We start from the raw sequence: 144,179 nt of genomic DNA on the forward strand, positions 1-144,179 counted from the left end.
AGGCCTGGTATGCACCACCACCGATTCCCAGGGATCCTTGGACTGAGGAAAAAGATCCAAACGGCAAATCCCAAGGAAGGGGGACTGCAAACTGATTCCAAACAAAATGGAGAACTATAGCCACCACCAACAGCTCCAAGCATGGAAACTGGGGGCTGATTCCAAACAGATGGGCAAGTGCAGACTACACTGTCAGCAGTGCCCAGTGTGGAATCCAGGGAACAAAATTAGGGGCTATGGTTTACCACTCAAAAAATATACTGGCAATAACCAAGAGATGTTACTGTGTCCTGGGAATTTCCATCTGAAAGGCTAGGGGTTTGGCCTCAAGGAGAATCCTCTACCAGCCAAACTGACCTGCCCTGTAAAGGAAAGCCAGTTAGTTTGGGAGCACAAACGCAAAGAGAATGGAGCTCAAACCAAGAGGAGCTTACCAATAACCTTCAGGAATGGCAAGAAAGACAGTGAACTCAAAGGAGTTGTGGGCACCACACCTGTTCCTCCTTGTCCCAAATGTTATCAGAAATTTGCTTCAGATCCCATCACTGCCACCAATATATTTACCTTTTTCTTTTTAAAAAGATAAGCATTTAATCATAAAATCATCTTGTTAGCAGTAGCAATCATAAGAGTGGATTTTAGAAAAGTGCACATACATATTTTTATACAGAACATTTCTGGAGGGATACATATTAAACTGTTAGTGGCCACCTCTGCATGCCCCCAATGTATTAAAAAACAAAATTTAACGGAGTAAATTGGAAGATTTACTTTGAATTTTGAATAAATTGGCCTTATTAAACGATTCATGAATCAGGCAGCATCTCATCTGATAGAAAGGGAGATACTCCAACGGGTTACACAACATGGAAGGCTTTCTTTTTTTTTGGCCATGCCACATGGCATGTGGAAATCTTAGTTCCCCGACCAGGGATCGAACCCATGCCCCGTGCATTGGAAGCGCGGAGTCTTGGCTGCTGGACCACCAGGGAAGTCCCAGAAGACTTGTATAGTAAGGAGGGTGGGACAAGGAAAGAAAGTCATCATCAAGGGAAAAAATGAAAGTTCACTGGAGGAAAGTAAAACTTCAGGTGACAACGGCGTCTCATTGGCTAAACTGCGGAATTTTCTATTAGCTATTTCTATTTTCTATTTCTTGTTGCTGGCCAGGAAGGAAGTCTTCCCTCCTCCAGCTGGGGTAGTAAAGTGGTTGCACTTCCTCTTTGGGGTCAGTAAATGACCTCTCCCTGTTGGGGTAATTGATGATGAGTGGCACGGCATGAGAGCTCCCTCTACGGGCCTTCCAGACTCCAATTCTAGTGCAGCTTTCCTTTTGTTAACATTCACAGCATGTTTTATTGGCAGGAGGAGTCACAATGAGGGAGAAAAGGCCACAAGACTCACCATAAAGGAGGCTCAGAAATGCTTGGGTGGGTCCAAGGCAGGCACAAGGTGGCTGTGGGGTCAGCTGGTGGCTACAACGATCACATGGTTCCCTCTGATGGGTTTGCAGCTCGATGTGGAAGAGTGAATAAAAGGGTCAGTTCATGCTATCAGAGAAACATGAAACTGAGATAAGCTTCCCACTGCTAGAAGCATCTTGAGCCTTCAGAAAAGAACAGAGAACATGTCTAAAGGGTTTGGGAACATCAGAGCCACATCTCCTCAGAGTGGGACTCCCCAGGCTCTCCAGGTCTCAGTCCCCAACTCTCCCTCAGTGACAAAGCCTCCCTACCTCTGTCCTTGTCAGCTCAGTGATCCCTAGAGGTCCTGCCTATCCGTGAGGACTTAGGTTTCCATGAGACAGGTTGGTTGAGACCTAGTGATACAGTTGACCAGCCTGATATGCAACAGTTCCCACCACCCTGGGGCAGTTGGGCTCAGGGACACATGGCTCTGGACCCCATGTGGAGGGTGTCCTTGCACGTCCGCTGTGCCACAGAAGAGCCAGGAACGCCTGTAGCTGTCCAACTGATTCTCAGGGGGTTTTCCTGGGAGAGCCCTTGGTCATCTGACCTCCTATCCAGGGAGCCCCATGACTTTCTGATTGCTGCCTGTCATGCCAACAACACACCTGTGAAGGTTCTGCTCTGCATGGCCATCTGTCCGCCAGGCGCCCCCTTCTAGGGACCCAGATGCTAGGACCACACAAATGCTGAAGGAGTGTCCACCTGCCTAAGGTACAGACACCCCTGTATCCATCTGCATGATTTCTACTGGGAATCAACAACATTTGTGGGGATTCTCTGGCCCTAAAGAACAGACCAACCTGATAGGAGCAATGCAATGATTCACAATTACCAGGGTCAATGCACATATACAAGGGCCCATAGCCCCAGATGCCCCACTCACAATTCACATGAGGGTCCCATACGTACCCACCGATGCCCAAATATTCTTGCTTCATACATACACAATCCAAACACGCACATCAGTGGTACGCTGCTAAGTGCTTGATAAAAAGCTCTCCGAGAAAGGCGGGAAAGACTTCCCTTATGGTATCTACATGGTATAAATATTCCCAGCAGGACCAATTTCAAGCTACCCACCTGACATCACTAAACACACAGCTGGGAAGAGATATGCACCATTGACTCTCCCAAGACAGTATGAACCAGTTCCAGCACATTCCATAACTTTTCCTGTGAATATGTGCACAGAATCCACTTACACCCCAAGGAGAACTCTCAACTCCCACCACAGATATATAACCAAAAGGACACCACATACACATTTGTGTTTGTACATAGATATATATATGTATATATATCTCCTGAACACACACCCTCACCCTGAATAAATACACAAACAGACCACCTCTTACTACCTAAATTTTTACAGATGAAACCTTACTCACCCTGAATATTCACATTCCACTCTCACAACTATATATACACACACAACATGGGCCTGAAAACAAACATGTGCAACCAATATGCCATCCAGATGTACACACTGAGTACCTAAGCACACAGGGTCACCAAGTACACAACTGTCTCATGTGCAACCCAAAAAAAGACCCATGTGCAATCCCACAGCCCTAAAATACATAGACTGCAGGACTCCTGCACACACACAGAACCCGCACAGCCTACTGGTGTCCAAACACACAAACTAAACTCTCACGTCCCACAGAATACATACCCCAGAAGCCCCAGGAACTGAGAAACACACACAGACACAAATAATCTATACTTATCAAATACAGCTGACCCTTGAACAGCTTGGGGGTTAGGGCGCCAACCCTCCATGCAGTGGCTCTGCATCCATGGATCCTGTAGTAGTCCTGTAGTAGTTACTGAAAAAGAAATGCACTGTAAGTGGACCCGTGTGGTTCAAACCCATGTTGTTCAAGGGTCAACTGTCCATATAAGTCCACCTCACTAATACTGAGAACACACATACAAGCAACACCACTAAATTCTTCAGGCATTACATTTTGAAATAGACACATAGAGGACTCGAAGCCTCCTGCTACACTCACAAATCACAAATACACACATCCACAAACTACTCATGAGTATACACCCCAAATGCTCAGACACACTCAAAACAGAAAAACACTGACAACCTCTGCAGTCTTACTAATATACATACACAATTCTCACACACCTATGGACACACACATGCAAATATTCCTAACCCCTGAACATATGGATCCCCTCCCAAACACTATACATTATTCTACCTCTCCAGAATACAAGCTCCCCACCACTACTCCAACATACAAACTGTATATGTGTGTGTGTGTGTGTATATACATTTCTACCCTCACCCTGAATATATAGACAGACCACCTCTTACTCCTACCAAACACATGTATAAACACCCTAGCGTTCTCCGAAGAAATACACTTTGAATACTCCTAACAACTCCATACCTTATGAACAAACTCTGATAATGCATGCACCTGATGATGGACACGCACACGGATTAGAATACACAAGTAAGATACATGGAAATATCTCCAGCAAACCATTTATGAAACAACTTCCATATACCAAATTATCCCTAGCTATCAGGAGCCAGCTCACACATATGCAAGTACTAACAAATACCCGTATCACATATTTCTAATACATACAAATGCAATTGTCCATCTTCCCTTTAGAAACATAGAACCCCACCTCTCTATCAGATACACATATACTCACTTCCCAAAATACATAAGCCTAAGAGGCTCCTACTGAAAATTACAAATGCACAGCCTCAGCAAATATTCCTCCCAGTGGCCATGCCCCTTGAATACACACACAAACTCATTTAACACACAACTCTCCACAAGTCCCAAATAGAACCACGATTACCCAGTACACTACAAATAGACAATAATGTCACCCTATACGCCCTTTGTTCCAAATACACATACAGTACCACGCTACTGGCGTATACATAACCCCATATTCCCAACCTCTCACACAGAATGAACTCTGCCATCTTGCAGAATACAGGATCATACAAACACAACATACCTACACATTCAACATCCACCAGCCCCATAAAATAGTCACAGACTTGCCCTCTACACATCCGAATATACATACACAGCTCCTGAAAATGCACACCCACAAACACCCCATAACCATACAACATGCCCTGAATACACAAATGATCAGCCTACATTCCCCAAATATACAAAATTAACAGACTGGACACCCAAAGTAATATACACCACTACTTTTCCTGACATGGCCCTTACGCATATGCAGATAATCCTTCCAAATCCACCATTACACACACACAAATCCCCAAATTCAGGGGTGAAAAAAACACATGTAAACATATTCCCCAAACACCAAATTACAAACACCTAACCACCAACTCCTTGAGTATGCCTGCGTCACATCTCAACACCCTCCAAATACAACGCTCACTCTTACACACTCTCACAAAAACACAGGCATGACCTCCCTTCAAACACAAATATCCACGGACAAAACCAACCCACACATTTGACTACCTATCAGATTCCCACCAACCAATTAAGTATGTACAGACCCCATCTATGCTTGCAAATCAATCATGATTTGACACCAGACTACAAATACATGTTTATTACCACATTCAGCAAAGTTGCTCGCATCACTGACAAAAGAATGCAGTTTGAACCTAAGTGTTGACTGATGTTTTTATGATAAGAAGGAAGACACTAGTGAAACGATGAGTGTGTTCCTTCCATCTTCACTCATTTTCCAATCACCTGAGCTACACCTTCGGAACCAGATGAGGGTTTTCAACTCGCAAGAACTTCCCTCTAGCTTTTGTACTCTTCACAACGCGCAGACTAGAACGGCACCTGTTTAATAGCTCGCACACACTATTTAGCCCCCACTGTAGGCCCCGCAATCACTGAACCCTTCATGCAGCCGGCTCCCCAGTGGTGCCGATAATCCTGGGGTAAACATCTCAAGGGAATCGAGCTCTATGGGGGCGTGAATCCACATTGTGGGGAGTCTCCTTACATGGACAAGGGCACAAATAACCCACAGGGTGAACAACAGTGCAGAGCGGTGACACCTGAGGGGTGAAAAGTCCCCGTACCCCTTACCTCAGGATTCCTAGAATTGACTCTACAGGCGGCCATGACAGGCCCCTCCCCCGCCCGACAGCCATTGGGGCCCCACCCTCCGCGCTCCCGCATGCGCTCCTGTCTTCCGGAGCAAACTGCCCCAGCAGACGCCGGGAGCTGTTGGAGGACGGCGGTCCGCCGTGCCCGAGAGACCCGCCCCAGTGGGCGTGCACAGGCGTGCGCGGGCGTGCAGGCGCGGGGTGCGCGGGCCTAGGAGGTCTCTGCAGGAGAGGACAGAAATGGAGGGTCGGGCAAGCTGCGGAACTTCTCTGGCGACGCTCCTCGCTGGGAACCTGCGTGATGGTCTCTTCTTAAAACCAGCTCTTGTGAAATGTGCACTCGTGAGTTTTATATTGCACTCGTGAAACCCATGCACTTAGCTACAAAGAGTTCTGGAGAGCTCCGCTGTAAGCACAGTAGCCTCAAATTGGGGCAAGTACTTTCATGCCCTTTGGACTGCCGTTCCTTGGTTCTTGTTAATGCCTTTCAAAAAACAGTAGGTCCTTTTTCCTAGCACACCTGAAGTTTCCGTTAAAGAACAATGCTAGCAAAGAATTTCAGACCTGGGAAACACTCTTAAGATACTGTCTCCTGACTCCGTTCCTAGAGTTTTTCCAACGCATTTACTCTACTAGAATATTTTTTCTCCGTGTTCACAGGTGTTTCCTTTGTACGGTTTTGGGGTTTTTTTTTAAATAATTTTGAGAAAGAGTTGACAATCTGGGCCAATTTCAACAGGTAGTATGGGAACAATTTTATTTTCCCTCCCTCCTTTTTTATAATATCTTGCAGAATTTCAGTTGACAATAAAACAACAACAACAAAAATAGTAGCGGGATCAACTTACTGACCTGACTTTGTAATACTTCCCAAAGAAACTTCAATCATCAGATCCGCTTTCTGGTCAAATGCAAGATTAGAGCATTTCTCACTCAACAGGATGCCTCTGAAGACCCCCCACATGTAACAGCACTAAGCGCCTCCAAGTGCAGACTTGAAAACTCCACAAGACACAAACATGGTATCTCTTCGTTTCTTTAATGTTTCGTGATTGAGTGGAAGATGAACTGTCTTCTGAGGCTTGTGATCCATGTCGAGAGATGTTTTTTCTCAGTAGTCAATGCCCGCCCCCACCTTCTGAGCAGGAATAGTCAGAGATCATGATCCAAAGGACTTTTAGATACTCCCTTCTGTGACTGGTCTTCCCAAGTTACATTTGGGCTAATTTGATTATCTCTGTCTGTGGGGTGTAGGATTTTGAAGTATTACAAAAGTGATTGCAGTATTGGGACTGGCTAATTTTTGCACAGTGCAATTTTTGTATCAGTGGCCTTGAGAAGAGTCCTTCAAATACTGTATCAGAATTATGAGTGAGAATCTTGTAAATAATTGGTTGAATGACTGAACAAAGGGAGGAAGCAACAAGGAAGCCTGCCTTTCTCGAGTGCCTGGGTACAATATTTTGCCTCACCATTCTTCTAGTATGAAGTTATTGGTTGCAAATCATTTACGTTTTCCTTCATTATAAAAGCTCCAGGGCTTCCCTGGGGGCGCAGTGGTTGAGAGTCCGCCTGCCGATGCAGGGGACACGGGTTCGTGCCCCGGTCTGGGAAGATCCCCCGTGCCGCGGAGCAGCTGGGACCGTGAGCCATGGCCGCTGAGCCTGCACGCCCGGAGCCTGTGCTCCGCAACGGGAGAGGCCACAACAGTGAGAGGCCCACGTACCGCAAAACAAAAACAAAAACAAAACACCTAGGTTGATGGATAAAGACGTGAAAGGAAGGGACTGTCATGCTCAACCTCGGTGCCGTGAATCAAAACAGTTTATAAACTGCCTAAAGAGGCACACGCCAATTGTGTTGCCACTGTGGGAGGTGGAAGGAACTTCCGGTTCTTGCCTACCTGCCAGAGCCCTCATGGAATGTCCCCCCAGCGCACGCCACCCCACCCCGACCCACGTGCCCTCTGCCCCTCCCCCACCGCAGAACGGTTCAGCCCGCATTTTCCGGTTTACTTTCAAACGTGTCCCTCGTTGACTTGGATCCCGAGCGTTTGCTGAAGCAGGTCGCTCTCTGGCTCCTGGTCTTGACTTTTCTCATTGAGGCTACCAGGCAGCAGTAGTCCGTGCCCAAGCCTGCAGGATGGCTTCAATAGGAGGTAAGCCTATATAGGCTGGGGGTGTGTTCTCAGAGACCCTGCCATCCTCACATCCTTCAGGTTCACACGTTACACTTAACTGTGGGCACACAGTTGGACTGAAGTAGAGGGAGAAGAGAGCACTGGACGCACAAGGACATTTCACCTGGGGAGACTGGGGAGCCTGAAGAAACCTGAGACTGCCCTGGGGAGGAGGGGTCGTTGGAGGTGGATCCAGAGGAATTGCCCTGGCTATGGAGAAAGGATGGCAGCAGACAGTCTGATTCTTTCTAGAAGGGAGACAAGCCACTTTGAAACGTGTGTGTAAGGATGTGTGTGATGTCCTGGTGGTGACACAGGGAGGGTCATGAGGAAAGCCTAGAGCTGTATTGTGTTCCTCAGGCACCTGAAGCTTGCCTCACCATATCTTTCAAAGGGGTTTGAACAGGAGCATACTGTATCTCAGGGGGCTGTGGGGAGAGATGGTCTTGGTGAGAAAACTATTCAATGGGGCTGTGTGTGGCCACACCTGCAGTGAAGTGTCCTCTCCGAGAGCTAGGCAGGGGGTTACTCTAACTGCCGCAGCCCACACCTCGTCCACTCCTCCCAGCCCAGAGCTCACTTGTCAGTTCAGGCAACTGTTGCCTTGGATTCAACAGGGGATGGGCAACCATTACGAGTAACTTCAGCCAAGAGAGGGCTCAGGTTCCTGAGTTGCTCTGAATTGTTCTTCCTTTTGTGGAATGGCAGTACTTCAGACCTACTTCATCTTGTCCAGTATCTCATGGTGGACCCTCAGGCTGCCTTGAGAGGAAGAGTTTGTTCCTATTTCAGGTCACTCCTTCATGGACAGGGAACAGATGTGGAGTGGGGTTGTTTCGGGTGGAATGTCTATGAAGCCTGCTTCCTCTTTTAAAGGGGGAAGGAGTGTAGCCCAGGATCAGGAAGATGATCTTCTGTGTTACTATTAAACGTCCTATGACATCTGTTCTGGTGAGTTAGGTGCACCGTGGTGTGTACCTTGTTCTCCTGAACAGGGATGTGTTTCAGACAACTTGATCGCCATGGCATCTGGCTTATGCCTGCATCTCAGATTGTCTCTCCGTTATTGGGAGCTGGAAGGGGAAGGACCACAGGCAGTCTATACTCCCACGACCAATGTAACATGACAATTCCCTGGCCCTTGTTTAATCCTCTGCAGCCATCACTGGCTGTGAAATGACCGAATCTAAGGGACACGTGCCTACTTCTCAGACCACCCCAAGCCCCTAGGAACAGAACTCCTGACTGATGACAGTAACTCTGGGCACTGGGGAAGGGGTGGCAGGACCTGGCCCATGTTACGTATCTGCTGTGGGTTGTTCGGAGATGCAGGTGCTTTCTGGGCCAGTGTCATGGGTTTGTATCAGGATTCCATTAGAGATATTTTCCAGCATTTTGTTTTGTTTTGTGAGGCTAGGAAAGAAAGAGGGGATTTATACTGAGCATCAGGAAAAGGAGGACTGAGGAGGAGGTGGGGCCCTAATATTTTACACAGTGCCTGTCCACAAAGGGCCTTTGGGGGCCTAGAACTTACCTTGCAGAAGGCCCCACCTGCTAGTACGCCGGCTGAGGGGCATTTCTCACAGAGCGGATGTCCACACAGCTCCAGGTCTTGGGAGACAGCCTGTGAGGCTTAGGTGCCAGGGTGTGCCTTAGGGAGGCTCTCCAAGTGAGTGCTTGCTGAGGCAATTTCTTCTCGGCAGGCAGGGGTCAGGGAGCTTGGTGGATGGGCGTGGGGTCACCAGTGGAATAATTCTCAACTGGAAGTCAGGGCATGAAAATCACTTGAAGACATTTGCACGCTGCAGTTTCCCTTGTCCAAGAGTCTCTCATCTGTGGAGATCTACACTCTGATGCCGCAGAAAGCCTCAGTCCCACTTGCCCATTCTCCTCCTCCATTCACTCCTTTCCTTTGCCTCAACAGCATCTGCAGTGCTGGGAACGGATGTCACCATGAACCCCGGTGCCTCCTTGTCTACTTTCACGGCAGTGTCCTTTCCTCCACCCATTCCTGGCGCCCAGCACTGGCCACCCTGGGAGCAGCACCTGCCACCTCTCATCACCCCCGCATTCCCTCCTGGCAGCAGCCTGCGGCTGCCAGCTTTCCCCAGGATGCCTTTGGTGGCTAATGGTGGCTGTGGCCCCAGTGCCCCTGGGGCTTGCAACTTCACTGTACAAGTCAGGTCACAAGGGAGGCCAGTGCAGGCCCCCCAGACTCAGACCTTTATCGTTCCTCAGGGCCCCCTCAACTGGAGCGCTCCAGGGGCCCTCAGCGGGAGTGCTGCATGTCCTGCACCCATATTCTTAGCAACCCCTGCAATGGAGACCATTGTGACTGCTCCAGCTGTTGGAGTTACTCAGGCTGGCAAGCGAGGCTGGACCCCAGGCTTTCCTCCTCAAGCTCCACCACCAGCTGCCCAGATGGCCCCTAACATTCGCCCAGTGAACTCTGGGCCATGGCCACATGGCACTTCCAGGGAGGGCAGCCTGGACACCAACCAGCCCTATGCCTCGCAGGAGGACTGCTCTAACCACCAGAGCGTGTACAGTAACTTCCGACGGTGGCAGCGCCTCAAGCCACTGGCCCGGAGACACCTTCCCCAGAGTCCTGATGCAGAAGCTCTTTCCTGCTTTCTCATGTGAGTGAACGCTCAGGGGGTCATGAGCTTATCGGAGCTCTTAGATAAAGAGGAACTGGGGGTGGACTCGCAGGTTAGGTTTCTAGGGATACTGGAAGCGAGGTGTGAGGGCGATGTCCACGCCAGGAGAAGGCACACTGTCAGTCATACGGGCGAGCCTGCCAGTCCATGACATCATGACTGAAATGTGCCTTATCTCAACTGACCCCACCCCTCTGTGAGTCTAGCCAGCTTGCTCTTCCATGATTCTCCTGCTAATACGGCCTGAAGACTTGCAGTCAGAGAGGGTCGTGGTGTAAGTTGAGGAGCCAAGGAGTGGATGCCACACTCTCCTGTGCTGACGTCTCCTTTCATACAGCACTTGAGTGTACGTGGCCGGGGGAGGTCACTTCGGAGAAGGGGGAGGAGCGCGGGGCCCAGGAGAGCGCTTCATGCACGCCTCGACTTTGTTGATGTGGAGAATTCCACTAGGAACAGGGTGATGGGAGAGCTCTCCTAAGGGCATGGGCTCTCTCCCACTAGAGTTGTGAGCCTGGCAGGCATTTCCATCCTAAACCTGCGGTCCCTCGTAAAAAGGGGACAATCACACTTCACCTTCAGAGGACCGTGCAGAAGACTCCTTGGGCTAATCTATGAAGTGTGAGCAGATTGCCTGGCACATGCCACGCCTCATTGATGATGGTGATTTTTATTATGAAAAGGCAGCCTTGAAGAGGAAAAGAGCTCCCCAAGGCACAGTGTCCCAGCTCTAGCCTGGGAGTGGATGGTCATCCTCGAGTGTGAGGCGGTGACAGCCGTAGCCGGGAAGGCTTGTCTCTGCTCTCCCAGACACCTGCCTCTCACTCTCCTGTTGCTCAGTCATGCTGTGTTGAGTGATGTGTGGTCCACATTGGTGGGTGGGGTCAGGCAGGTGGGGGCTGGGCTGGGCACAGAGACTAACCCCGAGTGCTTACAGCCCAGCGCTTCGATCCCTGGCCCGCCTGAAGCCCACCATGACACTGGAGGAGGGACTGTGCAGGGCCGTGCAGGAATGGCAGCACATTAGCAACTCTGACCGGATGATCTACTACGAGATGGCGCAAAAGTGAGTCAGCGTCCTGGGCCCAGGGGCTGCGTGGAGGGTGAGGCGAGTGGGTGAGGGCAGGGTCTGGCCGTGGGGGTGCTCATCAGAGAGGACAAAGGAGAAGGGCTGTCGCTTGGAACAGGGGGCCCGCAGCCCAGAGGCCCTACAGTCCTCCAGAAACCCCTCCCTCACCTTGAGAGTTTGGGTCTTCTGTCCTTCCTCCACCACGAGCTCTGCCCTCCCCTGAGTTTGACCTACCCTTGCCCTCACATGAAGGTCTCAGGACGGGGCAGGGTGAAGCTGTGAGTCCAGTAGGGGTCCAACTCCGGCCATATGGGCTGGGCTGGGGAAAGAGCTCCACCCGCCAGCCTGCTGCTTCCTTAGTGGTGGCTGGCTGGCGGCCACTGACATAGATTTGGGACCCCCTCTCCTCACGAAAAGTGGCCTGAGTGGGTACCCTGGCATCCCTCAAGAGGCTGGGGAAGCCAGCTGTCATCAGCCCAAGGGTCTCTGGCCCTTCCAGTGTTTGCTCCACGGTAATCCCCTTGGCTTAAGAAACAAAACCAAACAAACAAGCACCTCTCAGAGGAAAGGAAGGCCTGTCCTCTAAGCTCAGCATCCACATCGTCCAGCCTCTCCTGAGCCCTGTCTCCAGGTCTACGTTCCAGAACTCTCAGTCCCAACCCAGGGTCCTGGATTTGGGCAAGGACCCCTGTGGGGAACACATGCCTGTTCCAGCCTCTGGCTGTCAGCCCTTCATGTGGCTCTGGATGGGGGGCATGGGGAGGGTGCCCCCTGGGTCAGCCACGTGTCCCGTTGACCTGGTTCAATGCAGCGACCTGGCTCTATGCTGTTGAATGCTCTCCAGTGCTGGTGAGGCAGGAAGGGTCCCAGATCTTGTATCAGTTCCAGGAGCAGCTCTCTGCTGTGGACAGCACCTCACAGGGCCTTGACAGCCCCAAGGCACATCCTCTCCCAATCCCTCATTCTTGGCTGCCTTTGTTGGGCTCCAGAACCCAGGCCATTTTCTCAGGATGGCCTGTGCCTCCGTCACACCCCAGGTTCATGCAATTTGAGGCAGAGGAGGAGATGCAGATCCAGCAGTTGCGGTGGATGCAGTGCGCGCAGGGCCTGCCTCCTCCAGCCCCACCGAAGCTGGATCCTCGGGGGCCCCCAGCCCTGAAAGTGGGCCTTCAGCCGGCCACCCAGGTTCCCACTGGAGTTGAACGCACAGGTAACAGGGGCCCAGGGTTGGCCACTCTTCCCATGTGGATCATTTTCCTTCAAGACAGGGGCATTGGTCTTTCAAGCAAAACAGCCACCGAGGCGGGGGGTGGGGGGTGGGGTCTCAGATGCCCTTTGTTACTACGGGGTATTGACTTGGTCAATCTTGTAACTTCTCTCACGCCTCCCTGTCAAAGGACTGCACACAAAGTCTGCCTAAGAAGTGGGCTTGATGGGGACACCCCTGGAAAATTGGAGGTTCCCCACTTCCTTATATGTGACTCTCTTAGATGCCCCCTTACCTCCCCCCTCCAACTGTGCATGAAGCTCCATGTGGTCCTGACCCCCCCACACCCACATCAATGTCCCCCAACAGTGCCCTCACCAGCGTGCGCTCGGTGGTCAGGAGGTGGACCGGGAGCCCCTCACCTTCCTTCCCTTCCTCCTGCTCTGCCGCAGCCTGTGCTCCCAGGATGTCCGGCCCCAGGGCCCAGCCCTCCCGCCCGAAGCCACACGGGTCCCAGCGACCCCCGGAGCCCAAGGCACCCGAGGACATTCCACCTGAGGCTGTGAGGGAGTATATGGACATCATGGAGGCGCTGGTGGGGCCCGTCCACTCAGCCACAGGCGACTCAGATGCAGAATGGGGAGAGGACGGAAATGACCTGCAGCAGGAAGAGGACGGCACCTACTCGGACCCGGATCTCTTAAGCTATATCGACAAGCTGTGTTCCCAGGAGGACTTTGTCACCAAAGTAGGCTAGGCCTGGAGACTGGGGTCTGCAAGATGCCAGGGCATGGAACTCTCAGCACCCAAGATCTGGGTTCTGCTCAGGCCGTTGGGACTTAAGCTCAGCTCCTTGTTCCTGAGCCTGGTGTTAGGGGAGGTTTACGCAGATGTTTGTGTGTATATGTTTGTGTCTATCTGTGTGTATGCCTTTGTGTCTGTGTTTGTGCCTCTGTATATGTGCTCTTTTGTGTGTGACTGTGTATGTGCATGTTTGCGTGTGTGTATGTGTGTGTGTGTGTGCGCGCTGACCATCCCCGCCTTGTGGAGGAGAGTGGGGTGGGTCTCTGCTTTTCACTTTCCCTCCTGGCCTTCTTGTCTCACAGGCCACTCCTGGCCGAGGATGCTCACAGCCTCTTCTTTCTGTTCTAGGTGGAGGCAGTCATTCACCCTGGATTCCTGGCAGATTTGCTTTCCCCAGACCCACAGCTGGATCTCTTGGCCCTAGAGAAGGAGCTGGAGCAGGAGGAAGGGCTCACCCCCGAAGAAGTGAGACAGGGGAGGGAGAGGGACACTCAGGGAGCCAGGGGACCCCACGGGAGGGGGACCCCAGGTGATCCAGGGGACAGGGGAATCCAGATGACCCAGGGGAGCCAGAGGAGGGAGGGATCCCCGGTAGAACAGGGGACACAAGGGACACTCAGGAAGACCAGAGCACAGAGGGACCCCAGTGAACAGGGGAGAGGTAGGGCCCCAGAACAGGAGGGCCACATAGCGCTGTCCATCCCTCCCCTGCCTGGGACACCTGGCATGGGGAAGGGCCCGTTCTGGGGTGGGTGCAGTGCAGGGTGAAAGGAAGGAGAGGATAGGGAGCCGGGAGGGGAGGGAAGGTCACAAAGCTGGGAATCAGTTGCAGGAGAATGGCCGGACTGCCACAGTGTCTGTATTTGGATTCGAGTCCTGGGGTCGCCCATCCCCTCCTCCCCCACAGGGCCATTGTCCCACTGCCCAGTGCTCCTCCTCTCACACGTGTGTGTGGAGCCGTCACTGTCCTCCTCCCTCCTACCAGCTGGTGCAGAAACGACTCCTGGCCTTGAAAGAGGACGACGGTGTGCGGGCAGCCCTGAGTCACAGTGCACCCGGAATGGCCTCAAGTCCTTCTGAGTCCGACGCCGGCCAAGGTGCCCAGAGGCACGACCAAGACCCCCATCTAGGGGTCAGTGATGAAGCCTGCCCACCAGAGATTGATTCTCAGGCTCTTCATAGGCTCATGCAAACAGACACTGCCCTGTGCAGGCCCGAAGTCTTTGTTCCCTCTGGAGGACGTCAGGAGTTCTCTATATTCCGGCCCGTACGGCTCTCCCCTCCCCAGGGTCAAAGGCGCACCGGCCCTCTACTGAGATCCAGGGATGCGTCTGTTCTCAGAAAGGCCTCTCCTCTTCGGGAGGCCCGAGTGCCCAGGGACGGGTCCAGTGAGAACGAGGAGGTGCTCCAAAGCGTCTTCATCATAGACTCTCAGCATATACTGGTGCCTTTCGGGATGTCCCTCAGTCCTGCGCATGTCTCAGCCCTGGCTTCCTCTGGAGGTTGGGGGGCCCAGAGTGCTCCCCAGTCCCCCTCCTCTCAGAGAAGAGGCCTCAGCCCAGCTCCACCAGCCGCTCCCAAGTCGAGGAAGCGGGCTCTGTGTGGACGCCCAGCCGCTGCTGAGAAGCTGCCCATCCCCGGGGCTGGCCTCGGCGTCTCTGGGAGGCCAGCCTTGGCTCTGGGGCTGGCTCGCCCCTCACAGCTGAGAAAGAGAAAGCGTGACCCGTTTGACACAAAGAAGCGTGGGAAGAGGAGGAAGAAGCACTGCAGCCAGTAGGGTTCAGCTGGGCCGGCCCTCCAGGGCGAGGCCCCAGGGCAGCCCCCTGGGGAGCCTAGGGGCTCCTTCTCCTCCTCCCAGTGCTGATCCTGGATGATGTGGGGGGAAGGGAGCGGGGCAGGACCACCAGGGTGGGGAGGGGGAGCGGGATTGTGGGGGGGTTAGGGAGGTGGGGGAGGTGGGTGTGGCCAGGTGTGGGTGGGAGCAGGACCTTTGGAGTGATGTATGTAAATTGTGAACCAAGATCGTTTTCGTGGGAAATGCTCTCAGGCCACTGTCATCTTGTTGGTGTTGAGCTGCTCCACAGAGAGCGATCCTGAGAGGAAGGAAGGATGAGGGAGGTCACAGGAGCTCTGGGTCTACAGGTGGCCACACCTTTCCTCCACATAGACAAGGACTCCTCAGGCTGCCCCTGGGAACGCACAGCTCTCACTTTCCCCAGGGACCCCCTCATCAGCCCCTTCTCTAACGCCTGCTTGGCTAGGGCCCTTCTGGGGCATCTGTACCGTCTTCTGCATCCCTGAACCTTCTGGGGAGGCAGAGCTGCTCTTGTGCCTTTCAGCCCTCTGGACACTCACCAGTTTCTAGGATGGAGCCTGGAGACGGCCCTTGTCATTATGGAGCTTCTCTCTGCTTTCCTCATGTGGCCAGACGACGGCGCTGGGATGACCCTCCGCTCATCCAGGGTTTCCTGTGTGGGTGGCCTGACCAGAGACGAAAAGTCTTGGCCATGGGGACAGGACTGTCTGCCTCATCGTAGCGGGAGCATCCTCTAGTTCCACTGGGATTATTGCAATGTGGAGAGTGGTGGAGGCAGCTACCTCTTCATCCCAATGAGGATTCAACAAGGGGAATGGGTGTGGGGAGATTCATGGGGCCCCCGTTAAAGGTGTGTATAAGAGGGCTTCCCTGGTGGCGCAGTGGTTGAGAGTCCGCCTGCCGATGCAGGGGACACGGGTTCGTGCCCCGGTCTGGGAAGATCCCACATGCCGCAGAGCGGCTGGGCCCGTGGGCCATGGCTGCTGAGCCTGCGCATCCGGAGCCTGTGCTCTGCAAGGGGAGAGGCCACAACAGTGAGAGGCCCGCCTACCGCAAAAAAAAAAAAAAAAAAAAAAAAAAAAGGTGTGTATAAGGGAAAGGACAGTCGGGCCCCTTTGTGGAACTTGTGGGATCTCTGTGCAGCAGCATCTCGTTCAACTGAGGGAGGAGGACACATGTGGCTGTGGGGACTGGCGTCCGGGGCCTCCGGGTCTGCAAAGACACCCCAGAGCTACTGTCCCTTCCCTTTGCACCCATGGCTGGACGTGTGTGTGTACTGGTATCAACACTGGTTTGTATCCCCATAGGAAACAGGTCCTCCTAACAAACTATGACCACGTTTCACAAGAACAGCTTGCTCACAGGGGCGGCAGGGGGTGGGAGAGGTGTCTGTGGCCCCAGATCTGAGTGGGAGCTGGGATCCATGCTGAGGAGTGTGGAGGCCTCCGTCACCGTCCTGTGGGTGTCGGCAGAGGCTTCGAATCATCAGAGCAGGGGAAATGACCCCCTCATTAGAGTGAGATGAGAAAACAATGAGGGGCAGGGAGTAGACCCCCGCTGTCTCCCAGAAGTGCCTCCCCTCCCAGTCCGCTTAGCCTCTGTCACAGCCTGTGCTGGCCCACCTCTGAAGCCCCTTCCTCCTAAAGCACTGAGATGCTCTGATCTTTTATGGACCTGCCCTGGGCCTCACCCCCCCTTTCCTGCTGGCCAAAGGCTCTTCTCCTGCTTCTGACTTCTGATTCCTTCCCCAGGACCCAGGCAGGTGTTAGGACAATAGAGATTCCCTGAACATGACCCCTACACCACCAGCATGCAAAACTGGGGCCGCAGGCTTCCACAGGTGGCATGACTCTCTGCTGGACCCTGCAAAGAGCTTGGAGAAGAAAGGGGCTCATGTCTCTCCACCTCCACAGAATCTGTAGGTCAGCCTCACAGGTCCCCCTCTGTCCAGGTGGGCAGCACATATGTGCTCCCAGCCCTCCTTGACCCTTTGTGAAAGAAAGTTTTTGCAGCTTAGTAGTCTGATATTAGTCAAGGTGTCTCAGGGCTTGTTCCTTTTGAAGCCCTACAGGAGAATCTGTTTCCTTTCCCTTTCTGTCTTCTAGAGGCTGCCTGCATTCCTTGGAATTAGTCCCTTCTTCCATCTTCAAAGTGCATCACTTTAATCTCTGCTTCCCTCATCACATGGTCTCTCCAACTCTGACTCTTCCTGTGTCCCTCCTATACAGCTCTTTGTGTTTATATATAGCCCACCCAGAAAATTTAGGATAATCTCTTCATCTCAAGATTTTTTACTTAGTCACAGCTGCAAAGTCCATTTTTCCATACAAGGTAACGTGCACATATTGTCATAGGAGGGGTTAAACACGGACGTGTTGGGGGAACCAGAATTTACCCTACTAGAAGGAATCCACAAGAATACCTACCATCAGCATCCACGTGAATAACAGGCTATGACCCAGTGGCGTTTATTCCAGGGACGCAAGCCTTGTTCAATGGTGACCACTCCCCAGTGTAATCTACCAGATTGAGTCTAAAGAGGAAACACGTGCTGTTACACCAGTGAACACAGACCAGGCACTGAACGAGAGTCAACGCCCCTTCATAGGAAAAGTGCTCAGGACACGAGGAATAGAAGGGCACTACCGCAACCTAATAAAGAGCCTCTACAGAAAACCTACTTCTAACATCACATGAAATGGTGAAAGAATGAATGCTTTTCCCTGAGTTCAAAACAAGGTTAGAAGGTCCACTCTTATCTTAGTTTTCAACTTAGTACTTTAGATGCTAGTTAGTGTAGTACAGCAAGAAAAGGAAAAAAGAGGCATACATATTAGAAAAGAAGAAATATAACTGTCATTCTTTACAGATGACATAACTGTCTACATAGAAAATTCCAAGGAAGGTATAAGTAGACTCATAATAAATTATAATAGCTTGCTTTAGCAGGATCTCAGAATATAAAATCAATACATACACATTAATACACAACATTGATCAGATTTCCATATACTAGTAACAAACTGAACGACTGAAAACCAAAATTTAAAACATATTAAATAGGTTCCAGTTCAAGATGGCAACATAGGAAGATCCCGAACCCACCTCCTCCCACAAACACACCAAAGCTACAGCTACATATGGAAAAATTTCCTCTGAAGAAAACTAAAAGATGGTGGAGCAACCCCTTCACATCAGGAAAACCAGAGGGAAACCACATCAAAACAGGTAGTAAAGGCTGAGACACAATTTTGCCATAAACCCCATCCTTGGTGTGGAGACACACAATTAGGAAGGAACTCAAAACCTGGAGCTTCTTCCTGAGAGGTGAAGAGTATGGACCCCACATTGGGCACTCCAAATTTTAAGGCTGGCACCTGAGAGATAGACCCTCAAAACATCTGACTTTGAAGACCAACAAGGCACATCCCATGAGACCCACAGGGCTGTGGTGAACTGAGGAACAGCTCTTAAAGGGCCTGTGCACAGACTCACCTGTCCCAGGGCCAAGTGTAGAAGCAGCCCTTTGAAAAGCACTCTGACTTTCTGTGAAAGAGACTCACTTCCCAATTTTAAAGCATTAATCTGAGGAACAGGGGCCTGCTGGAATACTCCCCAGGGACAGAGGCTGGCGGGTGCCATCTTCCTGCTCTCTCTCTGCCTTCATAAAACTGAAAGGTGCCATCTTTTTTCCCATTTTTCCTTTCCTGCAGGTGACAGCTTTGTGCTCCAGCCAGCTGGCTCCTTCTTCCCTGCTCTTCTTCTGTCTTGCTATATATATATTTTTTCTTTTCTTCTTTTCTTTTTTTCTTTTCCCTCTTTCCCTTTATTCAAATGGTGTCATCTTTGCACTCTTCCCACCGCCTCACTCAGCCAGTAAGCATCATCTTCACACTTTCCTTCTGATGTGCTCCAGAGAGCCAGAATCTCCAAGACAGGAGATCCCATTTTTGTGGCCTCCACTCAGGGGATGCTCCTTGATCACCTGGCTCTGGAGGCCAGGAGGGATTTCTTTTCTGGGTCCCATGGGACTGTAACAATTGGAGAGACAGTTCTTGGCAGGATACCACCCCCAGGATGTACCACTACACATCAGACTGAGACACAGCCCCAGCCTTTACAAGAAAAAGGCCTATGTGCTAGTAGGGACAAGACTTAAGAGCAGGCTTCAGGTTCAGCACACATCTAGAGGCTACGGATGTGCTCTCGGGGAAGGTAGGCTGGGGGTGCCATCTCTCCACCCTCACTCTGCCTTACTACAGTTCACTGGTATCTCCCAGAATGGAGCTTGTACACTTATCTGAAGCACTGTTTTCTTGTGACTGCTCCCCAGGGAACACCTTCAGATTGCTTGCTTCTGGGGCGCAGCAGGGCTTCCACTTGCAATCTCACAAGACTAAATACATTTGCATTCTTTAAAAGCTGTTACCAAGTTTTCTGGCTTCCTATCAACCTGAATCTAGGTGCTGCCTGAGATCCTCCACTTTGGGTTGCTCATTTGTCTTGGCACACCCTCAACTGCTGGGATGGTGTGCCAGGTCTATTAAAAATAAACTGCTTAGACAATCACAAAGGTTTGAGAGGCAACCAAGAGTAGACGGGGTTAAATGACAAGGTTCATCTGTCACACAGCTCTTCAAGACTGGGAGATGTGGCTATTTCACTTAATGCATAGAAACCAACACAGAGAGTCAAGCAAAATGAAGAAAGGGAGGACTATACTCCAAAAAAAGAACAAAATAAAACCTCAGGAAAAAAATCTTAATGAAATGAACATAAGTAATTTACTTGATAAAGAGTTCAAAGTTATGGTCATAAAAATGCTCACTGAACTCAGAAGGAAAATGGATGAAAACAGTGAGAACTTCAATGAAGAAACAGAAGATATAAGAAAGTTCCAAATAGAAGTCACGGAACTGGAGAATGCAATAACTGAACTTAGAAATACAGTAGATGAAGCACAAGAAAGAATAGGTGAACTCAAAGACAGGTCAGAGGAACTCATCCAATCAGAGAATAAGGAAGAAAAAAGAATGAAAATAATGAATAAAGCTTAAGGGATTTATGGCACATCAAATGGAATAAAATTCACCTTATAGAAACTCCAGAAGGAGAAGAGAAAAGGGGGCAGAAAACATTTGTAGAAATAATATCTGAAAACTATTCCTAACCTGGGGAAAGAAACAGACATCCAGATACAGGAAGCCCAGAGAGCTCCAAAGCAGATCAACCTAAAGAGATCCATACCAAGAAATATTAAAATTAAAATGTCAACGTTAAAGATAACAAGGGAATCTTAAAATCACCAAGAGAAATACAACTTGTTATATAACTTGTTATATACAACTTGTTATACAACTTGTTATATAACATCAACCTAAAAAGCTTCTACACAGAAAAATAAACAACAAAATGAAAGGGCAAGCTACAGAATGGGAGAAAATATTTGCAAATCATGTACGTGATAAGGTGTTAATATCCAAAATATATAAGGAACTCATACAATGGCTATATCTGTATCTATATCTATATATAGATATAGATAGATATAGATTTTCAAACAATTCAATTAAAACTTGGGCAGAAGAACTGAATAAAAAATTTTCCAATGAAGACATCCAGATCACCAACAGGTTCATGAAAAGATGCTCTACATCACTAATCACCAGGGAAATGCAAATCAAAACTACAACGAGATATCACCTCAAAGAGACTAAGAGGTAACAAATGTTGACAAGCATGCAGAAAAGGAAACCCTTGTGCACTGTTGGTGGGAATGTAAATTGGTACAGCCGCTATGGTAAACAATATGGAGTCTCCTCAAAAAATTAAAAAGAAAACTACCATACATTAGCAATCCTGCTTTGGGTATATATATATCCAAAGAAAATGAAATCACTATTTCAAAGAGATATCTGCACTCGCACGTTCATTGCAGCATTACTCACAATTGCCGAGAGATGGAAACAACCAAAGTGCCCATACATGGATAAATGGATATAGAAGATGTGGTATGTACATAGATGGAATATTATTCAGCCATGAAAAAGAAGAAAATCCTGCCACTTGCAACAACATTTATGGATCCTTGGGGCATTATGATGAGTGAAATAAGTCAGAGAGAGAAAAATAAATACTGTATGATGTAACTAAATTGTAGACTCTAAAACAGCCAAACCCAGAGAAACAGACAATAGAATGGTTGTTGCTAGGGGTTGGGGTTGGGGGAAATGGGGAGATGTTGACCAAAGGGTAAAATATCCAGTTAGCACATGAATTTCTGGGAATCTAATCTACAGCATGGTGATTGCAGTTAACAGAACTGTATTATATACTTGAAAGTTGCTAAGAGACATCTTAAATGTTCTCACCAAAAAAAATGGTATTTATGCGAGGTAACGGAGGTGTGTTAACTAGCTCTGCTGTGGTAATCATTTCACAACATGTAACATACCAACAGGTTGTACACCTTAAACTTACACAATGCTATATGTCAATTACATCTCAATAAAGTTAGAAAAAATACAGAAAACAGACTGTTGCACAACATTCAAGCAAAAATACTAGTTTTGGACCGCTTTTTCTTGAATTTAGTCATTGTTCCTTCTTGAATCTGTTTTCTATCACATGATAGCAGACTCATACAGGCAGCTTACTTCTGATCAGGCGCAGCCAAAGAGAAGCAACTGATGGTATATGGGAGTTTAGGGATAAGCTATGAGATTTCTCCCTTTCTTCCTCTACTTTGTGAAGATTCTCCAGCAGCAACTGTGTAACTTCCACGGCTCCAACTCCAATGAGACAGAACTGGTATGGTCTGACATTGATGATCATTTAACCTGGCCCTGGACGCCTTTACAACCCTCTCCTTAACTTTGCCTTTCCAGCACAGGGGTACAAGTAAATTCCTGTTCCTACTAATCACTCCATTATCTAGGTGGCCCTTCTTTACTTCTCAGAAGTTTCATCACTGGTGTTCTTAATACCCTGTATTAAATTTATTTGCAAAGACTTGAAACAATTTCTATTTTATTTGTTATGGGCAAATACAGTCTAATAAAATTTCCAAATATTAAAAAAATTAGAAGACACATGAAATCTCAAAATGGGGAAATGTTAGCCACGTTTAGGAAGAAAATGTACTAATATTATTGGAGGAGAGAATTCAGGAATTGGAAGATAACACTAATGAGTTTGGAAGGTATAAGACTGTGGAGAAGTTTGAATGGTGGGCTTCATGCCACAGGAAATAGGGAGTGATTCAAAGTTCTATAAAGATTGTGCTCACTTCAGCAGCACATACACAAAGTTTTATAAGATTAATCTGAAAGTGGTAGGCAGTTTGGAGTATGCGATGGAGTGATGTCAAAGAAAAATTGCACCGGATGGTTAAACAGGCAAGGAGTACTTTACTCAAGATGATTCTGTAATAGGGGAGAGAGACTGAACTCCGTTCTGCTGAAACAAAAGGCATGGAAGTTTTTAGATGCCAGGATGAGCTATAGGCAAAATAGTAGAGGATGCTGGGGAAGAGGTTGGTCAATATAATTAGACCATCTCTGTTTGCTTTGGCTCTTATCAAAGTTAGGCTCCTATACTCCCCACAGAGACTGGGAACTAGGGGCAATACCTTTCTTGAAGGTTATATTTCAAAGAGCTGACTCCCAGGTCCTTGAGAAAGACATTTCTGCGTTGGAAAATTATCAAGTGACTAGGAGAAAATTTACATCTCAAAGGGGCAGAGAAAGAATTTATAATTTCAAGCTTCTTAAAGTAAATGTTTTCAGAAAAGGGAGGTTAGGGGCCTATGGTAAAGAAAAATCCTGTCTGAAGTTTAGCCAAACTGAGGGACACATTAAGGCCATCTTGATCAGTAGTTAAAATTAGCATTATCTTCAGGAAGATTATTTTATAAAGAAAAGCAATGCTTTAGGAACTTTCTCAGAAGAATCAAAAGTAACTGTCTGCTAGTTAGATACAGGTCAGGAATAATGAGAAAGGGCAGTTACAAAGTAAACTCAACTAATGTTCTCTGTGTTGTAGCTTTAATAAAGATGAAATAAGTAGAAAAAAAATAATCCATTGGTACATGGTGAGAGCCAATTGGATGGATTGCCCAATTAGAAATACTTCTTTATTTTCTTGTCATTATCAGTCAAGGATTAACAAACCTACTTTTATTAGATATACTTCTGTCTAGGGATTGAGAAATATCAATTATTTAAACTAATCACTACTTTATTTCTGTGAGATTTTTAAAAATATACTTTGGGGAAAAGTAATGGAAGAGTGATATAGCACTAAAACATTGAAGTGAATGACATAATAAGATCCTATCTTTCTCAATTTAAGGAGAAAAAAAGGGAGGGCAAAAGAAATGGGCAGAAAGTAAGCTTACCTACCAGTCATTGTGTCAAGTGTTTTCATATATTTCTCTAATTTAATACTCACAAAACAATGAGACATAAGGAAGATATTTATCCCATTCCATAGATGAAACTCTATTTACAAAGTAATATATCAACCATTTGTAGAGCTGACCCTTGAATTTAAGGCCTTACGTCTGTGGAAATGCAAGAGCCAAACCCTGCTAATACAAGGTGCTTAGAAGAGGTAGACTTCAGTGAGCAGGAAAATCAGAGCATGCATGAACTGATGACAAGTTTTGCTGATCTAGTAGCTTTGTGAGACTTGTCTAGATTCAAAGGCCCTTGCTCTACTAAACCATCAAATTAGAGGTGGTCTCCTTCTTAAACAACCAATATTTGCAGAGCTATTCAGACTTTGGGTCATGGTATTTTTTCAAGGATTAACTATTATCACTGGCTTTTCAAATTTTAACTTTAGAAAGTCCTTGCTTTTGTTGGAAGCAATGTTACATTTTGATGCAGTTGTTTGCAGGGATGAAACTTGGTCGCCCTCTGGAGGCTATTCTCAGGTCCGACTAGCATACCTTAATTTTGAGAAAGAAGTCAGGTCTTAACAATTTAACAAGTCATTTTAAATGTGTGGAAATTATGTATATACATTATACTTTTTTAGAAGTTACAAAACATTGAGTTCAAAATGCTCAAAATATTTTAAAATGCTGAATTAAACGATTTATGGCATAGCATGTTTTGAATTCCTGTTCTCCCTTTGGAAATGGAGATGGTCATCATTCTCCTTTTATCACGCAATATCTATACTGGGACTAAAACCGTTATTTTTTCCTCCCCTATTATAGGAACACATGGGCAATTAGTTCTATAAAATGAATAATAAAACATATGACACAATACTATACACTCAATTACTACCAAGATCTTCCATTTTAAGTTTTAAAAAAAAATCTCTAAATTTCCAATTAAAAAAATTTTTTTTCTTTCTCTCAGAGATAAAACATCAGAGCTTACAAGAACCCTTAAAAACAGAATGGCTCAAAGGATAAAAATGTTTTGCTCCCTAGTTCATTCTTGTTCAGTTTTCTTGTAGAAGGTGTATTATACCAGTTAGTGTAAATTATACAAGCAAAGTTCTTGCCATATATTGGTGGCAGCTTTTCTACATAAAGTAAGCAGTTAAGGGGCTTCCCTGGTGGCGCAGTGGTTAAGAATCCACCTGCCAATGCAGGGGACACGGGTTCCAGCCCTGGTTCCCGAAGATCCCACATGCCGCGGAGCAACTAAGCCCATGTGCTGCAACTACTGAGCCTGCGCTCTAGAGTCCGTGTGCCACAACTATTGAGCCTGCGCTCTAGAGCCCATGCGCCACAACTACTGAAGCCCGTGCACCTGGAGCCCATGCTCCGCAACGAGAAGCCACCGTGATGAGAAGCCCGCACACTGCAACAAAGAGTAGCCCCCACTCTCCGCAACTAGAGAAAGCTCGCGTGCAGCAACGAAGACCCAACACAGAGCCAAAAATAATAAATAAATAAAATTTTTTAAAAAAAGTAAGCAGTTATGAGCTGCTATAAACCTACTGTTTCTTTACTTGATTTAAATGAATTTAATTCTTTAAATAACTGAGCAAGTAGAGAATTTAGACTCAGCCATTATTAGAGGTACCTTATACAACCAAAGTGGTATAAAAACCCTGTAACATGAAAGTGTTGTGGAGGTCCTTCTGGTCTTCTGAGACCGGGACACCTGTACCTTTATGTCCCATTTATAAATGCTCCTCTATAATGTTTGGGATGCTGAAATATTTGATGAGATAGATACCTCATGCCTATTACATGCCTTCCCTATATCTCTCTCAACTACATCCCTCTAATGAGTTGGTGCAGCTCCAAGGCTCTATCCAGTAACAAGGTAGTGTCAGGCAGTGCTTGTTGTACTCACTGGCTTTTAATCCTCCAACTGCCTTGTAATCTCCTCCTTCACACCTTGAGGCTTAGAAATGGCATATTTCCTGAGGAAGAGGTTTCTAGGGAGTCCTGTATACTTGCTTGAAATGGGGACAGGAGGATGGAGGAACAGAAAGGAAGATACACGGAAGATGAACGGATTTTTTTTAATATAAATTTTTCTGCCATAAAAACTATAGGTACCAAGCAAAGCAATCAGGGAAATATATATTCATGCATTAATTTACCACTTACAACGATGAGTAGATAGAGGACATTAGATAGACTAAGGAAGTATCTAGGAGGTAAAATGGATAAGATTGATAATGGATAGGATATAGTGGCTGATGCGAGAGGTTGAACTCAAGGATTATTGTTAGGTGCCTGGTTTATACAACTGGGTGAATGGTGACACTACACACTAAGACAAATGAAAATGAAGGAGGAGAGATTCAGCAGTTTAGGGAGACCATGAGTATTTAGCTTTATGTATATTTTAAATGAACAGATTTAGATGTTAATTAGGCAACTGGATTTACAGAATTCAGATTAGAGGTCTCAGGTACACAAATGTCCAAACTTGATGGAGTTGGTAACTGAAGCTGTGTGTTTCTGTGAAATCATATTATGAGTTCCAGAGTGAGAGGACATAATGGCCTAAAACTGAATTTTGAAGAATTTCAACATTTAATGTCTGAGGAGAAGGATACGTACCTGCAAAGAAGATAGAGAATGAACTGCCGCAGAGATGAGAAGAAAACCAGAGGAGTTTTTGGGTCAAGGAAAATCAAGTCTCAAAGACAGAAGCAAATCCTACTTACAGGTCAAGTAACTAGGAGATAAAATTTTCACATCGCATCCATGGATTTGGAAATAGTTTATGAAGTACCTTTTTATTGGAGTAATAAAAGATGGATTCTATTGGGAGTGGGTTGAAGCATGAGAAGGAAGGCATAAAATGAAGATATCAAATATAGATAAACCTTTTTAAACAGCTTTATGGAGGTATAACTGATGCACAAAAAATGGCACATGCTTAATGTATACTATTTGATGAGTTTGGACATATGCATAAACCCATGAGACAATTAACACAATCAAGGTAATAGACATATCTGTCCCCTCCAAAAGCTTCCTTGTGTCCCATTTTTTCTGTGTGTGGTAAGAACACTTAACATGAAATTGACCCTCTTAACTAATTTTAAGTGCTTAACACTATTGTTAACTATAGACACTATTTGTACAGCAGATTTCTCAAATTTATTCATCTTGTATAACTGAAAATTCATACCTGTTGAACGACAGCTCCCCATTTCTCCCTTTCCCCAGCCCCTTGCAACCAACATTCTATTCTCTGCTTCCATGAGTCTGATTATTTTAGATACCTCATATAAATGGAATTATGCAGTATTTGTCCTTCTGTGACTGGCTTATTTACGTAGCGTATTGTCCTCCAGGTTCATCCCTGTTGCCACAATGGTAGAACCCCCTTCTTCTTTTAAAGTTGAAAATATTCCATTGTAAATATATACTACATGCTTTGAACCATTCATCTGTTGATGAACATTTTGGGAAAAGCTTCTTGACACTGATCTTGGCAATGATTTATTGGCTATGACACCAAAAGCACAGACCACAGAAGCAAAAATAGACAAGTAGAACTACATCAAAATAAAAAGCTCCTGCACAGCAAAGGAAACAACCAACAGAATGGAAAGGTAACCAATGGAATGGGAGAAAATATGTGCAAATCATATATCTGGTAAGGGGTAAATATCCAAAATTTATAAGGAATTCCCACAACTAAGTAGCAAATAAACCAAATAACTCCATCAAGAAATGGGCAAAGAACTTGAATATACATTTTCCAAAGAACACATATGAACGGCCAAAATGTATATGAAAAGGTACTCAGCATCGCTAATCATCAGGGCAATGCAAATCAAAATCACAAAGAGATATCACCTCACACCTGTTAGGATGCTTAGTTTCAAAAATATAAAGGTAACAAGTACTGGGGAGAATATGGAGAAATTGGATCTCTTGTACACTGTTGGTGGGAATACAAAATGGTATATAGTCACTATGGAAAACAGTATGGAGGCTTCTTGAAAAATTAAAAATAGAACTATCATATGATTTAGCAATCCCACTTCTGAATGGATATATGTATATATATATGTATATATATGTGTGTGTGTGTGTATATATATGTATAAGAGAACTGAAATCAGGATCTCAAAAAGATTGCACTCTCATGTTCATTGAAGCATTATTCACAATTGCCAAGATATAGAAAAACATTTTCAAGAATTATTTTAAAAACTGTGCCTTTGAAGAAGAGATAGTGTGGTAATTAGTAACAGAAGTTAGGTGGAGAAAGGTGAGTTTGGTTTTGCTTTTCTTTTTTGCTTTACTCTTCTTTATTATTTTTCCCAATTTGGAAGATTTTAGAATGTTTAAAAAAGATAGTGGAAAAGATCCAGATTAGAGAAGGTATTGAACAAAACAAGGATCCTTAGAGAGTGCAAGGTGATGCAATCCAAATCAGGAGTAAGGGAATTGGGTTTAGTAGGAATAGAGCTTCTGTTGGGTTAAATTACCAAAGGAGATAAAGATGGCAGCAGATGTAGTAACTCTATTATGTTAATTAACAGGAAAGTTCTCCTAATGTTTTTTCTTTTCTTTTCTGTGAATTAAAAGAGATTATCTCCTGATATTATAGCAAATGGTGGGGACATGCCATTTAAGAATAGTGCAATAGCTGAATCACTTTGTTATACAGCAGAAACTAACACAACATTGTAACGCAATTATACTCCAATAAAGATTTAAAAACAAAAGAATAGTGCAGAAAGAGAGAACAAAGTGTAAAGAGTGGGAAATGATGGGTCCAGATTAATGTAGCAGAATTAAAGGGCAATATTAAAGGACCTTTTAGGTTAGTGATCATGAATTTATAAAGGAAACAATCTAAACTATTATACACTTTACTTGGGAAGACTTTGAAAGCTGGAGATCAAGAAAAGAGAAAGCAATGGTTTGGGTTGATCCAGCATAATTAGAAGACACTGGAACAGGGCTAGGGACAAACACACTAGTAGATAATGGACATTGGAATGTAAGAGAGTAAGGGGAGATACAAAGGCAGTATCAGGAGAAAGCAAGGGGGTAAACAGACTTGCGTCAAAGTACTATCATAGTGGTGGGGTATTTGAACAAGTGAACTGGAATGTGAGAAGTTATTGTAAAGGGATGGCATATTTGTGTGAATAATTTTTAAAGACTATTTCTCTTTTTCCAGCTCTGATTTTTATTTTAGAGGACTGACTCCTGAAAACTCGGTTTCCCAGGATTCACTGACAACTAGCTTCCAATTAATTTTGAGTAAAGGAAGGACTGGTGAGAGTTTGGAGGAAGGGGATAGGGGAGAACCCAGAATGCCCTCTTTCTTTGAGTTGTACATACAACTGAGGCTTCGTCTCCCTCATGCGTCCAATTCCTGCTCAAGGGCTTCTCCCTCCATGTTCCCAGCACCCACCAGCAGTCTCTACATTCATTCCAGTTCTGCTTAGGGGATTCAGTCTTTCCAAACTCTAGGTTGCCTTCCTATTTCATTTGACTCCAGCTTTTATAACTTTTGAAACAAGCTCCTTTTATTAAAATCTACTTTCTAAACTTCCTGAAGCAGATTTCCTGTCCTGCATGAGTAATCCCAGGAAAAAGATGCTCAAGATGGGACTCTGGAATAAGGTTTTGAGCTTGAATGTAATAGTGACTCCATTGCCAATGCAAAGACAAGTGCTTCTTCCGAGTAGTGGAAGCAATAAATAAATTACCAGCAATATTTGCTTTGAACATATTGCCAGTTGAAGACAATACTTTTACATCTCAAGCGGCAGCGGATTTTGTCTATTACAGCAGTAATACCTACAAGCACCATGGGGACCATTAGCTGCTTCTTATAGCACCAGAGAGCTTACAAAATGAAAATGTTTACACTTAATGTTAAAAGGTGTTAGGTGTTTAAGCTCTCAGATCGAGGCATGGGAAGACACAGAGAGCCACACTGAGGGCCTTAAAATTTTCTCATGTCTTAGAGCCACACAGCAGACATGGCTGAGGATCAAGTTTCAAATCTAAAAGTGTGGGTTGCAGAATTAAAATGCAAGTTCAACGTACATCTGTGCTAAGCCTCACAGATTAATATCAGGACATTGATCAGGAAGAGTTGGGTATTAAGATAAGGATATATTGAGTATTTAGGATAAGTGCAGGTAGGCAGACTCAGATTAATATGAAAATTTTTAACCCAAATCTTCCTGTGGTTTCCTTGACAAAGGAAGCCACCCTTCTTCCTCCCCATTTGAGGAAACTAACCTTCCCTTACTTAACATATCTCTAAAGACCTCATCTAAATAGGTTAGTTTTCAAGGAAATTTCTACTTTTCTCAAGACCCACCCACATCAGCACTTATTGCATCCTAATAACTACAGTCAGATTCTACCAGGCCCCAGTAGGCAAGTATAATGTCCACCCTGGTAGGAGTTAGCATATACATCAAAAGAAATGCTATATCCTGCTAACGTGTATCAGCAGAAACCTGTAGAATGTGTGTGTGGCATATGGTTTTTTTTGGGTTTTTTGTTTGTTTTTTTGCGGTACGCGGGCCTCTCACTGTTGTGGCCTCTCCCGTTGTGGAGCACAGGCTCCGGACGCGCAGGCTCAGTGGCCATGGCTCACGGGCCCAGCCGCTCCGCGGCATGTGGGATCCTCCTGGACCGGGGCACGAACCCGTGTCCCCTGCATTGGCAGGTGGACTCTCAACCACTGTGCCACCAGGGAAGCCCTGGCATATATTTTATAAGTGTTAGACTGAGAAAGATCGAATATAAAGTTGCAAGGGGTTGAATTTATTATAAAGACGTTACCTGAGATTCAAAGTATTAGCTCTAGCTGATGGAATTGGCTCTAATCGTTGGCTTGTTTGGCTGACTGAAACATAGATTCAATAGTCAGCAACATTCAAAGAGGGCAAGATGCCATAATTTATCTGACAGAATGTAGACAAAGGAATCCATGTACTTAAAATGAGAATGTTGGAGTGGATTAATTATGTAAAACCCACTCAACTATCCCATAGTTATGCCCCCTCAGAGGTCACCGATAACATTCTTCTTCAAGACATTAAGACATTCTTTGATGAGAGAAATACAAGCATCCTTTTAAACCTCTGTGGCATCTGTCTTCTGTGGGCTAAAGATGACAATGCGGGATAGCACCAATGAAATGGCCCCCGTGCTTTTTAACAGGAACATTGGGTTACAAAGTAGCAGAGGTTAAGTGGTAGCATTTAACATGAGAAACAAGGTGAGTGCAATTATCATAAAGGTCAGCAGGGCAGAGTGGCAGTATTTTGACCCAAAGTGACTTCCAGCAGTAACAGATTAATCACATTTACACTGGGAATTACATTGATGAGCAGGCTTGAACTGTATAAATGAAAATAAAATTCAAGCACAATGAGCAGAAACCTGCATTGATTTTCCAGGAATGAAAATTACAGCCTCACCCAGACCTAAACCAGAGATCAGGTGGCTACAATAGCTTCAGGAACTTTGCTGCAACACTGTCAAAAGTATAGAGTGTGATTATTTTTTTCCTCCAGGTCTACCTCAAAGGGGTTTACAATTTTCCAGGGGGAATGTTTAGAAAGAAAAGTGGAAAACTCAGAATTTTTCAGAGATTATTAAGATAAATTTACACACCTGAGGTTCCAAAACATCACTGTGGTCTTCAGGTCATAATAGGGCTTATGGAAGCCATGTGATAATTGGAATTTTGACACAAGTTCACCTCACTAGAAATCTTGTGCAGTGACCTACACTATATTTCCCCATATCTGAATGTATTTTTGGAGTACACATACTTGGAAAATGACAGAACTCTCAACCAAGGTCAGTGCTATTAAGAACGGCTACTGCCTGACATCCATTAGGATAGCTATTATTAAAAACAATAATAAAGAACAAGTATTCGCATGGATGTGTAGAAATCTGAACCCTTCTACATTGCAGTTCCTCAAAAAATTAAACAGAACTACCATACGATCTAGCTATTCTACTTCAGAGTATATATCCAAAGGAATTAAAAGCAGGGACTTGAACAGATGTTTGTAATTTCACCTTCTTAGCAGCATTATTCACAATAGCCAAAAGATGGAAACAACCTAAATGTCCATCAACAGAGGGATGGATAAACAAAATGTAGTATATACATACAATGGAATATTAATGACCCTAAAAAGGTAAAAAATTCTGACACACACTACGATACGGATGAACTTTGAAGACATTATGCTAAATGAAATAAGCCAGAACCGAAAACACAAATACTGTGATTCCAGTCATATGAGGTACTACAGTAGTCAAATTTATATAGACAGATAATAGAATGGTGATTGCCAGGGTCTGGGTGCAGTGATGAATGGAGAGGTGTTGTTTCATGGGTACAGAGTTTCAGTTTGGGAAGATGAAAAAAGTCCTGGAGATGAATGGTAATGATGGTTGCACAACAACGTGAATGTACTTAATGCCACTAAATGGTACACCTAAACATGGTTAAGATGGTCACTTTTATGTCATGCATATTTTGCCACAACTGGAAAAAAATACATAGGAAGGGCCAAGTGGAAACTCCTGGAACTGTCCCTACATGAAAACGATACCAAAAAATAGCAATAGCACATATCTGGGGAATTTGCAGAGACTAAAATAACCATGCAGATGGGAATCTCCATCACCTGCCCCATTTAAATAATCTGTTTGGCCTGTAAAAAAGGCAAATAAGTCATGGACAATGATTGTTGATTATCATAAGATAATGAGGTACTAATTCTAATCAAAGCTGCTGGATATTATGGGCCTTTTTTTTCTGGAACAAATCAAAACATCTCTAACTCCTGATACACAGCTATTGATCTGGCGAATAGTTGTCTCCACATCAAACAGCAAAGGTAACGGAGCAGTTCACTTCTATCTGACAGAGACAGAAGTACACTCAAACTTTGTCTTACTTGAGTGCTATGCCAAGTCTCCCGATGTCTATAATATTATAGTCCATAGGGAGATTAGTCATCTGGATATCACAAAAGCATTATGATAGTCCCTTGTATTGATGAGTTTATGGTGATTGGACATGAGAAAAAGTAGGAGGTACTCAAGTTGTGTCAGTAAGATACATAGATGTCAAAGAGTGGGAAATAAACTCCATGAAAATTTAGGATGTCAAATATATCACAGCCTAAGTATGATAATGCACACAAACAGAAACCAACCTCCAGAAAGCACTGAAGATCATGTTGATTTGTTTTAAAGATGGAGGCAGCACACAGCTAGGATTCCGAAAGATTTGTTACACACACTCCCTTTCCTAAATCCCATTCCTGATAGTGACTGCTCTTTCCTTTTACCTCTTCTCTCCTGTCCTCACCCTTCCTTTATTGTTCCCTATCCTTCTTACCCCTCTGCCCTCTTTCATTCTTCCTCATAGAGAATAGCCTGGGCTATTATTTGCATTCTTTACATTCTTTATATCTCTCTCCCGTCCCCCCCCCACCTCAACAAGGGCCTTGTACCAATTAAGAAAGTAAACATTTCAAGTCTTCAGAGTATTGACAGGAGAAAGGTTATGGGGAAATAGCAAATCCTGACAATTTAAATATTCTCTATGTATCACATAAGTATATTTATTGTAAATAAATTCATACATGCAATAATAGTACAAATAGAAAATATTCACAAGCTACCAGACTGCCAAATTCTGCATGAGATACAAAATCACATACCTATACTATCTGCTTTTCAATTTATAATTAAAACCATGTTACCTCAGAATTTTAAAAATAGCATTTTGATAATTATAAAAAAAATTATAACTACATTAAAATTTTAAATTTCTGCACTTTTAAAGACACCATTAGAAAATGAAAGGGCAAGCCACAGATTGGAGAAAATATTCATGAGATATAGATATAGATATAGATATATACATAACATAGACTGGCATCCAGGATATGTAAGATGACCTTACAACTCAATAGTGAAGTAGTATTTGGGGGAAATACTACTTCAGAATTATAAGAAACAAATATTTGTGTTTAAGCCACCCAGCCTATAGTATTTTTTATTGAGATATAGTTGAAATATAACATTATGTAAGTGCAAGGTGTACACTTGTTGGTTTGGTACATTTGTATATTGCAGTATGATTACCACCAGTACCATTAGCTAACACCTCTATCATGTCACACAATTATCATTTCTTTTTTTGTGGTGAGAATAATTATGATCTAGTCTCTTAGCAACTTTGAAGTTTATAGTACAGTATTGTTGACTGTAATCACTATGTTGTGCATTAAATCTCCAGGGCTTATTTATCTATCAATACCAGTTGCAAGTTTATATCATTTGACCAACATTTTTCCAATTTCCCCACCCCCAGCCCCTGGAAACCACCATTCTACTCTTTGCTTTTATGACTTTGGCTTTTTTAGATTCCATATATAAGTGATATAAGACAGAAAAAGACCGTCTATGGTATTTTTGTCATAGCAGACCAAACAAAGGAGTATTTGGGAGATGCCATATCATGTAAGCTTTTTAGTCAATGGTGAGAAATATTGATTTTATTCAATTACAATAGGATAGTGCAATGCAGAGTTGGGTTTGGAGGCTTAAACATGGGAGAAAAATGATCTAATTTAATTTTTAAAGATTATCTATGGGGGGAGGGCTTCCCTGGTGGCACAGTGGTTGAGAGTCCGCCTGCCGATGCAGGGGACACGGGTTCATGTCCCGGTCCGGGAAGATCCCACATGCCGCGGAGCGGCTGGGCCCGCGAGCCATGGCTGCTGAGCCTGCGCATCCGGAGCCTGTGCTCCGCAACGGGAGAGGCCACAGCAGTGAGAGGCCCGTGTACCACAAAAAAAAAAAAAAAAAAAAAAAAAAGATTATCTATGGGGAGTTTCCTATAGACAAGTAAACAAGGATTCAAGAAGAAACTTTAGAAGGCCCTTTTTAAGAGTCCAGGTAACGGACAGCAGATTAAGGTGGTAAAAATAGAAAAACATTAACTAGCAATTAACTGAGAAATAGATTTTCAGGAACTAACCCCCACACATTTAGATAATTCATCTGAAATATGCTATTTGAAAATATAGCTTCTTAGGATGCATCATATCTCTGAAGGAAACGCTAAAATACCAATGGATTGATAGTCCAAGCAATGAAGATTTACTGAGTGTGTGTGTGTGTGTGTGTGTGTGTGTGTTCCTCAACTGTCCTAGGTTCAAGGAAAGGCAAATAGAAATAAAACCTTCATGTTGGAATACTGTCCCACAGTGAGTAAAGGTATCATGTACTTTTAAAATTGTATCTATTTAAACAAAGCCTAATGTAATGGGAAAAATAAACTAGACCTGGAATCAAAAGACCTGAGTTTGAATCGCAGCTTGATTAATTAACAGAATATTAAGTTCGGGCAAGTTGTCCACATTTGATCAATTTCAGGTTCCTTATTTACAAAATGGTAGGCTGGATGGAGTGATCACTAGGCTCCCTTCTTGCATGAGATTTTGTTATTCTACAACACCATATTGGTATTCTCATTAAAGTGAATTTCAAGTGTTTGGTCAAGAAGAGGCTCGGGCTTCCCTGGTGGTGCAGTGGTTGAGAATCTGCCTACTAATGCAGGGGACACGGGTTCGAGCCCTGGTCTGGGAGGATCCCACATGCCGCGGAGCAACTAGGCCCGTGAGCCACATCTACTGAGCCTGCGCATCTGGAGCCTGTGCTCCGCAACGAGAGGCCGCGATAGTGAGAGGCCCGCGCACCGCGATGAAGAGTGGCCCCCGCTTGCCACAACTAGAGAAAGCCCTTGCACAGAAACGAAGACCTAACACAGCAAAAATAAATAAATAAATTACTAAACTCCTACCCCCAACATCTTAAAAAAAAAAAAAAAGAAGAGGCTCATTCACTTCTTTTATGTCAAATTTAATAATAATGTAAGCCCTCATCCCATCAGGCAAAGAAGAAACTACCATTTGTCATCATTCAAGAATCCATTTCTTTCGTTAGGTCACATGAACATTCTAGAGGCTTAAAATAACCCTAGAAAGTGTGGTAGAGGCTCTGTATTTGGGCCTTAAACAAAAGATACATCTTGTTGAACTTTCATGGTGGCTTTAAATCTGCTGACTCTACTGCTTCACTGATAAACTGGAATAACAGGAAAGTTGGTGCCTGAACCCATATTACTTGCATGAAGTGCATAACCACTGTTTCTGAAATCTTTCTGTACCTCTGGAGACATGCCCTATTTTCACATTGCCATAGTGAATGTTTAAGTTTTCTGCTACATGAAGATATGTCCCTCTCTCCAGCCTCGGGGACATCTATCCCTCTTCCTTTGGAGTCTCAATGGCTCTCCTCTCTTTCCTCTCTCTCGCTCTCACCTAACATTATTCTTTCAAAGTATTTGTGCTTTTCAAAGAACAAAGGAAAATCGGTCAATTCCAGGAAACACCAGCTTTTCACCCTAACACAAATCTCCCCTGAAGTAATTAACAGCAAAGGTTGACTACCATCTTGAAGTGGTGGTCATAGAGTTATTGGGGAAAACAAACACAAATTAAAGCTTCAATAAATTATACTGCCATAACTACAAATAATTAGCTCTTCAAGAAAACAGATTTATATATCGACAAAATCCTTGTTTTGGAGCCTCCTCACCAAACAGCCTTAGTCTTTAGGGGAACAATCAATGATCTGAAATCTATCCCTCACCAAGCATACTTTGAAAACTTCATTTTACTATACAGCTCATTAGATCGAACTTGCAATAAATCTTAACAGACTCAGAGAAGAAAATGTTTACTTAAAGTGGTAAATTTTTCAAAACTTCACGTGGAGCCTGACGGGTATTTCCAAAGATCTGATTCCTGCATTTCGCTTCAGATCATCCCCAATCATTAGAGAGATCTCTATCCAAAAGGTATGTGAATCTTCTATGTTCATGTTGCCATATCTGACTACATATATATTCTTATTTAACACACACAAAAACTCATGTACACACTGTCTCTCGCTCTCTCTCTCACATACACACACACACACACACACACCCATCCCTTCAGTTCATATATTTGTAAACCTACATACTCTTTTTGTAACTGCAATTTATTTTTTAAATTCACATTATGTTATTACGATCCACCCATGTTAAAACACACAAAAACATTTCATTCAATTTACCTATTGTATAATATTACTTTTGAGAACAAACCATAATTTATTTATCAATTACCTTTAAGAAGGGAATTTAGGTAACATCCACCTTATTATAAACAGCACTACATTAAGATTCCAATGCACCTAGCTTCTAATGTAGATAAATAAGAATTTCCTTAATGATAGAGAGGCTGACCTTTCTTTTATAAGTTTCGTGGCCACCCAGATTTATTCTTTTGTGTTTTTATTTGTCCATTTGTCTATACTGCTGTGGAAATGTTTCAATATGAATGTCATATAATCTGTTCAGCTTTTCTTCATACTTTGTGATTCTTTAAATGTTGTGTTTAAGAAACCTTTCCTTAACCTGATTTCATAAAGCTATATCCATATTTTGCTCTTAAAGTATTCATGTTTTTTCTTTCATATTTAATTTTTGATTTGAACTGGAATTTATTTTCTCATTTCTTTAAGATAGGGGTCTAATCCTTTGTCCATATGAATTTCCAATAATCTCAACACCATTTATTAAAAGGTTCATCCTTTCTCCACAAATCTGTAATGTTACCACATTAGTCTTTTTTTTAATCTATCTATGTTCCTGGGCCCTATATTCTGTTCAATTTTGTTTGTCTATACCTTTGCTGTGCCAGTACCACACTGTTTTAATTAATATGACTTTAAGTGTTTATATCAGGTAGCACAGGTTGCCCTTTCTTCATGTTTCTTAATGTTTTCATATCTTCTTCAGAATTTTTTGGCTACTTTCAACTCCCTACTTATACGTAATGGTCACCTTGGCTAAGACACGGTAACCAGACATTTGGTCAAACATTATTCATGATATTTGTGTGAAGAATTTTTTTAGATGAGATTAACATTTCACCCAATCAGTTGAAAGTCTTAATAGAAAAAAGACTGACGTCCCCTCAAAAAGAGGGAATTCTGCCAGCAGACTGCCTTTGGACTCACACTGCAATATCAGCTCTTCCCTGGGTCTCCAGCCTGTTGCCCTGCCCTGCAGATTTTTTGCACATACACATCTCCTATTGGCTCTGCTTCTGTTTCTCTGGAGAACTCTGCCTAATACACTTCTCTCCCATATAAACTTTAGATTTAGCTTGTCATGGCTTATGAAAATATCTATTGCAATTTTCATTGTGATAGCAATGCATACACAAGTTAGTGGCATGGTCAATTATAAAATATTGATTCATTTTTACAAAGAATATTATAAAGTGTTCCATTTAATTTTTTACATCCTTTAAGAAAGCATCATTTTCTCCATGAATATTTGACTCACGTTATGATATTTATTCTCAAATACCTGATATTTATTATTTTATTGTGAATGATATTTTTACTTAATAGTAAAAGTATTAATGGAATAGTATTTACTAATAGTAGTACATTTTCTTACTGGTTGTTGCTAATATTTTAAATTCTTATTGGTTTTTGTATGTCAGTCTTGTATCCAGCAAGTTCAGAGATTACAGATTTTCTTGTATTTTGTATGCAGACATTTTCCACCCCTTTTTTTGTTTTCAAATATATTTTCCACTGGCTTTTGCTTCTGTACATATAAATTAATCTTGTGTTAATATTTTATTTGGAATAGTTTTATTGATCTCTATAAATGGATGTGTTGTATATTTTATTTATTTATATATTTTGGTTTGGCTATTGTATATTGAAAAAGTGAGTATACCCTCTTGTTTCACTCTCTGAAAAATTTTATATAAGATAAAAGTTAATTTGATCCCTGAAGGATTTGCAAAGCACTTTTAAAATGTCTGGTCCTGGTGTTTTTGTTTGCTGATTTCTAGACATTTGACCAGACTATCCTATTCATGTAAAAGTTGTTAGTATACTATGTTTCTCTATTTCCTCTTAAGACAATTTTGCTAATTTTATTTTTTAATTCAAGTTTTTATAAATTTTCATATTAATGGCATGATACTCTTTACTTTATTCCTATAATTAGTAAAACTCCAAATATATGTAAGTAAAACCCCTATTCTTTCATAGTTTTGTTTGTGCCTTCCTCTTCTATGAACATAAAAAAATACCATTCTTTATATTTTCAAAGAAACAAAATTGAAGTTTACTGATCCTCTCTATTGTCAATTTAGATCCCATTTTTTACTGACATATAATTCACATACCATAGAATTCACCTATTTATATATTTCAGTGATTTTGAGTATATTCACATATAAGTGCAACCATCATTACAGTCAATTTCGAACATTTTTATCACTTAAAAAAACAAATCTAATATTCTTTAGGCATCACCTCCCTATATTCCCACCCTACTTCCCACAAGCTCTAAGCAACCACTAATCTATCTTCTGTCCCTGTAGATTTCACTATTCTGGACATTTCATAGAAAGAGAATCATACAATATAAGGTCTTTTGTGACTGACTTTTTTACTTAGCATAATATTTTGAAGGTTCATCTAGGTGATAGCATACATCAGTATTTCATTCCTTTTTATAACCAAGTAATATTTCATTGTATGGACATACCAATTCTGTTCATCCATTTATCAGCTGATGGACATTTTGGCTGTTTCCACTTGTTTGCTACTATGAAAATGTTGCTATAAACAATCTTGTTCAATTGGTGTGAACATATGTTTTCATTTCTCTTGGGTATACATCTAGGAGTAGAATTGCTGGGTCATATGGTAATTTCATGTTTAATTGTTGGAGGAACTGCTTAGATGGTTTTCAATTGAGTGACGCCATTTTACTGTCCTACCACTATTGTTTTAAATAGTGTGAAGTGTGAGTCCTCCTACAAGTTGGAGATTATTGATACCCTCTATAGTTTGTTTTCTGTTTGTCCTACTTGTTTTATTAATTATCTCTTCTTCTATGGCACAATCTATTTAATTCTTATGTTGCAAACTTAGCTAATTAATTTCTAATAAGTTTCCTTTCAAATGTGTGTGTGTGTGTGTGTGTGTGTGTGTGTGACACAGATTACAAGTATTGATTTACAGGTTCCCAGCAAGGGTTTTTTTTTTCAGCTCTAAATATTTAGTAAATTCTGACAGAAATTGTCATTAAATAATAAAATAGAGCTTACAGTTTCAAACTTAATACAGTCAAAGTAGACTGCTATAAATATTTCACGATTCCAGAAGAAAAAGAAAAATATGAAAGAATTTAGACAAGTAGGAAAAAAAGGAAGATTTAAACCAAATTAGTAACTACATTTAATGCAAATGGATTGGCTGCTCCAAATGAAAAGAAAATAAGTGTCAGATTGTATAAAATTACATGTAACTATGTGCTATCTTCAAGAGACATACCCAAAGAAAGTGGAAGAAGTAAATAATAAATGCAAGAGCAGAAATTAATGACATAGAAAATAAACAATACAAATTCAAAAGCTAACATTTGGCTCTTTGAAAATACTAATAAAAATGGCTATCTACTTGAGAGTCTTCTCAAGACCAAAAAAGAAAAAAAAAGATAGAAAGGACAAGAAGCCAATATCAGAAAGGTAAAAGGGTCATATATCACATACATGTTACAGACTTTACAAAGGAAAAAATGAACAAAGTGTTTTCAAATAAATTTTAAATTTTATAAAAATCACAGTCCTCTAGAAAAATATAATATCAAAATAGATTCAAACAGAAATAGAAATTTATACATACATCTATACATTACAGACACTGAATCAGCACTCACTATTCTCACCATGAAGAAAGCTGAAATCCAAGATTTTTCACTAGTGTGTTCTAAAGAAAGGAAGAATTCCAGTAGTACACAAACTCTTTGAGAATAGAAAGAGGGAACACTATTCAACTACTTTTTAATATTTTCTTCATTTCAAGACAGGAAAGGACAGTATAAGAAAGGATAATTAGAGGTGACCTTACCCAGGAAAACAGATGGTAAATATAATATAAGCAAACTGAGTCCAACATAAAAAGCTAATTTCATGACAGACAACCAAAATTATTTTACATAACAAAATTAATAAAATTAAAGATACAAAAAATTAAATCCAAAGTTTCTTATAATTTCAGCAGTCATGTATGATTTTACAAAAACCTGCAGCTAATCTTATCAAACTAGAAACAGAAACTTTCTTAAATGAAAATTAGCTATCTACCATAGAGTAACATTATAGATACGGGTGAGATGATTAAAGATTTAAAGATCAGGAAGAAGACAAGGATGCCCCCTGTCACCACTCTATTCAGTATTGTACTTGAGAGTTTAGCCAGTGGAGAAAGTCAAGAAAAAGAACTAAAATGTCTAAGGATTAGAAAAGAAAACACACAACTTGTTCTATTTATATATGATATTGTTGTGTACAGAGAAAATACAAAATAATGTACAGGAAATTGCTAGGATTTGTAAGAGAGCTTCTTAAGATTTCTAGATAAAAATCAATAAAAATAAATTGTGTTTTTATATAATAGCATCAAACAGAAAGTGATAGTAAAAAGAAAGAAATCCTTTTAGATAGCACCAAAAAGCTGAAGTAGCGATAAATCCAATAAGATATACAAAGCCTTTATAGACAACATTATAATAGTTTTTCAAAGACCTTGAAGAAATCAGAAATGAAGAGATATATTTTGTGTTTATAAGTTGGATATCTTAATAGTGAAAAGATGTTAAGTCTCTAAAAATTAAGTTATAGGGTAAGAAAAATCTAAGTGAAAATGCCAAAGATTTTGTTTTGGACCTGAAAAACTTCTTTAAAAATTTATACGGATTACAAAAGCCCACCACACACTTGAAAAATAATATAAATGTGGGAAAACTTGTTCTACTGAATATTTAGTGTTCTTATAAAGCTCTAGTAACAAAGAGGGTGCAGCTTTGATATAGAGACAAACAAATGAACCAAAAGAAGACTTAATAGAGACACAGAAAAACAAACCAAAACATATATTGTTAAAACAAAATCATATGTATATATATGTACACACACACACACACATACATATGGCACCTCTGTATAACAGAGGTATCACAGCACCTCAACAAAGACATAACAAACTTTTCGATTAAAAAATGCTGAGCACTAGGGTATCCATAAAGAAAAAATAATTAAAATTGTATCATATTGTAAACAAAATTATTTCCAGATGGATTAATGACCTACATGTGAAATGGTACCAAATATATTTTAAAAGACAATATAGGAGGCTATCTTTAAGCCACAAAGTAGAAAGATGGAAAAAAGTATAAGCTTTAAAGGAAAAGATTGATGTATTTACCCACATTAAATTAAGAAATATTTTCCAACAAAAGAAAACACAAAGATAGTTAAAAGAGAGGTCATGCCACAGACCTGAAAAGATCATTGCAACATATAAAACCAATAGAGAGACTACTATTCAAAATATGAAAAGAACTTAAAAAGAATAAAGCTGGAGGTATCTCACGCCCTGACTTCAGACTCTAGTACAGACCTACAGTAAACAAAACAGTATGGTACTGACACCAAAACAGACATATGGAACAGAATAGAGAGACCAGAAATAAACCTATATACACTTATGGTCAATTAATCTAAGACAAAGGAGGCAAGAATGTTCAATAGGAAAAAGGTCTCTTCAATAAGTGGTGCTGGAAAAACTGGACAGCTACTTGTGAAACAATTAAATTAGAACACTTTCTCACATCATATACAAAAATAAATTCAAAATGGATTAAACACCTAAATACAAGATCAGAAACCATAAAACTCCTTGAAGAAAACATAGGCAAAACACTCTGACATAAATAATAGCAATATTATTTTGGATCTGTCTCCTAAGACAAAGGAAACCAAAGAAAAAATAAACAAATGGGACCTAAATAAACTTTAAAGCTTTTGCACTGAAAAGGAAACCACTGACAACATGAAAAGACAACCTACTAAAGGGCAGAAAATATTTGCAAATGATATGACCTATAAGAGGTTAATATCTAAAATACATGAACATCGCATAAAACTCAATATTAAAAAAACAATTAAAAATGGGCAGAAGACCTGAATAGACATGTTTCCAAAGAATACATACAGGTGGCCAATAGGCACATGAAAAGATGCACATCACTAATCAACAAAGAAATACAAATCAAAACCACAATGAGGTATCACTTCATACCTGTCAGAATGGCTATCATCAAAAAGACTACAAATAACAAATGTTGGCAAGGATGTGGAGAAAAGGGAACCCTAGTACACTGTTGGTAGGAATATGAATTGGTGCAGCCACTATGGAAAACAGTGTGAAGGTTTCTCAAAAACTAAAATCAGAACTACCACAAGATCCAGCAATTCCACTCCTGGGTATATATCCAAAGAAAACGAAAATACTAATCCAAAAAGATGAATGCACCCAATGTTCACAGCAGCATTATGTACATTATTTACAATAGCCAAGATATGGAAGAAACCTAAGTGCCTGCTAACAGCCAAATGAATAAATAACATGTGGTATGATACACACACACGCACGCACACACACACACACACAGAGAGAAATATTACTCAGCCATGAAAAAGAAAGAAATCCTGCCATTTGCAACAACATGGATGGACATGGAGGGTATTATGATTAGTGAAATAAGTCAGACAGAGAAAGACAAATACTGTATGTTATCATTTATATGTGGAATCTAAAAAATAAAATGAATGACTATAACAAAACTGAAATAGACTCACAGTTATAGAGAACAGACTAGTGGTTACCAGTGGGGAAAGAGAAGGAGGAAGGGGCAAGATAGGGGTAGGGGATAAAGAGGTATAAAATGTGTAAAATAAATCAGCTACAAAGATATATTTACAGTTCAGGAAATATGGCCAATATTTTATAATAACTTTAAATGGAGTATAATCTATAAAAATATTGAATCACTATGTTCTACATCTGAAAGTAATATAATATTGTAAATCAACTATACTTCAACTAAAAAATGAAATAAACTCTTAAAAGCAAGAATAAAAAGGCAAATAACCCAATAGAAAAGTAGGCCAAAAATTCAATAGACCCTTCAAAAAACAGCAAATCCCAAAAGCCAATAACTATATTTAAAACTGTAAAATATTTATATTTTCAATAGTAATCATGAAAACTAAAATTCACACCATAATGAGGTACCACTACACACAGATTAGATAGGAAATATTAAAATAAATGATAACAACTAATGTCAAGGAATTTAAACATGAGTCACCACCACTGTTGGAAGTGTAAGTTGATTGGACCACTTGTCATTATCTTGTGGTTTAAGGACATATTTTCTCTGTGACTCAGCATCTCATTCCTGAAACTTCCCTGTAACCCAGTAGTTCACTCCCTAGAGAAACGTGTTCTCCTGTCTACTAGGATACATATATAAACATGTATCTTGTTCAGCATTGTTCATGACAGCCATAAATAGAAAACAACACAAATATCTATCAACAGTATTACAGGAATGTGCACATAAGTAATAAATCTACAAAGAAAAACAATGAATGGGTTAACATAAAAGTTAGGTAAGTGGTTATTGTTTGTGCTATGGGAGGGTTTTGTGATGATGCAAGGCATGGAGGGGATTCTTGGTTGTTGCCAATGTTCCATTTCTTGACCCGTGTGATTGTAACAATTGTTACTGCTTCATAATTTTCATTAAACGTACATAGAGTCTATAGATTTTCCATCTAAACTCACAAAGAGAAACAGCTATTGTGCTTACTACCTAGGGAGTTAAGTACACAGGAATGATGCTACAGATGAATACTTATGTCTCCACAGCGATGCTTGCTGGCCACAAAAGCTAAAGCACCAGGATAACTGCCTTGCCTTATTTTCAAATTCCAAGTCTCACATAAATGCACTGAGTTTGTGGAATTTCTTTTACATAAAGATCCCAAGCTGAAAGAGGGTTTGGGATTTTTTTTTCTTAACTTCTAACCTCTGCCTTAGGAAGGTATACTAGAAAATGCAGTAGCCCCCTTATCCTCAGGGTATACATTCCAAGACCCCAGTGGTTGCATGAAACAGCAGATAGCACCGAATCCTATATATACTGTGTTTTTTTCCTATACTTACATACCTATGATAAAATTTATAAGATAGGCACAGTAAGAGGTTAACAATAACTAATAATAAAATGTAAAAATTATAGCAATATACTATAATAAAAGTTATCTGAATGTGGTCCCTTCCTCTCTCAAAATATCTTATTGTACAAATTTAATGCCTTTTCCATCTTAACTAAGCACTTATCGTGCACTGTGGCCATAACTTTTGCAATTTGAGGTGTGACCGCAAAACTAGCATGAATTTATTTTTCCTTCTTCACAATTTCACATACAGAAGATTCATTCTTACCATAGATCTTAGCAACCTCAGCAAATGATTTTTTCTTTCCTTATTAAACCAAGAACTTTCACCTTTTCACCTAAAGACACTACTTTACAGCTTCTCTTTGGCATATCCAAATTGCCAGCATCACTCCTCTTTTGCTTTGGGGCCATTATTAAGTAAAATAAGGGTGACTTGGACACAAGCACTGTGATACTGAGAGTCAGTTCTATAACCAAGATGGCTACTAAGTAACTAAGGGGTGAGATATGCCAGACAAAGGGATGGGCCATATCCCGGTGGGTGGATGGATGATACAAGATTTCATCACGCTACTCAGAAATTTATGAATTGTTTATTTCTGGAAGTTTCTACTTAATATTTTTGGACTTCGGTTGACCGTGGGTAACTGAAACAGTAGAAAATGAAACCTCGAATAAAGGGAAATGACTATAGATCAAATAGATGCTGAATGCCAATCCACTTATTTCACTCTAGGAGTAATCTTGGATGAATCAATTATAATACCATCTGAACTCTCCAAATATCTTTAGTTCTTTCAGATTGGTAAGAAGTGGTCTTGTTAATGACATAGTAATTCTTTTTCCCCTTGTCAATGAACAACATGGTGCACATATTCACTGAAGTGTGTCAAAACTCACACCTGTTAAATGACATTTTCAAATTAACTTCCTTAAGGTGATCCTGCCCTTAGAGAAGTAACTTTTCTTGCTTTTTCAGAGTCCTTAACTCCAAGAATCAAGTTTATTATTTAACTAGACCTACACTTCCAAATACTCTCACCAATAGCCACTGTCCCCAAAGAGTTTAGACTCTAGTGTTACCCTGAAGCATTTTTTCAAAGGAAAAAAAATCTCCCTAGAAAAAAGTATTTATATTCTCTTTAGGTTTAGTCTTCCTATGGGTATCAAATAATATTCACTCCTTCCTTAAATCTAACACAGACAAAAAAATTCCTGAATCTATACCATGCCAACTTCTGAATTCTGAATTTGGGATACAGTAAATTAATGATTAATAGTTTCTTCTTCAACTTCCTTTAGTACAAACACACACACATCCTAATTTTCTTAGTCTTTTAAAATACCATCACAATTGAATAAGATTACTAACTTCAATACTACGATATCATAATATAGGATTTCCTACTATGGTACCATAAAACATTGATCTCTGATGGCTCAATCACACTGAAAAGCTCTACAAACTCTAGGGTTCTACAGCTGTAGTTCTCCTTTTGCACTGCTTATTGAGAGGAAAAATTTGTATTCATACCTTATAACTTCTCTTTAAACTTGCCTTCCATTCTTAGGTTACTTAAGATTTTGTATATTCAAATCTGTCCATAAATTGGAGTCAAATATTACTCTGATATTTGATTAGGTGCTAAAATCAGTGGAAAATATTGTTTAAGGGAGTAAAGTCAAAATTACCCTTGAAAATCTCTTAAATCAACCATAACATACACTGTCCACTAAATAATTTTTATCAGTTTCTCTAAAGCTTAATCAATTTCCCTTACCCATCCTCTCAATTAATTATTCAATGAATTATTTGAGAATGGCAGAGAATCATGAATTCCTAAATAATGCATTCTTCTTCTCACGTACCTACTGGCTGTCTTTTCACTAGTTTCAAGCCCTCTTTCAAATGTAGCTGGAGCCAAATACTGTATCAACTGCATTGCCCCCATCAATATTGCCATATCATTCAGGGACTTTTCCTCCGCCTTCATAAACAATCTAATTTCCCTTCTATCAGCCATTTTGGATGATGCAGACACACATATGACCTTCCCCAGACTTCTTCCCTCTCTTCATAGCCTGATAACAGCTTGTGAAATTTTCCTATGGGAAACTAATAAACTCACAAGAAAGCATTAACCTAGGCATTCATGTTAAACCATGCATTCTCTCCGCCAGTGCTTCCAGGCCAAGATTACTACTTTTCTCAAGTTACTCCCCTGCTGAAAGAGTATTCATTACATCAATTTACAAAAGCTGTGAGCACTCCCCTTCCTCAGCAACAATCTGGTAGTTGAGATAAACGGTGGAGTATTTCTTGGCTCATTTCTATGGTAGTCTTAGATGGAGGCACAGCCATATGTTATGTCACAGTACAGTAATCTCAGACAAGACCACAAGTATATAAATCCTTATTTATGTAGACTTGAATATCTGGAAGAGCATGAAAGTGGGTCTGTTACTAGAAGAAAAGCCTACTTTACAATACAAAACACATAGAGAACAGTGGAGAGCACGGATAGTGTTTTCCTCTTTTCCATTTAAAGTCTATACCGGTTTCAGCTTAAAGCTGCATCTCTGTAGGTTCTCCCTAACTTTTCTCCTCTTCACCATGACCTTGGTTTTTTCAGCTTTCTTCTTACTGTGCAAGGCTTGATTAGCAGTCAATAGGCTCCTTTCATCTTCTCAGCAAGATACGCTGTGGGAGAGGTCAGGTACCTTGAAGGTCCTACGGAAATATGTTTTAATCTTTCAGTTAAACATCTACAATCAAAATTTCCCTTGCAAATGTTGATAGCCTTTATTTGGTGTTATGATAATAGAAACTTTCTTTTCTCATCTAAGCTAAGGCTCTCTTCTAGGAGGGGGAAATGACCAAAAAAAGGGAGGGGGGACTTGGAGAAAACAAATCTTGTCTTACTGCATAACACTGAAGACAGAGAACAGAATTATATGGCACTTTTTCTTGAGGAGATGATGACATTGCACTGTGGTGTTCTTTTTTCTTCTTTAATTAATTAATTTTTATTTATTTTTGGCTGCGTTGGGTCTTCATTGCTGCGCGTGGGCTTTCTCTAGTGGCGGCGAGTGGGGGTTACTCTTCATTGCGGTGTCTTCGCTTGTTGTGGAGCACGGGCTCTAGACACGTGGGCTTCAGTAGTTGTGCCATGCAGGCTCAGTAGTTATGGCACACTGGCTTAGTTGCTCTGGGCATGTGGGATCTTCCTGGACCAGGGCTCGCACCCATGTCCCCTGCCTTGGCAGGCGGATTCTTAACCACTGCGCCACCACGCAAGTTCTGCACTGTGGTGTTCTAATGAGAGAAGTGGAATTTTTTTAAATTGTTTTGCATAGAGGGAATTTACCACCATAGTGGTGATATCTGACTTCTCTTGTGTCTTAACTTCTGAGACCTAAAGCCATTCAGCAGTGTTTTCTTGGTAGCTCTTGAAATACCAGACTGTAGTAGAAGAAATTACAGACCTTTGTCCAATGTCTAAAGCCAGTTTATTAACCAGAAGCACAATTTAAGGACTCTGTACTTCAAATAAATCAAATCCTTATAGTCTCTAATTTATACATAATCTTTCAGTTCCATTATTTTTCATTTCCAAAGATAATTTTTTTTAAATCCACTAGGCTATATTTTCTACCTAAACTATATGTTCCATTAAAATAAAAGTATGGGGGTTGCTAAATGGGCCAAGATCCTCTCATGTTCTATCATGTATGTCATTAAAAATAATTTAGAAAGCAATGCCATGTTTATTATCAGATTATGTGTCTGTTATAAAAGATACATTGGAAAACCAGGTTAATCATATGTGGTTTGATTGAGAAATTCAATCTTGATGAAGTAAACAAATTTAAATGTTTAATTTTTTTTCAGTAACTGCTACAAGGGAAATTTAATGCTTTTGCAGTCTAGACCAAAAACTACATCTAATTTTAAAGAATTCATTTAAGTAAATATATGGACATTTCATGTACTACTATTATTATGTTATTATTTTTATTGGGGGGATATTTGTTCAAAGCAACAACTCCAAATAGCCAAAAAGCTTCCCACATGCTCTTCTCTAAATTCCTGTTTTGTTTAATTATAACCCTGAGTTTAGAATTAAAAAGAAAAAGGGGAAAAGAGGGAGACCCTCCTCTGACTACAAGCACAATTAGCTGCCCATTAGCAGTTATGATCCTGGTCTTCTGCCTCTGATATCAGTGGCCTCTAATAACATGGGATGGGTTCACTCTGTGGCTTCAGCATGGGAAGAGTTTATGGTTCATCCTCATTCTTGCCTCTTTTACAACAGAAGACACCCCAAAGTGGAAGCCGTGTCTTACTTTTGTCACTTCCAGCAATAACCCCCTCCAACTTATTCTCTGGGCTACTGTTCAACCACACTGAGTTCTCTTTTAAGCTCTCTGAGAGTGACAGTGAACTAACTGGAGGACTGGTATTTTTATCATCTCTTACCCAGAAACACTGTTTCTTCTACCAGGTCTAACTGGTAGAACAAATGAAACAAATTTTCAAACAACAAAGTTTCAAACACACAAAACCTATCAAATGATTTGTTTGCTTTGTTTTGATCTCAATAACTGTAGCTTTCATCTCTAGAAGTTAAATTGGGTTCTTTTTTATATCTTCTATATTTCGAGATAACTTTTTTTAACATGGGTGGTACAATTATAAAAGCTATTTTGACTTCCTTATCTTCTCATTCTAACATCTGTGCCAGTTTTGGGTCACTCTCAAGTGATTATTCTTATTATAGTTCATCTTTCCCTGACCCTTTGTATGCCTGGTGATCTTTGGTTGGATGCCATAACTTATTAATTTTGCCTTGTAGTAGTGATGAATATTTTTGTATTTCTATAAATATTATTGAGTTTTGCTCTGGAACATAGTCAAGTTACTTGGAAAGGTTTTCACCTTTTTGTGTCTTGCCTTGAAGATTTGTTCTGCTCCCAAAAACTTCATTAGTTAAATGTTTTATATCTATTGTTTAGATGATGAAAATGAAATTCCTAGAGAAAATGTAAAAGCCATGTACCTGGCTGTGGTAGGATCTCAAAAATTATCATTGAATAATTGGAATTCATACCCCTCTGATTCTAAAAACACCATGGTGTCACTCTTCACAACGTTCCTCTGTTTTTAATTAACTCACTTACTAGCTAGATGAAAAGTCCCTCAAAAGTTTCTTAAATATAAAATTTAAATACTGTGCTAAAAATATATATAATAATTTTCTTACCACTGGCTCTAACAATTTACTCATCTAATTCAGGCTTTTCACTTAACAGTAATTACATATGGTTATAATATGTGAGAATGTGCAACGAGAACTTACGTTGGAAAAATATCTGTTCTTACATTTCATATTATAAAAATGTTTTCACTGTACAGGAAAAGCCAGACATATTCTAAAATATTTATTTGCAGTAATGTCTTGGATATATATTTTCCTTTAATAATTAATAAAACTAAGAACTGACGATAACATTGATTGAGAAGGAGTATAATTTTGAGGTTCCTGCCTCAGAGACGATGTTAATCTTCATGTTCACACTTCATGTAGTTTAGTTCAGAAAAAAGTTTTCATTTTCCTCTTTGTAACTAAAAGAATCCCCATTCTGCATTCAGAACAGTCACAGTAAAAAACAAAGGCCTACTTTATATAAAGTCAGAATTTATAAACACACACACCCATATATACATATATGTGTATGTGTGTGTGTGTGTGTCTGTGTATATATATGTGTGTGTGTGTGTGTGTATATATATATATATATATATATATATAACTTCCTTATTCATGTTTCCAAAATATTATTGTAAAGAAAATTATGACTTATGTGGTATTTATTCATGAATAAACTCTAATGGAGAGTTCTACTCTTCGTTTTTGTCCAGTGTATGAACCCATATATAAGTTATGGAAATCCCCATCTTATGAGGAAGAATCTGTCTCTCGTTATTGAGATTGAAAATGCCAGCTACTTAATCTCTGAGTAACCTTTAGGGCCATAGGCTAGCATATGACCTTAGCTCTGACAATCAGTTATATCCATTCTGGAGACTGGACTAGAAGCTACTGACAAGAAGAAAAGACTGCTTAGAATATATTCTGGAAGTGGAAAGCACACACAGTTTTCAGTATCCAGAACAAATGTATCAGTGATTCATATTACTGTATTTAGCATCCCCTATCATTGATATTTGTAGTTCTAGCTGAAGTGTCTCTGCCCAGTGACTCTTGCACTAGGTTGTTCCCTGGACCAATTCTACAGCATGATTCCTAGGCATAAGTTTAAACTTCCAAACACCAATGCTGGTTCTTGAATCTTTTATTTAGAGATTCCATAAACTGTCCAATATCTTTTTAGTAGTTTATTTTCTACTTAATTAACCCAGAGTAAGTCATCTATTGCTCTAACATAAAAATTGATACCAGGAGAGATCAGAGACAACAGATCATTGAGGATATAGGGGAAACTGCCATCAGTTATCTAGCCTGGTTGGCACTGAAGACAGTAAATCCCTAGTTGGCAATAAGAAACAAATTGAGAAAAATTAACCTTAGAGTCTCCTGGAACTTAAAGCCTACTAGTGACCTGACTAGGGAAAATCAAGTAGTAACTCACGTGTAAAAGGATGAAGGTCCTGGGACTTCCCTGGTGGTGCAGTGGTTAGGAATCCACCTGACAGTGCAAGGGACACGGGTTTGAGCCCTGGTCCGGGAAGCAACTAAGCCCACGAGCCACAACTACTGAGCCTGTGTGCCACAACTACTGAAGCCTATGAGCCTAGAGCCTGTGCTCTGCAACAAGAGAAGCCACCGCAATGAGAAGCCCGCACACTGCAATGAAGAGTAGCCCTCACTCGCCACAACTAGAGAAAGCCCGTGCACAGCAATGAAGACACCATGGAGCCAAAAATAAATAAATAAATTTATCTTTTAAAAAAGTATGGAGGCCCTGAATATTCCAAATCTGTAGGGTGTCATGGTTACTTCTAAGGGCACTGGGAGAGCATCCTTTCCCAATTGTATTCTTAGCTCCTTTGTCAAAGATCAGTTGGCTGTATATGCATATGTTTATTTCTAGTCTCTCTATTCTGTTCCATTCGTCTGTCTTTTTGCCAGTACCATGCTGTTTTGAGTACTGTAGGTTTGTAATATATTTTTTGAAATCAGAAACTCTTATGCCTCCAACTTTGTTCTTTCTCAGAACTGACAAATGGTGTTGGTGAAATTGGATATCCACATGCAAAAGAATGAAACTGGACTCTTGTATCATACACAAAAATCAACTCTAAATGGATTAAAGACTTAAACATAAGATCTGAAACTGTAAAACTCCTAGAAGAAAACATAGGGGAAAAGATCCTTGACACTAATTTTGGCAATGAGGTCCTAACTATATGACACCAAAAGCACAGGCAACAAAGCAAAAATGGGCAAGTAGAACTACATCAAACTAAAAACCTTCTGAACAGCAAAGGAAACAATCAACAAAATGAAAAGGCAGCCTATGGAAGAGAAGAAAATACTTGCAAACCCTGTATCAGATAAGGGCTTAATATTCAAAATTTATAAGAAACTCCTGACTTAATAGCAAAAAACCCCCCCAAATAACCCAATTTAAAAATGGGCAATGATGGGCTTGAACAGACATTTTTCCAAAGAAGATATATAAATGGTCAACAGATATATGAAAAGGTGCTCAACATCACTAACCATCAGGAAAATGTAAATCAAAACCACAATGAGGGAATTCCCTGGTGGTCCAGTGGTTAAGACTCTGTGCTTTCACTGCTGAGGGTGCAGGTTCAATCCCTGGTCAGGGAACTAAGATCCCACATGCCGCACAGCACAGACCAAAACAACCCCCAAAAAACAACAAAAGAAAACACACAATGAGGTATCATCCTGAACCTGTTAGGATGGCTATTATAAAAATAAATAAAGTAAAATATTGGTAAGGATGTGGAGAAATTGGAACTACTGGGTACTGTTGGTAAGAATGTAAAATGGTACAGTTGCTATGAAATAGTATGGAGGGTCTTAAAAACCTTAAAAATAGAATTATCACGTGACCCAGCAATGCCACTTCTCTGTAGATAGTCTAAAGATTTGAAATCAAGATCTAAAAGATATTTCTGCACTACCATGCTCACTGTAGCATTATTCATGATAGCCAAGATATGGACAAAACGTAAATATCCATTGATGGATGAATACATTTTTAAAATGTGATATATACATACAATAGAATATTGTCCAGCCTTAAAAAAGAAGGAAAATCTGCCATGTGCAGTAACATAGATATATCTGAAGATGTTATGCTAAGTGAAATATGCCAGTCACAGAAGAACAAATACTGCATGATTCCACTTACATGAGATATCTAAAATAGTCAAACTCGTAGAAACAAAGAATAGAATGATAGTTGCCAGGGGCTGTATTATACACTTAAAAATGTGAGAGTAGATCACATATTGTTTTCTTACCACAATAAAATTTCTTTTCATAAATTAATAAAATAAATTAAAAATAAAGACAACAGGATAAACCAATGTAATAAGAATGTAATATTCCAGTCTTAAATTCCCAGCTCAAGATAATGCCAAATATCATTAACTTTCTGTGAATGTGATAAAAGTCTTACTTCTTGCATCCACAGGTTGAGATAGAATAACACTAAACATTTAATTCTGATGACTGCCTTATTATGAGAGTTTAATTGGCATCTTGGAATGGGGCACTGACTGAAAAAGAACTGGACTTCTTTGTAGTGGGATGAGGATATAATGGTAGATTCCAATAAAGGAAGGACTCTCCAACCCTCACTTGCCATCTTTCTAAAGAGAAGTCAATTTTACGATATATAGTAACATTTTTTTCGCCATGATTGGAGACATGTAATGACTTAGCCAAGAAGAGTTACCTAGAAAATGGAAGTCAATTTTTCCCATCCCAACCTCTTTACCCTTCCCTGTATTGATTCTTGGTACCTTCGATACCACTATTCTCCACTAGTCAGGGTGGAGACATGAAGATGAAATGATAAATGGCAGTTTGACTTAAGTCTGCCTCCCAGTAGGACTACTAGGATGCCCCAAAATTCCGTAAATATTTCACTAGTTTCTTAGTATATCATTAAAGTAGTACACTCAGCCACAAGCAGAATCACCATCTTGGCTGCATGTCTCAGGGAATAATATTTTTATTAGGAAGAGCTCAATAAAAGCCCCAAGAGCTTCCTCTATTTATTATAATAATATGTCAAAAGCATGATTAAATCCCTAAGAGAATCACAGTGATTAGTTTCACTACTGAAGATTTTACAAATTCAGGGTTGGTGATTTCTATCATATTCCCTTTTAAAATTTCAATTTGTCTAGTGTAGAAGTCAGAGTATTCAGGAGTAAAACAGAAGATTGTTATAAATTTGATCAGCTAGAGACAGCAAATTGAGGCCGTTGTTCTATATGTGGTCTCTTCACTAGAACAAATCAGTAAGGTTCTAAGGGACCTGCTTTGCGTTCTAAGTAATCAATAGTTATTGATTAGGCACATGCTTTTATTCCTTTACTCTAAAAAGCTGAGAACATCAGAACAATTTGCTTGCAAATCACAAGGCAGCAGTATTAATTTCACTGTATTGTCTCAACTTTTTCATTCTACATCACAGCTTAGTTCATAGAGACCTTGACCTTCTGACATCACACTTATCCTCTATTTTAATGACATCATGCTCAGAGAACCTACAGATCAGTAAATAGACTATCCAAAGTGTCTTGGCAAGACCCATGTCTGCCTGAAAGTCATAGATAAATTGCATGAACCTTGTCCATTCCCTATGATTTAGGAATCTCCCACTTTATGAGGCAAATCCACCTTTCACCATAGAAGCTAAACATCTCAAGTACTTGTTTTCTCAGCCTCCTTTGAAACTAGGGCATTAGCACAAAAACGGAATTCTATCAGTTGGATGCATATGCCCCAGATTTGCAATTAAAAGCTGCCAGTGAGTGAGTGGAAAACAGTAATTGTAGAGTCTATACTGGTCACACAAAAGAACCCTAGTGGAAGCAATACCCTCTTTCCAGCAGCATCTAAATTCTGTGTTTGTGAGCTCAGCATTACAATCTGCAGAGTAATCAAGTAATCCAGCAGTAGCGGCAATCTCGCCTTCACCACATCAGACCATGAAATAAGTTTAGACATTTCTCCTGGCTGATCGTTTAGACCCACGGTTCTCTGACTCTCCAAACCATTCTGTGAGCTACTCTGTATCACTGTAATAAATTCATTTTCTTAAAGTTATCTAAGTCATATCATGTTGCTTAAAACCAAGAGTTCTGCCGATACACCCAATTAGCATTTAGTAAGCATCTTCAACTGGCCTTATCAGACCCTAAAGGAAACTAGATAGATAGGATACAAACTCTGTTAGTGCATATGCTTGTGGGGGAAACTGTGATGGTGTTAGAGTACACACATATGTAATAAACCATGGGAGTATAGCTAAAATTTTGCTTTTCTTATGCTAATTGTGATTTCTTCTTTGTGGATTATTAAAGTAAAATGCTTAATTCCTGAACATTTGGATCTATTTTAAAATAATTTTTGTTACTGATTTCTAACTCAACATCTCAATGGTCAGAAAGCATATTTTATTGTATTTCAGTCTTTGAAATATGTTGAGACTTGCTTTATGTACAACCATATAAGTAATTTTGTAACATAGTCTATATATACTTGTGAAAAGTGTGATTTCCATCATTGTTGCATAGAGCGTTTTATATATTTCAAATTGATCAAGTTTGATATTTGTGTTAAAAATCTTCCATGGACTTTTGGCTGGTTGTTCTACCTACTACTGAGGGAGTTGTGTTAAAATCTCCCACGATGATTGTGGATTTACATATTTATTCTTCTTTTCCTGTCAAGTTTTGCTGTATGAATTTTTAAAAACATTACTGTTTGTAGGAAATCTTAGATTTATTACATTGTTTTAGAGAATTGATCTTTTAATCCTTATGGTATTTGAAACAAATTCTACAGGTAAGCCATTTGAATAAGATAATTTAACAAGGTTGCTGAATCCAAGGTCAATATTTTTAAAAATCAATTGTATTTGTACAGACCAACAGCAAATAGGATATTCAGAAAACGATGCTCTTGATGGAAATATCTAAAAAGTGAAACACATAAAAATAAATCTAATGAGAGATACGAAGACTTCTATATGCAAAATTATGAAGCAGTACTGAGAAAAATTAAAGAATACCTAGATAAAGGGATATACCATGTTCATGGACTGAGGGACTCAACTTATTAGAGAAATCAATACTCCACATATTAATCTCAGTTTCAACATAGTCAAGTCCCATTAATTTGGGGTTTTTTATTTTTGTTTTTGTGTTTGGCTGTTATATTTGTTGCATATTTGTTTGTCTGTTTGGTTTTTATTTCTTTGGGGAGATTAACAATGGTTTTAAAATCACTGGGAAGTGTGTCCTCCTACAATTTAAAACTGCTATTCTCTTCCTCACTGATGCTTAAAATTTCATATTTAGATATACATTCTATAACTTTACCTTTCTTTGCCCCTCTTCAATCTCACTCCTCACACTTCCCTGGGAGAGGCAGCACCTTAAGGCTTGTAAGCCATTTACATTTCAGTACAAGTTTGATACAAGTTTCCTAGAAGTTTTGGTAGGAGAAGGAGAGAACAGAGATAAGAGGCACCAAAAAGGGCAAGGAAAAAAGAAAATGAGTTCAATAAAGACAACCACAGATTGGAGAAAGACCAGCCTTTTGCTATTTCTCAATCCTTCTTAGAACAGCTCTGTTGATTGACATTCAGAAAAACAGATGACTGCAGTATTTCTGCTTACTGATTTACTTTATATTCCAGTATAAGCCACTACCAATCAAGCAGTCATCATCTGCTTAATCCAAAGTTTTACTTTACAATTGTTTTTTATGTTGCTTTTTAAGTTGATATGACATCTGGATTCTAAAACATGACATTCTGTTCTCTTTTGGATACAGGAAAAAATATTTTGATGTTTGAGACTGTATGATTAATTTTCCAAATGGTGGAAAGAGTACTGGATTGAGAACAGAGATTTTAATACTTCTTAATATTTAATATGCAATCATCTATCTTTGGTAAATTCCTTAGCTAAGCAGGCTCATATTTTTCTCATTTGTAAAATGAAGGGACTCAAATATCTCATGAACCTGTTCTCAACCCCTTTAAGAGTACATGACTCTTAGTCAGATGTTCATTGGATCACTCAGCAAATTCTTTCTAAAAATAAGACAGTATAATTTTAGATGACACCTTTCTTTTAATAACATCAATTAATTTTTTCTCAAAAATTTCCAGTTAAGCAGTAGAGATAAATATCTTTTAGATATGGGGATATCAATAAAGACTGAAGTTTTACTAAGCTTACAGAGTTGAAAGTAAAAGGATAAGTATTGTTAATATCAATACTATCATTTAGAAAATGCTTTTTACATCTTTTAGGTTTAGTTCAGAAACAAATAATGTTTTAAGTCATCTCCAAATGCTCAAAGGGCAAATAATTTATTCTATATATGACAATTATAATAACACAACACTTTGATTCCTTAAGTATGATTTGTAATTCAAACTTACCCCTCATTTATTATAAAAAAAAAGTTTATTCCTTTGATCTAAATTTACTAAAATAGATATAAATTGTCTGTGTTACATAATATTTTCAAATGTAACTTCCTTGTCTTACAATACCCTCACTTGAGACAGGCAATATAATAGATGTATTATTAAAATGCCTGCTCTTTCTACAATCTAATGGTTTTCAACATGACTTAGTCAATCAGTAAATACTTACATCAAAAGTTACTGAGACCAGGGACTTCTCTGGTGGTCCACTGGGTAAGACCCTGTGCTCCCAATGCAGGGGGCCCGGGTTTGATCCCTGGTCAGGGAACTAGATCCCGCATGCATGCTGCAACTAAGAGTCCACATTCTGCAACTAAGATTCCGCATGCCACAACTAAGAAGTCTGCATGCCACAACTAAGACCCAGTGCAGCCAAAAAAAATAAATATTAAAAAAAAAGAGGGCTTCCCTGGTGGCGCTGTGGTTGAGAGTCTGCCTGCCAATGCAGGGGACACGGGTTCGAGCCCTGGTCTGGGAAGATCCCACGTGCCGCGGAGCGACTGGGCCCGTGAGCCACAACTGCTGAGCCTGCGCGTCTGGAGCCTGTGCTCCACAACAAGAAACGCCGAGATGGTGAGAGGCCCGCGCATCGCGATGAGGAGTGGCCCCCGCTCGCCGCAACTAGAGAAAGCCCTCGCACAGAAACGAAGACCCAACACAGCCAAAAATAAATAAATAAATAAATTAAAAAAAAAAAAAAAAAAAAGTTACTGAGACCAGGGGTTTTTAAATTGTAGTTCTTGGAGTTTGGGGATTTTGTCAAGGACATTTATGAGTTTATGAAAGAGCGGAGGGTACAAATAATCAAAGCCACACTTATTTTGTATTTCATAAAGTTATTGGGATTACATGTAAAATTTTGTTTGAAAGATGGGATATGTTCTATTAAACATCTGGATGTCACTGACTGTACAGACGCTTTTCAAATGTAGAGGTTTATAATAATAATAATAATAATAATGCATATTGAGCATTCATTAAATACCAGGCACTGTTTGAGTGCTTAAGACACACTAACTTATTTCATCCTAACATCAATCCACTGATCATTATCTCAATTTTAAAGACGTAGAAACCGAGGCACAGAAAAATTAAATACCTGTCCCAGTTAGTAAATGAAAGAACAATAATCAAACTCAGGCTGTTTAACTCCAGTACGTTCACTCTTACCCACAACATTAATTCACTTTCTTAGGACCTCCTTAGAATAGAAAAATGGACAATCTTAAAAGTCAGAAAAAAAGAGACAAAATAGACTCAATGAAGTTTCTGATCAGAAAAGCAGCAATACAAAAGTGGTATTAAAAATATTCATCTGGTAATTAATGTAAAATAAATAATAGGAGAACCTAACTTTGGGTATTTGGGCTCATTCATTTATTAATGAATATTAATTGAGCTAGTTATCATCCTTTGTGATTAGGCTACATTAATGAACAAAGCATAAAGAAAATTCTGCCCCCTTGGACTTTCTAATGGATCCAGAGACTAGTTACCTTGGCCCAAAGACCTGGCCTAGGAGGATAGCAAGGAGCCTACAGAGTGTTAGTTGAAAAAACAGTCAAATTTTTTTCTATCTAAAGGCTATGGCAGAGATAGAAGAATGAGAAAATCAGAAGGAGGGACTAGGTTTGGAGAGAAAAATGATTTTGAATAGCTATCTTTCAAGGAACAGCAAGACATCCATTTATGAATATTTAGAAGGCAATTAGCAATACAAAGTTGGGGCTTTAGTGAGAGTACATTACATGGATACCATAGCCATTTCCCACTGAGGTAATAGCCAATCCAATGGCAGGTTTTAGCTGGAAACATAAAATTCAATCAATAGTCTGATAGAGGAGAACCAGCACACAAAATACAGAAGTATGGTGAATTCCCAAAATAATGGAATGGGAAAAATCAAAAAGAAGCACTCAAACTAACAAACTGATTTGCTAAATATGTGAAAAGAGTAACAGGTAGTACATAGTCAACACAATTCCAGCAAAAAGATAAGAGTCATCTGTGAGGAGCAAAAAATCAAAGGCAATTGAGATTTTAAGGTAAATGAGACAGAAGAAAAACCTTTGAATTTGGAAATTATAAAGCCATTACTGATGTGGAAAATGAAATCTTGGTGCAATGTGGAATGAAAGCAGGGTGAAAAGAGAACATAAAGAGTTCGTATATGTCATTTGTTTTGCACATATAGTACAAGGAAGGGGAGGAGTAGACCATTAGGAAGAAGGGCATGCTTCATTTTGGTGGTAACTGCATCAAGAACACTACAGGATTTTGAAACCACAAATTAGCTGATGATTAGAGAAAACTTTACTTAGCTTTGGAAAAGCTGTGCTTCAAATAGCTTACGGATAGCCCAACTAATTCCTTAGTCTTTCCACTACTATATGCTCCTTCCAATAGAGTAATACAAACCTGTCACTTGTTTTTAATAATGTTTGCTCATTTCCCCAGCAGTTTTCTCTTAACCTACTATCTTTGACTTCCTTGCCTTAGCTTACAGTAACATTTTAATACAGGGACTATAACAATAATGCTGGACTCATTTATAATTCTATCTCTTCAAACACACTTTCTCACATGAAATGTTGTTAGGATTAATTAAAAAGAAAGTAAAGTGACAAATAAGAAAACCCTCTTTCAAAAAGATTTTTTAAAAGACCTTTGCTCTGAAAGGCAGATATGAATCACTGGCAGCACACATGTGGATATTAGCTAGGTGTAATGAAGTTCTCACACTCTTTCACTCAAGCTTTGTTTCAGTCCAACTGTGCCCTCTACAGTCTTATCAAGTGAATGAAGGTGACTTTAGCTTGAAAGGAATCTGATAAGTCTCTGATACTCAGTCCACACTTTTCAGACAGGAAAGCAATATTTGATTCTTTATAAAAATTTCCGACCTATTTAATTTGGGGGAACTCTCTAAGATAAAAGGTAATTAAATTTAACAAGTGGATACATTTGCTTGGCTGTGTGATGACCACTGGAAAAGAAAATAAAGTTTTATATAGTCTAATTGTGTCCTTCGATACTGAAAACTATTATTAGTGACAATGTGGAATTTTACCTGAGCCCTCGAATCCTGGAAAACAGCAAAAGTTAAGATATCCCTCTGCCCTTTGTGTTGTGGAAAACAGCTTATTCCTAAGAACCACCACAGATGCCTCCTCTTGTTTACCTATGGCAATGCCAGACAAAGATATTCCAAATTGCCATTTTTTTTGTCTCATAAATTATCATCTGAAGTGTTTATTCCTACTAATCAATTGGAACAAACTGCTTATTAATCAAACTGTAAAGTTTCACTCCTTCCTCCAGGCTCCAGAACTCGGACTCACTGTCAGACTGAGTCAACAGATAATCTCTCCTAAGAACAGGCTCACCTCAGGGTAAAATATTCTCGGATCTACCATCCACTCAAGCTACTCTTTTATCCCATTTGCCCACACCCTACCCTTAATACCCTTGTTACTTCCTCTCAAGAGAAGAAAAACCCCTTTTGATTAACCACTGAGAGGCTTGCAGATCTTAGGGTCACAGCATTCTCCCTAATGCGATAGTTCTCCTCCCCCAATTGCAATAGGCCCCTCCTCGCACTTACCCTTTTGAGTAAAGTTTCTCCTTACTGTGCTGCTATTGTTTGGGTTTTTTTAGTTGACATTGGCAACTGATAGAAGAAGTAAATATCGCTGCATCTGGATATATGTGGTAATGGGAGATTGAAAACTCTAAAATTTTTATTTGATTTTTATTGGAGTATAGTTCTTTTACAATGTTGTGTTAGTTTCTTGCTGTACAGCAAAGTGAATCAGTCATACATATACATATATCTGCTCATTTTTAGATTTCCTTCCCATTTAGGTCACCACAGAGCACTGAGTAGAGTTTCCTGTGATATACAGTAGGTTCTCATTAGTTACCTATTTTATTCATAATAGTTATATATGTCAGTCCCAATCTCCCAATTCATCCCACCCACCCCTTCCCCCCTTGGTAACCGTAAGGTTGTTCTCTACATCTGTGACTCTATTTCTGCTTTGCAAATAAGTTCATCTCTACCATTTTTCTAGATTCCACACATAAATGGTACTGTACAATATTTGTCTTTCTCTGTCTGACTTACTTCACTCTGTATGACAATCTCTAGCTCCAACCACATCTCTGCAAATGGCACTATTTCATTCCTTTTTATGGCTGAGGAATATTCCATTGTATATATGTACCACATCTTCTTTATCCATTCTTCTGTTGATGGACATTTAGGTTCCTTCCACGTGCTGGCTACTATAAATAGTGCTGCAGTGAACATTGGGGTGCATTCATCCTTTCAAATTATGGTTTTCTTTGGATATATGCCTAGGAGTGGGATTGCTAGGTCATATGGTAGCTCTATCTTTAGTTTTTTAAGGAATCTCCATACTGTTCTCCATAGTGGCTGTACCAATTTACAGTTCCAACAACAGTGTTGGAGGGTACCCTTTTCTCCACACCCTCTCCAGCATTTATTGTCTAGATTTTTTGATGATGGCCATTCTGACTGGTATGAGGTGATACTTCACTGTCATTTTGATTTGCATTTCTCTAATGATTAGTGATGTTGAGCATCTTTTCATGTGTTTCTTGGCCACCTGTATGTCTTCTTTGGAGAAATGTCCATTTAGGTCTTCCACCCATTTTTTGATTGGGTTGTTTGTCTTTTTGATATTGAGCTGAATGAGCTGTTTGTGTATTTTGGAGATTAATCCCTTGTCAGTTGCTTTGTTTGAAAATATTTTCTCCCATTCTGAGGGTTGTCTTTTCAGTTTGTTTATGGTTTCCTTTGCTGTGCAAAAGCTTCTAAGTTTCATTAGGTCCCATTTATTTATTTTTGTTTTTATTTTCATTACTCTAGGCGGTGGGTCGAAAAAGATCTTGCTGTGGAAAACTGTAAATATTAAATGATTTGGTTCATTCAGTGAATTATGAGTGTTAATGAATACATTAAACAGTCCACAAAGAGAGAGTCCTTTAAGCATCTGCTGTGTGCTAGGGTTTCCTCTACTAGGCCATAATTAGAAAAATCTGTTTGCTCAAAAAGCACATAGGTCAGTACAGAAGACTAACATAAAAAAGCATCATGAGATGCATTGATAGAAAGGTACACAAAGTGCTATGTTTACATTTGATAAAGTCATTTACTATGAGTGCCTAGGGTCTATGGCAGGAAAATGATGTGACCAGAAAAGTTTTAGAGTAAAGGTGATATCTGAGAAGACCATCAAAGAATAAACACGACTCTGTCAGATGAACAAACTGTGAAGAATCTGTATTTGGCATTGGGAACAAAGTGATCACAAAAACCCCAAGTAATACCATGGTTCCTCTGGAGAGCAAAAGTAGTTGGAACTGACTCAACTGTAGCTCACATATGTAAGACAACTGAAGGGGAGCTGGAAAGATGAGCAGATACAAAGCAGCACAGCCTTTTACAACTATGAAAGTTGGAGACTGCACAACTCCCATTCATAATAATGTCAATGTGAATGACACAAGCTGGAGTTGTGTACAGCCCTGAGCAAGACCTCTGAGCAGGTACCAAATTAGTAGAGTATTTTTATGCCAAGTGTATAAGTTAGGATGCTTTTGGTAGCAAAAAATGGAAACCCAATCTGTCTGTCTTCAACTTTAAGAGGATTTTGGAAAGAACATCAGGGCTCATATAACAGAGGAGGACCCTATGGGGCCTTCCTAGGATAGACCCCTCCCCCATATCCTCTACTTTAGCTCCTCTCTGAAGTACATAGATAACAGTATTTGATGCACATTTCCTGCTTTACAGATGCTAAAACTCCCACCAAATGGAAGGTTAACTACTTAATGACCATGAGCACATAGCCCCCAGGCCTACTGGAGCCAAAGAATTGATGACGTTAACCCCTGTGACACTGTCCTGAAACCTCACCATCAACCAAACAGAGAACCGTGCACAAGCTGATCACATACCCTGGGACTCCCCTCCCTCACCTTGCCTTTAAAAACACTTTGCTGAAACCCATCAGGAAAATGAGGCTTTTTGAGTACTAGGTGTCCCGGACTCTGTATGGTGCGTTACAATAAAACACGGCACTTTATTTCACCACAACCCAGTGTCAGTAGATTGGGTTTATTGCACGTGGATAAGTGGACCCAAGTCTGCTTCAGTGACACTCACAATACTGCTATGGGGCTTTTGCACAGCAATGGAAACCATAAACAAGACGAAAAAACAACCCTCAGAATGGGAGAAAATATGCGCAAATGAAGCAACTGACAAAGGATTAATCTCTAAAATTTGCAAGCAGCTCACACAGCTCAATATCAAAAAAAACAAACAAACTAATCCAAAAATGGGCGTAAGGCTTAAATAGACATTTCTCCAAAGAAGACATACAGATTGCCAACAAACACATGAAACGATGCTCAGCATCACTCATCATTAGAGAAATGCAAATCAAAGCTACAATGAGGTATCACCTCACACCGGTCAGAATGGCCATCATCAAAAAATCTACAGACAATAAATGCTGGAGAGGGTGTGGAGAAAAGGGAACCCTCCTACACTGTTGGTGGGACTGTAAATTGGTATAGCCACTATGGAGAACAGTATGGAGGTTCCTTAAAAAACTAAAAAAGAGAACTACCATACGACCCAGCAATCTCACTACTGGGCATATACACTGAGAAAGCCATAATTCAAAAAGAGTCATGGACCACAATGTTCATTGCAGCTGCATTTACAATAGCCAGGACATGGAAGCAACCTAAGTGTCCATCAACAGATGAATGGATAAAGAAGCTGTGGCACATATATACAATGGAATATTACTCAGCCATAGAAAGAAACGAAATTGAGTTATTTGTAGTGAGGTGGATGGACCTAGAGTCTGTCATACAGAGTGAAGAAAGTCAGAAAGAGAAAAACAAATACTGATGCTAACACATATACATGGAATCTAAAAAAAAAGAGAAAGGTTCCGATAAACCAAGGAGCAGGACAGGAATAAACACACAGATGTGGAGAATGGACTTGAGGACACAAGGAAGGGGGAAGGTTAGGCTGGGACGCTGTGAGAGAGTAGCATGGACATAGATACACTACCAAATACAGAATAATAGAGAGCTAGTGGGAAGCGGCCGCATAGCACAGGGAGATCAGCTGGGTGCTTGGTGACCGCCTGGAGGGCTGGGATAGGGAGGGTGGGAGGGAGACGCAAGAGGGAGGGGATATGGGGATATATGTATACATATAGCTGATTCACTCTGTTATACAGCAGAAACTAACACACCATTGTAAAGCAATTATACTCCAAAAAAGATATTTAAAAAAAAGAAAAAGAAAATAATGGAGGGTTTGTAAAGAAAAGGGAAAAGCCAAAAAGTGCTGGATATAATTGAGGATTTCTGCATTAGGAATTCTGCAGCACTGTGAACTACAAGAAAATTGAGTAGGGGGATGAAGATTTAAGAATGTTCAACTTTTTATGAATTTAATTCCTTTTTTCACCTTTTTTTATGAGTAATGGTTAAAATTTGAATTCCTTTATAAATTACTTTTGGGTGATTAACTGTGTTTTTTAAAATGCATCTCTGTACAAAGACTCTCTCAAATTTATTATGGTGGCCTAAATAAGTTAATACATCTTGAAGGCCTTAGTGGTAAATCACCATGTTTAATTCCAAGAGAATTTAAAAGGTAAAGAAAAATTAGTTTCAAAAATATTTTCAACAAGTTGACATTTATGAAAATTTTTGAAAGATGAGCAGCTATGGGCATACCACCTTATTTTAGCTGATGAACTAATGAATATAGACTTCACACATTTTCAAAGTATTGAACTGCCTTTTCTTCTATAGCAATCCGCAACATATACCAGGTTAAAAAAAAAACAATAATCTTAAATCATGATTTCTTCCCTAAAATCCCCTTTCTACTCATTTATAAATCCTCCTTAATATTAATTTTTTCCTATCATATTTCTCAGCCTTGATTATTTCATGTATTTGATGTACAAATGTATTGAACACTTACAATATGTACAAGATACTTTTTTTAAAAAGCTACATGTTAGTTGACTCTTTTGTGCTTGGCACTGGAAGATACACCGTTGGAAGAGTCAGCCCCTGCACTCAATTTTCTCACAGGTTCAAGAAGATTCAGACAAGTAAATCCACAATTCAACACTCTACTATAAAAGGTATGAGAAAGGGTTGCCCAGGGGGTTTTGATTGTAAAGAGCAGGAGAAACTATCTTTTCCTGGGTATGGGAGGATTCCTAGAGATGTTACCTGAGAAAAGGAAGATGAGAAGAAATTGCTAGGTGAATAAGGGATACTTTTTAGCTTTTATTTCTATTCAATTCTCACAAAAGAAGAAAAAGTCAAAAAAATAAATGAAGGTATGTGACTCTCAGAGCTCCTTAGGCTCTTTGGTATCTATATTTGTAGCTGGAGATACATGTGCCACAATTATGTTCTAAGTTAAGGGAGTCTGCGTGTGTCATGCATCAAGCATGTAGCACAAGCTCATGTTAATAAAAATAGCCATTCAGGCATAATCAAGGTAGAAGAGCAACAACTCACTACATATTTACCGATACCTTTCCTCTAGTCTCCTCTCCTGTGTTCCTTTCACCCACCCAAATGTTTTGGTGTGTAAACTTTCCTCTCAAGACAATGGAGTCCACAGCATGGCCATCACAAGTTTGAGTGTTGAACAATAGGTGAGATCCCTAGTGAATAATTACACCCAGTTGGAGAAGACTAAACAGTGCTTGGAGCCAGGTGAGAGAAATAGCGTTTGGCTTATCTGCTCTGAAATAATATCTGAAAGACTCAATCCATAAAGTTTCCATATGGTTGAAAGCAAGTTGAAGAGTGAACACTGGGTCTTAACATTGTGTGTGTGTGTGTGTGTGTGTGTGTGTCTGTGTGTGTGTGTGTGTGTGTGTGTGTTTTGATTCATCAAATGTTAGGGAGAAACATTTTATGACAGAAAGAGCACTGGCCCCAGAGGCATGGGTTTAAATTTCTGTATCTGTCACTCTCTTGACAGGCTTTTTAAAAAGCTCTTTTAATGACTCAGTTAATGCTTTTTTACATATGAAAAAGAATGAGCCTTTTTCAAACTTAAAAGTTTGATGATTTCATGGTCACTTTTAGTCGCAGCTTTTTAAGATTCCCCATCTAAATAAACTCTTAGGCTCCATGACGTGTGCCCAACCTAGACATGCCGAAGGGGCTTTGAAATCCTGGCCTGCTTTCAGCCAACTTTATGCATTTATATCAGCTGATTTGTTACTTGATAAAAATGTTCAGGATAATGCAGTCACTTTTTTCAATGTTGTAGAAAAGACCACTTCAGAAACAGATTACAACAGCCATGATAATGGACCGGAGTCCTGAGGCATGGAGCTGAGAATTCCATCTCCCCCTGCATGAGAGAGGCAGGTTGTTACCCTCTACAGAATCTAAGTTGGGGATTTGCTCCCTAACCCCCAACTCTGGCTAACAGCTTCCCATCAGCCTACCATCTGTGAATGAATCTGGACCTGCAGATTTATAGTCTCAGTTGGTACCGTGTCTTAGGATGTGGAGGACAGCTCGCTTATTATTCCCTAATGCTGCTGCTTCTCAATCTTAAGAGCTAACTCAAGATTTAGTGAATAATCTATACACACGTTACATGAGCTACTCAGATTCCCTCCCACATCGTGTCTTCCAGACTGAGGAGTTCTTCCAACTGCCTATTCTCAAACCCCCAACCTCACCCACACCTTCAGCTGAGGAGCTGCTTCCTCAGCTGCAATGGAAGGGGGAGGCTTCTGGAAGCCTTCCAGTGCCAAACGATGCAGGGGACACGGGTTCGTGCCCCGGACCGGGAGGATCCCACATGCCGCGGATCGGCTGGGCCCTTGAGCCATGGCTGCTGAGCCTGCACGTCCGGAGCCTGAGCTCCGAAGCAGGAGAGGAGACAACAGTGAGAGGCGCGCGCACAGAAAAAAAAAAAAAAAAAAAAAACACAGGAAAGCATTGGGGCAGTAAGACGGGCAGTGGACATGAACAGGCCCTTCATACAAAAACAGAAAGACACCAGTCTGAAAAGACCACAGAATGAAGGACTCCAACTATGTGACATTCTCGAAAGGGCAAAAATACACAGACAGTAACAAGACCAGCAGCTGTCGGGGGCTTGGGGGCACTGGTAGGATGTTCTGGTAGGGCACTGGTAGGGAAGGTGGCCCCCAGGGATGTTTCGGGCAGTGAAATGGTTCTGGGTGGCACTGCAGTGGTGGCTGCAGGTCATCACACCTGTCCAAACCTGAACAGTAGGACACAGAGAGTGAGCCTTGATATAAACTACAGACTCCAGGGGAGAATTAGGTGTCAATGCCGATCCATCACTGAGATGACACGCCACACAGGCCAGAGACGTTACCAAGGGAGGGAACCCAGAGGGACGGGTATAGGAAAGCGCTGTCTGCTCGATTCTGATTCTCCTATAACCCTAAAGCTGCGCTAAAGACTGTCCACCAATTAAAAAGAAGAAACGGCTTCTAAGCACGTGACAATACTCTCAACCTCATTCACGATTCAGAAAAACCCCAAGGGAACGTCCATACTGCTTACCGGGGCCTAGGATGAGCGGGAACACGCCGCGGCCTCGCCCCTTCCTGTCGGGCACCGCGCTGGAGCCCAGAGTCCCCCTGACTTGACCCACCACACCCCACCCCGCGTTTCATGCCGTCCACAGTCTCTACACATGACATCTTTTGATCAGATGACTCACTGTCCCAATTACAAGGTTTCAGTTTCTCTACAGGAAGAAACCAAAACCAGCACAGAGGGGAGGCTCTTCAGTCAAACTCAGGGTCTGCCTGCCTTCACGTCTCACTCTTCCTGACGGGAGGCCCACATCCTAAGGAGGGAGGTCCTTACCAGCACCTCAGGAGCCTCATCCAGTCCACCTCACGCTGCTCTGAGAGCCTCGCCAACCTCTGCAGCTACCCAAGTCCTGGGCACTTGAGGGCCGTCCCCCTTCCCTGAGTCACTGAGCCACGTGCTCTGACAATGCATTTAAAACCAGGCTCTCGGACTTCCCTGGTCGCACACTGGTTAACAATCCGCCTGCCAATGGTGGGCACACGGGTTCGAACACTGGTCCGGGAAGATGCCACATGCTGCGGAGCAACTAAGCCCGTGCACCACAACTACTGAGCCTGCGCTCTAGAGCCTGCGTGCCACAACTACTGAGCCCACGACCCGCAACTACTGAGGCCCGCATGCCTAGAAGCTGTGCTCCACAATAAGAGAAGCCACCGCAATGAGAAGCCCGCGCACTGCCATGAAGAGTAGCCCCGGCTCGCCGCAACTAGAGAACAAAGCCCGCGCGCAACAACAGAGACCCAACGCAGCCGAAACTGAATAAGTTAAATAGTAAACAAATAAAAAATTAAAATGAATGAATAAATAAATAAATAAAAGCAGGCTCTGCTTTGTCAGCACTCTGGAGTTCCCTATGTATCGACGGGCAGGATTCCCGAGCTCTCCTGTAATTATGTCTGTGAAGTGCCTTTCCCGAGGAGCACAGAAGCTCCTGGAAGCAGAGAATTGCTTCTTAAGATCACATGCAGAAACTGAAGACATTTGATGCTTATGTCAAAGATAAAAGACACAACACTAGATGCTGTGAAGGGTCCTCGAGGCCAAGAGCCAGGCAAGCAGGACACTTCCTCTGGGGACCCTTCCAACAGCAGAGAAGAAAATGTCCGTGGCCAGAACTGGCACTCAATTCGCTTTGAGCTGAGCAGCACCCGTGTAATTACACAGGCTCCCTAAAGAGTAATTACTCCCACATTTAAGAAAGGAGATGGCTTTTCAGGCAGGGAAGGCAAGTACAGTCTTCCCAGCTGGATGCACTGTGTGTGCTGATGGTCACGATGGAGCTGGGCCCCAGAGCTCTGCTCTCCCCTCAAACCCCCAACCTCACCCTCACCCTCAGCTGAGGAGCTGCTTCCCTGAGAACAGAGAAGCCATCAGAGGGCTTCCCCACCTGCAACCCTGCTCAGCCATCCCCTCCCCACTCCAGGACCACGGGCAGCAGCTCTCCCCTCCCCCACACGCATCTACTGGATCATTCCCACTGTTATTTCTCCCATCACAACACAACACAACACAACACAACATCCTCCCCGGACCTCAGCTCCTACCCCAGCTACTGTCCAGTTGCTATTTTCCCCGTCACAGCAAAATGTCTTGAAAAAGTTGGGACCAGAACAAACCCAGTTCTCCCACTCCTCTCTCCTAAGCCTCTCCGATCAGGATTTTACCCCACAGATCCATCCAAACGCATCATCGGCGAGTTAGGACCTCCCCCCAGTGCTGGGCTAGATGGTTATTGGCTCCGCGGAACGGCAACCTCGTTTGTCCAGTCACCCAGGGAACCTCTAAAGTGCTTCCCACATGCAGACAAAACGCTGTGATTAATATTTTAGGAGAAATACTCAGCGTGGAGAATACACTTGAGCTGCTGGACGAAAGAGGTAGCGGCACAGAAAAGAAGTTTCTGTAACTACAGAAATGAACAGATAAGCTGTTTTAATGGTAGCAAGTATGGGATGAAGGAGAACGAATAAAAACCATTCAGAAGACGACATTAACAAGCCTCACACTACAACGTGGTAACAGAGGATGGAGAAGGACTTTAGAATGAACTCATTTGTCTGGGCAGGTGACAGGCTGGATGATGCAACGATGAGCCGCCAGAGACAACAGGACAAGGCAAGGGGCAGGGGAGCTGTAAATAATCATTTCTGGATCTACTGGATCTAGTCATCCGAGGTGCCCTTTGGACAAACGCCATAGAGATGCTGGCAAGTGGCTGGACAGAGGCATCTGTCTGGTCCAGGTGGGAGACCTGACAGAGCTGGAGGTGAAAAGCGCCAGAGGGTGAGATCAGACGGGGTGGAGAGTCATGGACCAAGGGAGAAACGACAACACACACAGAGGGCGGAAGACAGAGTCAGTCAGGAAGACAGCAAGGAGAGATCTGTCACAGAAACCAACAGCGCAGACTCTGCAGATGGCAAGGCGACAGTGGTCTGAGGTGACGACTGGCAAATCTCCACTGCTTTGTATGCTGGATGCCAGGTCACCTCAACCGGATCAGGTTCCGTGGAGGGGCAGAACCAAGACCGCAGGCTGCACGATACAATTCAGCTGGGAAACAAGAATCTTTGCCAGAGACCTCACTGCATGGTGTGTAGCGCGACCCTCTGAGATTGTAAGAGACAAAGAGCGCAGTTTACTGGAAGGGTGACAAGGCTGTTCTTCCAGATGATCCTCATTGCATCCCTCGACTGAGCACTGAAAACAATGTACCTATATGACAACGGTGTTCTACTGAACAGACAACTTATATGCACTGAGTGCTCCCTGGACAGCACGCTCTCGGCTTACAGGAAGCACGAGGAAGGCACCAACGTCAACACGTTAGGGGCTGTTGCTCAGGAAGGCTCGCGGCCTACAGCGGGATCCTCAGGGAAACCTTTTAACGCTCGAGAACAAAAGTGATTTGGCAGGACCATATAAGTCAAGCAAGGGATGGTGTTTTGCCACAAATGTCAAGAACACGAGGCTTGTACTGTGGCTCTAAGAGGATCCTGGGATCTACACGCAGAACTTGCCAGAAACACTTGGTGCTGACCTGCTCCTCTACACTTTGTCTAACCACATCTTTTACCGACTCCTACTTTCCCATTTTAACTTTTGAACTATTCGCCTCCCAAGGTGTTATCACAAAAGAACAGCAGCAGGTAAATACGTAAACAGCAAAACTCACCAGAGGCTGACTCATTTTCCGCTGCTCTTGGAACAACGTGCAGGACTGTGACAGTGGAGGCGGACCTGGAGAAGGAAAACGCAGGCAGTGAAGCTACGACTGAAGCGGCTCGGGGTGCACGAGCACCCGCCCCGCGCTCCACAAGAGACACCTGTGGGAGACCCGTCCTTTCACCTTCAGAAGGGCCTGTGAGAATAAGGAGGGAGCAACCACCCTCAGGTCTGTAACTCCCACGTGACTCTGGTACCTGAGGGGATACTTTATTTTTCCGTAGCGAGTGTACATTGAATCCTATTAAAATAAACCTCCGTCATTAAATATGAAATTAAAAAACGCTTATAGTTTATCTCTTCTCAGTCTGTTAACAACTTAGATCACAACATCCACAGGATACCCAGAATAAAGGGACACACTCAGGTGCGTTTCAGTCTTGCAATGATTTGTACAAACTTTACAAACTTAAGTGCGACGCTCGAAAACATCTTTTATTAAAGCTGACTTTAAGTGGACAGAACACCTGCCCTAGGAGTTTGGAGTCCTGTGAGCGACCCCACGTGCACACCCGGTGAGGGTCTAGGACAAGTCATCTCCCTTCTCAGGCCCCATCGCTTCCTTCCTCACCCGAGGCAGCAGGACAGAAGCCCTGCAGACTCATCCTGCACCGATTACACTGTGCGACTCCACAGGGCACAACCCAGGGGGTCGGCGGACGCTTACATTACACAACCAAGGTGCTGACGCGCCTTGAGACATACGTGCGAGATGCCGAGACGGCGACAGGAGGGGGAGGACGAGGAGGCGGGGGAGGACGAGGAGGAGGGGGAGGATCGGGGTTGGACGGAGGGGAAGACGCGGCACGTCCCGGCCGAGCCTGTGGACCCTGCTCCCCCAGGACACCCAGAGCTCACAAGTCCCAGGGGAGCCCCATCTGGAGCAGCCAGCCCTGTCCTCCAGCCCGGACCCTCCACCTCCGGGAAGCGGTCAAACCCTCCAGGTGGCTCTACCGCGGGGCCCGGGGCGGGCTACCCCAAGCCCTGCTCTTCAAGGGCCGCAGGCTCCACAACCAACTACAGGCCTGCAGACGCAACACCTACCCCGTCGGGACTCGCTCACCGGCCCCGGGCTCCCGAGGCTCCGGTCCGGGGGCTGCTCCTCGGGCGCGCTCCTCTCTCGGGGTCCCTCCGCTCCGCCTCCCGAGACCACTGGGCCAGAGGAGCCGGCTCTGGGCCCACGTCCCTCCCGGGACCTCGCTTGGCCCCGCGCTGCACATGGTCGGGCACTGCACCGCTGCCGGCCGCCCGGCCACTCCGGCCCAAACGCGGGCTCCGCAGCTCGAGCTCGGAGGTCGCAGTTCCAGCCTCCGCCCGGCCCACGCGAACCCTCGCCCGCACAGCCCGCTCCCGCGGGCTGCCGGCCGGCCCGGACAGCGTACCGCCCCGCAGGCCCCGAAATGCTCGCCCGCAAGAGGCCAAGACGGGGGAACGACGGCCAGCGACGACCTGGGCACGCACAGGAAGCGGGGGCGGGGCGGCGACGGTGCGCGTGCGCCAACACGCACAAATCATGAGGCGCACCTGCGCAGGCGGACGCCCGAAGTCCGCCTGCCAAAGCCCGCCAGGAGCACGGGACAAGTACCCGGACTCCAGAAGCCTCCCCGAAGTCTCCGTGCCGTCAAGATAGTGAGCGTATGAAATGTCTCCTTCTCATCTGGCGCTCAAGTGCTGCTGTGCTGCGAGGGTGTGCCGCCTGGACCAGGGACTCCATTGCCCATTTGTCTTCACTCCTGTTAGGGATCAAGGAAAGGTGTGGCCTCAAGTGGGGGCTGTGTGATGGTCTCCAGGCTCCCTGGTCCTTTCCCGGCCCTGGGACATTTCGGGTTACATCTGAGATTCCCCCACCACCAGGAGAGGGGAAGGAGGGTATCATGTTCGCTTAACTGAAACGCTACAACTTTCATTCAAACCCTAGAATACAATAAATGCCCAGCCATGACACAAACTAATATTGCCCACGGAAGGAAAAGAAAATAGAAACTGTAGCTGTTTAGATTACACAACCAACGCATTAAAAACTGTACGAAAATCAGAACGTACACACAAACCGAAAACAGAAAACAGATACCTGGGATCTTACCTCTTAAAGAGGATACTGTTTATGTTAGGTAAAAATATCATTTTTCAAAAATGGAATCAGAAGGGTAATGATTTATCACTATTTATCACTGGGGGTGAAATAATATAACTGTGTTCTTGGCCAACTGTTCCTTAAAAGCTGCTAGGGGAAAAGGTAAAAATAAAATCTCCAGGGACTTCCCTGGTGGTCCAGTGGTGAAGACTCCTAGTTTCCACTGCAGGGGGCACGTGTTTGATTCCTGGTTGGGGAACTAAGATCCCGCATGCTGTGCAGCACAGTCTCATTAATTAATTAATTAACGAACACACAAAATAAAAATAAAAAATCTCTCGCCAACCGAGAAAATCCTCTCCACAAATGTAGAGAGAAAGAAAACGGTTTTACTGTTGAATAACCATTAAACCAGACTGTGCTGTGCACCCACAGGTGAACCACTAATGTTTGTGCAAATGAAATCAACCTCACCTTTTTTTTTTTATAGCTCAGCAGATAAAATCTGTTGCATACAGGTTCTCAAGATAAACGGGAACTTGCCTCATGGGAATAGACTTGACACCACCATAAAAATGGCATACATTCTTTCAGAGTACATCCTAAATTCACCTGGTCATCTCGGTGGTTGTCCATGCTAGTTAATACCCTTTATCCAAAGGAGAAAGACAACTTCTCCTATCTCTAGGACAAGCACGTACTTATAGCTCAGAGGAAAGTGCCTAACACCTAGCCTAAACTCCCCTGGTGACAGAGAGATAAAGAAGATAGCTCTCAGGTCCTTAACATAAACATTCCTGGGTTGTAATGCTGGCAAGGGACTGATTTAGCTTTTAAAAAGATTTAGATACTTACGAAAGGGACAGAGGAAGTATTTCTATTACATGCGTCTTGAGGAAATCCTCTAAAAACGGAAATAAGAAGTGATGATTCATGCAAATGAATAAGCACCTAACCCATTCCTGATTTCCCCAGCTGAACTGCCACATTAAATGAATCCTGCACAAAATGTGTGCTTCTCCAAAACTGCTCTTGGAAGTGGCTGCTTAGAGCCACGAATGGTCTTTTCCAGTTCTTGCTGCTGCTGACTGTGGCCTCTGCCTGAATTCTCACCGATGAAATGCTGCTTGTGTGGGAATGACAGCGACCACACCTCCTCTGAGCCTGAGCCTGGCAAACCTCCAGGGCGCATTTCTCGCATTTTCCAAGTTCACCACGTAAGGACATCAGCTACACGGAGTACCTTGCTGGGAAGCGCCTTGGAAGGGCAGTGCGCCCATGAGCACGCCACCAGGCCTCCAGTTCTCACCTCACCCACGTGCACTGACCGTGTCTCAGCAGAAGACTGGGGTGGCCTGTGAACCCCAGCTGCTGTGCCCACCTCAACACCTCACTCTATCCCTCCAGCCCAGAGACATGCTGGGCTCCCCAGCCCCCTGCCCTGGACACTCTCTGGAAGTCTTTCTATTACAAGCTGTCTTCAGGAAATGCTCTAAAAAAGGGAATAATAAGTACGGAGTCATCCCAATGAACAGGATGTTCAGCAGTGAGCTGATGTCTCTCACGACTCACCCCTCTCTCCAAAAGGCGAAAAACTGTCATTTCATACATTTCCCCCTTTTTAAAGTTGTTGAAGCTAGGAGGGTAAACCTGGACCCTGCGATTTCACCTTGACCAGAAGCACCAATGGCCACCTTTTAGTTTGCTTTCATTAAGATCTCTTCATATATATGGATATTTACAATATAAAGCTTTCTCTTTTTGTATCTGCATTTCTATTAAATACAGATATTTTCCCTACTTTGTCACTTATCTATTTTTATTGAAGTATACTTCGTTTGCAATATTTCAGGTGTACAGCAAAGTGACTCAGTTACATGTATTTATGTAAGAATATATGTATTCTTTTTCAGGTTCTTTTTTCCATTATGGGTTCTTACAAGATATTGAACATAGTTCCCTGGGCTATACAGTAGGTCCTTACTGTTTATCTGTTTTACATATAAAAGTGTGTATCTGTCAATCCCTGTTCTTTATCTTTTTAACTTAATTTTTTACTCTCACATTCTGTTATACAGACACTTAAAAAGATATTTTGTGTTCAAATCTTTCACTTTCACTTCATACTTTTCATCAGCTTGGACACTGTACTTGAAGAAGCCTTTCCCATCCTGCATTTCCTAAGTAGTTGCCTGTGTTTTCTCCTGTTTATTTTGGGTCTCTTAACATACCAATTTTATCAAGATAACTGGCACCCATCTTCAGGATTTGTAAAATCATTTTCCTCTTAAAGTCTCTCAACCATTTTTTTCAACACTAACACATCTACCAGAACCAGGAAACGCACTGTTTAAGAAGAAAACTCAAGTTTGTAATCTAACAGAAAAGGACAGGCTCTTCTTTGAAGCTCAGCGACACGTCTTAATTTAAAGGCAGGGGAGGGACTTCCCTGGTGTTCCAGTGGTAAAGAATCCGCCTTCTAATACAGGGTATGTGGGTTCAAAGCCTGGGAACGCTGGTCCGGGAGCTAAGATCCCACACGCCACGGGGCAATTAAGCCCGCGTGCTGCAATTAGACACGATGCAGCCTAAGAGAGATAAATAATTTTTTACAAATAAAAATAAAAAATAAAGGCAGGGGAAGCAGGAAAGTGACCGCCTCATGTGAATTCCTTCTTATTCAAAATACAGGTCGTAGCAGTTTACTTGGGCTGCGTCACAAAATACGACACACTGGCGGGCTTAAGCAACACAAATGCACTGTCCGACATTTACGCAGGCTGCAAGTGTGAGATCAAGGTGTCAGCAGGGTTGGTCCCCTCTGAGGGCTGTACGGGAGGATGTGCTCCAGGCTTCCTGGTGGAGAGGGCGGTTTCCTCACAAGCACATGCACTATGTATGTAGCAGGTAGGTGCCTGGGCTGAACTCCGATCCCAGGGCTGCTCATCCGCAGCAGCACCAGGCCGCTGGAGGGCTTGTCACGGACCCGTTGGCAGGAGGACTGCAGGCTGACACAGACGTCTGCTCAGCTGTGGACCCATGGCCCGGCCACAGCCCTGCCAGAGGCTGCCTGGTTGAAATCCAGGTCACGGTTCACCTCCCTCCTGCTTATTGCATTCAACGATGCCTTGAAGACCCCCTACTGCACCAGCCTGGGTGGCACATCCCACCCAGTCATTTCCACATCAGAAGCATGTCCATTGAGAAGGTTAAAATTAGGCCCTGGCTCAGTGCTGTGGAATTAGAATCTGTGAGGCTGGGTCCAGGCATCTGTGTTGGAATATTTTCTCCACGGGACTCTCATGCCCAAAGGACTGTATTGACAAAGCCCTTCTGCTTCACCCCACTGATATTTCTGCACTAGAGCTACAGCCGTTGTTGTATTAAACTGCATCCGCAGGAGGAAGAGAGAGGAGGAGAGGCGACAGTTCTGCTGATCTCCAAACACGCTGTTACGGAACCACACTTGGGTCCACTCGCCCGCACGCACTAAAGCCCGTCTACGGACACGGGTCACGGTGAAGGAAAGTGCCGCGTTTATGGCAGGGCAACAAGCAAGGGGTCCAGGTATCTAGGGCTCAAAAGGCCCCCACTCCCCCGTGGCTTTCAGGGAAAGGTGTTTACAGATGGGGTGAGGCTGTTGGTGGGAATGTACACTGGGGCTGCCGCTATGCAGAACAGTGTGGAGGTTCCTCAAAACACTAAAGCTAGAGCTACCGTAGGACCCAGCAATCCCACTCCTGGGCATGTACCCAGAGAAAACCATAATTCAAGAAGACACACGCACCCCAATATGTATAGCAGTACGATTTACAATAGCCAAGACATGGAAGCAACTTAAATGTCCATCGACAGAGGAATGGATAGGGAAGATGTGGTACATATGTGTGATGGAATACTACTCAGCCATAAAAAAGAATGAGATTATGCCATGTGCAGCAACATGGATGGACCTAGAGATTATCAGACTAAGTGAAGGACGTCAGACAAAGACAAATACCATATGCTACCACTCCTGTGTGGAATCTAAAACAGTGATACGGATGAACTTCTGAACAAAACGGAAACAGACTCACAGACATAGAAAAAAAACTTATGTTTACCAAAGGGAAAAGGTGGGGGAGAGGGATAGATCAGGAGGTTGGGGCTAACATATGCACACAACTATATATAAAACAGGACATCAACAAGGACCTCCTGTAGAGCACAGGGATCTCTACTCAATATTCTGTAGTAACCTAGGGAGTTCCCTGGTGGCCCAGAGGTTAGGATTCTGGTCTTTCACGGCCGTGGCCTGGGTTCAATCCCTGGTCAGGGAACTGAGATCCTACAAGCCACACAGCACCACGAAAAAAAAGCAAAATTCGGTAATAACCTAAATGGGAAAACAATCTGAAAAAGAATAGATATCTGTGTCCATATAACTGAATCACTTTGCTGTACACCGGAAACTAACACAACACTGTAAATCAACTATACTCCCAATATAAAATTTAAAAAATGTTTAAAGTGAATTACAAACGAGTGGGGTGAGGGAGAGGAGGTTGAGGGGTGTGTGGTCAGCTTGTGGACATTCTTCCGATTGGTTGGTGGTGAGGTAATCTGAGGTCAACATCATCAACCGGCTGGTTCCAGCTGGTCTGGGGTCTACGTGCTTGTGGGCAGCATGCAGTTACCTTCCTCCCCCCTGCTGGGGGCTTCAGTCTCTGCAAAACAGCTCCAAGGACGTGGCTCAGAACAGTATCTACAGCCCTTGAGGAGGAACTAAAGGTCCTTGACTTTGTTTAACGGCTACACTAGTATTATTTGGTCTTCTGGGACTCTTTTCCTTTCTTTTGGCACTTTCTCCCTTCTCTGATTAAATTGTTTGTTTCCAACTCACAGAAGGCTAGGAGGCTAAAATTTTCTAAAGACGAGAAGCAGGCAGAAGACATGGGGAGAATCCGTCCCAGGAAGGCCCCACAAGGTCCTGCTCACTTACAACATCACATTCAATCTGGGCTGTTTACGCCATTTTTGGACAACATACCAACACATCTTAAGATGGGTCCCACCCGACTGTTGCACATTTGGACAAGGTGCGGTGGGGTGGGATTATGCAAATCCAGATCTGAAGACTAGATAAAGCAATCAGGGTATTTCACAGTATACAAGAGAAATTTTCATGGGGACAGAATACCAACCTTCTAATATTTGAAAGCCTGTTAGCCAAGAGGGAGAGTGAACTTCTGTTTTGTTATACAAGGACCCAATCAGCTGTGATGGTTGAAAGCATGATGAACGCAAATCTGAATTCATTTGCCTCCTAAAAATGCAACGTCTACAGCAGAGGGACACAGGTCCTCAAGCAGCAGTGCTTTTCCCAGCAGTGCAGACCCTGAGGAGAGCCAGGCTGTGGCAGCTCTGGAGGACCTCAGACACTCTTTGCACGGCCTCTGAGACCTAGAACATCTCAGAAAGTCCACGAGTGCAAACCAAAGAGACACTCAGTCCCTGCACCTTGGATGAACTGATTTGACTCTACGTATGCATTGCTTGGGCTAATTAGAAATATGGAAGTGATCAGAAGACAGAATAAACCTCTGGGCACATCCTGAACAACAGAGATACTTCTCATCAAAGTCCAAACAATAATTCAAAAGCAAGATTCAGAGCCAAACTGTGGAAACAAACCAAGTGTTCACTGACAGATGAATGGATCAAGAAAATGTAGTGTGTATATTCACACAACAGATATTATTCACCCACAAACAGGAAGGAAAGTTTCTAATTGATACAAAGACCATTTATGTATTTTTCAAAGATTGACATTTCTTTGTATGAACAGTGAAAATTTAACAATTCCACTTTTAAGAGGAAAGGTTAGTGTTTCTTTGTAGAAACAATTAAGTCTCAGCAGTAGAGGCATAAGCACACACGTGCACACAGAGTAAACAGAATAGCGCCCCGCTACCTCCCCGCACTCTGATCCCCCGATGAGCCCTGCTGATTCTCCCTCCAAATATAGAGAACTTGTTTACTTCTCTCCATCTTCTCAGACATCGTCTTCCTGGACTACCACGCCAAATTCCTAACCTTATCTGGGTCTCCCGACTTCCACTCTTACTGAATCCCCACCCCATCCATTTATGCAGCAGCCAAAATCAATTGTTCCTCTTTCAGTGCAAACTGGATCAGGACACCTCTCATTCACTGCTTTCCCACTGCACTTGGCAAACATCTGAACTTCTTCAGACCCACGGTTTTATTTCCTTCTCACTCACTGTGTACTGTCCACACTGGCTTTGGGGTCTAGGAAGGAAATTTTGACACAGGCTACCACACAGATGACACGCGAAGACATTAAGCTAAGTGGATAAGTCAGATACAAATGGACAAATGTTACATGATTCCACTTCTGTGAGGTCCCCAGATGGGTCAAATTCATAGAGACAGAAAGTGGAGTGGTGGGTGTCAGGGGCTGGGAGGGGGGTGGGGAGTCAGTGTTTAATGGGGACAGAGTTTCACTTGGACAGGATGAAAACATTCTGGAGATGGATGGTCGGGATGGTTGCACAACAATAAGAATTCTTGTTTTCCTTCCTTAAGATTTTTGTTTTACTTATTTTCGGCTGTGTTGGGTCTTCGTTGCTGGGCGCAGGCTTTCTCTAGTCGCGGCGAGCGGGGGCTACTCTTCGGTGCAGTGTGCAGGCTTCTCATTGAGGTGGCTTCTCTTTGCGGCAGAGCATGGGCCCTAGGCGCGTGGGCTCAGTAGTTGTGGCTCGCGGGCTGAGGAGTTATGGCTTGCAGGCTCAGTAGTTGTGGCGCACGGGCATTAGGTGCTCCGCGGTATGTGGGATCTTCCCGGACCAGGGCTCGAACCTGTGTCCCCTGCATCGGCAGGCGGATTCTTGACCACTGTGCCACCAGGGAAACCCACGAAAAAAAGCAAGACTCAGACCCCAAGGGGAGGAGTGGAAGTACGAGTTGGGAGGTTCAGAAGAAGCTTCCAGTGACACTGCATGACCCTGAGTTGGCTATTTTCTTCTCTGCATCTCGGCTACCATATACTTCCTACCCTCATAGAAAAATAACCTGTCTTGGGCCTCGCTGGTGGCGCAGTGGTTGAGAGTCCGCCTGCCGATGCAGGGGATACGGGTTCGTGCCCCGGTCTGGGAGGATCCCATATGCCGCGGAGCGGCTGGGCCCGTGAGCCATGGCAGCTGGGCCTGCGCATCCGGAGCCTGTGCTCCGCAACGGGAGAGGCCACAAGAGTGAGAGGCCCGCATACCGCAAAAAGAAAAAAAAAAAAAAAAATAACCTGTCTGGAATTGGAAATTTTTCCATTTAGTCTTTTTGTGCATGTGACATTTTTATTCAGAAGAATAATCTGTGTTGAACTGGAGTTTTTTCCATTTAGTATTTTGTACATGTGACATTTTTATTCAGGTAGTGAAATCTCTGGGTCAACAGTGATACCACATTCTCAAGATTTTGATAAGTAGACTAGAACTTCTTAACTGGAATCAAGGGGCAGGCTTTGGATAATCCATGGACTTTGTGACATCCAAAGGTGCCCTTTGTGTGTGTGTGTGTGTGTGTGTGTGTGTGTGTGTGTGTGTTGTAGACACCCTTTGAAGGGTGTGTGAGCACCTGTAGTTTTCTATGATTTTAGCTTCTCCAAATGGCTCTTGGACTCAAAGGTGCCTGAGGGGAGCGGACGTGTACTCCCCCAGTACAGAATTCTGAACACAGTGTCAGTAAACATTCAGCCAAAGAGCTTTGCCAAATTGCGTGTTTTAACGTAACTTTTTAATCCACTGAGTCGATGTACCTGGGATCTTTTTTTACATACTTATCTCACTCTTTATTTATTTTTTTTTGGGGGGGGGTACGCGGGCCTCTCACGGTTGTGGCCTCTCCCGTTGTGGAGGACAGGCTCCGGACGCGCAGGCTCAGCGGCCATGGCTCATGGGCCCAGCCACTCCGCGGCATGTGGGATCTTCCCAAACCGGGGTACCAACCCGTGTCCCCTGCATCGGCAGGTGGACTCTCAACCACTGCACCACCACGGAAGCCATTATCTCACTCTTATAAGGCTGAAACGTTGCTGCTTCCCCTAAGTTTCCTTGTCCCTCTCCCCACTCTCCCACCAGGCCGTGGAAGAGGAATGGGAGGGAGAGGGAGAGTCCAGCAGGGAGAGGACAGTGCACCTGCTGGGAAGCGGTAAAGAGGGGTCCAGGGTGGGAGGGAGGGAGACACAAGAGGGAGGGGATATGGGAACAGGTGTATATGTATAACTGATTCGCTTTGTTATAAAGCAGAAACTAATACGCCATTGTGAATCAACTGTACTCCAATAAACTTGTAAAAAAAATTAGAACTACCATATGACACAGCATTTTCATTCCTGGATATATATCGAAAAAAATAAAACCGAAAAACATTAATTTGAAAAGATATATGCACCCTAATGTTCATGGCAGCATTATTTACAATTGACAACATATCGAAGCAAGCTAAGTGTTTATTAAGAGATGAATGGGTAAGGAAGATGTGATATATATATATACAATGGAATACTACTTAGCTAAAAAAAAATTTTGTTTGAATTGAAATTGTATCAACTATCTTTTCCGACCTCAATGCTATGAGACTAGACATCAATTACAGGAAAAGAGCTGTAAAAAAATACAAACGCATGGAGGCTAAAGGATACACTACTCAATAACGAAGTGATCACTGAAGAAATCAAAGAGGAAATTAAAAAATACCTAGAAACAAATGACAATGGAGACACGACGACCCAAAACCTATGGGATGCAGCAAAAGCAGTTCTAAGAGGGAAGTTTATAGCAATACAATCCCACCTTAAGAAACAGGAAACGTCTCAAATAAACAACCTAACCTTGCACCTAAAGCAATTACAGAAAGAAGAACAAAAACATCCCAAAGTTAGCAGAAGGAAAGAAATCATAAAAATCAGATCAGAAATAAATGAAAAAGAAATGAAGGAAACGATAGCAAAGATCAATAAAACTAAAAGCTGGTTCTTTGAGAAGATAAACAAAATTGATAAACCATTAGCCAGACTCATCAAGAAAAAAAGGGAGAAGACTCAAATCAATAGAATTAGAAATGAAAAAGGAGAAGTAACAACTGACACTGCAGAAATACAAAAGATCAGGAGAGATTACTATAAGCAACTCTATGCCAATAAAATGGACAACCTGGAAGAAATGGACAAATTCTTAGAAATGCACAACCTGCCAAGACTGAATCAGGAAGAAATAGAAAATATGAACAGACCAATCACAAGCACTGAAATTGAAACTGTGATAAAACATCTTCCAACAAACAAAAGCCCAGGACCAGATGGCTTCACAGGCGAATTCTATCAAGCATTTAGAGAAGAGCTAACACCTATCCTTCTGAAACTCTTCCAAAATATAGCAGAGGGAGGAACACTCCCAAACTCATTCTACGAGGCCACCATCACCTTGATACCAAAACCAGACAAGGATGTCACAAAGAAAGAAAACTACAGGCCAATATCACTGATGAACATAGATGCAAAAATCCTCAACAAAATACTAGCAAACAGAATCCAACAGCACATTAAAAGGATCATACACCATGATCAAGTGGGGTTTATTCCAGGAATGCAAGGATTCTTCAATATACGCAAATCAATCAACGTGATACACCATATTAACAAATTGAAGGAGAAAAACCATATGATCATCTCAATAGATGCAGAGAAAGCTTTCGACAAAATTCAACACCCATTTATGATAAAAACCCTGCAGAAAGTAGGCATAGAGGGAACTTTCCTCAACATAATAAAGGCCATATATGACAAACCCACAGCCAGCATCGTCCTCAATGGTGAAAAACTGAAACCATTTCCACTAAGATCAGGAACAAGACAAGGTTGCCCACTCTCACCACTCTTATTCAACATAGTTTTGGAAGTTATAGCCACAGCAATCAGAGAAGAAAAGGAAATAAAAGGAATCCAAATTGGAAAAGAAGAAGTAAAGCTGTCACTGTTTGCAGATGACATGATACTATGCATAGAGAATCCTAAAGATGCTACCAGAAAACTACTAGAGTTAATCAATGAATTTGGTAAAGTTGCAGGATACAAAATTAATGCACAGAAATCTCTGGCATTCCTATATACTAATGATGAAAAATCTGAAAGTGAAATCAAGGAAACACTCCCATTTACCATTGCAACAAAAAGAATAAAATATCTAGGAATAAACCTACCTAAGGAGACAAAAGACCTGTATGCAGAAAATTATAAGACACTGATGAAAGAAATTAAAGATGATACAAATAGATGGAGAGATGTACCATGTTCTTGGATTGGAAGAATCAACATTGTGAAAATGACTCTACTACCCAAAGCAATCTACAGATTCAATGCAATCCCTATCAAACTACCACTGGCATTTTTCACAGAACTAGAACAAAAAATTTCACAATTTGTATGGAAACACAAAAGACCCCGAATAGCCAAAGCAATCTTGAGGACGAAAAATGGAGCTGGAGGAATCAGGCTCCCTGACTTCAGACTATACTACAAAGCTACAGTAATCAAGACAGCATGGTACTGGCACAAAAACAGAAAGATAGATCAATGGAACAGGATAGAAAGCCCAGAGATAAACCCACGCACATATGGTCACCTTATCTTTGATAAAGGAGGCAGGAATGTACAGTGGAGAAAGGACAGTCTCTTCAATAAGTGGTGCTGGGAAAACTGGATAGGGACATGTAAAAGTATGAGATTCGATCACTCCCTAACACCATACACAAAAATAAGCTCAAAATGGATTAAAGACCTAAATGTAAGGCCAGAAACTATCAAATTCTTAGAGGAAAACATAGGCAGAACACTCTATGACATAAATCACAGCAAGATCCTTTTTGACCCACCTCCTAGAGAAATGGAAATAAAAACAAAAATAAACAAATGGGACCTAATGAAACTTAAAAGCTTTTGCACAGCAAAGGAAACCATAAACAAGACCAAAAGACAACCCTCAGAATGGGAGAAAATATTTGCAAATGAAGCAACTGACAAAGGATTAATCTCCAAAATTTATAAGCAGCTCATGTAGCTCAATAACAAAAAAACAAATAACCCAATCCAAAAATGGGCAGAAGACCTAAATAGACATTTCTCCACAGAAGATATACAGACTGCCAACAAACACATGAAAGGATGCTCAACATCTTTACTCAGTAGAGAAATGCAAATCAAAACTACAATGAGATATCATCTCACACCAGTCAGAATGGCCATCATCAAAAAATCTAGAAACAATAAATGCTGGAGAGGGTGTGGAAAAAAGGGAACACTCTTGCACTGCTGGTGGGAATGTGAATTGGTACAGCCACTATGGAGAACGGTATGGAGGTTCGTTAAAAAACTACAAATAGAACTACCATATGACCCAGCAATCCCACTACTGGGCATATACCCTGAGAAAACCATAATTCAAAAAGAGACATGTACCAAAATGTTCATAGCAGCCCTATTTACAATAGCCCGGAGATGGAAACAACCTAAGTGTCCATCATCGGATGAATGGGTAAAGAAGATGTGGCACATATATACAATGGAATATTACTCAGCCATAAAAAGAAACGAAATTGAGCTATTTGTAATGAGGTGGATGGACCTAGAGCCTGTCATACAGAGTGAAGTAAGTCAGAAAGAGAAAGACAAATACCGTATGCTGACACATATATATGGAATTTAAGAAAAAAAAATGTCATGAAGAACATAGGGGTAAGACAGGAATAAAGACACAGACCTACTAGAGAATGGACTTGAAGATATGGGGAGGCGGAAGGGTAAGCTGTGACAAAGTGAAAGAGCGGCATGGACATATATACACTACCAAACGTAAGGTAGATAGCTAGTGGGAAGCAGCCGCATAGCACAGGGAGATCAGATCGGTACTTTGTGACCGCCTGGAGGGGTGGGATAGGGAGGGTGGGAAGGAGACGCAAGAGGGAAGAGATATGGGAACATATGTATATGTATAACTGATTCACTTTGTTATAAAACAGAAACTAACACACCATTGTGAAGAAATTATACTCCAATAAAGTTGTAAAAAATAATAATAAAGTTAAAAAATTTTTAAAAAGAAGAAAAAAACCCCCAAGCAAACTAGGAATAGAAAAGGAACATACTGAAACTCATCAAGAGCGTCTACAAACAACCTATACCGACATTATATTTAACTGTGAAAGACTGAATGCTTTCTCTGTAAGATCAGAAACAAGGCACCGATATCTGCCCTCACCACTTTTATTAAATATATTAATGGAGGTTCTAGTAAGAAAGTAAAGCAAAAATAAATAAATACATAAATTTAAAAGTTAAAATTTTAAAACATTTATTTAAAAGATAAAAGGACTATTCCTACTACGTTGAATAGGAAGGAATATATCCTACTGAATGTTGAACAGTAATATATACTATTATATTAAATAAGGAAAAGTAAAACGGTATCTGAAGAGGAGATGATAACCTAAATGGAGAAAATACCAAGGAATCCACAAAAAGCTTGAGAAATAATATTAGTTTGTAAATGTTTTAGAGTACAAATCAATAGTTTTATCAAATTATATATTAATAACAAATGTGTAGAAGCTTAAATAAAAATATGTGATGCCATTTACAACTGACCTAAATAAATACTTAAATATAAGCCCAATAAGACATTTATAGGTCCTCTATACTGAAAATTACAAAATGCTGATGAAGAAAAATGTAAAAGTCCCAAACAAATAGTGAGACATACCTTGTTCATGGATTAGAAAACACAACATAATAAAGATGTCAATTCTCCCCAAGTTAAGAGGCTTAACAGAGTTACTCTTAAAATGCCCTCAAGGTTTTTGTGGATATAGACAAGCTTATTCTAAGATTTATATAGTAAGAAGAGGCTGAAGAATAGCTAAAACAATTTGTAAAGGAAGATTAAAATGGGAGGAATTCATCTACCCAATTTCAAGATTTTGCAGTAATGATGGAGGTTAGATACACAGATCAATGGAATGGAATAGAGAACCCAGAAATAGACTGACATAAATACATTTAACTTGTTCTTGACAGCAGTGTGAAAGCTATCAAGGAAGAATAGACTTTTCAAAAAATGGTACTGAAACAGTTGGACATCCCTCGACAAAAACAAACAAAAAATGAACCTTAACCTAAACCTCCACACCTTACACAAAAATTAAATCAAAGTGGATCATAATCTTCAATGTAAAAGCAGGACACTTTTAGAAAAAAAAATAGGAGAAAATCTTTGGCATCTAGAACTACGTGAATAATTCTTAGACTTGACACCGAAAGTATGATCAATAAAAGCAGACATTGATAAATTGGATCTCATCAAAATGAGTTAAAAATGCTTCATAGAAGATCATTTTAAGTGGATGAAAACTCAAATTACACAGTGGGAAAACATATTGGAAAATCCCACATGAGACAAATGACTTGTATCTATAATATACAAAGAACTCTCCAAACAACTTAAAAAAACCCAACTAGAAAATAGGCAGAAGACAGGAACAGACATTTCATGGAAGAGAATATACACATGGCAAAGAAGCATATGAAAAGATGCTCAACATCATTAGCCATTAGGGAAATGCAAATTCAGACCATAATGAGATATCAGAGAATAACGAAAATTAAAGTATAGTGACAACATCAAATGCTGGTGAGTACATAGAAAAAGGATCTCACATCACTGGTGGGAAAATAAAATGGTTTAGCCACTCTGAGAAACAGCGTGACCGTCTCTTTTAATCCTAAAAGTAGATTCACCCTACAACACAGTAATTGTACTCTTGAGCATTTATCCAAAAGAAACAAAAACTTCATTAAGTTCCCACAGAAACTTACACATAAATGTTCATAGCAGTTTTATTTATAACAGCCCAAAACTGGCCACTACCCAAATGTCTTTCAATGGATGAATGTTGAAACAAATTGTGATAAAATCTTATGATAGAATACTACCGAGCAACAAAAAGGAACAAATTATTAATATATGCAAAAATTGAAATGAACTTCAAGGGAATGATGCCGAGGGAAAAATTTTAAAAAGCCAATCTCCGAAGATGAAGTAATTCATTATGATATTTACATATTATTCTTAAAATAACAAAACTGTGGAGATGGAGAACAGATTAGAAGTTGCCAAGGGTTAGACATGGGGGTAGAAAGTACAGCGGGGGATCTTTGTGAGGTTTTTGTGGTCCCAGTACAAATAATACAGCAATCTTGGTTTTAACCCCGAAAGATGTTTAAAAGCAATTCCTAATAAGAGGTGTCCAGATATTTAGCAATGGCAGCAGATTAGAGGTATAGCTACCCAACATGACAGCTTCAAAACAGATGGTAATAATTCAATGCATATGTTCATTTTTAAAAGGCCAATCACAACACTTAAATGGTATATATCTTAACAATATTATTCTAAGGATCCAGCTATACCAGATGGACTAGCAGGATTTTCTGTACATTCAATCTTATTTTAGACAGTAAATCTTATAATAAGACAGTTAAAAAAAGAAAAAGAAAAAAAAACAAACCAACTACAGTTGGATATTCTCATAGGAAGATGAGGTGAAAATATGTAGCAGCGGTTCAAAAGCTTAAGCAGTGGCACCTAAATTTGGCTGCACATTAGAATCATCTGAAGCACTTTTTAAAAACCCTCACACCAACAGTTGGTCATCCTAAACCAATAAAATCATTTTAAATCTCCTCAGACGATGCCATTGTCTAGCCAGAAGTGAGAACCAGCGGACTAAGCAGAAGGGGATGTTTCTACAAAGATTTCTTAACAATAAGTTCTTTTACCCAATCAGATTTACCTTCCTGCAAAGGGGTAAAGAAGGCTAGATGTTGTCCATACTTGCTTAGCTTTAATTAGCACTTGTGACTTGCCCAAAACCTAGATCATGTTTCCCCTAAATTTCATGTGATTTCCTAAGTTCTTCAAATCCAGGGCTAAGGGGTTTGCCAGGATGAGATTTTAAGTGCTCACACAGGGGAAGTCCCTGGCAAACCAGGACAGAGGTCACTCTACATTGAAATGTAAAGCATCCTAAATAACCCTGCCACTGCCCCCAGATACTTGTCTGTGCCAACCAGTGGAGAAAAGGCATTCTCCATTACTACCACGGCAAATGCTGCTCTACTTGCCTTGGCTACTCCCTATCTTTTCCAGGCATCTCTCCCCTTCACCTGCTGGTGGACGCTTTGGCAGCTGACAATGCAGATATTTTCAAACTTTAAGGTGAATAAAAATCATCTGGAGGGCCAGTTATAACAGAGATCACTGAGCCCCACTAGAGTTGCTCATTCCATAGGGCTGGGACAGGGCCCTAAAACTTGAATATCTGACACATTATCAGGGGACGCTGGTAAAGCTGGTCAGGTTGTTACCGAATGCACGTTCGTGTGTCTGAAGCACAGTGAGGCCAAACAAACCGAAAGGTTGGAGTCTGGGGCAGAGAAAGGTTTATTGCAGGATCGAGCAAGGAGAGGGGTGGCCCGTGTTCCAAAAACCCTGAAATCTCCAAAGGATTCCAGCAAAGCATTTTTAAAGGCCACGTGAGGGAGGGACGTCCCAGGGAATGTGATCAGCTCGTGCACAATCATCTGACTGGCTGATGTTGAGGCCACAGGGCAGGTAACATTATCCATCCTTAGGTGCCAGAAGGTCTGGGGGCTGTGTGCTCATGATCATCAAAGAGTTAACTTCTTCCACTGGGTGGTGGTTTTTAGCATCTGAAAACTCAAGAAATATGCCTGAGATACTATTATCTGAGGACTTCAGAGAGGAACTACAGCAGAGGCTATGGAGGATGGGTCTGGCCTAGGAAGGCCCCATAGGGTACTGCTTGGTTACAAGGTGACCATACTTTGAGAACCACTGCTCTAGTGGCTTGGAATGTTAAAGTAATGGAAGAAGCCCTTCCCAGATCTAGATTCTAGTATCACCAGCTATTTTGGTGGGGGGAAGGGTAAGTTTTGTCCTTGCTTGGACTTCTTGTTCATTTATATCAAAGCCTATTTGAGGCAGTGCACTCGGCAGTCCTGCAGATCTGTCTTTGGCTTCAACAGTGTTTGGAATGAACAGACCCAGGGACGCTCCTTGCTCCAGCCCCCGACCACACTCCAACATTTCTTCCTGTCGCAACCTTTGGAATCAGCCACTCAGCTATCCTCAGCCTCCAGGACAGGCCAACACCGTTTTTGGAGCTTAGCTCCTTATCACTGATCAACCACGAGTTCCCAGGTTCGTCAGAATTATTCCATCGAGGTGGAGGCCGCCATCCACCGCCTGTTCAACATGCATCTGTGGACACTTACCTCTCTCTAAGCTTCTATTTCCACAGCAACAGTGGGACTCTGGACAATGGGGGCCACAGTTTTCGCCAACTGGCTGAAGAGAAGTGTGAGGGCGCCCAGCGACTCTTGAAAATGCAAAACAAGTGCTGCGGCCGCGCCCTCTTCCAGGATGCGCGGAAGCCTTCTCAAGATGAGTGGGGTAAAACCCAGGACACTGTGCAAGCCGCCATTCTTAGGGAGAAGAACCTGAACCAGGCACTATCGGATCTGCGCGCCCTGGGTCCTGCCCGCGCAGACTCTCACCTCTGTGACTTCCTGGAGAGCCGCTTCCTGGAGGAGCAGCTGAAACTCATCAAGAAGATGGGCAACCACCTGACCAACCTCCGCAGGCTGGCTGGTCCGCAGGCTGTGCTGGGCGAGTATCTTTTCGAAAGGCTCACGCTCGAGCACAAACAGGAGTCTCTGAAGTCCAGCGGCCTCTGAGGAGCCCCTCTGGCATCAGAGCTTCTGCCCGAAGCCCAGCTCTGCAGCCACTAGGCAGCTTTGTAACCGCCCTGGAGCACTCTCCCAAGCCTTGGACCAAATGGAAACAATAACGCTTTTTGCAGAAGGAAAAAAAAAGCCTATTTGAAACACAAACAGAATAAAGAGAAAAAAAGAAATATATATATATATATATATATATATATATATATATATATATATATATATTCATGTTCTTTTAACATATGAATTGCCCCACTTTATCTGTGTGAAATACGTTTGTTCCCGTTATTGGGCTGGTTCTCAAGCTTTGCTGCTCGTATGAATTACCTAAAGAGCTCTTTTTTTTTTTTAGTATTAAATATTTTTTTAATTAGTTTCTGCTTTATAACAAACTGAATCAGTTATACATATACATCTGTTCCCATATCCCTTTCCCTAAAGAGCTTTTAAGAGAAACTTTGGTGTCTGGGTCCCAGCCCCAGAGATTTTGATTCAGTAGGTCTAGGGAGGAGCCTGGGCACGGGGAGGTCTCAGAGTTCCCCAGGTGATTCTAATATGCAGCAACTTTGTGAACCACCTCTTGGCTTCAATCCAGCTAGTGATCAGATATTAAATCTAAGACACATGGGCTAGTGCGTGAGCTCTGCTGCTAGGCGTGTTCCATTTTCTTCCTCCTGGAAGATTCGTGCCAGGGAAAATGATTGATAGTTGTGTTACTTCTCTGAAATGGATAGAAATTTCCAATTAGCGTGAACAGGGGAGGGTGAATGGGTGAATGCAATAAGGTGTATCATTTATGTATTTCCCTATGTGTATGGCTAGAAGCTTTTGCAACTGACGTCTGCCCTACTTTTCATGCGAATGGTAGTGCTTGTCCTCCTAATGCAGCTGTAAACTTTATAAGCCCATAGGTAGACAGCATCACAAAATATTTACCCCTCCCCACTGGCCCACTCTCAAGCTTCACTCCCCTTCCCCAATACACAAATGTACATCAGTGTGCTTGAGACCAACATCAACATACTGACCGTCAATTCTTCTACTTTGCAGCTTCCCTCTTATCAGGAGGTGTCAGCATTTAGTGCCCAGAGGAGGCATTTCCAGTCATCTCAGCTTAGAGGTCAAATATCCAAATATCCAAAGTAAAAAAGGTTAAAGAAAAGAAGAAGAAGAAGAAAGCAAGGAAGAAAAGAAGGAAACAATTTTCTTATCTCATAGTAATAAGGCAGTTTTCCTTAAAAAAAATAAAGACTTAAGCCTTAAATTCTCTTTCCTAATCAAAATGTGCTTTTCCGTCTTTAGACTATTCCTCTTATATCCTGTATTATTCATGATGTTTAATTCTTGAAATAGCACATGGCTGAAAACAGAAGCTAACCTCTTGTCCACTATGAATTAAATCTTCTTTTCCTAGGACCCGTCTACAATGTACAGTTTGGGGTTTGCCAACATAATTATTTTCTCTGAAATAAGGTACAGCATTTTGCCTTTTCAATATATAGTTATACAATACATTGTTAACACAACATAGTTAATATAGTCAATACAACTATAACACACATGATATGATGCCACTTTGGTGATTTTCTTCATCCATGTAATTCTGAAATTTGACAGTATAGTTTTCATATTCTAATGAGCTGAGTATTACCTTTGCAAGGATAGAAAAATAAAATAAATTCATAATATTCTTGTGTGGTTTGCCCCTGGGGTGGATTACCATAATGGGGGCATATTTGAGCCTTTCTCCAAGTCATTAAAAAACCTCCAGCGAGTAGCCCCTTGTCCTCTCCAGGAAACTGCGGGAAGGTATCTTTAATCACAATAATCCTGGGGGGAGAAATCTCGGAAATAAGACATCTGCTTCTGTGCCTTGTTGTTTTGCAGAATAGCAATGATTGCTTTAGCAGCTTCTATTGCCATATGTGTATAGTAAGTAAATGAACATAAAATTGAATGAACGCATAAAAGAAGGATAAACCCACCCAGTTTAACAAATCCACTCTCTCACCTGCTGTGCCCTGAAACGTGAAAGAAAGAATCACGGGATCATAAGGATTCATAAAGTAACAGTCTCTGTTAACAATATTGACAGGAGGTATAAGGATGATTTGTCTGATGTGGGACCAACAGCTTAACTGCTTAATTCTTTTTTTTAAGGGCAAATCATTCATTTATTGTTTAAAGATTGCAAGACAACATCTGAATTTTTGTAGCACAATTTAAATGTTTTACTTTTTTGATAAAGCAGAGTATAATAGAAAAACAATTAGTTTCCAGTAATATCTATATTTCTATTCAGAATTAAGTCTTCCACAGACATGTAACCTGGAAACAAAAGCCTGTTCCAATAAGCAAAGCTTCAACAGAGCGGCTACTTTTCGGGCCAGGGAAAGGTTCATCCCTATAGGATGATGATGTGCTGTGTAAAATGGCTGCAAGGTCACAGCCTTGAGGGCGTTGGAAGTCTGTTATCCTATTCCACATTAAGTAGTTTGGTGAACTTCAAACGGCCGTTCGTCTGCAACCAAGCTGCCAACCTTTAACTGATATTTCAAACAGGTAAAAAATAAATGAAAAGAAATCCCTACACTGATGTTCCTCGATTTACACTGTTAAATGGTTCATTAACATGTAATTCTGGCTAAGAATTACATTTGAGACTCCTTGCTCAGATTTTGGTTAACAGTACTAATCTTTAGAAATTCAAGTTCTTATTAATCAATAATTTGTCAGCTAGGATACATTCAGGCATCAGCTGCAACTACAGAATAGGTGCACTGCCTCAGCGCTTTGGAAAGACATAATCTACAACACTACTAGCAGACAAAATATCTGTTACTAGACAGCATATGTGCAGTACAGCAAGACAAAAACATATATTCATATGTGCCGCGGACCAGCCGGAGAAAGAGGATTTCACCGCCCAGGGTCAGAAGGGACGGGGTAAGGAACTGAAGTAGCACCGACGAATGGGGTCAGAAGGACCAAGACAACTGATGGTTGCAAGGCAAGTTTTATTATGCTACGGTTGCAGATTATATAGACTAGAAATGGAAGGTTGCCAGATGGTGGTTTACATTATCTATAGACTGTCTTGGCTCAAGGTTAACTTCCCTGGGAGAAAACCCATAAACCCAGAATCATCCAAAATAACCTGCATGTGCAAGGGGGAGACAGCTTTGCTTGTCTCATTTTACATTCTTTTTGATTTCTGGGCCCTGGTGATTTATCTCCCATGGAATGGAACAAGGAAGGGAACAAGTAGGGACAGTCCCTTCGAGCAGCGGCGGCATGCCTGGCATGTCCATAGCCTGATCTCAAGGCTGACTGTTTCCCTCAGTTCCCCCTTTTTTATTTTTTAATTTTTGCTGCAAAATAATTCCATGAAGCGTAGTGCCGAGAGTAGTATATTGTTGCATGAGGATACGAAACAGACATGAGAAGATTATTATCAAAAATAGGCAAATTATGGCCAGGGTAATAAATCCTGACAACCCTCCAGTAATCCACGACTGAGGGTTTAACCACTTTAAATGGTCCAGTAAAGTTTTAATTACATCTTCTTGCCAAATATCATCAAGATGTGCATTTTGCATATCCTGAATTTCAGCATTTAATTTCTTAAGGTCAAGACTCATATTATTATCTGACCAAACACTCAGCAGATGCATTTTTACTTTTTCCCATTCCCAAATACAGTCATTGTACTTGTAAGGAGTAACACAAATCCATGTATACTTTTCATGACAAGCTAAACGCATCCTCAATTTTAATGCTGCCATCTGATCTCCAATCCCCCAAATTGTGTTTTTAAATTCATCTAACTTGTTATTCATCTGTAAATCTATGTGACTTTGTAAAGATAAAGCAAGACTGGTATTTTGAGATAATTGATTAGCAAAGTGAGCATGATTAATACTCTGTGAAAGAGCAAGACAGGCAGTAGCCGCGGTAGCAGACAGAGCAGCCAAGGCAAGTAAACTTACTATTAGCCACCCAATAAAGCGTCTCCTTCTCTGCAAGGCTTTAGAGAGTTCCACCCATGCCTGTACTCCAGTATCTTCCTACCAAGGTTCTCTCAGATGTACAGGCACCATAACATATATGGGTTACTTTAGTATAAGCACAGATTGTGTTCCTGCAGAAGGGAACATACAACTGTAAAAATACAATGAACACAGCTAATATTATATCCTCCTTTGGAAGAATTACCAATGTTAATAGAACCAATCAAAAGTGTATATGGAGGAGCAACACAAGTTATAACAGGTGTATTGGAATAAGTTAGAGCTAGTTTCCATGTACCCCAGTTCTTTTGAAATGCGATAAACCTATCTATGACGGGAATACAAGAGATAAGAATTTACCCCTTGGTATAATCTATAGTACACCATATTTGGTTATTATTCCAAGATGCATTGCAACATTCAAAATTGGATCCAGGAAAGTTAATGGTCATAAAAGGAGGAAATTGATTTTTTGATTTTCTCTTAAGAATAGTAACCATATGTCCAGCCATAAGTATCCCTTGTCCTCCAAGTAAACGCTTCATACACAAATAATTTCCTGAATCTTACCTGTAACCTTGGCTATAGTAATAGCGGAATCCCTAAGTGGTGAGGCGTATGAGATTTGACCTCTAATATTAATAGGTTGCCCATTTTTATAGCAAATGATGGTATCCTTAAGATCCTCTCGTCGGCTGGTAGCCGGGCATGTAAGAGTAATGTTGGTTCCTGTAAAACGAAGGATGCCTGGAGAGCCTGACAAACTAATTGATTCATCCGTTCCCTCATAAACATCTGTATGTTCATAACTAATAGCCTTTACACATCCAGTTTCCAGATTCAATGGGCTAAGACAGACAGGATAGGTACTAAACCAGTTAGTATAATTTACAGACATATTGATTTGTTTTATATTCCCAATAAGAGGCCCATAAACAGTATCATTGTAAAATACAGGAAACTCTGCTTCAGACCAAGATATGGGTTTTAATAGTGGAGGATCAGGTACATAGGCCCAGTAAGTTGCTGCATTAACAGAGGGAACACATGAAATGGTTGCCAACATAGCCAAAAATAAAGTCACAGGTGTAACAGGATTATTCTGTTGTTTCACTAACTCTAGAGCTCGTGAAACCAATTGTTTAATTTGTCCCCAAGTTGGAACATCACTCCTTTGAGTCGTCCTGGCAAGTGGTCTCCTCTTCTTCTTCTTTTGCTGAATCAACACTGTCAAATTTTCGGGAGAGATGCAGAGCTTCTTCATCTTCTGAACTAGTTGTGAGCTGTGGCGAGCCATCTATTTGCTTGACTAAGCAAGCGCTCAGGAAGCCAGAGAGGTCCAGGAGCTGATCTGGGAAATATACACACGTGACCACGTCCCCAAATCAACACAGGATCAGGACCACGCCAAGTGCTGGTTAGCGGATCTTTCCCGAGGACCTCCAGAGACTGAAAGGCCAATCTTGGCTCAGCCACCAACCTTTCCCCTGTCAACAGTGAGAAAATTTAAAATAAACAGAGCATGATTTATAAGGTTATGTAGTGTTGTTCTATATAATTCCCCCATTTTTATTTTTTCAATAGTTAGCTTTAAAGATCTATTTGCACGTTGTATAATACCTTGTCCTTGAGGGTTACATGGAATGCCTGTAATATTGGTAATTTGTAATGAATTACAAAATGTTGCAAAGCAACACTAGTGTAAGTGCGCCCATTGTCTGTTTTAATAATTTTGGGAAGGTTCATGAAAGCAAAACAGTGTAATAAATGAGTGATGACATGTTTAGTAGCTTCTCGGGTCTGTGCTGTAGCACAGAGGAAACCAGAATAAGTATCAATAGTGACATGAACAAACTGTAATTTCCCAAAAGACGGGATATGAGTAACATCCATTTGCCATAAATGACTAGGTAATAATCCACGAGGATTAACACCATAATGTGGAACAGGAAGGTGAGGTAAGCACTGTGGGCATTGCTTAACAATTTGTCAGGGCAGCTTCACGAGTAAGGGAAAATTGTTTGCGTAATGTAGCTGCCGACTGATGGTGTAAAGCATGCAATTGTTGTGCTGCTTGTGAAGCAGTTTGATCATAACTTACCATAATATGAGGGTGTCCAGGACATGGACCATGAGTATCAACAGTATGAAGATAATGAATGCAATACCTTAGCCATTCTTGACAGCATGACGAACGGAAAGGAGGAGGACGGTAAATTGGGATATGTCCTGCTTTAGGGAAAAGAGATTGAGGAGGAAGAGTAACTTTAACTTTATTTTTGGGAGGAAAATGCACAGGATAAAGATCACGTTTAGATCGAGTTAAAACATCTGCAGTCCCATTCATTTTAGACAATGGACCAGACAAGTTAGAATGAGCACGGATATGCAGAGCTGCAACAGGACCATCGTGGGAACGAATAAGCTGTTGAAGCAAACGAAAAGACGATGATAATTCAGGGTCATTAGTATATCCTCTGGTCGCAGTCTCCAGAAGAAATAATAAGCTAATAAGATATTTACTATCAGAAAACAAATGAAAAGATATAGAAGGCAAATGTTTAAAAGCCATAATGACAGCAAACAGTTCAACACGTTGAGCTGAAGTCAAGGAAGTTTGTTTAATGAGTTTTGTTCCATCGTCAATGATTACAGTAGCCACTCCTGAAGAAGAACCGTCTGTGAAAAACCAAAGGTACATGAGGAATAGGCTGTTGCCTAATTATAGAAGGAAAGATATAAGAGTTAAGTTTGCTGAATTGGATCAATTTATCAGCAGGCTAATGGCATTCCAAGGTACCTGAAAATCCTGCAAGAACAAGACCCCATTCATTACTATGTTGAAAAAGCCAATTTTGTTGACTAACTGAATAAGGGATAATAATTTGAGAAGGTTCTATACCTATAAGTTGTAAGCATCTAGTTCTACCTTGCATTATTAACTTAATAATAAGTTCATAATAAGGGTTAATAACTTTAGAGGATGGAGTTTTCATATGAATCCATTCAATAATTCCACCAGTTTGCCATAAGATGGCAGTAGGCACATGAGGTGTTGGACAAGCAACTAAAGACATGGGCAGGTGAGTATGTATTCGAGTTAACTGTGCAGAGCTGATAGCTCTATTAACTATTTGGGAAGCTTGAAATCCTCTGGAGTCATAGAGCGTGAAGTAGAAGGATCTGAGTCACCTTTACGAATATCAAGTAAAGGCTCTAACTGAGCAGTAGGAAGTTCTAAGGAAGGCCTTAGCCAATTAATATCTCCAAGTAATTTTTGAAAATCATTTAATGTTTTTAAATTATCAACTCGAATTTGCAGTTTTTGAGGCCTAATGGTAGAGTTATCAATATATTTTCCCAAATAGAAAAATGGAGATTGTCTTTGAATTTTTTCTGAGGCAATGACCAAGCCAAATGATTGTAAGGATTGTTGTAAAAATTGAGAAGCAGTCTCTAATCAAGAAATATTGCCAGTGGCTAAAAGTATATCATCCATATAATGTATGAGATATAACACTGGAAACCTTTTTCTCACAGGAGTTAAGGCCTGAGCCACATATATTTGGCATAATGTAGGACTATTTGCCATGCCCTGAGGCAATACTTTCCATTGACATCTCCTCATGGGTTCCTTAAAATTTAAGGAAGGCAAGCTAAAAGCAAAATGTTTTCTATCTTCAGGAAACAAAGGAATAGTGAAAAAACAATCTTTAAATCTATAACTAAAAGATGATAATTGTGTGGTATGGCTGTTGGAGAGGGTAGGCCTAGTTGAAGAGCTCCCATTATTAGCATAGTTTTATTAACAGCTCTTAGACCCTGTAATAACCTCTATTTTCCAGACTTTTTCTTGATAATAAAAATAGGAGTATTCCAAGGACTATTGGCAATTTCTAAATGCCCGAATTGTTCCAGTACTAACTGTTCTGCAGCTTCTAATTTCTCCTTTGTGAGGGGCCATTGGTCCACCCATACAGGGTCATCACTCAGCCAAGTAATTGGATCAGCAGTGAGTGGAGGAGAATCCAAGGCCCCTAAGAAAAACCCAAACCTTGTCTATCACTTTTTATTTTCACATCAATAGGATAGACAGTTCCTTTTTGATTTGTTCCCAGCCCTTTTGTGGGAAGAAATCCTTGATCCAACACCATATTAGAGACGTGAGAATTTGGACTATAAAGTAATACTCCCATTTCTTTTCATATATCTTGGCCCAAGAGGTTTAAAGGCAGCCCAGGCAAAACATAAGGCTGGAAGTATCCTGAATGGCCCTCACTATCTTGCTATAATAATAACTGACTACTTGGCATAGGAGAAGAACTCTGTCCTATTCCTTGAAGTTCTGTAATAATAGGACTAACGGGCCAATGTTTAGGCCAGTGCATCTGCGTCATAACAGAGACATCAGCTCCAGTGTCTAACAAACCTGAACAAACCTTTCCATTCATGGTTCATTTCATTTCTGGACGTTCTTTCCCTATCTTCTGAATCCAGTAGGCAGCACTAGATGATCCAAAAGCCTTTGTTTCTCTCTTTTGATGTTGTAAAATTTGTCCATGAGGTACAAAGGGCAAAAGTAGCAATTGTGCAATTTTATCACCAGGAGAAATCGTTATTATATTTTTAATAGTTTGTGCCATGATTTTTATTTCTCCTTCGTAGTCAGAGTCTATGAGTCCTGGCATAATAGTTAAACCCTTCATGGCGACACTATTTCTTCCCAATAATAGTCCAATCAAACCCTTGGGTAAAGGTCCATAGATGCCCATAGAGAGGGCCTGAGGACCCATTGCAGGAGTTAATACATATCGGGCGGAGGTACTGAGGTCCAGTCCTGTGCTTCCTGCTGTTGCTCTGGAGAGCGAAGATATTGTATGTTTTTGTTTTTGGTTAATGTCTGATTGATAGTTTGAGGAGGATACGCAGACGTTGCCCCTATTATTTGTTGGGGCCGGGGAAGGCCCCGGGAGGAGTTTCGCAACAGTGGTGTCCCATCCCTGTGGGCCACTGAGCGACAATCTCGTGCCCAACGTTTTCCCCTGTTGCATTTAGGGCATAAACCAGGGATTTTCGGACCATCTGGAGGTTTTTGAGTAGGGAAGGAAGGAGCAGGGTTACAATGAAAAGATCCACATTCTCCAGCAAAATGACCTGCCTTTCCGCATTGAAAACTAGTCTTTGTTCTCTTTTGATTGTTTTTAAACCCCACTTTAGTTAATGCTGCAGCCATAGCAGCACCCTGTATATAAGCAGGCCCAATGTCTGCACAAAGGCGAATATAATCCTCCAGTGTTCCCCGTTTTCTCCAAGGTCGAATCGCAGCCTGACCTGCATTATTAGCGTTTTCAAAAGCAAGTTGCTTAACTACAATTGTACCAGTGAGTCCATCCACAATGAGTCTCCCCACCGCCTGTAACAATCTATCTACAAAATCAGCATATGGTTCATCAGGTCCCTGTCTCATTTTTGAAAGACCCTCAGTTTTGTGTGTAGAAGGTAATTTCCTCCAGGCTTGTAATGCCAAATGATTTATTTGAGGATAAGCAACAAAGGTATAAGTTAATTGATCTTGTAAAGAAATATATGGTCCTTCCCCAATCAGCATATGATAATCCACTGGAATGTCATGGGTAGCATTCTTTTCTGCTTCTTCAGCAGCCCGTTCATAAAAATCAAACTTCCATATTAAATAATCTCCACCATTTAAACAAGCTCGTGCAATAGACTTCCAATCAGCGGGGGAAAGAGCTTCTCCTGCAATAGTGTCAACCATAGCAGTAGTAAAAGGAGCAGTGGGCCCATATTGAGCACAAGCAGATTTTAAATCTTTCAAAACTTTAAAAGGAAGAGCCTGATGCTCCCTAATAGCCTGTTGAGGATGATTAGGATCAGGTCTTTCTATGACAGGACAACAGAAAATAGGATCTTCTCCTCGTTTTATTGCTGCTTATACAGCACGTTGCAAGAGACTGAGCATTTTTACAGATGTAGATTTTTGAGGAAGACAGTCCTTACTAATTTGCAGCTTTTTCACTGACTTATCTGTCATAGCCATTAGAAAATCATCCTCAGGATGATTCTCTCTTTTATGTTTTTTTTTCTCTCTCTTTTATGTTTAAAATCCTCATCGGTTAAGTCAAAATGTTCCTCTTCATCTGAAATATTTAAATTAATTAGCTCTTTCGGTTTAGGAAGTGGCGACACAGTAGCTGATAATACAGTCTTGTCTTCTGTCAGAGGCTTATGTTTTTCTGACTTTACATTCAAATCAACACTATCATGAGAAGAACCTAAACATATTTTTATCAGATTCCACAAACTAAATGTAACAACAGCAGTATGAGTAGGCCCTCGAGACTCATAATAATTTTTTAAATCTTCTCCAACTTTCTGCCAGATTTCTGTCACAGAGCCGCCATCAGGAAACCAGGGAGATACATCATGGATATGCTGCAAAAATTCAGTCAACTGTGAGGTAGAAACTTTATTACCCCGAGCTATAAGCATCGAAAGTAAAACCTGAGCAAATAATTCACGCTCCTTTGAGCCCTTTTGCCCCATCTTATTTTACTTCTGACTGTTGCCTTATGCCTCTATTAGTTTCACTTTTACTCGTGGCCACACATATTTTGCATAAGGGTTCTCTTACCTGCACTTTCTTTTCCTTTTAATTGCCTTCATGCTTCAGGTCCCTGTTCGGGCACCACTTGCCATGGACCAGCCTCAGAAAGAGAATTTCACCACCCAGGGTCAGAAGGGACGGGGTAAGGAACTGAAGTAGCACCGACGAATGGGGTCAGAAGGAACAAGACAACTGATGGTTGCAAAGTAAGTTTTATTATGCTACAGGTGCAGATTATATAGACTAGAAAAGGGAAGGTTGCCAGACGGTGGTTTACATTATCTAATGACTGTCTCGGCTCAAGGTTAACTTCCCTGGGAGAAAACCCATAAGCCCAGAATCATCCAAAATAACCTGCATGTGCAGGGAGGAGACAGCTTTGCTTGTCTCATTTTACTTTCTTTCTGATTTCTGGGCCCTGGTGATTTATCTCCCATGGAATGGAACAAGGAGGGGAACAAGTAGGGACAGTCCCTTCGAGCAGCAGCGGCATGCCTGGCATGTCCGAAGGTGCTCTCAAGGCTGACTGCTTCCCACACATATGTTGGCTTGTTTAAGCCTCAAGCCCTCGATCCTTTGTTGAAATACAATAATTTCATTCCTATGGTTTTCAATACCAAAAACTCAACCTCCAGGAGGGTTAAAGTCTAATTTGTACTCCAAACCAAGTAGCAGTGCAGTTCGCTACTACTGAGGCTGAATCCATAAAGACTTCAAGACCACGACCAGAAGACAAGTTATTATATATAATACCCTAGAAGGCCTGAAACATAATTATCATATACATAGCTGGTCCTTCAGAACTTTTTACCTATAACATGTTTTTTGATGAAAGTTATTTAATGTACTGGAGATAACTGTGAATTACTGATCAAATATTTGAATACTTATACTTACCTGGAATTTCATTTCTGCTGAAAGAAAAAGGAAGAACAGGACTCACCTAAAAAAAAACAAACTTTAGAAATGAAAGTAAACATCTTATCACACACTATCACTTTTGGAAGCAGCATAGAGGGGCAGTCAACAGTAAAACACTGGTGAAATAGGACAAAACTCTAGGCCAAAAATCCATTATTATTATCATCCGTGACAGTACCACAACTGTGCCCTTCATAATTAATAAGCACTCCTAAGAGTCTTCATTTGGCACCAGATGATGTGTTTAAGAGAAACACTCTGGGAGGTTTTGAATCAGACTTGGTTTTTTGTTAGCCAAGTTACAGGAGAATTTTTAAAGTGGGGGGAAGGGAAGAAGGAAACGGACCAGAAAAAGGATTGAAGCCATCATCTACAAACCAACAAAGCACTGAGAGTTCCAAACGTTATGTCAGACACTAAAATGACTGATACAGGCTCAAATGGTTTATAAAACCTAGAAAAAGACTACACCAGCAAAGTCCCCATTTATCTGTAGAGTTCAGAAACTAAAACAAGGAATATTTCAGCTTAACACCTTATCTCAAGAGAATCATATACACTTCACATGAATAAAAATACCTGAAACCAAACATTTTTAAAAGCTCCAATACCCAAAATAGAAAGAAAAAAATTAATTCAGAAGACTCAATCCATCCATGATAATCACAAAATGGCTGGGCAATCTCTATCTCCCTTCCACACTAACCATCCATCCCCTGGAAGACCAAGGGAGATCAGACCTTCCAGACTTACCTTCCAGACCTTCCAGACACCTGGCTGCGGCAAAATTCGATGGAATCTCCTTGTGGAACAGCAGTTTCCCATCTCTTGTGTCTCTCCCTGTCATGATCATGCAGGAAGCAAGTCTGGCTGTGCTATTTCTTATCATTGTGTGTCACCCATCTGCAACATGATATTGAAAAAGTAGTTCCCCTTCCCCCAGAAGGTTGAGGCTCAGCTACAGGGGTAATTCTCCTGGGCACACAGTCATTATTTAGGCTGACTCAGTGACTTCAACAGGCTTAATCATGTCATCAGGTTTGTTGCCAGCTGCATAATGCTCCCACATCTGTAGATAGAGCCGCTCTAGTTCCATCGTGTATTGTCTGGTGTTGAACAGAGGGCTAGATGTTCTCTGCTTCCAGACTTTGCCACGAATTTTCTTCAGGTATTCTCCATCAGTTCCCAGTTTCACAGCTATCTCTTCATATTCTTGTCTATTTTTAGCAATCAGCTCAAGACAGCCTAAACAAGTGAGCTGGGAAGCTGCAACTCGGGAAGCAAGAGTCTCTCCTGGCAGAGTCACCATGGGGGTCCCTGCCCAAAGGACGTCCATCCCTGTGGTGTGTCCATTACAGAGTGGAGTGTCCAAGCAGACATCAGCCAGCTGGCCTCTCCGAACATGTTCCTCTTTAGGAGCAACAGGGGAAAAAATGATACGGTTCGGGGGAAGGCCCATATTTTGTGCGTACTATTGAATATTAGCTTCTCCTGCTGCTGGAAAACGCAACAGCCACAGTACACTATTGGGAACACGCTTCAGAATATTTGCCCACATCTGCAAAGTAGATGGGTCAAGTTTGTATAACTGATTAAAGTTACAGTACACAATGGCATCTTCTGGTAACCCGTACTGAGAACGTGTGGTTACAATAATGGTACGGGGAACCTCTTCTCCAGTGGCAGCCTTATTGTTGATCAGGGTAGTTGCCAGTCCATTGCTAATACTGAATCCATTAATTGTAATCTGAATTTGTCCTCTGTTAATCATTTCAATAACTGCTTCTGCAACAGTATTCATAGGAATGACAGGCATATTAAGAGTTGTATTACTGCTGTCTGCGTTGTCTTCTCCATCAGGACATTTCATCTTGACTATTTGCACATCTGATAGACTATCAAGAAATGCTTGGAGGTCGATGCCATTCAGCACAATCCGATTGTCATAAATGTGCCCATTGGACTTAAAATCGATGACGGCTTTTTTCTTCAGGTGAGGAAACATATTAGCATGATCACCAATAAAGAAAGTATGGGGCATATAAGCCAGTTTCTCAGAATACTGCTCAGCAACTTCAGCAGGTGAAGTTTCCTGATCAGTGATGATATAATCCATGAAAAGCGTGCCACTAGTCCCAGGGTACCCCAGCCACATTGCCTGAATAGGAGCTGGCCTGAGAGCAAAGAGTTCATTTCGAGCACCCCTGGTATAACCATTCAGATTTACGAGGATGTGTATACCATCTTGATGGATGCGATCAGCTGCTTTCCCATTGCATGGAATCTGAGAAAGATCAATGAAATGATTGGCTTCTGCCATCACCTTCGCTCGGAAGTTTGTGCCATCATGTGGGCTCAGGCCATAACAGAATATCTCAAATTTATCAGGATTGTGCATGCCTGGAATAGACTGCATAAGATGAGAAGTAGGATGATTCCCAAAGTCAGAACTCACGTATCCTACACGCAGTCGACCATCACTGAGCTTCAGGTCTTTTGGATGTTCATACGGTGGTTTATGAAGGACACTTATATTAGCCAAGCAGAGGTTCCCATGCCTCTCAGCAATAGCCTTCCTGAAGCCATGAGAAAGAGGATAGAGCATACTATGATGAGGCTGCACAGAAGGCAACCTATTCCTCTCCAACTGGTCAGCCACAATGCTGACCAACTTCTTCATTCGCTCATCATAGTCTGTCCAATCACAGACAACCTGCAGGCAATGAGCCAAATTACAATAAGCGTCAGGAAAGTCAGGTTGAAGCTTCAGAACAGTGCGATAAGAAGCAATTGCTTCTGGAATATTCCCTGAATCGTGGTGAATGGAAGCCAGATTGCTGTGGGCATCCGCAAATGCAGGGCTGATCTGAACGGCACGAGTATAACACTGCAAGGCTCCCTGAACATCCTGCATCTCCCGTAGGGTGTTTCCCATATTGCAGTAGGCATCAGCAAAGGTAGGACTGATTCGAATAGCCTCCTTATAATGCATCAGAGCTTCGTGCAGTTTTCCCTGCTGCTTCAATACACTTGCTAAATTTGAATGGGCATCAGCAAAGTCTGGGCAGAGCTCTAATGCTTTACGATACAAGCGAACTGCCTCTTCACTGTTTCCCTGTTCTCCTTTGATATTGGCTAGGTTATTCAGAGAGTCTGCATGGGTGGGACACAGCCGGAGAGCTGTATGATAACAATCTTCTGCTTCAGCAACACTGCCCTTCTCTTTGAGAGCGTTTCCTAGGTTGCAGTAAGCATCAGGGAAATGTGGTTGCAATTCAATAGCTCGCCTGTAGGTGTCTATTGCCAGATCCATCAGGCCTTGCTCATAGTATACACAAGCCAGGTTGCCATGTACCACTGCATGATTTGGACTCAAGCTTAGGGCACAAAGGTAAGCTGCCACAGCTCTGTCAAAAATCCGTGCCTCATTGAAGACATTTCCTAAATTGATATAAGCATCCAGAAAATTGGGGTCAAGGGTGACAGCCTTTTCAAAGTGATGAATTGCAAGCCAAATCTCCCCTTGTGCATTGAAAACACAGCCAAGATTACTCCAAGCTACTGCAAAGTTCGGTTGCGTCTCAATTGCTTTCAAATAACATGCCTTGGCTTCTTCTAAGCCACCCAGGGCTTTGAGCAGGTTCCCCAGGTCACTGCGAACACAGTACAAATAAGGATTGTACTGAAGAGCAGAGACGTAAGCTTGTACTGCCCCTTCCATGTCGCCTGCTGCTACCAATGCGGCTGCCAGGTTAATATAACCATCGATGAAATCTGGTTTGAGACGCAATGCATGCCGGTAATGCTCAGTTGCTTCCTGCAACTGCCCTCTTTCCTTGTACACATTCCCCAAATTCGAATAGGCTTCTGCCAGAAGAGGGTTCTGTTTAATTGCCAGAGTACTAAAGTGGGCAGATCTGTCCAGCCTTCGACACTGGAAGTGTAGAGATGAAAGTAATAAAAGTACACCAGTATTGCCTGGCTCTTGTCTCCAGAGCTGCATGCAGTGTCTCTCAGCTGTCTCAAAATCTCCTGCCTGATATTCTCGATGTGCCAACTCAGCTAACCCTTGGAAGGAAAGCATACATTTCGTTGGTTCTGTGCTGTCGGCCACGTTGCCCATGGAAGACGCCATCTGGAGCTTCTGGAGAGAGTGAAAAAAGGGGGTAATTGAGTCCCACTGCCGCCACTACTGGCAAGAATGTTTCTAGAGGTAGCAAACACGAGCGCAGCAGCCGTACCACTGCTTTGGCAGGCTTAAGCGGCGGCAACGGTTACAGGCACCGAACCTTAGGAACTCTGGTTGGCCATCTACCTCTCATGCTCTTGAAATCTTAATTCTTAACCCTGACCTCTTCCACCATTTTTCTGCTAATCAGGGAATAAAAATTACCTATCCATTTGCCTTACAAGAAATCAAAAGTCAGTAGTCCAAACACTTTTTAAAATATTGTTTTCTGTCCAGTTGGAAATGAGATACATGATTGACTTTTCTTCATCATTCATATAGTCAACGTGGAAAACATTAGGGCCATGAATTTCAATACAGTAAGATGAGAAAATTTTAAATTGGCCTTCCCAAACCACTAATAAGTAACCGATGTTGTATATGATGCTAAAATCTTAGAGACTGAGTTTGATATTTTAAAAGTTCTGAAAACATTAGCTAATTTCTCCTCATCAAATTTCTCATGACTCAAACCTGAGTGTTACTTTTTAAAAGATAAATTTATTTATTTTTATTTATTTATTTTTATTTTGGCTGCATTGGGTCTTCAGTGCTGCGTGCAGGCTTTCTCTAGTTGAGGTGAGCGGGGGCTACTCTTTGTTGTGGTGCCGGAGCTTCTCATCACAGTAGCTTCTATTGTTGTTCCACAACTCTATGGGTTCCTTTTTAGGTCCTACGAAGAACCCTAGAAATTAGTTCATGTAATTATAGGTTTTTGCAAAATTGTCAAAAGTGAGATATTTTAACTTCCATCAGGTAAGACCAGCGTCTATTTCTTTGCCAATTTTCCTTCTATCATAGTCCGCTATGTTGGATCATATTGGATTGGTCACAGGCTTTTTTGAAACCTGGCTAAGGAGATGTTTTAAGTGAGGCTATTATGTGATTTTCAGACACCACCATATGTAATTGACTATATAATATCCCATTACAGGAATAACTTCCAGTACTCTTACTGACTACTCTACTGACTTAACTAGCACAAGACACAGAAACGTAAGGACAAAAACCACCTTACAATATAGCCATGTCTTGCACTTCACAGCTCTCAAAGCATGTGCATTTGAAGAAGAAAAAAAGAACTGAAAAGTATAAAACCAGAAGTTATTCTGTGGAAAATTATTTCAATCATCAGGCATGTGAAAGATAAGTCAAAGATTCAGTTTTCTTCAATGCTTAGTCAAAACGGACATTTCCTTCTGTCAAGAATATACTCCAGGGCTTCCCTGGTGGTGCAGTGGTTGAGAGTCTGCCTGCCGATGCAGGGGACACGGGTTCGTGCCCCGGTCCGGGAAGATCCCAAATGCCGTGTAGCGGCTAGGCCCGTGAGCCATGGCCACTGATCCTGCATGTCCGGAGACTGTGCCCCGCAACGGGGAGAGGCCACAACAGTGAGAGGCCAGCATACCGCAAACACAAAAAAACAATAAACTCCAGGGGCTTCCCTGATGGCACAGTGGTTAGGAAGCCACCTGCCAATGCAGGGGACACGGGTTCGAGCCCTGGTCCGGGAAGATCCCCCATGCCGCGGAGCAACTAAGACCGTGTGCCACAACTATGGAGCCTGTGCTCTAGAGCCCGTGAGCCACAACTACTGAGCCTGCGAGCCACAACTACTGAAGCTTGCGTGCCTAGAGCCCGTGCTCTGCAACAAGAGAAGCCACTGCAATAAGAAACCTGCACACCGCAACAAAGAGTATCCCCCAGTCGCTGCAACTAGAGAAAGCCTGCGCACAGCAACGAAGACACAACACAGTCAAAAATAAATAAATAAATAAATAAAAGAATATAGCCCATCAATAATGTGTGTAATGGAATGGTGTGAATGAGTATTTTATCAGAATTCCTGTAATGCACAATCCTATAGCAGTAGTGAAATCAGTAATTCATTTATAATAGTAAAGTTATGAGGAAGTAATCCATAGAGGTTTTCTCAAAGTTAACAATGAAAATTAATGTGACATTATCAATAATAAATTGTGATGCTGAAATAAACTTTTCTAAACTATTAATAACTAAAAGCAAACTCTAATCAACCATGTTAAAAGAAATCTATGTCTATAAACTACAAAGTTTATTTCTGAAAATTTTATTTCTAAAACACATAAACTGTCATATGAGGAGGCAGTTAAAGAATATATAGCTACAAGAGTGGGGAAAAAGTTTTATAGAGACACATCTGGCAGTAGTGAATTTTCAAATGTCATTTTTCTAGATTTTGTGACACCTATAGTATTGATATTTGAAAGCATTTAAAAAATTGTAATTTGAAGATTTGCTACTTCCAGGTAGAGTAAAATATTTGGAAGCAAAACAACATTTCCACGGAGAAAAATTTTAAAAGCCAAATAAAATAGTCAGCATTCAATCAAAAAGTTCTAGACATACCAAGAGATAGAATCATTTGACTAAAATTCTAAGAAAGGAACAGATAATACAAAAATATTTATAGGCTCTCCGCGGACCCACGTGCCTCCGACAGGGGGATCTCTGGGGATGTCCTTTGTCTATCAACCACCGAGACAAAGGACGCGGCACCAGAGTGAGAAATCTCAGCCATCCTGCCGCCTCCCCTTTAAAAAAAGAGAGAAGGAACTAGACCCCGGAGGAAGATGGCGGAAGAGTAAGACGCGGAGATCACCTTCCTCCCCACAGATACATCAGAAATTCACCTACACGTGGAACAACTCCTACAGAACACCTACTGAACGCTGACAGAAGACCTCAGACCCCCCAAAAGGCAAGAAGCTCCCCACATACCTGGGTAGGGCAAAAGAAAAAAAGAATAAACAGAGACAATAGGATAGGAACGGGACCTGCACCAGTGGGAGGGAGCCGTGAAGGGGGGAAGGTTTCTACACACTACAAGCCCCTTCGCGGGCGGAGACTGTAGGTGGCGGAGGGGGAAAGCTTCGGAGTAGCGGAGGAGAGCACAGCAACAGGGGTGCGGAGGGCAAAGCGGAGAGATTCTGGCACAGAGGACCGGTGCCCTCAGGCACACACCAGCCCGAGAGGCTTGTCTGCTCGGCCGCCGTGCCGGGCGGGGCTGGGAGCTGAGGCTCGGGTATCGGCTTTCAGTCGGAGCGCAGGGAGAGGACTGGGGCTGGCGGCAGGAAGAGAGCCTGAAGGGGTTAGTGCACCACTGCTAGCCCGGAGGGAGTCCGGGGAAAGGGTCTGGAGCTGCTGAAGAGGCAAGAGACTTTTTTCCCTTTTGTTTCCTGGTGCGCGAGGAGAGGGCATTAAGAGGGCTGCTTGGGGAAGCGCCGGAGACAGGCACGAGTCGCGGGTAAGGCACGGACCTCGGAGACGGGCGTGGGCCGCCGCCGCCGCCGCCCGCCGCCGCCGCCGCCCGCCGCCGCCGCCGCCCGCCGCCCGCCGCCGCCCGCCGCCCGCCGCCGCCCGCCGCCCGCCGCCGCCCGCCGCCCGCCGCCGCCCGCCGCCCGCCGCCGCCCGCCGCCCGCCGCCGCCCGCCGCCCGCCGCCGCCCGCCGCCCGCCGCCGCCCGCCGCCCGCCGCGCCCGCCGCCGCCGCGGCCCGCCGCCGCCGCGGCCCGCCGCCGCCGCGGCCCGCCGCCGCCGCCGCGGGGCCTGTGTGCGAGCGCGGGTCACTGTCCGCCCCGCCTTCCGGGGGGCCTGTGCACCCCGCCACTGCCGGGGTCCCCGAGACCCGGGGACGGCTTTCCCGGGAAAGCGCACGGAGCGCCACGGGCTGCTGCAACGTCACGCCGGCCTCTGCCGCCGCAGGCCCGCCCCACACTGCGCGCCCCTCCCTCCCCTCTGCCTGAGTGAGCCAGAGCCCCCGAATCAGCGGCTCCTTTAAACCCGTCCTGTCTGAGCGAAGAACGGACGCCCTCCGGCGACCTACGCGCAGAGGCGGGGCCAGGTCCAAGGCTGAGACCCGGGAGCTGTGAGAGCAGAGGCAGGGAAATCTCTCTGTGCAGCCTCGGAGGCAGCGGATTAAAGCTCCACGGTCCATTTGATGTGCCCTGCGTCTGTGGAGTGCATGAATGGACAGCGAATCATCCCAAATTGAGGAAGTGGACTTTGAGGACAAGATTTAAGACTTTCCCCCCTTTTCCTCTTTTTACAACGAATTATTCCAAATTAAGGAGGTGGACTTAGAGAGCAAGATTTCAGACTTCTCGCCCTTTTCCTCTTTTTACAACAAATTATCCCAAATTGAGGAGGTGGACTTGGAGAGCAAGATTTTTGATTTTTCCCCCTGCTCTCTTTTTGTGAATGTGTATGTGTAATCTTCTGTGTAAGATTCTCTCTGTATAGCTTTGCTTCCACCATATGTCCCAGGGTTCTATCGGTCCGTTTTTTTTTTTTTTTTTCAATAATTACTTTCTAATTTTAATAACGCTACTATATTTCATACTTTATTCTATTTTACTTTACCTGCTCTTTCTTTTTTTCCTACTCTCCCTTCCTCCCTCCCTCCCTCCGCTCCTCCTTTCCTTCTTTCTTTTTCTTTCCTCCCTCCCACCCTTCTTCTTTCCACTTTCTTTTTCTTTCCTTCCTCCCTCCCTCCTGTCTTTCTTCCTTTCCTTCCTCCCTCCCTCCCTCCTTTCTTTCCTTCTTTCCATCCTTCCTCCCTCCCTCCCTCCTTTCTTTCTTCCTTCATTCCTTCCTTCCTTTCTTCCCTTCTTCCTTTCTTTCCCTCTCTCTTTCTTTCTTCTACTAATTCTTTCTTTCTACTTTTTCTCCCTGTTACTCTGAGCCGGGTGGATGAAAGGCTCTTGGTGCTGCAGCCAGGAGCCAGTGCTGTGCCTCTGAAGTGGGAGAGCCAACTTCAGGACACGGGTCCACAAGAGACCCCTCCCAGCTCCACATAATATCAAGCAGCGAAAATCTCCCAGAGATCTCCATCCCAACACCAGCACCCAGCTTCAGTCAACGACCAGCAAGCTACAGTGCGGGTCACCCTATGCCAAGCAACTAGCAAGGCAGGAACACAACCCCACCCATTAGCAGAGAGGCTACCTAAAAACATAATAAGGCCATAGGCACCCCAAAACACACCACCAGACGTGGACCTGTCCACCAGAAAGACAAGATCGAGCCTCAACCACCAGAGCACAGGAATTAGTCCCCCCCACCAGGAAGCCTACACAACCTACTGAAACAACCTTAGCCACTGGGGTCAGACACCAAAAACAACGGGAACTACGAATCTGCAGCCGGCAAAAAGGAGACCCCAAACACAGTAACATAAGCAAAATGAGAAGGCAGAAAAACACACAGCAGGTGAAGGAGCAAGATAAACACCTACCAGACCTAACAAATGAAGAGGTAATAGGCAGTCTACCTGAAAAAGAATTCAGAATAATGATAGTAAAGCTGATCCAAGATTCTATTTCCATGATCCATAATCTTGGAAATAGAATAGACAACATGCAAGAAACAGTTAACAAGGACCTAGAAGAACTAAAGATGAATCAAGCATCGATTAAAAACACAATAAATGAAATGAAAAATACTCTAGATGGGATCAATAGCAGAATAACTGAGGCAGAAGAACGGATAAGTGAGGTAGAAGATAAAATAGTGGAAATAACTGATGCAGAGCAAAATAAAGAAAAAAGAATGAAAAGAACAGAGGACAGTCTCAGAGACCTCTGGGACAATATTAAACGCACCAACATTCGAATTATAGGGGTTCCAGAAGAAGAAGAGAAAAAGAAAGGGACTGAGAAAATATTTGAAGAGATTATAGTTGAAAACTTCCCCAATATGGGAAAGGAAATAGTTAATCAAGTCCAGGAGGCACAGAGAGTCCCATACAGAATAAATCCAAGGAGAAATACACCAAGACACATATTAATCAAACTGTCAAAAATTAAACACAAAGAAATCATATTAAAAGCAGCAAGGCAAAAACAACAAATAACACACAAGGGAATCCCCATCAGGTTAACAGCTGATCTCTCAGCAGAAACCCTACAAGCCAGAAGGGAGTGGCAGGACATAATTAAAGTGATGAAGGAGAGAAACCTGCAACCAAGATTACTCTACCCAGCAAGGATCTCATTCAGATTTGATGGAGAAATTAAAACCTTTACAGACAAGCAAAAGCTGAGAGAATTCAGCACCACCAAACCAGCTTTACAACAAATGCTAAAGGAACTTCTCTAGGCAAGAAACACAACAGAAGGAATATACCTACAATAACGAACCCAAAGCAATTAAGGAAATGGGAATAGGAACATACATATCAATAATTACCTTAAATGTAAATGGACTAAATGCTCCCACCAAAAGACACAGAGTGGCTGAATGGATACAAAAACAAGACCCATATATATGCTGTCTACAAGAGACACACTTCAGACCTAGAGACACATACAGATTGAAAGTAAAGGGATGGAAAAAGATATTCCATGCAAATGGAAATTAAAAGAAAGCTGGAGTAGCAATTCTTATATCAGACAAAATAGACTTTAAAATAAAGACTATTAGAAGAGACAAGGAAGGACACTACATAACGATAAAGGGATCGATCCAAGAAGAAGATATAACAATTGTAAATATTTATGCACCCAACATAGGAGCACCTCAATACATAAGGCAAATACTAACAGCCATAAAAGGGGAAATCGACAGTAACACAATCATAGTAGGGGACTTTAACACCCCACTTTCACCAATGGACAGATCATCCAAAATGAAAATAAATAAGGAAACACAAGCTTTAAATGATACATTAAACGAGATGGACTTAGTTGATATTTAGAGGACATTCCATCCAAAAACAACAGAATACACATTTTTCTCAAGTGCTCATGGAACATTCTCCAGGATAGATCATATCTTGGGTCACAAATCAAGCCTCGGTAATTTTAAGAAAATTGAAATTGTATCAAGTATCTTCTCCGACCACAATGCTATGAGACTAGACATCAATTACAGGAAAAGATGTGTAAAAAATACAAACACATGGAGGCTAAACAATACACTACTCAATAACGAAGTGATCACTGAAGAAATCAAAGAGGAAATTAAAAAATACCTAGAAACAAATGACAATGGAGACACGACGACCCAAAACCTATGGGACGCAGCAAAAGCAGTTCTAAGGGGGAAGTTTATAGCAATACAATCCCACCTTAAGAAACAGGAAGCATTTCGAGTAAACAACCTGACACTGCACCTAAAGCAATTAGAGAAAGAAGAACAAAAATACCCCAAAGCTAGAAGAAGGAAAGAAATCATAAAGATCAGATCAGAAATAAATGAAAAAGAAATGAAGGAAACGATAGCAAAGATCAACCAAACTAAAAGCTGGTTCTTTGAGAAGATAAACAAAATTGACAAACCATTAGCCAGACTCATCAAGAAAAAAAGGGAGAAGACTCAAATCAATAGAATTAGAAATGAAAAAGGAGAAGTAACAACTGACACTGCAGAAATACAAAAGATTATGAGAGATTACTATAAGCAACTCTATTCCAATAAAATGGACAACCTGGAAGAAATGGACACATTCTTAGAAATGCACAACCTGCCAAGACTGACTCAGGAAGAAATAGAAAATATGAATAGACCAATCACAAGCACTGAAATTGAAACTGTGAATAAAAATCTTCCATCAGGGACTTCCCTGGCAGTCCAGTGGTTAAGACTCTGTGCTTCCAATGCAGGGGGCACAGGTTCGATCCCTGGTCGGGGAACTAAGATCCTGCATGCCATGCAATGTGGACAAAAACAAACAAACAAAAAAACCCCACCCATTGGGCCTCCCTGGTGGCGCAGTGGTTGAGAGTCCGCCTGCCGATGCAGGGGATACGGGTTCGTGCCCCGGTCTGGGAGGATCCCATATGCCGCGGAGCGGCTGGGCCCGTGAGCCATGGCCGCTGGGCCTGCGCATCCGGAGCCTGTGCTCCGCAACGGGAGAGGCCACAAGAGTGAGAGGCCCGCATACCGCAAAAAGAAAAAAAAAAAAAAATCTTCCATCAAACAAAAGCCCAGGACCAGATGGCTTCACAGGTGAATTCTATCAAACATTTAGAGAAGAGCTAACACCTATCCTTCTCAAACTCTTCCAAAATATAGCAGAGGGAGGAACACTCCCAAACTCATTCTACGAGGCCGACATCACCTTGATACCAAAACCAGGCAAGGATGTCACAAAGAAAGAAAACTACAGGCCAATATCACTGATGAACATAGATGCAAAAATCCTCAACAAAATACTAGCAAACAGAATCCAACAGCACATTAAAAGGATCATACACCATGATCAAGTGGGGTTTATCCCAGGAATGCAAGGATTCTTCAATATACGCAAATCAATCAATGTAATACACCATATTAACAAGTTGAAGGAGAAAAACCATATGATCATCTCAATAGATGCAGAGAAAGCTTTCGACAAAATTCAACACCCATTTATGATAAAAACCCTGCAGAAAGTAGGTATAGAGGGATCTTTCCTCAACATAATAAAGGCCATATATGACAAACCCACAGCCAACATTGTCCTCAATGGTGAAAAACTGAAACCATTTCCACTAAGATCAGGAACAAGACAAGGCTGCCCACTCTCACCACTCTTATTCAACATAGTTTTGGAAGTTTTAGCCACAGCAATCAGAGAAGAAAAGGAAATAAAAGGAATCCAAATTGGAAAAGAAGAAGTAAAGCTGTCACTGTTTGCAGATGACATGATACTATACATAGAGAATCCTAAAGATGCTACCGAAAAACTACTAGAGCTAATCAATGAATTTGGTAAAGTAGCAGGATATAAAATTAATGTACAGAAATCTCTGGCATTCCTGTACACTAATGATGAAAAATCTGAAAATGAAATCAAGAAAACACTCCCATTTACCATCGCAACAAAAAGAATAAAATATCTAGGAATAAACCTACCTAAGGAGACAAAAGACCTGTATGCAGAAAACTATAAGACACTGATGAAAGAAATTAAAGATGATACAAATAGATGGAGAGATATACCATGCTCCTGGATTGGAAGAATCAATATTGTGAAAATGACTCTACTACCCAAAGCAATCTACAGATTCAATGCAATCCCTATCAAACTACCAATGGCATTTTTCACAGAACTAGAACAAAAAATTTCAAAATTTGTTTGGAAAAACAAAAGGCCCCGAATAGCTAAAGCAATCTTGAGAACGAAAAACGGAGCTGGAGGAATCAGGCTCCCTGACTTCAGACTATACTACAAAGCTACAGTAATTAAGACAGTCTGGTACTGCAATAAAAACAGAAAGATAGATCAGTGGATCAGGATAGAAAGCCCAGAGATAAACCCACGCACATATGGCCAACTTATCTTTGATAAAGGAGCCAGGAATGTACAGTGGAGAAAGGACAGCCTCTTCAATAAGTGGTGCTGGGAAAACTGGACAGGGACATGTAAAAGTTTGAGATTAGATCATTCCCTAGCACCATACACAAAAATAAGCTCAAAATGGATTAAAGACTTAAATGTAAGGCCAGAAACTATCAAACTCTTAGAGGAAAACATAGGTAGAACAGTCTATGACATAAATCACAGCAAGATCCTTTTGGACCCACATCCTAGAGAAATGGAAATAAAAACAAAGATAAACAAATGGGACCTAATGAAACTTCAAAGCTTTTGCACAGCAAAGGAAACCATAAACAAGACCAAAAGACAACCCTCAGAATGGGAGAAAATATTTGCAAATGAAGCAACTGACAAAGGATTAATCTCCAAAATTTATAAACAGCTCATGCAGCTCAATAGCAAAAAAACAGACAACCCAATCCAAAAATGGGCAGAAGACTTAAATAGGCATTTCTCCAAAGAAGATATACAGACTGCCAACAAACACATGAAAGAATGCTCAACATCATTAATCATTAGAGAAATGCAAATCAAAACTACAATGAGATATCATCTCACACCAGTCAGAATGGCCATCATCAAGAAATCTAGAAACAATAAATGCTGGAGAGGGTGTGGAGAAAAGGGAACACTCTGGCACTGCTGGTGGGAATGTGAATTGGTACAGCCACTATGGAGAACGGTATGGAGGTTCCTTAAAAAACTACAAATAGAACTACCATATGGCCCAGCAATCCCACTACTGGGCATATACCCTGAGAAAACCATAATTCAAAAAGAGACATGTACCAAAATGTTCATTGCAGCTCTATTCACAATAGCCCGGAGCTGGAAACAACCTAAGTGTCCATCATCGGATGAATGGATAAAGAAGATGTGGCACATATATACAATGGAATATTACTCAGCCATAAAAAGAAACGAAACTGAGCTATTTGTAATGAGGTGGATAGACCTAGAGTCTGTCATACAGAGTGAAGTTAGTCAGAAAGAGAAAGACAAATACCGTATGCTAACACATATATACGGAATTAAAAAATATATATATCATGAAGAACCTAGGGGCAAAACGGGAATAAAGACACAGACCTACTTGAGAATGGACTTGAGGATATGGGGAGGGGGAAGGGTAAGCTGTGACAAAGCGAAAGAGAGGCATGGACATATATACACTACCAAACGTAAGGTAGATAGATAGTGGGAAGCAGCCGCAGAGCACAGGGAGATCAGCTCGGTGCTTTGTGACCGCCTGGAGGGGTGGGATGGGGAGGGTGGGAGGGAGGGAGATGCATGAGGGAAGGGTTGTGGGAACAGATGTATATGTATGACTGATTCACTTTGTTATAAAGCAGAAACTAATTAAAAAAATAAATAAATAAACTTTAAAAAAAATATATTTATATAAGATATTGTGTATCTTTATCAGGAAAAGTCTTTATCAAGAAAAGACTTTAAAATCATCAGAATTAATATTATATTTTATTTATTTGTATATTTTATTTATATATTTATATAAAGGACTTAAAGATAAAGCCCTAGTTAAGGCAGTGACAAAAGCAGTAGCAGTGGGAGTGAAAAGAAATGGTTATATTCAAGGATATTTTGTCAGTAAAAGTCCAAGATCAAATGTCTGACTGCATACATGGGATGGATAGACGGAGTGGGAAAAATCAAAGTTAACTATAGAGGTTCTAGTGAAGATGGGGTTGCCATCACCCAACCCAAGGGGTTGCAATCATCCCCAAGGTCTAGGAGACTCAAAGGGAAGGTCATGGTCGAGGAAAAGTTAATTGCTGGGAAAATAAGACTCCCAGTCTCTCCATCTCCTTATACTAGTTTTTTTTTTAACATCTTTATTGGAGTATAATTGCTTTACAATGGTGTGTTAGTTTCTGCTTTATAACAAAGTAAATCAGTTATACATATACATATGTCCCAATATCTCTTCCCTCTTGGATCTGCCTCCCTCCCACCCTCCCTATCTCACCCCTCTAGGTGGTCACAAAGCACAGAGCTGATCTCCCTGTGCTATGCGGCTGCTTCCCACTAGTTATCTATTCCTTACACCAGTTTTGTTTTTCCACTCATATACTTAGCAGCATTTCATTCAAGGGGAAAGCCATTGATCTGACTGGTCAAATTAAACACCATAGTTCAAGGCACATTTACAGTGGTTAGTTCCTCCACAATTTAGAAAGTAACATTCACAATTTCCCTCTTCCTACACCGTGGAACACATTGGCCATTCCTCCAAAGTTTCCACTCCATAGAGTGGACCAGAGTTGACATTAGCCCAGAACTGAGAGCTTGGCATGAGATGGTGTCAACCCCTCCTAGAGCTCTGGCATAAGTTATGACCCAACCCAGCTCCACAGAGAGCTCTGCATGGAATCTTGTCTCAGCCATAATAATGTGATTCTGCTTTTCATTTGGTTTTCTTCTTTGCTTAACTTTCTCTGGCCACTCTGACAAACAAAATTTCAGGCATTCCTGGGCCACTCACTAACTTTATTCTGTCTAATGATATCCAGATTCCCAAGAAAATTACTAACAATAAAGGGGGAAATTTGGAACATGGTGAGTTTTAGGTGCCTGAAAATACAGGTAACTGAATCCAGTTAAGTAGCAAATTATTTGGGTATCAAATATGCCAGTAGAAGAGCAGACTAAGCTCAATTTAATGTACTCTTATTGGAGACACATGTAAATTCTGGGTCAATTTTGAAAAAGTTAAAAGCACATAGCTGAGATTAAAAGAAAGAAAGGAACACCTGCATGTTTCAGAAAGTAACAGAGAAATTAAATCCAGAGAAATAAGAGCAGACTGATGTGTATGGGTTCCGTTCCTTAGTATAGGCCTTATGTAAATAGGGGCTGGAGCTAGAAATCTAACATTACCTTGAGGCCAGGAATTTAGACTCAGGATGGAACAATATTGAGAAGTTAGTACAGATATCCTACAGAAATTTCATGAGGAACTGCTTAGTCCATTAAGAGGGCCAAGGGAGGTGGTGAGGAAGACTGATATCTCTTGAAAACCTTCAGGTACAGAAAACATCAACACCTCTGAAAAGTAGGCCTGTCCTTCCCAGAGTTGTGATGGCCAGGTTGTCACTAACCTGGAAGGCCCTGTAGGAATCAGAAACTGCAAGGAGAGTAATTCAAAGAAAAACAGATGCAGGATGGGTGTGGCAATAAATCCTAGGACCCTATCAGAAACAAAATTAAAACCACTCTAGAGGGAAATTTTAACAAACCAGAGCAGAGAGTATCCTAACCAGAATAGAATAATAATTCTGAGGAAGTTACTTTAGTTATTTATGTAATATTCAATGCATTTCCATGGCCAGGCCCTTTTGAAGAATTTGAAAACATATACAAACAATTCATTTACATCTTATATATCCCACCATCCAGAGCAAAATTCACTTAAGAACTGTACTTGTGGAAATTGGGCGGCACTATGGAGAAAATAAAACGGTGTTTGCCATCAAAAAACATGAAGGTAAGAAAGATAATGTCTAATTTTTTAATTATCCTGTGGTTTCTTGAAATCTTTTGGAAACCCAAAATAGAGAAACCTAGGAGGAAATGAAGATTTAAATATTTAGAGATTTATCAACTCATCTCTAAAAGCTTTATTAATCTCTTATTTTAATAACACTCCTGAGAGGTATAAATGTGTCCAGTGATAGGGTTGAATAAGCCTGAGAGAATTTCATTTGTTTACTATTCTTGGTCAGCTCTTAAGACCTTTCAGGAGCATCTTGATTTTCATGGCCTCATCCAACAAAAAGCAGGATATTTTACAGAAAGTCCTGGTCCACTTTTTGGCTTGCTTTTGTGTTTATGTTTTTGGTTTTTTCACATTGGGCGGTACATTAGGCTACTTATTGCATACTCCCTCATTCATGCATGCATTTATTCAAACAATATTTACTGAGTTGAGACATTTAATTAACACTCAATAAATGATGTTTAGATGAATGAATGCGCTTTTTATCAAAGTAAGTGTAAGTACTGAGAAAAATTACAGAATGTATGATCCCAGCCCCACAAAAGCTTATAACTGTGTTGAGGATGCTGATGAAATAACTAATATATCATATTATCATAATATATCATATTGGACAGTTTCTAAGTTCAAAAATTAGTTTTTATAGATAATCAGAGCATAAGGAGGACAAAGAAGGGACAGTTCATTATGGGTTGAATCTATCAATAAATGTATATTTCAGATGAGATTTGAGATTGACCTTAAAGAAGAGGACTTAGATATATGAACAGAGAACAAAAAAGGCATGGTGATAGCATGTGCATAGATAGTGTGGCCGATATTTATGTTCTTCATTAAAGATAGTCAGAGATAACCCAAATGTAACTGTTTCCATGGGTCCATTCTCAGTATCCAAACAAAACGGCAAATCCTATCTTAGTAAAACTAATGAAAAACACAGTCTTTAACAAAGAGATTGTGAAGGAAAGGGAGAGAGAAAGGCTTGCATCCCACACCACACAACAAAACTTATTGAATTCTTTGTTTAATTTTCTCCCTCTGAAAATTTCCTCTCCCTCTCTCTGTACGTCTCTCTTCTCCCACATCTGGCCACACTCTACCAGCCATCTTTCCAGATCTTTCCAGAACTCTCCATCCTACTTTCATTAGGCCACAATTTAAACATCTCACAGGTCTCCAGGATGCCTCCCCATCACTTATTCCACAAAGACAAACAAAGGACACTTCTCAGGATCACATTTCTTTGAAGGAAGAGGTCATGAGGAGTGATTATAAATAATATAAGGTGGAGAACAGTGACTTAAAATACCATTTTTCAGCTTAGAATGTGAATACAGGGAACTTTGGGAAACTAGAAAATCTAGAAAGGATTCATTGATAATTATTTATGTTCAATGAATAAAATAAAATGTAATAATACAGCTAAACTCTGACAGATTAACTTTTTCAAAAGTTGCTTTCACACACCTTCACTATTGGGATGATTGATAAACACACCTTTCCTTCTTTACTTTCTTCTTTCTTTGCAGATACTGGCACCAAACTTTCAAACAATAAGAACCTTCCCATAAGTTCCTTGCCGGGAAGATTAAGGTATAACAATCCAAACAAATTTTTGAAGAAGATAACTGGTTGAAAGCATAAGAAAAGAGCTGGGGGGCTTCCCTGGTGGCGCGGTGTTTGAGAGTCCGCCTGCCGATGCAGGGGACGCGGGTTCGGGCCCCGGTCCGGGAAGATCCCACATGCCGCGGAGCGGCTGGGCCCGTGAGCCATGGCCGCTGAGCCTGCGCGTCCGGAGCCTGTGCTCCACAATGGGAGAGGCCACAACAGTGAGAGGCCCGCATACCGCAAAAAAAAAAAAAAAAAAAAAAGAAAAGAGCTGGGTTTCTCTTATTCAACAGTCACATAATGAGTAATGTGGGAATTGGTTTAAAAAGTCTCTCTGCATGAAGGGCTAAGGTTAAGATTAGAACTTCTGAGGCCAGAAGAGCAAAATGACTACAACAATCCACATATTTTCAAGAGCCGCCCTTTGGATGTGAGGGATTCATTTTTCCCACTACTTTTTCAGCAACCCAACTGGTGTCTTTATTAAACGACCTAAGAGAATACAATGTGGCCAAGAAGGCTTAGATTTCCTTAGCCCCAAGTCAGATATTCTCCAGTGATTGTCCACTCTAATTAAAAAGAGAGATTTACAAAAGGAAACTGGATACAACTGAGTGTACCTTAATTTCAACCCTTTACCTGAGTTATTTGTTTTGCTTTCAATTCTCCGCTGAACTGCCTACATTAATATATTTTTAAGAACATTTCCTTAAGTTGAAGTATTCATTCAGTATATTCATTTACTATAATTTAGAAAAGTCAAATGATCTAGGCAAATTCATTTCTATATTGCCACAGCAGTGTATTGTGAACTAAATGACACCTGGCAGTTCTTTACTCAGATACTAACTCAATTAGAAGGCAGAACGAGGATACCTACCCATTCAGGGAAGGAAAGGTCACTTAGCCTCTGTAGCTGTCTTAGGTCTCTCATCATCACAGTAAGAAATTGAACACTAAAAACCATATGATCATCTCAAGAGATGCAGAAAAAGCTTTTGAAAAAAATTCAATATCCATTCATGGTAAAAACTCTCCAGAAAGTGGGCATAGAGGGAACATACCTCAACATAATAAAGGCCATATATGACAAGCCCATAGCTAACATACTCAATGGTGAAAAGCTGAAAGCATTTCCCCTAAGATCCAGAACAAGACAAGGATGCCCACTCTCACCACTTTTATTGAAGGTAGTTTTGGAAGTCCTAGCCACAGCAATCAGGCAAGAAAGTAAATAAATAAAAGGACTCCAAAATGGAAAGGAAAAAGTAAAACTGTCACTGTTTGCAGATGGCATGATACATAGAATATCTGAAAGACACCATCAAAAAATTATTAGAGCTCAAAAATGAACTTGGTAAATTTGCAGGATACAAAATTTATATATAGAAATCTATTGTATTTCTATACACTAACAGTGAACTATCAGAAAGAGAAATTAAGGAAACAATCCCATTTACAATCGCGTAAAAAAGAATAAAATACATAAGAATAAATCTGCCTAAGGAGGTAAAAGACCTGTACCCAGGGAACTATACGACACTGATACAAGAAATTAAAGATGACACAAACAGCTGGAAAGATATACTATGGTCACGGATTGGAAGAATTAATATTGTTGTTGTTTTTTTTTTTTTTTTTTTTGGCGGTACGCGGGCCTATCACTGTTGTGGCCTCTCCCGTTGTGGAGCACAGGCTCCGGATGCGCAGGCCCAGTGTCCATGGCTCACGGGCCCAGCCGCTCCGCGGCATGTGGGATCTTCCCGGACCGGGGCACGAACCCACGTCCCCTGCATCGGCAGGCGGACTCTCAACCACTGTGCCACCAGGGAAGCCCGGAAGAATTAATATTGTTAAAATGACCATCATACCCAAGGAAATCTACGGATTCAATGCAGTCTGTATCAACATATCAAGGGCATTTTCCACAGACCTAGAACAAATAATTTTAAACTTTGTATGGAAACACAAAAGATCCTGAATAGTTAAAACAGTCTTGAGAAAGAAGAACACAACTGGAGGAATCATGCTCCCTGGCTTCAGACTGTGCTACAAACCTACAGTAATCAAAACAGTGTGGTACTGGCACAAAACATCGATTACTGGAACAGAATACAGAGCCCAGAAAGAAACCCATGCACTTATGGTCAATGAGTCTATGAAAAAGGAGGCAAGAATATGCAATGGAGAAATGTCTGGGCTTCCTTAGGGATGGTTTCATCAATTAATTTGTTTTCTTAAATGGACCATACTTTTCCAAGTCTTTGTATACCTTGTGATTTTTTTGGTTGAAAATTTGTCTTTCAAATATTATAATGTAGTATCTATGGAAATCAGATTCTCCCACTTTCCCAGGGTTTTCTGGGCTTTTGATTGTTGAAGGCTGTAGTAGTCCGTTTGTTTAGGGACCTTTCCAAACTATTTTTGCAATGACTGTTTTCCTTATTGTATGTACGCACTGAAGTCTCTGTTCCTTTAGTTCATGTCTAGCTAATGTTTTGACAGAGATTTCCTTGAATTCCTGCAACTAAAACAAACAAAAACAAATATACACAAGCACATCCACATGCACACTCAAAACCACACACCACTGCCCATTGTGCAGATTGATGGATCACTCCTTCAACATTTAGCTGACCTGCATTGAGTTCAGGGCTCAACCCATGGTCAAAGCTTAGAGGCTCCTCTGGTGTTTTCAGAACATGCATCTTATCTTGAGTATTCATGTGGCTTTCTGAATTTCTCTGGGCACATGTGTACTTTTTGTAGGTTCTAATTTCCCAAAGAATCTCCCCCAACTTTGGCTCCTGCATCTTCTGTGGTCTAGTGTATTTCAATGCACAGTCTTCTGCCCCAGCCATCTGTGCTTTGTTAGTTCACCTTGCACTTTTTTTGAGCAATGACCGCTGCTTTTCCAGACTGTGTTCCAAGTTAGCTAAGACAGAGATAAGCATCTTGTGTCAGTCCTTCAGGTAGCTCCCAGACAGGTTAGAACAGATACACATGATAATCTGACAGTACGGTCTCTTCTGCTCCCTCCTGAAGCAGGATTGAGGGTCCCATACTAGGAATGGTCTGCTGCTACTTTAAGACTATCACTGCATTAAGACTCCACCACTTTAAGACCATCACTACACTAACAGTGGATGGGGCAAGGGCAGGTAAAAATGCCACAAAGCTTTCCTGCCATTTTCAAATTGCCTCTTCCCTGGTTCAGTATGTGTTTGGTTGCTATAAATCTTTGGCTGATTTCAGGACTAAGAGAAACTCAAAGAACCCCACAGCAAGAAACAGTACGATCAAACTCTCAGAAGCCAAAAGACACAGAAAGAATCTTTTCTCCCAAAGGAGAAAGAAAAAAGAAATTTGTTACAAAGCAGGGATCCTCAGAAAGATTAGAGCTAATTTCCTATATGAAACCACGGAAGCAAGAGGCCAGACATATTTAAAGTGCTGAAAGAAAAAAAATTGTCCACCAAGAATTCTATATTTGGCCAAACTGGTTTCAAAACTTAGGGAGAAATTAACGCATTCCCAGATGAACAAAGGCTGAGGGCGTTTATTTTACAGCTTCCTACCACTGCCCTAGGAGAAATGCTAAATTGAACCTTCAGGTTGAAATGAAAGGACACTAGACAGCAACTCGAAGCTGTAGAAAGAAATAGAAATCTCCAGTAAAGATAAATACATGGGCAAATACTAAAGCCAGTATTGTGTTATTGGCTTGTAACTCTACTTTTTATTTCTTACATGATTGAAAAAACAAATGCATAAAATAATCATAAATCCATGTTTTTGGGCTCACAAAGTATAAAGGTGTAATTTGTGACAACAATAATGTAAAGAGGAGGAATGGAACTGTAGAGGAACAGAGTTTCTGTGTGCTACTGAAGTTGGTTTCAATTGAAATTATATTGTTTTAACTTTAGAATGGTAAATGGAATCTTCTTGAGAACCACAAAGAAAATATCAATAGACTATATGCAAAAAGAAATGAAAAGGGAATCAAGAGTTCACCACAAGAAAATCGGCTAAGCACAGAAGTCAGTAATGGAGTAAATCAGGGGCAAAAAATGCATAAGACATACAGAAAACAAGCAGGAAACAGACAGAATTAAGTTCTTCCTCATCAGTAAGTTTTGAAAAAGTAAGTGGATTAAGCTCTCCAATAAAAAGATAAACATTGGCAGAATGGACTTTAAAAACAACCATAATCCAAGTATATGCTGTCCGCAAAAAACTCACTTGATTTCAAAAGACACAAGTTACTTGAAAGTTAAAGCATAGAATAAAATATCCCATGCAAATAGTAACAAAAAAGAAGGAAAGAGAGACAGAAAAAGAAAGAAAGGAAGGAAGGAAGGAAGGAAGGAAGGAAGGAAGATAGATCTGGGATGGCTATGTTACTATCACACAAAATAAACTTTAAATCAAAAACTATCACAAGAGGAAAAGGAGGCCACTATATGTTGATAACAAGTTCAATCTATCAAGAAGATATAACAACTATAAACATATATGTACCAAACAACCCCCAAATATGTGAAGCAAACATTGACAGAATTGAAGGAAGAAATAGATAGTTCTAAAATAATAGGTGGAGATCAATACCTTGCTTTCAATAATGGAAAACACATCTAGACAGAAGATCAGTAGAGAGGTAGGGGGACTGAATAACACATTTAATCAACTAAACCTAACAGCCATATGTAGATCACTCCACTCAACAACAGCAGAATACACATTTTTCTCAAGTACACATGGAACGTTCTCCGGGAAAGACCATATGTTAGGCCACAATACAAGTACCAATACATTTTTAAGAAATTGAAATCATACAAAGTATCTTCTTTAGCCACAGTGAAATGAAGGTAGAAATCAATAACAGAACCATTGATAGCCATTTCCCATCATGCCTGCCACACATGATATAAAGCAATGAAGGGAAAAACATAATTTACCATTTAGAAAAGTGGGAAAGAGGACATACCATTGACACAGAGTGTGTGCTGTTTTCCGTTGTCAGGGATAGAAATAAATTAGCATCATTTATTCATTAGTGTGTTAATTTCTTGGTCAATCATTGGGCAGCCAGTGTTTCTGCCTGATGGGAAGATTTCCTATACTCAGTGTTGAGTGGAGCCAACCTTGAAAGGGACATTTTAAAGGATTATACTGTGATGGGCTTCGCAGTACCCTTCCTCCTATGCCAGTATTTAGGCTGGGGTATTTCCATGGAGTGTGTAAAATCGTAGGCCCCAGTTCACCAGAATTTAGTTTGACTCATTTTGTTAATACATTCCTTCAGTACTTTGTCTTTTGTAACCTTTTGCATTTACTTCATTCTTTATTATCACTGCAAAACAACTTTGTTTCCTGTTCAGATGCCAAAAAGTGGATATCAATACCTCCTGAGTTTTACACATCACAGATCAGTTTTGGATATCAGGGACAGAGACAACAGCTATTTCCAATGACTCTGAGACATACTTTGAACATGTGATTAAAATGTTGAGTGTTGAAATGTGTGTCGAGCTCATTATAGTTGCTCTAAAAGGATCAAACTGCAAAGATTTAAAAATCTTTACCTTTGAATAGTTTTCCTGTGCTGTCCTTTTGTGTCAGACTGTTAATGTGCAGTCTGGCACCTTCAAATAACGTGGCTTTGTAACCAATTATTTACATGTTGTTTTATCCACAGAGAATCTTTTTTAATTTTTTTTATTTTTAATTTTTTTTAAAATTTATTTATTTATTTATTTATGGCTGTGTTGGGTCTTCATTTCTGTGCGAGGGCTTTCTCTAGTTGCGGCAAGCGGGGGCCACTCTTCATCGCTGTGTGCGGGCCTCTCACTATCACGGCCTCTCTTGTTGTGGAGCACAGGCTCCAGACGCGCAGGCTCAGTAGTTGTGGCTCACGGGTCCAGCCGCTCCGCGGCATGTGGGATCCTCCCAGACCAGGGCTCGAACCCATGTCCCCTGCATTAGCAGGCAGATTCTCAACCACTGTGCCACCAGGGAAGCCCCAGAGAATCTTTTTTTAAAAATAAATTTATTATTTATTTTTGGCTGTGTTGGGTCTTTGTTGCTGCACACAGGCTGTCTGTAGTTGGGGTGAGCGGGGGCTACTCTTCGTTGTGGTGTGCGGGCTCCTCATTGCTGTGGCATCTCTTGTTGCGGAGCATGGGCTCTAGGCGCTGGGGCTTCAGTAGTTTTGGCACACGGGCTTCAGTAGTTGTGGCTCATGGGCCCTAGAGCACAGGCTCAGTAGTTGTGGCACACGGGCTTAGTTGCTCCGTGGCATGTGGGATCTTCCCGGACCAGGGCTCGAACCCATGTTCCCTGCACTGGCAGGCGGATTCCCAACCACTGTGCCACCAGGGAAGTCCCCACACAGAGAATCTTAAGGTCAAAACATACAACTCGATTAACTACACTTCCTCCTGTTCACATTTCCCTCATCTTTTCTTCATCTTCTGTCTATGTATCCTTGGCCCTGTTTATATTAAGTGCTTTTGCAGTTATATTTGATTGTCTGTATTCCGGTGAGTTACCACAATGCTTTATGAGACACGCTAGGATATAAATGCATTTAAGTAATATATATATGTGTGTAGTTTGCTTGAGTGCAGTGTTTTTTGTTTTCTGTACTGAATTCATTAGCATGGGTCGGTATAAACTTTAGCATAGGTCGATATGTAATTTGTAAACTCATAAAGTCTTAAAAGTGAGGAAATAAGTCTTTCAAATTTAATTATTTATTGTAAAGAGCAGAATAGCATACATAAACAGGTGCCTAATGAAAACTTGTATTCTAATTTGGAACTCTCATGAACACCTATTTTTTTGTTCTTCTAAGGGTATGATAGTAGGCCATTTGATTATTTTTATTTTTATGGCTTTAACTTTAGAACAATGAAATATTCATAAATTTTAAAAAGTATTTTTCTTTATTTCATGGGGGTGGGATGCTGGAGAAGTGAAAGGTCAAACACCTATTGAGGAATCCATACTTGTCTATATAGTGTGTACTTTTATTTCAATAACTGATTTAAAATTCCTAAAAGGATGCTATAATAAGTTATTATGCCATTTTACAGACTGAATCAAGTGAATTTCAGGGAGGTATGAAACTTGCCTAAGGCCATCCAGCTGCCAAGTGGTAGAAGTGAGAATTAAATCCAGGTATACCTATCGCTAAAGTTTCTGCTCATCTCTTTACATCATCCACTTTTAATAGCCAATGCTTTTCTGCTTACAAATATGACTGAGGTTTCCAGACAGTCAACATTGCTTTTTAATAAGATAGAAAAGTTATTGTTGCTTCTCTAAAGACATATTCCTTTTCCATTAAGTGACTTTAGTTGTTCAGATAATACTTCCAGACAGTAGTCATCATACAGTTGGAGACTAAGAACAGAACTCAGGGATGTGTCTAGCAGTCAGTAAAGACCAACTGGGATCACTGATGATACTTACGGTCATTTCCTCTAGACTAACATAATGTTATTAATAAGACCCTAATAATTCACAGTACTGCCCTTGCCTGATTGTTTGTTCTTCTCCCTCTATCACTCTCTCTTTCCCCATATTATTATTATTATTGACAATTTCTGGTGAATTAAATTCAGAGATTAGTATTCAGGAGCGCTAGTCACAAAAGCAGAGAATCTTAGCTCACACCAAAGGAAGAAAATAGAGAAACAGTATAAATTATATGAATACACACATTTCACACATGTACCAACTATATGTTGCACTTCTCCAAAATCTATTCGGTATCTGCACATTTATTGTATGTTAGCAGTAAGACTAGAAATGAGTGTAATGCTCTGTTTACAAGATACAGAAAACAGACCCAAATATGAAAATCACTAGCAATGAGAATGGGGAAGAAAGACTACAACAAGGAATGTAGATGATATTTTTGTTTCTTAGCTGTGATGCCAAATATTGAACTTTCAACTTGAGACAAGGAGGCCATAAAAAGTTGTATTAGTTTCCTAGAGCTGTCATGACAAAGTACCAGAGACTGAGGAGGTTAAACAACAGAAATTTACTCACTCACGGGTGTAGAGGCTAGAAATCTGAGATAAGGCGTCAACAGGATTGATTTCTTCTGAGGTATCTCTTCTTGGTTTGTAGGGGCCATGTTTTCCTTTTGTCTTCACATGGTCTTCTCTCTGTGCATGTCTGTGTCCTAATATTTTCTTTTTATAAGGACACCAGTCATATTGAATTAGAGCCCACCCATTTGACCTCATTTGACCTCAGTTACCTATTTAAGGGCCTTATCTCCAAATACAGTCAGATTACGAGGTATTGGGGGTTAAGACTTCCACATATTAACTTGAGCAGGACACAGTTCAGGTGATAATAGAAGATAAGAGTAATTTAAGCAAGTAAGTAACTATTGTTTACAGTGAGTTGCTTAAGGATATGAATTTACTCAAGAAAAACAAGAAGAAATTACATAACACTGTGTGTTATACAAAGATATTAAATTAATCATCATAACATCCTGTGAGATGGGCATTAAATTAGACTAAGCAAGAGTAAGCAACTTATCCAGAATTGTATAGTTGGTACTTTCCAGAATTTAAACCAGGTATTTTTCCAGTTCCATTCTACGTTATATATTCATTTCATTATTTGAAATGAATTTTGAGTCCTCATTTTGCTTAGTTTCTGAAGCTATATGGGGATAGAATGGAGTTGGATATTTTCAGAGACATTCACACATGGGGAAGGAAATTGAGTCCAGAAGCTTCAGCAATGTTTCTATGGAGAATGCTAACAACAGAACCAGAAACACCGTTATCCTTTTGGTTCAGTGATCTTTCCTAAAGCACTACAGGAATCAATTTTAAGAAGCCCAATGTTTTCCAAACTTTCACCAATGGGCTCTGTAGGGTCCTCTAACAATATCTAAGAGACTAACTAGTTTCACATTCCAAGCCACTTAAGACAAGGAGTTCTGATTGTTCTCTGTGAGGAAATCAAGTGACAATCATAGCTGGTAATTTAGGGTAGTTTCTTCAGGGCCCAGGCAAAACCTAATACACAAGTAATAATCATTGTTAAGTGCATCTCTGACAGGGATTCATCACGTAGCAAAGAGGTCTATAAATTGGGAGAAATTATGATCAAAGACAAACATAGACCACAGTTATTTAATTAATGCTCAATTATTTATGAGTTTAACTTTGGTTAACCTCATTTTCCTTCTTCTAGACAATTTCCAATTCATCTCCACAAAGAGACCAGAATACTTACCTTCCAAAACAAGATTTATTGTGTTCCTTTAATTCAAAGCATACAGTGACTTCTACATTCACTCCACCAAGTTTTGCTAGGAGAGAAAAGGAGACATTATATTTTGTCTTGAATTACATATGCCACCATACTTGACTTAGCCCATCCTACTGGAAGCACTTTGACGCAGATTCTACAGTGTTGTCTTACATCCTCTACGGAATCAAGCCAAGGGAATCACACATAGTTACAGCTGGAAAAACGTTTGTTCTGGGTTGATACTTTTAGCCTTTACCACCAAGACTTTATCATCAAGATCTATCTTTACAGTCTCTAAACAGGAGACCTTCTTGCCTTCCATTTTCATATTGACAAGGAAGGTAAAGGGAAGAACTGAGAAGTACCCAAAGTCAGCTAGCAGCCAGCACAGATAAATCATCTGTGGGGATATTGTTTCTTTCAAAAGATATAAACATGAGAGGAAGTCCTAGTGTTTGAAACAATTGTGCATAATAAAATTCCATGAAAACCTAGAAATCCAGATGCAGATCAGTAACATATTGGCTAAATAAGCTGTTATGTTCATGCAATGGACAAGTGTACAGACATTAAGAAGAACGAGATACTCATTTCTATGAGATTCTCTTTTCACTGAACTCATCAGTGCTGCAAAAACAATGTTACATAATACTTTTTCTTTAACATTATATCAGGCATCCTCATCTTGTCCTGCATTTATTGCCAGTGTTACTAAAGTTTATCATTTACCTCTTTCTCTTTTAGACATATAATTTCTTCTTATTTTGGAAGCATTCATCAATCCCTATTTTACTCTTCCTTCTAAATTACAAATGAATATTGAACTTTATAAACTATCTTTTGGGGGCTATTTCAAGTGATTGTATAGTTTGGCTCTCCTTGGACCTTGTTATATGGTAAATTATATTTTGTTATTTTATATATGCTATTTATTATATTTCGTATTATGTTTACTAATTACATTTATTATATTATAATTACATTATAATTAAGGTAGCATTTTGTTTTAGATAGACAAAACAACCAGTGGAATAGGAAGCATCTTAAAATTAAATGCAAGAGCATAAGGGAATTGAGATTAAAATAAAATTCACATTTTGGATCAGTAGCAAAAATTATTCAACAAAAGTGGGAAAATATGGCTATCATTACTAAATTCTAGATACAGCAACTAGTTAAAAGTTAAAAAAATAATGAAACTGTAAAAGTATCAGAAACCTGGGAGACATGAAATAAAGTATTCATGAGGAATACCTTTCTAAGATACAAAGAAAAAAGGATACATTTAATTATATAAGAATTAAAATTTGCCTCATGGCAAAATGCACTACAAAGGTCAGAAAACAAGCAAAAGAAATTGGGAAATATATTAAGAAATGGATATGCTTTGTTTACAACTTTTGAGAGAAGCACATGTTTCTTTTTCCTTTAACCTGTTATGGGGGTATTCATCTATAATGTAAGTGCATGGTTCCTTTCCTTTAACCTGTAATGTGAGATTTAATCCATATGGTAAGTGCATGGTTCCTTTCCTTTCATCTGTAATGTGAGTGTGAACATGTGGCACTGTTCCCAAGCACAGACTTTGGATGTTCCTGTACTGGTCCCATCACTGACCATCCACAAAAACTTACAAATGTTGCTTCACTTTCCTGGGGGTTAGAGTCTTAGCTACGAAATGGAAGCAAAATAGAACTTTCCCACAGGGATGATAGAAGGTTTAAAGGAGTAAATATGTAAGTGCCTTAGCACAGTGCCTAGTACAAGAGAGATCAATATAAGTACTTATCAATTTTTTAAAGAGACAGATGAAAGAAATAAAATGTGGTAATTTCAATCTATTGATATATATTCTTGACTTTAAACTACCTTTTCATTCATTGGATGACCTAACTTGCTCATGCTTTTTCTTACTCTAGTGAACTTGGGTAGCTAATATCATAGTTTAAAATTTTTGCTTTTATATTTACAAGGAAATTTGACCTGTAAATTTCTTTTTCCTTACAGTCCTAATCTATTTTCAGTATTAGGATTATATAGACTTCATAAGATGAATAAAGGAGCATTCTTCCGTCGCTTTCTCTAGAAGTTTTTCTTTGTTAATATTAACGTTATCTGTTTAATAGAAGTTCGATAGAATTGACCTCCCAAATGATCTGGCTGGGTCTGGTATTTTCTTGGTGAAAGATTGTAAACTATTGACATAATTCCTTTACTGGTGAAAGAACTCCAGCTATAGATTTCCTCTTGTGTCAGTTTTGGTAAACTTTAGGAGCTAGGAAATTGTCCACTTTACAGAAATGTTCAAATTTACTGGCATTTTATATATTCTCTGTTTGTACGCTCTGCTATAACATTGTCCTGATTCTTTCTGTATATTATTTACTTATGTTTTTGTTTTGCTTAATCAAAGTGTGTTTTTTAAATCTTTTCAAAGAATATTCCTTTGACTTACTAAATCACCTCAATTTTATACTTTTTTCTGTTTTATTAAGTTCTGCTCATGTATTTATTATCTATTTTTCTATGTTCTCAGGGTTTATTGTTTTACTCTTCTGATATCAATTAAAACACTTGATTATTAATTTTTAGAAATCTTTTTAGTTATAAATAGTTGAACTTTTTGAAGATTCCAGCTTAGTTGTAAGTATCTAAGGGTCAGCTCGTCCACATTGTTGCTAGCCTAAGGCTTAGTTCACCCTATCGCAATGTATATATTGACATTTTTTACCCTCGACTTTCTGTGTTTTGCTACTTCTCACTTTTCTTTGGAGAGAAGCCCTTTGAAATACCCTTAACTTATTTTACAGCCAATAAGTCTTTAAAATAATGTGTATTTTTTAAAGATAGATCTACTTATATAATTAGGCAGAAAATCTGATCTGCCATATTTTTAAAAACAGCATAAATTCACTCTTCTCCATGATTAATCTGCTGTATTACACGACCTTCGAGTTTTTAGCTTTATCAATGACATGTACTTGAAAAATGTTTTAAAGATCCTACCCAGTCTTTTAAAACATCCTTGTTCCTTGTTTCAGTTCTAGTTTTATGTATATTTTCTGCCTTGCACCTGATTAGTCCAACATCTGATGGATGGCCTTGGGAATCTAATTCTGGTATTGATTGCTTTTTGCTGATTCTCTTCACTTCTAGCTGATTTCTTCATTATTGTGTAAATTTAGATCATGAGCTCATGTTTAGCTAAACTTTATCTGTGGGAATGCTATAGGCCTGTGTTGAAGGTCTACCTCTCCAGAAAGGGTTTAGTTTTGTGTTTGGAATACCACGGATTTGGGAGCATTTTAAGTTAATTTCTTAGCTTCTGTTTGCAAGACCGCACATAAATTGGCAACCCAAACACTGGGAACACAGATCTGGGGTTCAGAATTCTGAAGATTTCCTACCTGTTTCCTACCCAGAGCAGAGGCCAAGAGAATTTGGTCTTAGTCTCCCTTTGCCAGCAGATATTTTTTCTCCTGGCACACCCTTTCATTGAAGGTGAAGCTAGGGATAGATAGGTTTAGTTCTAACTTCCCATCTAGTAGGAATGGAGTCTTACCTCCTGCCTCTCATGTGGTCATGGTCATTTAAAAACAAGTTTCTATGTCAGGTGTGTCATTAAACTAAGGCATCCAGACAGAGGCCTGTTTTTATGGCCTATGAGCTATGAATAATTTACACATTTTAACTGGTAACGTTTTAAATGGTTACCTAAGTACCTAAATAATATCCTCAATTTTGCCTCTTTGGTCTACAAAGCCTAAAATATTTGCCACTTGGCTCCATAAAAACAGGATTTCCAGCTTCTGTTCTAAGCTATCAAGATCTTCAATCCACTCCTAATATAGCTATAACTCTCACGCATGTACCACCCTTCTTTCATGGGTCCTGGAAATTTCTACTGCATACTTCAAAAATCAACCACGCACTTAAAAATAAGTTGTGTACATTTAACCTAGCATACCTAACCCTTTTCCTTTAGGAGAGTTTTTCAAGTAATCTTGCCCACCGTATTCTTTAGAGCTTCATTAATAATGGCAAAAAATTAAAACAACTTAACATTCAACAAATGGGAATTGTTCATAACAATTATAGAAGCACATACAGTAGAAAACTATACACTCTTATTGAAACAGTGAGACATAACTAGTTTTATTCTTAGAGAACTATGTTTATTTAGGTCCCTTTTGTTTAAATAAGTATATTTCTGTGTATGTATGTATATAGTCATGTATTTATATACACATACATTATTTGTATGATCTAGTTATATAAACATATGAAATACATACCTATACACATACCTTTGATTTATATTTGTATACATACACAGGAATATAATTATATATATTATATAGTTATACACATTGAACTGAAAACTGGTAGTATACATATATATAGTGTATAAATGTGTGTCTATGTGCATGTGTAGAAAAGCAGGTTGAGAGATATGGAAGCATGAGTTAGACAGGGTTCACGATTGTAAAAGTAGTTATGTGTAGGTAGTGAGGTTAAGGCCTATTTGACTGAAAATATTGCATATTTTTACATCAATTGTTATGATGAACAGATTCCTATGTAAATAAAATTATAAATAGCTATACATACTTGTATGTGTAATGTATAATTAAAATATATATAGTTTCATAGATGTATTATATTTATATTACATAATATAATTGTCTTATACTAATACATTATGTATTGTGTTATATAGAATATATTAACTATAGTGTATTATATCAGATAATAATAATTATATATTTATAATATATATATAAATATATATTTATAATTTATATATTATGATATAATTGTTTTATAATCAATATTACAGGATATATCATATTAATATTATGAACATATTAACCATATAAATACATTTCATTACTCATATATTTTGTATATAATATATGCTAGGCAAAAATATATATTAATATAATACATAACTGTTATACATTAATATAAATATTAGTATATTACATTTATATATCAATATAATATTTAATATTGGTATATTATACTTAATATATACATAACTAATGCTCTGCTACAAGTAGAATAAGACCAGGAGTATGGCCAAAGCAAATTCTAAAAATATTAGATTACTTCTATTCATTTATATGTCATTTTCCTGGAATCTGCATCTGGCTATTAGAGAGGACACACAGCAAAATCAACACAAAGTGCCCAGGAGGACATTGGATCCTTTGTTTATCGGAGCCTCAAAGGAAACACAGTGCTATCCAGTCCCCCATCAAAGAGCCAAGAGCAAACCTTGAAGCACCCAGTAAAAGCCCATTCAAACAAAAAAGCTTTTCCACTTAAACTGGAAAAAGTTAAGTTCCCAAGAGACCCCCTACATCGACCACCAAAGCTCATTTGGCAGTAAAAGCAATAACGTTCACCGAACAACAAGAAACCCAAAACAATAGTTGTTTTAGCACAAACACAAAAAAGCAGCTAATTAGTGTCTCTCCCGTTTGAAAGAAGGGGGTGGGAAGTGGGCAGAAGACCTGATAGGAAAGATAAAAAGCAAAGGAAAAGGAAAATAAAAGTTTCCAGTTTGACACTCAAGCTGTCTTCTGCATCCATTTCGTCAAGACCACCAAGTCAATGTGGAGGCTTTTTCCTCCTTCCCTTTTCTTTTCATGAGACTGATCACAACCAGCACTGCAGAGTCCATCGAATTAAGGAATGCTGTTGCCTACATGTGTGAATGAGCTGTGAGTAAAGTACTGAAGTAGAGGACACCTAAAGTGAAACGTCTTCATGAATGTCCATGTGGCTGAGCAGGAAGTTAACCTTTCATAGATGTGCTAAAGAAGAAGAGTTGGCTTTTATTTTATTTACTTTTCCCTGGACTCTGTTGAATGACTATCATCTACAAGTTCAGGCTACTTTTTGCTGAGGATTAATGCACTGGGAGAGCTGAGAGAAAACTGAACAGTAGAGCTGTCTTTTTCTTGACCAGTTCACCTTACTTTCCCAAACTCTAAGTCTTTCCCTAATTCTTTCTCCTTTTTAGTGTAGTAAAATGAACAGAACACAAAATGCACCATTTTGATCATTTTACAATTCAGTGGAATTTAGTACTGTCACAATGTTGTGCAACTATCACCGCTGTCCAGCTGCAAAACATTTTCATCCCCCCAAGAGGAAACCTACACCCATTTTAAGGACTCATTCCCTATTTCCCTCTGTTCCAAACCCCTGGCAACCACTAATGTATAATATTTGCCGTGTGTATGGATGTGCCACTGCTGGACATTTCGTATAAATGGAACCATACCATATGTAGCCTTTCGTGCCTGATGATAAGTTGTGCAGTGGTAGGAAAAACTAAAATGTGATGTACTGTATGATGTATGTTTTACTGAAGTGGCTTGGTCAGATTATAATGATTTATGATAGAAATCACGTAAAGCAAGCATCACAATTCTCCAGGAATGTTCTTTCGAATGCTAATGTTAATTATGAATATGTGAATCCCAAGTCTTTCATTTGTATTGACCTTATCTCATTAATTCTTCTCCCAACACTGCCATAACTAGAGTTGAGTTCTAAAACTTACCTTCCTCTTTCCCCATAGAAATTGTCCCACAATTTCAAAAAGTTCTCAAAGGTGAAAAAGTGCACACGACGTTTATCACATTTGCAAATGCCGATGGAAATGCTAAGCTAACACTGTCCAAAATGCAATATTCTTCTGTGAGAGCACCCAACTTTAAACAAATACACATATTCTAAATACAGCTTAGATCTGTGACATGTTTTGGTCACTGAAGTATGAGCAGACATGATGGCCTTAAATGAGCAGAAGAGGCCTTAAATGGGCTTGTGCGGTTGGGCTCACCTATGTTTCAGTGAACTTTTAGAGAAGACAGGGCCTGGGAGCTGCGGCCTCACAGTTGGGCTCCAGACGAAGAGGTGTGTGACAGACCTCAAACTGACCCAAAACACGGAGCAAAACTAGCCATCTAGAGGTCTAAAAGAGAGCCACTGCAGCTAGCCCATAGGTCCAAGAAAAATAAATTCTTGTTTATGTAACTGAGTTTGGGGTGATTTGTTCCAAAGCATTATCACAGCAAGAGCTGACTAACACAACATCCTCCAAATCATTGTTATGTAAATGGATGCCACCATGCCTACATTTAAGGCAACTGTGTCCTCAAATTGTGAGAAATCTTGAACCCTTGGTGCCTCTCCAACACAATGTACATGGCTAAATTTCCACAAATAAGTTCACTAATATACCACAAAGATCTCCCTAAACTTGTATTAAATGTAATGCAAAGTTCTTTCTTTTCATTTTCTGCTTCTACATAGTTAAAATGCTGTTTATCAATGGAAAACGGTTCTTGCCGTTTGGCTTCTGTCGTTAGAGTCCTTTGAACCCTTTGGCTTTTCAGCTCCTAGGCTGTAACATTTCAATCAGCAAATGCCCCAAGGAGAAAAGCTGCACCAAATGTGAAGCTTGCGTCTGTGTTTCCCTTCTCTCCAGAACTTGGCCCACATGTCTTGGTGTCTCTCTAACACTCAGACGCCAGCGAACAGAAGTTCTCCTCCTCTATCCAGCTTCTCTAACATTTCTTTAGGCTTCGCCTGATCTTCTGTTATTATTCAACTATCATCTCAATTAACCCTAGGAAGCAAATCTACAATTTTTAGAGAAAACGGAACCCTGGTACACCGTTGGTAGGAATGTCAACTGGTGCAGCCACTGTGGACAACAGTATGGAGGGTTCTCAAAAACTAAAAATAGAACTACCATATGACCTCGCAACTCCAGTGCCGGGTATAAATCTAAAAAGAACAAAAACATGTGTTTTCAAAAACATGTATTTGAAAAGATACATGCACCCCAATGTTCGGAGCATCAGTATTTACAATTACCAAGATATGGAAGCAACCTAAGTCTCATCAACTGATGAATGGATAAAGAAGATGTGGTACATATAACCAATGGCATACTACTCAGCCTTAAAAAAGAAAGAAATGTTGCCATTTGCGGCAACATAGATGGACTTGGAGGGCATTGTGGTAAGTGAAATAAGTCAAACAAAAACAAACACTGTAGGATATCACCTATATATGGAATCTAAAAAATACAGCAATCTACCGAATATAACAAAAAAGAAGGGGAGGGCCTCCCTGGTGGCGCAGTGGTTGAGAGTCCGCCTGCCGATGCAGGGGATACGGGTTCGTGCCCCGGTCTGGGAGGATCCCACATGCCGCGGAGCTGCTGGGCCCGTGAGCCATGGCCGCTGGGCCTGCGCATCCGGAGCCTGTGCTCTGCAGCGGGGGAGGCCACAGCAGTGAGAGGCCCGCGTACCGCAAAAAAAAAAAAAAAAAAAAAAAAGAAGGGGAGTCACAGATATAGAGAACAAACTAATGGTTGCCAGTGCGGAGGGGGAGGAGGGGGCAATACGGGGTGGGGAAGTGAGAGATGTCAACTACTGGGTGTACGATAGGCTCAAAGATGTATTGTACAACACAGGGAATATAGCCAATATTTTGTAATAACTGTAAATGTAAAGTATCCTTTAAAAAGTATACAAAATTTTTTACAACAGAAATCATACTGAAAATTGGAAACAATTTAAATGTCCATCAACAGGAAAATCACATATAAATTATTGCATTTCCCTACATGGGAATCCTACATAGTGAGGAAACTACATGAACTAGACAGATCTTTACGTGTCAGCATGGATGAACCTAGCAAAGATAACACAAAAAAAAGCAAGTAAGAAGAGAAAACATAGTAGAATACTATATGAGGTTTAAGAATACTTAAAAATGTAGCCTAAATAGAAAGACATCCATGCAGTGATGGAGACCAAGTTCAGAAGAGTGGTCACCCAGGGTCAGCTGGGGAGTGGCTGTGTTTGGGAAAGTGGTCACAGCAGGCTCTTCAACAGGAATGGTCATGTTTCACTTCACACGCTGGCTGGAGGACGGAGGAGTGTCTGCAGTGTTATAATGTGAGCACGCTGCATGTGAAAGCCATTGCTGACCACATCTAGGGGATCTGCTACGCGGGAGCTGGTAGTGGGTGGAGGCATCCAGAAGGTGGTGGTAGAAGAGGAACGTTGTATGCATAACGCCTAAGGCCTGACCAGAGGACGACCACTGTTCTAGAAACTGGACACAAATCCAACTTCTACGGCCAATGTTAAAAGACAAACTGAGGCATGTTTAAAAGAAGACTTTACGTGAGCAAAACTAGATTCAATTCAGGCACCGCCAAAGCGGAAGTGGTGAGGAGCACTCCAGCCACAGGAGCTGCAGAGATTTTTAGTTTCAAAGGGCAGAAGCAAAGCAAGGAAATGACTGACTTGCTATCGCTTTAAAGCCTACTTGGTGGTTTCTGACTAGTTGTCCTCAGCGCTGTGCGTCACCCTGAGGCGTTGACAGGCTTAGATTTCGGTTGCTTTACGTAGGCGGCCGCATCACTAGAGCCACCGCAGGCTAACGGCCTCCTTGCAGGGTTCATTTACTAACACCAATTGTCTGAGTCCTTACTCTTACTCGGCCACTTCACTTCCTACGCCTCAATTTCTCTTCTGTAAAGTGGATATTCAGTAGTAAATTCTCTGTGGAGTTGTCAGTACAAAACAAAGTGATTATTAGTAACCACGATCATGTCCTGAATGCATGGAACACGTCAGCATTTGCCAACTACCGTGTCAAGTTAGCAGAAACTACGGAAATTAAGAGCTCTCCGCATAAATTCACACACCCGTGCACCAGGTAAGGGACCACAGGCAGACGTTCACTCAGCCTTTCGTGTGTCCCTCACGGAATACACGCTCTCTCCTGGGCGGGGGGAGCACAGACACTTACGGGAGTTTACTTTTCAAATGCGTTGATACAACCAGGTCTCACTTTTGTTTGGATGAGTCAGCAAACGCTTTTTGGAAGCCCCGAAGTCTCCACACCTCCAACGTTTCACGCTGCCTTAGTCTCAGAGCTCAAGCCCCTACTCTTCAGGCCGCGTCACCATGGGAGACAGGGCTGCATGCGGACGCGACGCACGGCGAGCGTGCTGACGTCCTCGAGCCCCGCCCCCACGGTCCCGCCCGCTGACTTATAAACGGCAGCCCCGCGGCGTGGAGGGCGTAGGTGCGTGCGCCAACACCAGGCCCTGCGGGGTCTCCGGAACGCGGCATGGGGGGGTTGGCGTAGCTGGGGCCCGTGGCCCTATGTCTTCTGGCTGCGACGCCGGTCCTGCGCACGCTGCGGGGCCGCAGCCGCCGGGCGGTGGGCGCCCGAGGGGCCGGGAGGCGAGCCGGGGCCCCCAGGCGGGTGTGGGCATCATGTCCGCAGCCAGCGTCCCCGAGGCCGCGCTCGGGCCATGATCCCTTGGTGAAGCTGCGCCGGGACGGCGTGGCCGATATCTTTCCGCGCTCTGAGGACCTGTGCGCGCTGCAGGACTCGGTGCCTCTGCCCTCCGTGCGCGCTTCCCTACAGGAGGGCCTGCTGGACTTAAGGCCGACCGCCTCCGCGGGGTGCACTGGGCGCCGCTCCTGAGCACCCGCTGCCCCTGATCTGTATCCAGAGCTTCTTCCAGCCACGGCGTGTCGAGACAGGTTTGTACTTCCCGCTTCCAGGGCCCCTCGTGTGGGCACTGAGAAGCGGGGTTTTAAATGGTGCAAGGTGGAGGGTGGGCACTAGAACCAGTGCCCAGTGTCCGGGTGTGCGTGCACTAGACAGGGTGTGTGGCCTAGGACTCCTGCCGGCTCGGTGACCCCGGCCGAGTGCCTTAAGGCTTCAAGGTCTCAGTGTTCTCATCTGTAGCGTGGGCTTAACAGGACCCAGTCTCTCTGGCGGTTACAAGGATGCACTGTGTTAATGCTTCTAGACTCTACAAAGTAGAACACTTAGCACAGTTTGGAGCATCGTTAATTGTTGCACAGATGTTACCTGGTCTGTTGAATGACTTTGCCTGGTACACACCAAAGCGATTAGGAAATGGATATATCCCAGCTTCATTTCCTTTCCATTAAAACAGGGCTCAGGAAAGAAAAAATCTGTTTTTCAGTAGTCGTATCATATAGTGGAAAGAGCACTGGTGTGAAGGCAGCCTAGGGTTTGAATTCCAGGGCTTATGCTGTCTGTGGCCTGGGCAGGTTTCTTTTGCACTACAATCCCCACACTTGTAAAATGACATTAATAACCACTCTTTCTGTGGGTTCTTAGAATGAATTAAGCAGGTTATGTGTGTAAAGTAGCCTGGCACTTGAATGAGTTGTCAGAACCAAGGGCTGCTGGAGAGGATGCTTCTGCCCTAGGTAATCTTCCCTTCTACTGGGCAGCAAGTAAACACAAGCACAGTAGTCAGTGCTCTGGAAGAAGTGAGTTCTGGTGCTATAGAGCACAGAATCTCTTTTTTCTTTAATTTAATTTTTATTTTATATTGGAGGATAGTTGATGTACAATATTGTGTTAGTTTCAGGTGTACAGTAAAGTGATTCCGTTATACATGTATCCATTCCTTTTCAGATTCTTTTCCCGTACAGTTTGTTCCAGGCTATGGAGTAGAGTTCCCTGTGCTGTGCAGTAGGTCCTTGTTGATGATCTATTTGATATAGAGTCGTGTGTCTATGTTAATGCCAAAGTCCTAATGTATCCCCCCCCCACCTTTCCCCTTTGCAGAGCACAGAATCTTGGAAGGGAAAGTTCAGGGTAGGCTTCTTGGAGGAGGTGCCATCCTTTCTAAGGATATGTAGAAGCTACTGGGGTGGCAGGAGGGAGCAGTGTGTGTCAAAGTTTGAGAAATATAAGAAAATATGGCAAAACTAAGGTATAGGACTGGAACTCAGGGTTTGGGAAAGAAATGAGAGTTGATACTGGAAACCTAGTGGGGCCCAACAGAACGGGGCCTTGTTTGTCCTGTCAGAAGTTTAGATGTTTATCCTGAAGGCTGTGGGAAACCCTAAAGAACAGTGAGATGGACTTCTGGTTCAGAGACTTACCCGGACCTCCATGTGCAAGGCACTTGATTGGGTGCAGGGTGAATTGTAATCTAAGGTTCCCACTTAAGTTATAAAAGGTTGGACTGGATTTTGCAGATCTGAGAGAGAATGGGTGGGGCCTGGTGACCAGTTAGAAAAGGGAGGGCAGCAAGCGTGGGTGACAGTTTACAGCTGCATCTTTTTGAGAGATACAGAGCACCGTAGGAAGGTATTGGGGGTGGGGAGAGGATTTTAGTTCATCTTCAGTGCTTTAGAGGGGCCTGGTAGACAGGTCTGGGCCCAAGGTTCAGATCTGGGCTTTTGGGGAGGAGAGGTGTTTGAAGGCATGGTAGAGACTTAGGTTATCCACAAGAAGATCCAAAGAATCATAGGTCTGAGAGATTTTTAAGTGGGTATATTTGAGGATGTTTATAAGCTGTGAGAAAGTAGCCAGCAGAGGAAGGGTGTAAAGATCTAGGACAGGAAATGATTGTTCATTTGATTTTGAAAAGCTGAATACTTATCGTGTGCCTGGCCCTTTTCTAGGATCTGGGGTTCACACTATCTGTTATCTCTTCTGCAAGGATAGTTCAACTCCTCCCCTGGTGAAGAGAAGTCAGATTATTCTTTGCGTCCCATTCAGGTATAAGAACTGTTCTGTACCTCTGAAGGGACTTTACTTAACCAGAGTAATAAGTTAGAAATCAAAAGAAATTAGAGCTGGAAGGGACCTTAAAGGCCACTGTACTTAATTTTGCCTGATATTTGACATTGAATGTAAGAAAAATTTATTGTAGAGCCCATTCTCTTCAGAGTTCCTTCACTGAACTTTCTTTATGTCTTGCATCCAGTGGGTCTATCTTGTAAATTTTGGCCTCCTCCTAAATTTGCTTCTTCATCCATATTACATTTTGCCCAGGCTATGGCAGAAACTGCTGGGTGGTTTCACGGCCCCTGGTCTCAGTGCCTCTAAGTTCATCTGCCTACTCGGGTTGAGTGATCTTCTAACATGACAAGATATGCCTAAAATAATGCTGCTAATGGCTTGCCCACACAGAGTTAGTGCATACTAGCCGCCCAGCCCAGCGTGTGATCTGCACAGAGGCCTGTAATCTGAACTGTGCTTTGCCAAGCCTCCTGGGGCTCTTTGGCCTTGAGGAAGGGGAGCTTTTTGTGATCACTCCCTTTATCTAATTGGTCCTTCAGCAGCGGGGCGCCTTTTTCTAATCAGCGGAGGCACCCTTACTCAGCCAGTGGTAGCCCCAGGCCTCATCACCTGTGGGATACAAGCCATGCTCTCTCCCAGGCTTGCTTGGGCCAACATCTCTATTTTTATTTCTGTCTCTTCTCACACTTGGACCCCTGGTCTTTAGTCATCCCCACCTGCAGTATTTACAGTGCCCAGCAGGTGTCAGGCTTGAGTGTCTTTGCACAGGTGCTCCCTGTGCAGTTAATGCACCTCTTACTCCAACTCTGCATAGCCTCATCTTTCTAGACTGTACTTCAGGGTTATCATGAAGCCGTCACTTAGATATAACTTTTGGCCTCCATAGGCACTTCTGTGCTTAAAGGTTATAGTTCTTTATCTCATGTGATTGAAATTTTGAGTTTATAGATCTTCCTCCTTAATGAGGCTTTAAGGACAGGAGTCATTTCTAATCCTTAGCACAGAGCAGATGCTTTTTAAAGGTGATAAAATGTATGGTTTAAATGACTCATTTTACAATAATTTTGCTTTAGCTTCCGATAGAAATAAAGTTTCCAGATGTTGTGTTCCTGCAATAAGAAATAAAGATGTAACCTTCCAGCTGTGTAAAGCCCATCAATGCTGTGTAAGTGCATCGGATGCGCTAAGGAACGTGGAGCCAAGTGGGCTAGTTGTGAGAGAGAGAGACTTAACTATGTTAACAAAGGTAAGCCTTCATTGTGTCCTGCCAACATTTGATAGTTACTTTTGGGCAAACTAAAGCGATAAAATTTTAAACTGTTCCTCCCCATTAAAGGGATTGACTATTTGGCCACTTTGGTGCACCTGTGTCTTGTGAATTGTCCAATTGGAGATGGAGGTTTAGAAAGTGAGTTTCA

The 144,179-nt window shown here is 41.4% G+C and overlaps 3 protein-coding genes across 3 annotated transcripts; 2 read left to right on the top strand and 1 right to left on the bottom strand.

Annotated features, from left to right (window-relative positions):
- The first annotated feature begins 9,608 nt into the window (after positions 1–9,608).
- Positions 9,609–15,300, top strand: LOC308620771 (NUT family member 2G-like). The gene is made up of 4 exons (XM_081240678.1): positions 9,609–10,386; positions 11,342–11,453; positions 13,917–13,949; positions 14,470–15,300. The coding sequence occupies exons 1-4, from the start codon at positions 9,701–9,703 to the stop codon at positions 15,259–15,261; spliced, it is 1,623 nt and encodes a 540-aa protein (XP_081096804.1). The 5' UTR covers positions 9,609–9,700; the 3' UTR covers positions 15,262–15,300.
- A 300-nt stretch (positions 15,301–15,600) lies between these two features.
- LOC308620772 (uncharacterized protein) lies at positions 15,601–88,120 on the bottom strand (the record flags this gene model as incomplete). Its single annotated transcript, XM_081240679.1, has 4 exons — positions 15,601–15,965; positions 71,597–71,661; positions 72,691–73,257; positions 88,114–88,120. The coding sequence occupies 4 exons, from the start codon at positions 88,118–88,120 to the stop codon at positions 15,939–15,941; spliced, it is 666 nt and encodes a 221-aa protein (XP_081096805.1). The 3' UTR covers positions 15,601–15,938.
- Positions 88,121–89,614: 1,494 nt separating this feature from the next.
- LOC308620773 (ferritin light chain-like) lies at positions 89,615–90,747 on the top strand (the record flags this gene model as incomplete). Its single annotated transcript, XM_081240680.1, has 2 exons — positions 89,615–89,618; positions 89,914–90,747. The coding sequence occupies 2 exons, from the start codon at positions 89,615–89,617 to the stop codon at positions 90,582–90,584; spliced, it is 675 nt and encodes a 224-aa protein (XP_081096806.1). The 3' UTR covers positions 90,585–90,747.
- Positions 90,748–144,179: the final 53,432 nt, after the last annotated feature.

The sequence above is a fragment of the Mesoplodon bidens genome (assembly GCF_964165515.1).
Source record: "Mesoplodon bidens genome assembly, chromosome: 7".
Taxonomy (NCBI): domain Eukaryota; kingdom Metazoa; phylum Chordata; class Mammalia; order Artiodactyla; family Ziphiidae; genus Mesoplodon; species Mesoplodon bidens.

What these genes read in the sequence shown, in the direction of transcription:
- LOC308620771 (XM_081240678.1), top strand. Translation starts at nt 9,701, where the DNA reads ATGAACCCCGGTGCCTCCTTGTCTACTTTCACGGCAGTGTCCTTTCCT. An exon ending in GCTCTTTCCTGCTTTCTCAT is followed by an intron (nt 10,387 to 11,341) that starts GTGAGTGAACGC and finishes GAGTGCTTACAG; the next exon opens with CCCAGCGCTTCGATCCCTGG. An exon ending in ACTCTGACCGGATGATCTAC is followed by an intron (nt 11,454 to 13,916) that starts TACGAGATGGCG and finishes CTAGAGAAGGAG; the next exon opens with CTGGAGCAGGAGGAAGGGCT.